The 110,798-nt window shown below is 37.1% G+C and overlaps 8 protein-coding genes across 12 annotated transcripts; 3 read left to right on the forward strand and 5 right to left on the reverse strand.

Annotated features, from left to right (window-relative positions):
- Positions 1-3,239: 3,239 nt before the first annotated feature.
- LOC127634345 (growth factor receptor-bound protein 10-like) lies at positions 3,240-16,491 on the reverse strand. 5 transcript variants are annotated; one of them, XM_052113859.1, is made up of 15 exons: positions 16,402-16,491; positions 11,806-11,971; positions 9,798-9,939; positions 9,273-9,429; positions 8,884-9,005; positions 7,328-7,402; positions 7,055-7,192; positions 6,856-6,966; positions 6,560-6,658; positions 6,395-6,475; positions 6,102-6,221; positions 5,502-5,559; positions 4,914-5,001; positions 4,735-4,828; positions 3,240-4,584 (listed from the first exon to the last, which is right to left on the reverse strand). In XM_052113859.1, the coding sequence occupies exons 2-15, from the start codon at positions 11,967-11,969 to the stop codon at positions 4,447-4,449; spliced, it is 1,587 nt and encodes a 528-aa protein (XP_051969819.1). In that variant the 5' UTR covers positions 11,970-11,971; positions 16,402-16,491; the 3' UTR covers positions 3,240-4,446. The 5 variants fall into 5 exon arrangements, with proteins under 5 accessions (XP_051969819.1, XP_051969820.1, XP_051969821.1 ...); XM_052113860.1 differs by having other exon boundaries at positions 11,806-11,974; positions 16,402-16,470; XM_052113861.1 differs by lacking the exon at positions 16,402-16,491 and adding an exon at positions 12,200-12,402.
- Positions 16,492-17,182: 691 nt separating this feature from the next.
- On the reverse strand, positions 17,183-24,279 carry LOC127634460 (ADP-ribosylation factor 1). Its single transcript, XM_052114041.1, has 5 exons — positions 24,199-24,279; positions 23,185-23,340; positions 22,812-22,922; positions 18,517-18,641; positions 17,183-18,411 (listed from the first exon to the last, which is right to left on the reverse strand). The coding sequence occupies exons 2-5, from the start codon at positions 23,330-23,332 to the stop codon at positions 18,250-18,252; spliced, it is 546 nt and encodes a 181-aa protein (XP_051970001.1). The 5' UTR covers positions 23,333-23,340; positions 24,199-24,279; the 3' UTR covers positions 17,183-18,249.
- A 3,703-nt stretch (positions 24,280-27,982) lies between these two features.
- Positions 27,983-46,382, reverse strand: grnb (granulin b). Its single transcript, XM_052113784.1, has 16 exons — positions 46,275-46,382; positions 45,306-45,393; positions 43,410-43,553; positions 42,975-43,097; positions 42,781-42,879; positions 41,095-41,245; positions 39,387-39,434; positions 39,188-39,279; positions 38,891-39,029; positions 36,840-36,937; positions 36,215-36,457; positions 35,006-35,248; positions 33,289-33,564; positions 30,481-30,729; positions 30,067-30,303; positions 27,983-29,085 (listed from the first exon to the last, which is right to left on the reverse strand). Exons 2-16 carry the CDS (start codon positions 45,306-45,308, stop codon positions 28,972-28,974), a joined length of 2,259 nt encoding a protein of 752 aa, XP_051969744.1. The 5' UTR covers positions 45,309-45,393; positions 46,275-46,382; the 3' UTR covers positions 27,983-28,971.
- Positions 46,383-46,994: 612 nt separating this feature from the next.
- On the reverse strand, positions 46,995-56,091 carry pus3 (pseudouridylate synthase 3). The gene is made up of 7 exons (XM_052113797.1): positions 55,976-56,091; positions 55,205-55,638; positions 54,783-55,054; positions 53,213-53,396; positions 50,449-50,558; positions 50,126-50,304; positions 46,995-49,548 (listed from the first exon to the last, which is right to left on the reverse strand). Exons 2-7 carry the CDS (start codon positions 55,622-55,624, stop codon positions 49,271-49,273), a joined length of 1,443 nt encoding a protein of 480 aa, XP_051969757.1. The 5' UTR covers positions 55,625-55,638; positions 55,976-56,091; the 3' UTR covers positions 46,995-49,270.
- A 2,193-nt stretch (positions 56,092-58,284) lies between these two features.
- Positions 58,285-74,742, forward strand: naglu (N-acetylglucosaminidase, alpha). The gene is made up of 7 exons (XM_052113785.1): positions 58,285-58,777; positions 64,200-64,347; positions 65,820-65,966; positions 66,212-66,297; positions 66,396-66,652; positions 68,356-69,083; positions 69,790-74,742. Exons 1-7 carry the CDS (start codon positions 58,365-58,367, stop codon positions 70,267-70,269), a joined length of 2,259 nt encoding a protein of 752 aa, XP_051969745.1. The 5' UTR covers positions 58,285-58,364; the 3' UTR covers positions 70,270-74,742.
- Positions 74,743-77,830: 3,088 nt separating this feature from the next.
- coasy (CoA synthase) lies at positions 77,831-90,266 on the forward strand. The gene is made up of 10 exons (XM_052113793.1): positions 77,831-78,248; positions 81,087-81,815; positions 83,119-83,333; positions 84,169-84,300; positions 87,106-87,295; positions 87,979-88,043; positions 88,136-88,220; positions 88,327-88,424; positions 88,506-88,652; positions 90,037-90,266. The coding sequence occupies exons 2-10, from the start codon at positions 81,125-81,127 to the stop codon at positions 90,109-90,111; spliced, it is 1,698 nt and encodes a 565-aa protein (XP_051969753.1). The 5' UTR covers positions 77,831-78,248; positions 81,087-81,124; the 3' UTR covers positions 90,112-90,266.
- Positions 90,267-90,411: 145 nt separating this feature from the next.
- LOC127634296 (myosin light chain kinase, smooth muscle-like) lies at positions 90,412-109,888 on the reverse strand. The gene is made up of 14 exons (XM_052113786.1): positions 109,532-109,888; positions 106,496-106,531; positions 105,902-106,029; positions 103,125-103,281; positions 102,445-102,756; positions 101,963-102,059; positions 101,679-101,882; positions 100,245-100,462; positions 93,929-94,052; positions 93,648-93,800; positions 93,165-93,294; positions 92,921-93,008; positions 92,675-92,815; positions 90,412-91,046 (listed from the first exon to the last, which is right to left on the reverse strand). Exons 1-14 carry the CDS (start codon positions 109,686-109,688, stop codon positions 90,841-90,843), a joined length of 2,151 nt encoding a protein of 716 aa, XP_051969746.1. The 5' UTR covers positions 109,689-109,888; the 3' UTR covers positions 90,412-90,840.
- On the forward strand, positions 94,033-100,102 carry si:ch211-40k21.5 (uncharacterized protein LOC100332117 homolog). Its single transcript, XM_052113803.1, has 5 exons — positions 94,033-95,410; positions 97,288-97,378; positions 97,532-97,720; positions 98,033-98,191; positions 98,598-100,102. Exons 1-5 carry the CDS (start codon positions 95,208-95,210, stop codon positions 98,892-98,894), a joined length of 939 nt encoding a protein of 312 aa, XP_051969763.1. The 5' UTR covers positions 94,033-95,207; the 3' UTR covers positions 98,895-100,102.
- Positions 109,889-110,798: the final 910 nt, after the last annotated feature.

Consider the following 110,798-nt stretch of genomic DNA (forward strand, 5'->3'; position numbering starts at 1 on the left):
ATTTATTAATTTAAATTTTAATATGTAACAAATATTTGTATAAATATTGTTTAAATAAAACAGATTTCTTTTCAAATAAATAAATATTAAATTTATACAGAATTCTATAATAATAAATTATATAATATATATAGGATATTTTATATATTATAATTAAAATATATGATAACATAATAGAAAAATACTTATAAAATAAAAATGTAAAAATATTAAATTATTATGATCATTATGCAAATGATCGACTTTAGAATAAATAAAATATTTTAGCAAAGAAATTGTCCCAATCTAGCCACATAGGCTTCTATTGTAAGTGCATTACTGTAAACATATTTTTATTACATTTTTAATAAACCTTTTATTTACATTTTACAAACTGAGGCTGTCGATAGAGCAATCTTGAATTGAACCTGGAAGTTTCTTTTAAACAGCTGATCAGACAACCATGTTAAAAGCTTTATTTTGCATCAGAATTGATTGAAAGCATCAACCTGATTTTGAAAATACTAGGGCTGACGATGAAGTTACGCGTTAATTCGGAGCGGTTAATTATATCAAATATAATGCGTTAAAGTTCCCCTGACCGAATATTTCTTATATCTGAGCATTTCAAGCTTGTAGTACCACCTGTTTTCTCCAGGGGGCAGTAAGCGAAACTTGCTGTATAGGCAATGCGCAGCTTATACAGACAGAGAACAAACCACACTTACTAAGAGCAGATATCACAAGATGAGAACACGTTCTTGCATTTAAACACAGCTTGAATGGAGCACACATCCGAATGCAAGGATCTCAAGATGTGTTTTTGATCTGAAGATGTGTTTTGAAACGAAGTTTCAAACTTCGTTTAACGGTACGTTTATGACACGACGCAACCAAAGTGAGATGCTACAAAAGTGTACGTCTGACGCAGGTGTATGTTGACACCCTTATAATGAATCTCTGACTGATTTTCAAATTTAGTTAGAGGCTGTAGATAGGATTATGTGCAATAATATGGAAATAAACAATAAATTGCATTCTAAAGCAAGTTTTTGTGTTGTCTTTTTTTAATGCTTTACTTGTGTGCCAAAATAATATAATGCATTTTAATTATCTGTATTATTTTTATAATATATATATATATATATATATATATATATATATACAGTGAGGAAAATAAGTATTTGAACACCCTGCTATTTTGCAAGTTCTCCCACTTGGAAATCATGGAGGGGTCTGAAATTGTCATCGTAGGTGCATGTCCACTGTGAGAGACATAATCTAAAAAAAAAATGCAGAAATCACAATATATGATTTTTTAACTATTTATTTGTATGATACAGCTGCAAATAAGTATTTGAACACCTGTCTATCAGCTAGAATTCTGACCCTCAAAAACCTGTTAGTCTGCCTTTAAAATGTCCACCTCCACTCCATTTATTATCCTAAATTAGATGCACCTATTTGAGGTCATTAGGTGCATAAAGACACCTGTCCACCCCATACAATCAGTAAGAATCCAACTACTAACATGGCCAAGACCAAAGAGCTGTCCAAAGACACTAGAGACAAAATTGTACACCTGCACAAGGCTGGAAAGGGCTACGGGAAATTGCCAAGCAGCTTGGTGAAAAAAGGTCCACTGTTGGAGCAATCATTAGAAAATGGAAGAAGCTAAACATGACTGTCAATCTCCCTCGGACTGGGGCTCCATTCAAGATCTCACCTCGTGGGGTCTCAATGATCCTAAGAAAGGTGAGAAATCAGCCCAGAACTACACGGGAGGAGCTGGTCAATGACCTGAAAAGAGCTGGGACCACCGTTTCCAAGGTTACTGTTGGTAATACACTAAGACGTCACGGTTTGAAATCATGCATGGCACGGAAGGTTCCCCTGCTTAAACCAGCACATGTCAAGGCCCGTCTTAAGTTTGCCAATGACCATTTGGATGATCCAGAGGAGTCATGGGAGAAAGTCATGTGGTCAGATGAGACCAAAATAGAACTTTTTGGTCATAATTCCACTAACCGTGTTTGGAGGAAGAAGAATGATGAGTACCATCCCAAGAACACCATCCCTACTGTGAAGCATGGGGGTGGTAGCATCATGCTTTGGGGGTGTTTTTCTGCACATGGGACAGGGCTGACTGCACTGTATTAAGGAGAGGATGCCCGGGGCCATGTATTGCGAGATTTTGGGGAACAACCTCCTTCCCTCAGTTAGAGCATTGAAGATGGGTCGAGGCTGGGTCTTCCAACATGACAATGACCCGAAGCACACAGCCAGGATAACCAAGGAGTGGCTCTGTAAGAAGCTATATCAAGGTTCTGGCGTGGCCTAGCCAGTCTCCAGACCTAAACCCAATAGAGAATCTTTGGAGGGAGCTCAAACTCCGTGTTTCTCAGTGACAGCCCAGAAACCTGACTGATCTAGAGAAGATCTGTGTGGAGGAGTGGGCCAAAATCCCTCCTGCAGTGTGTGCAAACCTGGTGAAAAACTACAGGAAACATTTGACCTCTGTAATTGCAAACAAAGGCTACTGTACCAAATATTAACATTGATTTTCTCAGGTGTTCAAATACTTATTTGCAGCTGTATCATACAAATAAATAGTTGAAAAATCATATATTGTGATTTCTGGATTTTTGTTTTTAGATTATGTCTCTCACAGTGGACATGCACCTACGATGACAATTTCAGACCCCTCCATGATTTCTAAGTGGGAGAACTTGCAAAATAGCAGGGTGTTCAAATACTTATTTTCCTCACTGTAAATATATATATATATATATATATATATATTTTATTTATAATTGTTTAAATATAATTATTTATAATGATTTAATCATTTTATATTTAATTATTGTTATTTGTGGGGCTTTCTCGGCAAATATCTATGCATGCGATTAATTTGATTAATTAATAGGCATACCATCATTCATTCGATTAATCGATCGATATGTATTTTTTTTTTTATTTATTTTTTTAGTACATTTATTTATTTATTTTTGTAAATTTATTAATTTTAGTAATTTTTCAATTTCCCTAAACTGAACCATTGAATTAGCCACACCCCTTTTTTCCAAAACCCCACAGCAGAAACGGCTGTCAAAAACAACAACAGCAAAATAGCGCTGTCACAGGGACAGGTGAGATATCTCAGGACACTATTTCAGTGATATATTTCAGGGAGTAGTAAACAATTTTGCATACATTTCCACGGGGAAAAAATTTGTTTACAGCACATTTACGACATTATTTAGTATGTTTATTAAGCTTCTTTTTTTTTTCTTTTTCATGGGAACTGTTGGCTGATCCACATAAAAGTTGTCTTAATAATAACATACCATAGAGTTCTATTGTTTTTATATCAAGTTCATAAATACAATAGTCTAACCCGAAAATAAAAGTTGGTAACACTTTATAATAAGGTTGTAATTGTTTAACATTGGTAATTCTAATGTTGTTAACTAATCAAATTAACAGTTGTATATGTTAACATTAGTTAATGCATTACAAACTAACAAACGATGAACAATAGTATTTGTTTATTAACATTAACCAAGATAAATAAATGCTGTTGAAAAAATATTGTTCGTTGATAGTTCATGATACCTAAAGCCTTTACTGATGTTGACAAATAGAAACTTAGTGTTACTAAAACTTTCAGTATTAAGAATTGAATAAAAAAATAATTTATGAAGGTTTCATTGTATTTAGTTAACTTCTAGTAAACACCCATAATATCCTGCATTTACATGCAACAATAAACCAAATGTAGATGTTTGTCACAATCAAACTAAACATAACCAAATGTTTACAACCACATAAGAAACAACTACAAAACACAATAAACTCAATGGAAAAACGGTACCAAACAAATATAAACTGGCTTTCTTATGTTAAACCTCTGTACAATTTAATGAGCTGCCATAAACCATTCAGTTTTAAGACAAATAATGAATAAAAACATCATTCTGCTACATAGAAATTTGTTCTACATGTTCAATAAACTTCTTAGGCCCATTCCTTTATTCCTATATGATATACTGTGAAGTAATTATTGAAAACAGTGGAATTCCTGAAAACAAGATCTGTTATTGTATTAGCGGGCCACCTAGTGGTTGAGGAAGGCATTTTAGTCATTTTTGTTCAGCTGTGCAAAAACAAAATCTTGATCTGGATCGAAGGATGATTAATAGAAATAGTTTGTAAATATATTTTAAACCGTAAAGACTGGAATCATTACGCACCTACGTAACCTTTAAAGTCTGCCACATGTGAATCCTACAGCATATATCAAAATATATCATTTGGATGTGCTGAAGTATAAGGCCAGCTTATTAGCAATTCCTGGTTGTGAAAAAGTGTGGGATGTCCTGACACCCCTTGTGAGTTATAACCTGAGAAATGTGAAGGTCGTGGTGGGTTGCTTAGAGGTCAGAGTTCAAGGCCAAAGTTCAAGATTTAGAGTGCAATGCAAGTGCAAGGGTGTTTGAGACAAACGGGTAAGATACCGCGGTTGATCTGGTAAAACTCCACCAACTGTAGAAGATCTGTGAACAGCGTGACGCCATCGTCCATAGTGTAGTACTGCCTTTCCACCTGCTCGAACAACAACAGGAAAAAGGGAGATTTTTTCATATTATTTGTATGCAAAGTCACAAACAGGCTTACATCTACACATCCGATCTAAAACACAATACATATGCATTAATACATGTATATATGCATAATGAACAAACAAACACTTACAGAAATGATGAGGTAGTGTTTCGTCTCTAGTTTATAACACATAGACAACACAAAACACTGCGCGTGCAGTTGACTGTCACGAATCAGAAACATCCTGGAGAGAAAGTTTATAAACAATAGAAATATTTTACAATGCTGATGTATAAGAACAAACAAAAAAAAACTATTATCGTTCTTACCCGTCCACCTGACCCTGCTCCTCCAATAGCCTTTGAGCTTCATTTCGAGACACGCCCCCGTGGAACCACGGCTGAACCCGATGAACAGCTGTGAATATATTTCCATAATTACACAATTAAAAAATACACATAGATGAGGACTTTATGAGTTTGAGTAACAACCTTATTATAAATGTTTCATTATTGAATAATTTAACAAATAATGTAATTAAAAAAGTAGACTTCAAAATAATAAATGGTAACAATTCACAATAAAGTTCCATTTGATAAAATTATTTAATGCATTTGGTATCATGAACAAACAATTAAATAAATATTTTTTTACATAATTCATTTTTTGTTCATTGTTAGTTCATGTTAACTAATGTTGACACATGGAACCTTATTGTAAAGTGTTAACATAATAATAACAACTCAGTATAAAATAGCATATACAAGTTAACAATAACTTAATTAAATAGTGCATTTAATTAAAAAAAAATTAAATAATTGCATTTAAATAACTTAATTTAATTAATAAATGTAATTATTTATTTCATTAAATAATTATATAAATTCATTAAATATTTATTAAGTAGATCCACTTACAGGAAAGTTGTAATCCATGACTTCTGTTGATTAAATTGTAGCGTATCGCCTCTTTTTTCTGAAATAAATGTTTTTACAAATTAAACAAAAACGCATTCATGGTATTAACCGTTTAGATAACGATTTTCAAATTTCAAACGTTTAAATGGAGGGAAAATTATGTGTGAAAATAACAGTAATAAAAGAGATATTCAGAACAAAAATCTAATTTGAAAAATTCTTTGCATTAATTTGTATCATTTAAATCATCAGACATTCTATTTCCTTGTGTGGAAAAAATAACTAAATGTTAACCTTGTTAACCTTGTTACATCTAAAAAATGATACTTTACACTGTTCAGCATTAGATTTGTTTTTGTTGAATAGTTGAAAAAAAAAAAAAATTCCATTTCATGTTCGTGTATCATCCTGACCCATCAAAGCCATTGGAAATATTCAATCATTCACCAAATATTCTCACGTCATCATCATCATCTTGAAAACCATCTTTTCATGGGCTTTCTTCACAATATATTTCACAGTGCTGTGCAGCATGAATTCTATTTTAAAGTGAATTTCATAGTTTCTCATGTACACACACACACACACACACACACACACCCTCCAGTTGTGTCCCTCCTCCTGCTCCGCATTCTGTGCCTCATGTGGGTTCTGAATCACTCGTCCTCCGCTCTTCCCCGAAAAATCCATGGCAACCATCGACTCCTCCCGGTCTGTAAACTGAGGATGACACATCAGAGAACAAAACATGTGTGGTGAAGAAAATATAGTATGTATGAAAACTAAAGAGTGAAACAGTGACAAATTAAAAGCACAGGTCTATAAACTGCATGATAAAGAGTGCGTGTATGTGTGTGATCACACATGTGTTAGTATACGCATGTCTGCTGTACCTTAGATTCCTGCTGTGAAGGTTTGGGAAGTCTGGAACCGGACTGGGCGAGATGGAAATTACACTGGAGTTGTTTCCCATGCTAAAAACATGCACATACAGAATACTCATTCATTGCATGTTTCAGAGTATGCAAACCTATGTGTGTTTGAGTGTGTTTAAATACCTTAAACAATCTAAAGGCCGTGATCCAACATGTTCGAATCTGTTCAGTGTCAGCGCACATCAGCTTCAAATCCTGAGTGCGGAACCTGACCTTTGATGCCTAAAACACACACCCAAACAAAAGACACTTTGTTTTTGTACTGAAATACAAGTAAATAATATATAAAGCAATATACATAGACATATTCAGGACAATATCATGACTTTTGTTTTGACCCATATATAAATACTGTACGCATTATAGCGCAAAATTAGTACAAATTGTGGTGTCACTAATTCTCCATTTCTATTGGTTACCTTAACACAGAAGACATGCTCGCCTGGTGCTCCATAAAGTTTACGCCCATTGAACACTGCAAACACATTCAAATCCTCCAGATCTGCAATGAACTGAAGGTGCCGAGGCTCCTACAAACATGCAAACACACATGGATGTTATAAACCTTTTAAAAAGAGCCCTTATAGAACAAAACGAGTGTGTGTTCATGTGTGGCACCTTTGATTGGCCTTTGTTGGAGCAGTAAAGTCCAGATCGTCGTAAGAAGAAGTAAAGTTTCTTCCAGGATTTCTTCCCACCCTCTCTCACATGGAGATAGCCTTGGATCTCTGGGCATGAACCGCTCTTTACCATGTTCTAAAAAGAATGACAGAAAATGACAGAGTCAGACATTTATGGCTTAATTGGAGGAAACGGTGAATTGACATGAGAACAGATGGAGTTCCCATGTTTTTGAAAGCTATTATATAATGGATAAATCTATTATCATACCTGCACCAGCTCTGATGACTTCATTCCTTTAGTGACATCAGCACTATCAGAGATCATGTGCTCTGGGAAAAACAGCTGAAAAACAGGCAAACAATAATTAAGTAGAATGTCCCATTAACATTCCGAAATAAACCCCAGACTTCCGACAATTGGCATAAAGTCTGGTTCACTTTACAGCTTTATCTGGCCAAAAACATCCTACTTACATGCAAGAAAAAGTATGTGAACCCTATGGAATTAGCTGGTTTTCTGCATGAATTGGTCATAAAATGTGATCTCATCTTCATCAAAGTCACAAGTATAGACAACACAATGTGCTTAAGCTAACAACACACAAACATCCCATTAAACATGAACTGTGCTGTGAATCCCTAGGCTAAAGATGACAAAACGCAAATTAAGTGTCAAGAGTTGGCAAACCTGTCATCCAATTGATTAAACGAGACTGGAGGTGTGGATTAAAGCTACTTTGACTTATAAAAAGCACTCAAAACATTTTGAGTTTACTATTCACAAAAAGCCTCCTCTGACGTGGACCATCCCTCGCAAAAAAGAGATTTCAGAAGATCTACGATCAAGAATGGTTGCTTTGCATAAAGCTGGAAAGGGTTACAGTTATCTCGAAGAGCTCAGATGTTCATCTGTCCACAGTTAGACAAATTGTCTATAATGGAGACGAGTTAGTACTGTAGCTACTCTCCCTAGAAGTGGCCGTCTAGCCAAGATGACTCTAAGCCATGAAAACAAAACCCTATAGTTGCAACTAAAGATTTGAAGGGATCATTGGAACTGGTTAACATCTTCATGAGTCTACTATACAGAAAACATTACATGGGCATGGTGTCCATGGCAGGACATGACGTAGGAAGCTGTTGCTTTCCAACAAAAACATTGCCTAAAGTTTGCCACAGACCATATTGACACACAACACTACTGGAAACATGTTTGCAGACTGATGAAATTGGTTTATGTAGCACTTCGTATGGCATAAAAAAGGGCACCGCATACCAACATGAAAACATCCTTCCTAGAGTGAAGTACGGTGGGAGCATCATGATTTGGGGGGTGCTTTGCTGCACATCACTGTGAATGTTTAATGGGATGTGTTCAATAAAGACATGAAAGATTATAATTGTTTGTGTGTTGTTAGCTTAAGCACATTGTGTTTGTCTATACTTGTGACTTTGATGAGATCACATTTTATGACCAATTAATGCATAAACCAGCTAATTCAAAAGGTTTCTTGCTACTGTTGATAGGAAGAGACCATCTGAATGACATGAAAAGTGCCCAATCACACTTCATTTTGTATTTATGTGCCATTTAGGGTGGGTTTCTCTGAAACAGCTGATCCCACAATAATAAACTGGTGCTGAAATACACATTTAGTGTGAGTGGCTGTACAGAAAACACAGAAATTGAACACTAAAATTTTGGAAATGTGTATATTATCCATTATATTATTAATGTGTATAGTAATCGAAAAATATGACTGAAACCTAAATACAATCTTTTTTTAAAACAAAGTATCACGTGATGATGGAGATTCATTGTACCACAGGTTTTTTGAAGAACTCATACTTGGCGTAGTTTTTGCGGAAGATCAGCTTTGTGTCACCCTCTACTGGCCAGGAGGACTGTACCTGCACCACAAGCTCATGATCTTCCAAACAGCGCTCTAGAAAGCACATAAACACACAAATGCATGTTTGAATGCAAATGTCACTCACACAGACACACACAAAATAACATACAGCACTTATCGATGTCAGTATATTACCTTTAAAGTCATAATTAATGAAGAGTTCATTAAAGCCTTGATGTGATCAAGCAATATGCAAGTTCTGAATTTCTTTATTTTTGACATTTTATATGCACCGCTAATACAAATGAATAATTTTAACTTTATAACTGTAAAAAAAAAAACACAATTATGAAGTCTCACCCAGACCCAGAGCAGAATGATGTTCTATGAGGGCCCAGTTCTCCTCGTCTGTACAGTGGGCGGCCTGTGCTAGTATATGACACACATCACGTGCTGTTGCCCCTGAAGACACCAAGACTGAACGACTGTGCGTGCTGTCTCCAAAAACTTGAACCACCTACATGCACACAAATATGGACTGAAATATTAGATCAAATTAACAAATAACATGCACAAATCAAAGCATGCTGGCACTCACAAACGAAGATGCACAAACGTGTTTAATTTGGTCGTGATCTCTAGCATGGTCTGACATTATTTGTTATTTTGTTATGTATTTTTATTGACAAAACTATGAACTTAACGCCCTGTCATGTGTTTGTGTATACATCTGTACAAATTTCAGCATGTTTTTGCCCCAGGGGCTGGCATGTCACATGCCTGTCACCTAATTTAACTACTTAAGACTTGATACCGCCATGGGCAACAACATGTCATTTGTCACATTAATTCTTTGCACACATTTAACAATCCATCCACGCTTACATGTGTGCTGCTGCCAGAGGGTGGATCACTCCTGCCGAGAGATCCGGTCAGCACCGGAGAGTGTGTTGGACTGCAGAGCTCTGGGAACGGATTGGGAATCAAAGGTGCTGAACATGCTCGAAATTCCCCCTTTGGTCGGAAACTAAAAAGCACATGACCAGGAAGTACAACAATTATAAAGCATGTTTACAAAAATTAGAACTAAAGACAACTAGAAATTAAAAACACTGTATTTGAAGCTGTGAATAGTTAACTGCTCATTTTAATGAAGAAAAGAGTAAATATACCCTTAGTTATGTCTCAATATTAAATTAAACTTGAAATGGTTTATAGGCAATTTGCTATAATCTACAAAAATCTACACTTTTTTTCAAAACATTAGAGACAATATTTGGTGAAACACTACAGAAAATTAATGAATACATAAATAAAACAACAATAATATTAAAATGATAATTCGCACACATATTTTAATTCTGTCATCATTCTGTCCATATGGGAAAAAAATATATACATTGAAAATAAATAGTGACTGTGGCTAACATTCTCCTTTTGGGTTTGGAGCAACATGAGAGTGAGTACATGATGACAGAATTTTCATTTTCAGGTGAACAAGCCCTTTAAATTCAGCTTGGAACTATTTATAAATAATTGCCATAATCTAGTAAAACGAGTAGAGTAAATTGATTTGATCACTAACACTACAGCAAATAAAAGCATAGAGTTTAAACAACTAAATTAATTAAAAAAAAATGAAAATAAAGTCAAACAGAGAATAAAAAACTAAATTAAGTAAATAAAAATAAATAAAATAAGATAAATTCAAAATAATAATAAATAACTAAATTAATTTAAAATGAAAATAAAGTCAAACAGAGAATAAAAAACTAAATTAAGTAAATAAAAATAAAATAAGATAAATTAAAAATAATAATAAATAAAGAACTAAATTAATTAAAAAAAATGAAAATAAAGTCAAACAGAGAATAAAAACTAAATTAAGTAAATAAAAATAAATAAAATAAGATAAATTAAAAATAATAATAAATAAACAACTAAATTAATAAACAAAAATTAAAATAAAGTCAAACATAGAATAAAAAACTAAATTAAATACAAATAAATAAAATAACATAACAAATAAAATTATAATAAACAAACAACTAAATTAATAAAAAAAATAAAAAAGACAAAACAGAGAATAAAAAACTAAATTAAGTAAATAAAAATAAAATAAGATAAATTAAAATAATAATAACTAAATTAATTTAAAAAAATTAAAATAAAGTCAAACAGAGAATAAAAAACTAAATTAAGAAAATAAAAATAAAATAAGATAAATAAAAATTAATAATAAAGAACTAAATTCATTTAAAAAAATTAAAATAAAGTCAAACAGAGAATAAAAACTAAATTAAGTAAATAAAAATAAATAAAATAAGATAAATTAAAAATAATAATAAACAACTAAATTAATAAACAAAAATTAAAATAAAGTCAAACATAGAATAAAAAACTAAATGCAAATAAATAAAATAACAACAAAAAAATTTATAATAAACAAACAACTAAATTAATAAAAAAAATAAAAAAGACAAAACAGAGAATAAAAAACTAAATTTAATAAATATAAAAATAACATAACGTAAAAAAAAAAACGCTAAATAATAAAATAATTCTACTTTGTATTTTGAGCACATTTTCTGATTTCATATGATACAATAAGCACCAAGTGTCTCAAGTTGGTGGGGCGTCTGTGGCTCAGGTGGTAGAGCGGGTTGGTGGTTCAATTCCTGGCCCACATGACTCCACATGCTGAAGTGTCCTTGGGCAAGACACTGAACCCCAAGTTGCTCCCATTGGCAGGTTAGCGCCTTGCATGGCAGCTCTGCCATCATTGGTGTATGAGTGTGAGTGTGGATGGCTGAATGGGATACAGTGTAAAGCACTTTGGTAACCTCTAAGGTGCCCTATATAAGTGCAGACCATTTACCATTTACCAAATTACCTGTGTGTGTTTCTGATGGTCAAAGGTTGAGATCGAGGCGTTGACATCTGAAGATTCTGGGACGGAGAACATCTGACTGATACAGAATCTCTTCTGGACATTGTCTCAGTTGATGACCTACTAAACACTTCCACCTCTGAACTACAGCCTGTCACCTCCTCCATTACTGCTGAGAGAGAAAGAAACATTGAGTTTGAACAGGTTAGCACTGAAAAATGATTTGGCCACCTCCACATATGATTTGTATACAGAAATATTTTCTACTTTGAAAGCGAAACCACTCGTCACACCCAGCATGTGTCAAAACAACATTCAAAATGTGTTTTCCCAAAGTACACACAGTTTCCTTCCCAAAATAGATCTCTACTCAAAAAAACAATCAACACAGCAGAACCTGATTTTCAGCCAAGAACAGTAAGGATCCGCAGAAAACCATGACGTGTGCCAAATCTGTGCAAGCATGTGTTTGTCACACCTTTTGCCAAAGGAAACAAAACTGTTGACTCGACGCTGTTGACAACTGTCAGTTCACAATATGTAAGAACTTGTGAACCAGGAAGTTGGCACTGAAACTCAACCGTTCACCTTTTAAACAGAGCGAACACACAAACATGCAGAGAGTAATAAACAAAAGCACCACCTGACACTTGTTGACACATCTCAGCAGGTCTTATTCAAATATCCCAAAGGAGCGAGCAACCATCCTATTTAGTTTCTGAAACTATAAAATAACAACACAATTCATTTCTAAAACCTTTTGTATGTTATTCACCAAGGATCCGTCAAATGCTTATCATAGTTACAGATCTTGTTGTGCACTAGGTGTAAGTCACCATTCACCCACACAAACACTATTTTTCACCTGTCAAATAAAAAGAATGATGCCATTCTCAGCCAAATAAAGCTCCATTGTCCCTAAACAAGGCTGATGGCTCTACTTGTATCAAATAACAAAGAAGGTAACCACACAGACCACATTTTCATGCTGAAAGAGAAAAAAGCATTTAAGGATTTCTCTGAAATGTGCACTAACTGTCTAGTGATTAGGATGCTGTTATGAAGGACTAAACATGAGAATAACCTCAAACCATATGTAGGGTCAGTCTATATAGTTGCAAGCAAACAGGTTGGCGTAATTACAGCAGGAGAAAGATGTAATGCACTTGTTGATCTATCATTTGTGCCATTGAACAAAGCTAATTTAGTTTGCTTTGAGCAGATGATTAATAATCTAGAGCTATTTTAAAAACAGTATAGTATAATAAAGTTCAATATAATATAGTGAATTCAGGTAAAGTGATAATAGTCTAAAAGTGGCCCTGAATTCACCATACAGTATAGTACAGTTAACCCAGTTTAGCAGATTTTAGCATATTGCATTTTTAGAATAATGAAGCAGTATAGTATAGTGAAGCAGTATATAGTATATTACAGTATAGTATAGTTGACTTGGTTTAGCAGATTATAACATTACATTTTTAGTATTGTGAAGCAGTAGGGTGTATTCAGGTAAAAAAAATTAATTCATCCTATAGTATGGTAAAGTATATTACAGTACAGTATAGTGAATTAAAGTAAAGTGGCCCCTAAATTCACCATAATATAGTACAGTATAGTGAAGCAGTATAGTGATAGTATAGTTTAGTATAGTTGACTCGGTTTAGCAGATTATAGCACATTACATTTTAGGTATATAATTGTGCCAATTCTTTAATTCACCCTATAGTATAGTTTTTAGTATAATGCATTTTTAAATAGTGAAGCATATATAGTATATTACAGTATAGTATTGTTAAGTATTGTAAATGTTACGTTCTCCTATCCGTCTAGGAGTCGAAAGGAGAGGTAACGAAGAGACAAAAAAAAAAAAAAAAGAAAAGGTGAGAACACACTTCAAACCTCTGTCCCAGAGTGAAGACAACACCAGAGGATATCAACAAAAGGATTTTATTTACAAAAAAAAAGAAAATAAGGACAGAACATACTTTGTCAGGGAGCAATGGCTCAGGGGTGAGCAAGGCCTAACATAACAAAAGAAAACAACCCACTGACTAAGTTTGGGAGGAGTCCTAACTAACTTAAGAAAGGTTAACCAAAAAGAAATAAACAACACCAAACTTCCCTCAACTCCCTTGCTATGCAGAAACAAGTACAAACAGAGTTCAAAGAAAAAGGCACTCACCCCCTACAGCTCCCCTCACAACAATAACTACTAAACAGGTTAGCAATCACACAATAACTTTAGCTTCTGCCTAGTATTTAGCTGAAATGAGCTCAGGATCTCATTAACACAAGTCAGTGACTCTCAGTTAGCCACAGCTAACTCTCAACTACAGTGTCTAAATCAGAAACTAGCCCAATTTAACATCAGTGTTCAATCTAGAGCAGCGGAGAAGTGCGTCTCCCTCTGCAAACACTGGACGGCAACCTTATACTCTCCGTCTCAGGCACACTCACAAACGAGTGACAGGTGCTGATGATTAGGCCTGAGAGCGAGTAGAGAGAGACGGAGAGACAGCAAGCAAAACAAACACAGGGCACACAACCACGCCCACACTTTCAGAAATAAAGTAAATCAAAGGTTCAGAAGAAGATACTTATATTACTATAAGTAAATGAATAAATAAATAAATGAATACGTCCTTGGACGTAACATATAGTATAGTACAGTTGACTCGGTTTAGCAGATTATAACGTTACATTTTTAGAATAATGAAGCGGTATAGTATAGTACAGTATAGTGAAGCAGTATATAGTATATAATATTACAGTATAGTATAGTGAAGCAGTATATAGTATAGTATATTACAGTATAGTACAGTATAGTGAAGCAGTATATAGTATATAATATTACAGTATAGTATAGTGAAGCAGTATATAGTATAGTATATTACAGTATAATATAGTATAGTGAAGCAGTATATAGTATAGTATATTACAGTATAGTATAGTATAGTGAAGCAGTATATAGTATATAATATTACAGTATAGTATAAGTGAAGCAGTATATAGTATAGTATATTACAGTATAATATAGTATAGTGAAGCAGTATATAGTATAGTATATTACAGTATAGTATAGTATAGTGAAGCAGTATATAGTATAGTATATTACAGTATAGTATAGTATAGTGAAGCAGTATATAGTATAGTATATTATAGTATAGTATAGTGAAGCAGTATATAGTATAGTATAGTGAAGCAGTATATAGTATATAATATTACAGTATAATATAGTATAGTGAAGCAATATATAGTATAGTATATTACAGTATAGTATAGTGAAGCAGTATATAGTATAGTATATTACAGTATAGTATAGTATAGTGAAGCAGTATATAGTATATAATATTACAGTATAGTATAGTATAGTGAAGCAGTATATAGTATAGTAAATTACAGTACAGTACAGTATAGTGAAGCAGTATATAGTATAGTATATTACAGTACAGTACAGTATAGTGAAGCAGTATATAGTATAGTATATTACAGTACAGTACAGTATAGTGAAGCAGTATATAGTATAGTATATTACAGTATAGTATAGTACAGTTGACTCGGTTTAGCAGATTATAACATTACATTTTTAGTATAGTGAAGCAGTATATTGTATAATATAGTACAGTATAGTATAGTATAGTGAAGCAGTATATAGTATAGTATATTACAGTACAGTATAGTGAATTAAGGTAAAGTGATAGTCAAAAAGTGGCCCCTAAATTCACCATAATATAGTACAGTATAGTGAAGCAGTATAATCTAGTTTAGTACAGTTGACTCAGTTTAGCAGATTATAGCACATTACATTTTTGATATAGTGAAGCAGTAGGGTGTATTCAGGTAAATTCTGACAATTTCTTTAATTCATCCTATAGTATATTATAGTTTTGTATATTATAGTATAGTAAAGTATATTAACTTAGTTTAGCAGATTTGTATAATGCATTTTTAAAATAGTGAAGCAGTATATTGTATAGTATATTACAGTATAGTATTGTAAAGTATTGTATTGTATAGTTTAGTACAGTTGACACGGTTTAGCAGATTATAGCATATACAATTTTGTATAGTGAAGAAGTAGGGTGTATTCAGGTAAATTCTGACAATTTCTTTAATTAACCCTAAAGTATATTATAGTTTTGTATAGTATAGTACAGTATAGTGATAGTCACAAAGTGGCCCCTGAATTCACCATAACATAGTACAGTATAGTATGGTTAACTCAGTTAAGCATATTTTAGCATATTGCATTTTTAGTATAGTGAAGCAGTATTGTATAGTACAGTTGACGCGGTTTAGCAGATTATAGCATATACAATTTAAGTATAGTGAAACAGTAGGGTGTATTCAGGTAAATTCACCCTATAGAACAGTATAGTATAATATAGTTAACTCAGTTTAGCAGATTATAGCATATAAAGTTTAGTACAGTGAAGTAGTAGGATGAATTCAGGTCATTTGGCCCATTTTCTCAATTCACCCTATAGTATATAATAATATAGTACAATACTAGCATAGTTAAGGCTAAGTTATAGCATACAAGCACCTTTTTTTTTTAAGCATAGAACTTACAATATGTATTCACACAAGACTTACCGACAGGTAAACTGTCCACTTCTTGATGTTATCGAGTACCGTACCGGTATATGGGGACATAAGCAGAAGTAATTGTGAAGAGTATCATCTTCCACGCCAAACATTCAGAGTGTTTGAAAACACCTCAGCAGTGGGCGGAGCTAATGAATGCACAGGTGTGTGGAGGGCAAGTAAGTTCACCTCTACACTTTAAGAAACAGGTAGACGATGACGAGTTCAATCTAATCCCAGCTCAACAATAGCCCAGTTTTGTATTTATATATTATAATGTGCTTTTGTTAAAACCTCATTAACTTACGACAACCTTGTGAAATATTGACAAGTCTAGTGACATGTTTCTGTCAATTAATGGCGACTTATGCATTTAAAAAACAAATCAAAAGTGTACCATTATGTATTACTTAATACTACTGGTTTATAATTACCATTATGTGTATAGATGTTTAAAGACCATATCTATTATTCTGGTCAGGATCTTGTTTTCATATTAATACAACTCCTATTTTAATTTTTTCATGATTGTTAATCAAACAACTCAAACCTAATTATGTTTAAGGCCAAAGTATTTTTTTTCTATTGGTAATAGAGGAATTTAGGCTATGAAGCCTGATTTAAAAAAAAAATTTATTAAGTTAAATAAAAAAATAAAATGGGAGTCGTACTAAAACTTCCTCCTGAATCTTTGAAACCAACCGTGTGTCAGGTTTGGAAATCATCAGTCAGTCTATAGAGGTATGTTTACAATCCACAGTATGCAACAAATGAATATAAGAGAAACACATAATATTTGTTTTCTTTATTATTATTATTATTCAAATCAAATCCAACAATTTGGTGAGGGGAATGTTCAGCAGTCTGCGATTGTGCTTGGGGTCTGTGTGGCGGCTTGAAACGGGTAGTGTACAGCAGGAAACTAGAGATCTGCCCACAACTCCACTACCAACATTCGGACACATTTGCAAATTAAAACACTGATCAAAGCCAAAAATAAAACATCACAATTTCCAAATGACTCATAAGAACAGGTGGTGGTGGGGGAAATCTGAGCAAACTGATCCTGACCTGATACAGGTTACAATGCATTTTTCCTAAAGATAAAGGGCAGGTTTTTATGTCAATTAAAAAGGGAATATTTCACCCAAAAATGAAACATCTGTCATCATTTTCTAACCCTTATGTTGTTCCAACCCCGTATGACTTTCTTCTAAGATGTCTCTTTTTTGTGTTCCACAGAAGAAAGTCATGCCGGTTTGAAATGACATGATGGTGAGTAAACGATGAGATCATTTTCACTTTTAGGTGAACTATCCCTTTAAAACACCGTAAAAGTGTATAGGTTATATATATTCAGCATGCCCGTAATACTGGTGTAGGAGAGGTTTGGGTTATTGCAGAGAGCAGTTCATTGTTGAGAACGCTGGTTCTATATTTGCCATGTGAAAACCACGCTTGGTGCAGTATGGAACGAGTCATAGTACGGTTTGTGAGGTGGAACGAGAAGAGGAGAGGTGTGTGTGTATAAAAGGCACGCCAGGGTCATTCCCAAACCAAGCAAACACAGAGAGAAGCCTTCATGCACACATGAACACAATACATTCTTACTAACGTGCATACTAAAGATAAACTTCACTATGCACATGTATGACGCACACAAACACAGTCCGAGTCAGCAATGCCCAAACCTAAAATAATAGGGAGCAACAGAGGAGCACTGAGATCAGTCGTAGTCTGGGTCAGCACTGTAGCCGTGTGCGTCTCACTCGCTCAAACACACACACACACACACACACACATCTACCCATCCATATAACAAACACACACACATAGATTTGGAGACTGCAGACTGGCTCATTTCTGATTTTTCAACTGATTGGAGAGCCAGTCCAGCCCCTCATAGAGTCCGTCTCCACTGGTAGCGCAGGTGGCCTGGATGTACCAGTTACGATGACGGAGGGCATGAAGGCCCAGTTTATCTGTAATCTCAGCCGCATTCATGGCATTGGGCAGGTCCTGTGATGGACGGGAGAGAACAATAGATCCAATTAGAATCTCAGATTCATTTATAACAGTATGCATCATAGTCTGCGTAATAACATTCAAATATGTGACGCTCACCTGTTTGTTTGCAAAAACGAGAAGGACTGCGTCACGCAACTCGTCTTCTGCTAACATTCTTGCCAACTCCTCCCTGGCTTCGTTAACTCGTTCCCTGTCGTTACTATCAACTACGAAGATCAGACCTGACACAGGGCAAAAGAAATTAGTATCGGGAATATCTTTGTTGTCATCACACCCACAAATAATACCTTCTTTTTTTGTGAGTACCATAATAACTGTTTATTTGGTTTCAGGTTCAATAACAACAGCAAAAAAAGAGAGAGAAATAATGTGTAATTTATGTGAGGAACTGACCGAAATTACAAATGGGTCATTCTCAAAACAATTTTGAAATTTTCCAATCAATTCAGTTTTTGCCCATAAAGGCCGAGGGTAAACATTTTGTAACATGCTGACCTTGTTTTTATTCATAAGGACAACTTGAATATTGTTCTACCTTTTACTATTTAATTTTGTTTCATGAATGAAGCAAGTTAACACTAATGAGGGTTAAATGGGGTACAACACCAAATCTTTGGGGTGAAATGTGAATGAGTAACGTTTTAACATGCTGGGAAAAATCTCTCTCTCTCTCTCTATATATATATATTTTTTTAGACATATAATTTATTTATTTTTGTATTTTAATAAATACAAAAAGTTGTGGAAAATAATTTAGTCAAAATAGATATATAAAAAGTTTTTAACTTTGATAACACAAATGCCATGAAATCAAGGGACAAACATAATTTAATTATTTAAATTATTAATAATTATTTTGTTTTGCTTTTTGCACAATTGTTCAGCCTTGCACTAATGCTTGCATTAAAAATAAGCACAAAATAAACACATAAATAACTTTAAATGTCATTTGCAAAACAGAGTCGAGCCATTTTATATTATTAAAGGTTAGGTTATAGACTACCTTTTAATTTTTTATTTAATTAATTTTTGGGGGAGGGCTATTTTAAAGCTTTTTCATGACCAAAATAAGTCAAGGGACATGCTTGTCAACACATTTTGACTTTGACCCAAATTTTTTCAGAAATGACCTATTTTGTGACACACAAAGCTGTCTTTACACAAGGGTGTGCCAGACGGCTCACAAAACTGAATCCTCCATTGATCTGCATTTAAATTGTTTTACATCTAATTGTTTTACTCTGGGGAGTAATTTTTTATTAAAACTGATAGCTGAAAGGATTCATACTTGTTAAATCCGCCACAGTATCTATAATATATATATATATTTTTTACATCCTCCAGTAATAATTGAATGTGATTGGCCCATTCTGAACAGCACTGCCATCGTGTCGTCACGCTTTTCATAAAATAAATACATTAATTAAATGATTTAATCAACGTATTTAATGATTTACTATAATTCTTGGTAAAAATTGCTATTTTTAAGGGTTTTCAGGGCTTAAATTTGAAAAAGACAAATACAAGTACTTCAAGCACCTTGTACGAACCCAGAAATAATAAAAATGTGTTTTATATATATTAAATAACCATATTGTAATGCCAATTTTTGGATAGACCAGAAAGTGAATTAAACGCTTTATAAATATAAATATGATTTAGTGTTAACCAATATTATTACTATAAATGTTCCATAAGAAACTGAACATCTCAAAGCTCAGTACTGTGCAAAAGTTTTAGGCACTTTTAAGATGTCTTCAAAAATAATGCCATAAATAGTTTTCATTTATCAATTAACATCATACAAAGTCCAGTAAACATAAAAAAGCTAGATCAATATTTGGTGTGATCACCTTTGCTTTTAAAACAGCAACAATTCTCCTACTTACACCTGGACACAGTTTTTCTTGGTTGTCGGCAGTTCGGATGTTTCAAGCTTCTTGGAGAATTCATCACAATTCCTCTAACTATTTCGGCTGTCTCAATTGTTTCTGTCTCTTTATGTAATCTCAGACTGACTCAATGTTCAGAGGGGGCTTTGGGGGGGCAATGACACCTGTTGCAGGGCTCCCTGTTCTTCTATTCTAATATTTTCTATTTGCAAAAGTAATGTCTGGGAGTCTAACATATATTTGTCCTATTGACACACTAAAGCTGAAGATATAAATAACCATCTCAAGACACATGTTTTTGTGAAACATCGTATGTGCCTAAAACTTTTGCACAGTACTGTAAAATATATATATATTTTAAAATCTGACAGCAAACATGGCTGGTTTTTTCCCTAATATTAAATAATTTGAACAGAATTTTAGTTAGGATGATCCTCTAAAGTGCAAAGTAATAAAATAAAAAAAATGGGTCATGTAAGATTTGTGGTCTACGCCACAATTTTGAGAAGCGCAAGAGACCCCAAACTGCACTATCCTGTTTCTGTCCAAATATAGCGCACACTACACTCACGTGAAACGCAGATTCGCATGTCAGATGAGAAGCATATTTAGTGCTTACGAAGAATGGAGCGCAAGATGAACGTCACCGAAATGCAGTACCGATTTCTCAAGGCCAGCAAAGCCTTCTCTAATGGCATAATAAACAAATATTTTTTCATCCTTTCATTCTCCTTGACCTTTTTGCCAATGTATTTTCAATCGCATTCCACTAATAATTAATCTACAAACGAATAGCAAAAAACAAAAAGTTTATCTTTTTTATTTAAATTAAGATCACGATCAATTGAAAATCAAAATTTTTACCCAACACTAATTCACATAAATGAAGTAACCCTTCATGAGGATGTCATTAAATTGCAATCACTTTACATCCTGATTATTTTGGCACAAATATGCAGGACTGGGTAAAAATAGAGATTTTCCAAAAAATACAGATCTCTTTATCAATTCTAAATTCCCAAGATCGATATTTTACTCTATGCACAACTCAATACAATTAAATCACTCACATATGCAACCAAATTTTGCTGTGTTACTAAAAACTTTCAGATTTCACACCAGTAATTGAGTAGTTTAGTGGTGAAGAAGTTTAGCAACAAGGAGATTATGTGTTGAGAGTAACAGTTTGGTTTGACTTGTTCTATGTGTCCAAAGATGAGATCCACAGAACTCATTTGTCATTGAATAATGTCCCTTTAAATACACTTTCTGTTCTTTACAGTCAGTTGTTGATTAAAAACAACAACAAAACCATTTCATTCTAAATCACACATTGATGCGCTAAAGAAACTGTGCATGTAATCGCTAGTCTTAAAGAGACAGTACTGATTTAGCATGTGTTTCACATAATGTAAATAGAACAAATGATGCATGTTAACAATAAACATGTAACAAAAAATACATATGCAATTTCAAGACATTTATTGACTGAGTACTCTAAATTCGATTTTTTTTTTTCAAAAGCAAAAATGACCAATATGGCGGCTGTGGCTCAGGTGGTAGAGCGGGTTGTCCACTAATCACAGGTTTGGTGGTTTGATTCCCAGCCCACACGAGTCCACATGCCGAAGTGTCCTTGGGCAAGACACTGAACCCCAAGTTGCTCCCAATGGCAGGCTAGCGCTTTGCATGGCAGCTCTGCCGTCATTGGTGTGTGAATGTGACTGAGATGCGGTGTAAAGTGCTTTGAATACCGCTAAGGTTAAAAAGGCGCTATATAAATGCAGACCATTTACCATTTGCAGACCAATATGATGAAAAACTGAATATTTTCGAATTGTACCTATAAGATTAGAAGGTCTCATGTATAATTAAAGGTGCATTCTTTTTAAGTACAGCTCTGGGAAAAGTTAAGGGACCACTCCAAATGTTTCTCTTGATAGGTGTTTGAGTTAAAAAAAAAAAGCCAGAGCTGTATGTCTTGAACTGACACCTAGTGGCCTGGATGCTGCTTCTTTCAAACCCAGTAGACTGCAGAAATTCACTATGCACAGTAAGCCAGGATTAATTAAATCCACGAGTGAAACGGTCCAATAACAGGGCGGTCACTGAGATTCAACGGGTAGTATTCAGCTGGTCATGTGATTCTAACATGCTGCTGCATGTAGAATAAGAGCGCTAATATAAGGTTACTGATATGACTGAACTCTTCATCTCACATGAGTGCTCATTATTTTATACATAAGTTTCAAAATTACTATTAATTTCTTTAGAAGGAAAACTTTTAAATGAGAATAAAATGACTGAGTGCACCTTTAAAAGCATTAGCTGAGAGAGATTTTGTTTTTCATATTTAGCCAAATGGACATTGTAAACAAAACAATATACTCATTTTAATCAATATCGAACTGAAATGGGAAATCTGTATCAATACACAGGCCTACAAATATTATAAATAAAAATGGGTATTTTATTGCTTGTTGCCATGGCTTTTCATACCTTGAGTGTTCTGGAAGTAGTGTCTCCAAAGCGGTCTGATTTTGTCTTGGCCACCAACATCCCAAACCGTGAAACTGATATTCTTATACTCTACCGTTTCTACATTAAAACCTGCAACACACAATATACAGCAGGTGAAAAAGAAATATCTTAGTAGCAAGGGACATAACACAATTAACCACACACAACTCAGTGCAATGTAATAATGTCACTAGCAATGTTGAGATAAGAACAAAGGACTTTTATGCACACTGTGCAAGTCAAGGACAGAGCGTTTGAATGGTTTGAAAGTGTGTTCAGGGTGTGTGTGTTTTAAGATACCCCACTATCACACACTGTGAAAGACAAATAAATGTAAAAACAGAAGGCGTACCGATAGTGGGAATGGTGGTAACAATTTCTCCCAGTTTGAGCTTGTACAGGATGGTGGTTTTACCAGCGGCATCGAGCCCAACCATGAGAATTCTCATCTCCTTCTTCCCAAACAAACCCTTGAACAGGTTGGAAAAGACATTCCCCATGCTTTAAACTGCAAAGATGAAAGATGAAGAGCTTTTAACAATCTGAAGAGACACTCGTACAACATATAATCACAATGGGGCATTCATATCAGTGCTTTGACTTAAATTCAAACGCTTCTAGATTATACTGGGTAGCAAAACAAGACCTTAATTCAAATCATATATGTCCATGTAATCAATGTAATGTTTTCATTGATGTCAAAACACAAACAAAATACAAATTCGTATAACTTAAAAGGAAAGAAAGGGGCCTGAAACATTAGTGACATTGGGCTTTTTTTTATTTTTATTTGTACTTTTTCTTGTGAATCAAGTTAACAAGAATAGACAAGTACCACATCTGTCTTTCCTTTGGGATAAACACATCTAATTGACTTAGAAAAACATTAGGAAAACGACTAATGTCATTTAAATGCCAGTGTGTTATGACACATTAGGCAAGTGTTTTGGGAAAGAAACGGCTATTTCTTATCAGTCTAGCCAGACTGATAAGAAGTCTAATTAACTTGCAATAACACTTTAAAATCAAAAGAATAACTACCATAAAACGCATGTTATTTGCGTCGTACTTAAAAATATTAGCTTTGTCTACACTATAATCCAAGAACAATGACTTGAAAAATATCTAGAGACGATTGTAAGTTAAAATGTTTATTGTAGGAAAAGTTTAAAGATGTTTGCCTCAAATAAACAGATTTTATGACCCAACCATCTTTAGCAGATTAGCTGGCTAGCTACATACAAGATAAGAGCAGCCATCTGGCCCTTTAAATTACTAATTCGGTCACTTAATAAATGGCTAATGGTCTTAAAATAACTGTCACTAAGTGAGCATATTTATCATGAAGGCTGTGAAATAAAATCACCTCTACACCGAGACTTCTCGATCTTTCTGTGTCCACTGCTTCAGCACACCACTGTCACTGCAAAATGGCGTATGTCGCAACTCAACCTACCGGCTTGACAGGCTCCGCCCATTACCTCTTATAGTCCAATCAGAGAAGATAAAAATTGCATAATCCCGCCTCCTGCAGATTAGGTCCAATCAGAATGCACGACAGATCCGGTAGGATTTGGGGAATGAGGAAGTACTCACTTCCGATGTATTGACACGCCTTAGTTTACATGATAAAAAGCATTTATATATTTTATATAAACCCATGAGGTCTTTTAAATAATAACGTCTTTAATAAATTCTATAACTATAACTCTTTTTAAACAACAATGACAACCAGTATATTTGCATCAAAATAATTATCTTATTAATTTTCTGACGCATTAGGGTCACACTTTGTAGTCTGAGATTTTTAACCCTTGTGCGTCAATTTAAATAAGTTACTCAGAAGTCCTAATTGGACTAAAATATCCGTCAAAAAACTGCCATAATAATGTTATATATTGGATAAGATTGGTTAATTTTTAACCAACATCAGTCTTGATCATAACTACTAAATATGCATTCATTTTCTGGATTTTAACCCTTTAAATGCCAGTTTGTTTACATAATGACACAGTTGTTGTTTTTACACATACGCGCGCGCGCGCACACACACACACACACACACACACACACACAGTACTCTGACATCCATACCAACACACCCGCACAATTTTAGCTGCATCATTTATTCAGTTGGCCTGCAGTGCTCTATAATACAGCAAACAGAGAATAGGAGAAAAGCATGTATTTGATCCATAGGACAAACATAATTAAAATGAAGCTATTTTGAAGCCAGGGCTCCTGTTTTAATGACACTGGGATCAAATATTGCCGTTTTAATGGGTTTCAATGGGGGCATATTTGTCCTTAATGTCCTGAGTGTAACTGTTTTGTGAACACAGTGTATTATAGATGTATTATAGGAACTGAGGTTGAAATATTAAAATTCAAATTTATGCCGTTGGCATTTACACAGACAAAAAGATAATTTTTTTAAAAAAAGGCAAAAATGTCCCAAAGATCGCTCAAGGGTTAAACTAGTTAAAAATCTCAAAACTACTTAACTGTGAGTTACCGCTTCAATTAAACTACAAGTTATTACACATTTGCTCACATTGTATGAAGATGCACATGGACTGAATTGATTAACAAAACCAAAAACAAATAAAGTGAGTATCAGCTAAAATATAATGGAATGGGACGTCTAAAACTCCAGACTGTTTGTGCAGGTCACTCTTGCGAGAGTGGCAGAGTTGAACAGGTATCCGAATGTTCATCATAGTCTTGCAGCTCTAGTTTTCCCTCTCTGACCCTCCAGTCCCAACTGGAGTTTCTGTCAGGAGCAGGGCCACACTGCAACCACATGCCTGACTCACACACCTCTGTGTCTGGAGAAACCAGCCACCCATCCAGAGTGGCCAAACTGAAGGTTCTCATAGATATCTATGATACACAAAAAAAACAAATACAGATAAAAAGAGTTGGAGTTCAGTTGAGGTGGCAGGCATAGTTCTGAGTCCATCTCATCACATTGAGTTCATGCAGCCTTGATTAAATGCATATCTGAATTTAAATGAATTAGATATTTATTACCTGCTCGCTGATCCCCATGGCAATGTGTCCGATTTTCACTTTCGGCCGCTCTCTGATCTTTAAACTCTCACCGCTTACATCTTCCAGCCATATATGGATGGATTTATTCTGTATTTCTCTGAAATCATTTATCCCCAGTAGATTCGAGGGACGCTTTTTGTTACCGCAAACTTATGTCCAGGATAATGACATTACTGGAGCTTTACTTTACATTACCACAGGCTTTATTTTAGGCGACAATCAGGTAAGCGTGACTGTTTTTGTTCTTGAATGTTGTACTTGGGTAAATGTGGGGGCCAGTGGTGGCTCAGCGGTTAAGGCACTGGGTTACTGACCAAAAGGTCGGGGGTTCAAGCTCCAGCACCGCCAGGGTACCACTGTTGGGCCATTGAGCAAGGCCCTTAACCCTATCTGCTCCAGAGACACTGTTTCATGGCTGACCCTGCACTCTGACCCCAGCTTAGTTGGGATATGCGAAAACAACTGCATTTCAGTGGCTCTGTACCTGTACTCTGTACAATGACAATAAAGTTGAATCTTAATCTTAAATCATGTAGTGTGGATGGGACGCAATATGATGCAGAATTTGAATGATAGATAAATTTTTTCGATACACCTCAACTATGTTTCAAGTCTATTAAACGTTAAAAACAGAAGTTGAAACATAGCGGACTCTAGAATTCAAGTTCAATTGTAGACACAAAGTTCCAGAATTCAGACTGTTAAAAATGGATCAGAAAATCAGACCAGAGGCGATATATACGGGTGCGAATGGTGGGACATGTCCCCTTTCATCAGTTACAGGAAGTATCTAATGCAGACGACACAGAAGTGTCTATAGAAGTTCTTGTGCAGGAGTGTTATAAGCAGCGTTCTGTCTATACTCACTACTTCAAGTCCTCCAAAAGCTTGCAAATCACCGGGGAACAGTCCACAAGTTCTGATTCACATATGTGATTTGGATACAGTATGAGAGAGGATGATTTAGATGAGCGTGTTCGATTACTCCCTCAACTCAATTGCTTCATTCACAATAAAATGTGACAAATGTAGTTTTGTGCCATTTGTATTCAGAAAGCAGTTTGAATAAACGTTTCTTTTTGCAATTCTGTTCGATGCTAGTGCAAGTGCTAGTGTCTATATTATACATAATAATAAACTAGTTATTATAGAAAGAAACTTATATCTTAAACCAAAACCTAATTAGCAAATAGCTTGCATTTATAAAAGAACAACAATAATAATAATAAAAAGACATTTATAATTTTTTTTTCCAAAGTGAGGATGTCCTGAAATGTCCCCAAATGAAGTTTGTCCCATTTAGCTATTTTTTTAGGGACAAATTTGTCCCTAGTAAACACAGACACAATTTCATCATGGATTTCCATTAACAAGACAGTTTTCAAACAAAATAGACATGCTCAAATTATCCTAATGAATGCATTTCTGTTTGTTTTCTATTTTTAAAAACCCACTAGCTCCTAACAATTGAACTTAGTCATTTCAAATTTGTATCAGCCTTGATATATGCATGTGCTCACATTGACACACAAAATGTCAGCATACCCGAAACAGCCAGGAAAGGGCTCTGTAAATCTGTAAGCTTTTTCCAAGATTATGTTTTTCTTCCTCGAATCAAACACACTTGGTTGATGAAGACATTTTAAGCTCCAGTATGGGTTTACAGTTAACGGTAACAGTGTTTTAGCCAGTATAAGCGAGACCTCAAACACATTCACACACCAAACTGTGAAACTTGCCATTTGGAATATCTGTGTCAGCCTCTCTGATTGGTTAAATTAGTTTGAAGTCGCTCTTAAAACTCAAACACTTGTCAAAAGGCGAACACTGAAGGAACTTTTCCTTCTTAACATTTGTTCCCCTTTTTTATGATGTTTTGTGTGTTAATCATTAGTTAAACTGGTGAGAAATCCTCCCACAATCCTTGTAAGAACATTTCCTAGATATTCCATTCAACTTTGCGTCACAAACCTCAGCAACACTCGGCAACGAGTGGCCAATCACATCCGCCATGGCAACCAGACAGAGTTTATCAAAAACAGTCATACAAGAAATGAACGAGTCAGCATGATCTATTTTAAAGTTTTTAATTTCAGATTGTTTTTTCTGGTAAAATTATTAACCCCAAAACAAATAAATCCACTTCAACAACTAAGAATAAAAAATAAAAAAGACGATCAATATGACCTCATTGTATCACAGGTCAACATTCAGATTTACTTTATCCTTTGATAAATGTAAAAATACAAATCAGACACAAAAAAAAAACACAAAAGCAAAGTAAGCAGTGGTAGTGAATATTCAGAATGACACTTGCATTTCACCTTAAATAATATTTCAGAAATTGATAAATCTTTCAAAATGCATTTGAGTGCTTCTGACTTCACTAATCCTATAGAAACATGCTAATTGAAAAGCAGGTCATTTTATTTCATTAAAACATGTGAAATTTAACAGAGGCTTTAACCAGAAATGACAGGATTGAAATGTTTGTCCACCTCTTGTCACGGCTCAAATGCAGTCGCAGTTATAATTTTGGAACCAAATCTTTCCGAATCAGATGTTAAATCCTATCAGCCTAAAAAGCTTCGGATTGCAGTTTTCAGTTGCAGTATTTAGTTACATTGTCTAAAAAATCTATACAACTATTGTTGGGGATTTCTGAGAATGTTTCAGCCTCAAATAATCCATTCTAGTTCTGCTCTCAGTTCAGTGTCTTGCATTCTTGAATTCTGCTTTAAATTATTCTGTACTCTGAATTTCTTAAGCAACTGGGAAACTTGCAGAACTCAGTGTTGGCTGATCTTTAAAGTTAATTATTAATTTAATCGGTTACAATCAGAGGCTTTAAACAAACAGTTTTCCAGTTTCTTCTGCTTTAAAATAAGGTTCTATACAATTTTACTCCAGGAAAAAAAGCTAAATGTTTTTAAAAACTAGATGCATCGCTCCCTTATTACATAGCGGGCATCTTAAAAGACAATATTGTATGAAACATGTATTGTTGGGTTTGTGTGTAAAGTACTGCATGTATGTATTTGTCAGTCAGTGGTGGGTGGACATATATGTGTGTTTTCAGTTTCACTTAAAGAGAATTGTCCCACCAAGTGAGTGAGGATACTTTAGTGCAACCTTTCACTTTTGGGTCACATTTGTATCCCACAGGGCAACAGTGTTTCATATCGTTGCAGCATACAGCCTACAAAAAAGAGAGAAATCGTTTTTTTAAATGTTTGCATATTTTAGTACAAAATGTATTTTACTAAAAGGGTATGTTCCAGGTTCAATACAAGTTAAGCTCTTAGAAAATAGTGGACTCTTCTCATGGACTGTGATGATCCGTTTGAATTTTGCGGCATAAATCTAGCAAACTTTTTTGTAATTTTAGTTATATTATCCTGGCATTAACAATAATAAAATTAGTCGCCACTGCTGTGATGGGGTTTCAAATACATCTGCCGAGCAATTGCCAGTAAATTTGGCCTCTTTTTCTTTCTTCTGACTTTCACAATCCATCTCTCTCTCTCCATTTCTTTCCTCTTTTGGAAAGTAATGGAAATGTAATCGTGGATTTTGTCTTAAGCTGTTGGAACAAATGGGAACGCAAAAGTAATAATAATAATATAATAATAGTAAGTTTATAGTAATTCATCTTGCTGTAGTTTACGTTCACATTCCAAACCAAGAAAATAGGAAAAAAGGTCTATTTTGGCTCATTTCTCAGTTCTTTTAAACAAAAATCCCATTTACAGTAATGAATTTACAAATGGAAGTCTATGGGGGAAGACATTCCAGGTTTAAAAGCAACAATGTGCAGCTCATATTTGGTTACAACAAATACATTCAATCATTTTGTACAAAAATGTGTTATTTGAACTGTAAAAATGTCTAAATTGTCCTTTTAGTGGAAGCGCTATTATTTGAAGCACATAAACTTCTGGTTATACCTTGAGAAAGTTACAGGGTTAACCATCATTACATGGTCAAAAATTGGAAATAATCTTGTACAGACAAGATTAGCAAGCGATTAAAATATATAAATAATGTTTTTGTTTTGCAGCTGTACCTGCAAAACAGTGTGCATTCCTTTAAAGATAGCAGTCAATAGTGGTATCGCTCATGTTCAGAGAAATTCAAACGTTCATGGCATTGCTTGTTTATGTTAGGTCTGGTTTGATACCTCTTTATATGGACAACAGGCCCACGTGGAGTCTGACAGTCTACAGCAGGTCTGTGTGTTCGAGCAGCGTGATGACGCATCACACATCACCTCCTCTTCTGGCTGTGTGTTCGAGTGTCTATGGTTTTGTGTCAGAGCGACAATGTGCACATCTGAGGGTTTAATGCAGGTTCCAAACTCTAGGTTGCAGGTGTAGCCCTGTGGACAGCAGTGCGTATGATCATAACAACACACAGCCTGCAGAGAGAGAAAAGTCAACAAATCAGGGAAGCGTATGATCATAACAACACACAGCCTGCAGAGAGAGAAAAGTCAACAAATCAGGGAAGCGTGCCTGATTTGAGAAAGAAATTTAATTCTTTCTCAGATTAAATTCTATAGAAAGAATCACAGAAATAGGATTTGCACAGAAACCTTAACAAGAGGGCAACATCCCCACTCCCCGGTGGGTAATTTACAGCAGGTAGATCCAGACGCACAACTGGTCGTAGAATCACACTTCACATCTTCAACACCAGACAACACCTCTGACCTCTCAGTTACCCTTGCCTCCTGTTTCCTGTACATGGGGATCTCATGGTAGTCTTTAGAGCATGACGTTTTCTCCTCATTACACGTGTAACCACTCGGACAACAGAGATCGTCTTTCTTGCAGCACACCGCCTTAAAAGAGAAGACATACATTTTTTTTATTCAATTCTAGAAGTTAATTCTATGGCTCTGTTCCAAACACTAGTGAGTGGCCAACCTAGCCAGCATTTTTTAGGCATCATAGACATGCTCCTGAGGTAAGAGAGTAGAACAAACTTCTATTGGATATATTGAGGAACAAAAACAACAAGTGTCAAATGTTTTTGGAATTAACTGATATGGAGTCATTTGCTTAGCAACAAATTAAGTGTCAAAGTCTTTTAAAAAATAAACTATAATGAGTGATTAGCTTAGCAACATGCTAGCATCAAACACTTTGGGAATTAAATTATGAATCATTAGCTTAGTAACATGGTAGCGTCAATATTTTTGGGAATCAACCAAGTCGAATGAACAGGTCAGTGTAATAACCTGCCGGACATTAATGCCTGCCACACCTCCACCAGTGCCTTCAGCCCAGCCGCGGGGTCATCATCTGGGAGCCACCCATCTTCAATGTTTTGCCCCATTAATCTCTGAATATATCCAGGTGGTGGGGTAGTGGTCAGGGACGTCTCCATGCCACCCCGCTGCTGGACCCCCTCAAACACCTCTCATCCAAACATCCTTCCTTCAAAGATTACTTGCAACCAGGTTCTATATGTCATAATAACTCGGCACGACCATTTGCGCCAACCCGTTGGCCAACTGGCACTGAGATGTGTCCTCAGTGCCCTACTGGCACTGGCAGGGTATCTCTCAGTAACTCAGTGCCACTGGTTCAGTATGGCATACTATCTCAGCACAAGCCCTCACCAAATATCACCCAGTTTCCCTATTCCTCAGTTTCCTCCTTCCTTCTTAACCATAGCCTGAAACTCCCTTCTCAGCGTCCTCTGCAAATTTCTTCAAAGACTTTCATAAAGCTGCTCCTATGTTGCCAAAGTCTCTAAATAGGTGCTGCATTGATGTTCCCATAAATCTCGTCACCCAACTTCCACAAGATAGGTGGCAGTCCTCAATCCATTTTCCCAACACTCTGCAACCAGATCAGAATATTTTAACTTCTTCCTCTCATAAGCTGTCTCTATTCCCATGGAACAGTAAGCTCAATCATAACTATTTTCCAAGCTGAAGTAGACCACAACACTACATCCGGCCTCAAGGAGGTAATGGCAACCTCCGTAGGAAATTTTAGCTGCTGGCCAAGGTCAGCCATCATTGTCCAATCACTTCCAGGCACCAAGATTGATCTGGCTTCCCTCCATGCTGTGCCTTGTGCGGCACCTCCCTTTTTAACAAATGTGGCTTTTCCACTGCACGGTACAACTCGACTTGACTCTGCTCACTTTTTGGGGGTTTTCCACTGTGCAAAGTACATGGTACTTTTTTTAGTACCACCTCGGTCGAGCTTCCAACAAGCCGAGCCGATACTAAATGTGACGTCAAAACCCTGCACATCACTGATTGTTCAGAGAGAATTGTCACTACCAGCATCATTGGATTTTTGACACGAGACATGAAAATCTAATTTGCAGTGTTTATAGAACAGCATTCTTCCACCTCAGAAATATCTCTGTTGCTGATGCCGAAAAACGAATTAATGCATTCAAGACTAGATTATTGTAATGCATTACTGGGAGGATGTCCAGCAACTTCAATAGGTTAAAAATGCAGCTGCCAGAGTTTAGACAAGAACCAAGAAATAAGATAATATTAGCCTCTTTTGAATAAATGAATGAACGTTACATTTATATAGCGCTTTTCTGACACTACACTCAAAGCGCTTTACACAGTGAAAAGGGGACTCTTCTCAAACACCACCAGTGTGCAGCATCCACCAGGATGATGCAACAGCAGCCATAGTAAACCGGTATGCTCACCACACACCAACGTTTGGTGGAGAGGAGATAGTGCAGTGATAGAGCCAATTAATGGATGGGGATTATTTGGAAGCCATGATTGATAAGGGGCCAATTGGGATTTTTAATGACTACAGAGAGTCAGGACCTCAGTTTAATGTCTCTCCGAAGACAGGTGCCTTTTTACAGTATAGTGTGCCCATCACCATCACTATACTGGGGCATTAGAAACAACTGAGCACCCCCTGCTGGACTCCCTAATACCTCTTCCAGCAGCGACATTAGTTTTCCAAGGAGGTCTCCCATCCAGGAACTGACCAGGCTCAGCCATGCTTAGCTTCAGTAGGCAACCAGTCTTTAGCTACAGGATGATATGGCAGCTGGCTGCATTTTTTTGTCATTATAGATATTACAGTTTCATGCATGATTTTCTGTACAGCTGCTTTGAAATGATGTGGTCGTGAAAGCGCTATACAAATACTAATGACTTGACCTAAACATTGAATAGGTTGCTCTGCCACAAACAGGATTCTTTCCCCCTCCACCTCATATGAAATCCGATCGTCCCACACCCCTTTCTAATAGAAAGACTATGTGATTTTGTTGATAGTAGATAACAAGGCAGCTCACTAGTTTTTGGAGACATTAATGTAGATGATATGCAGGTGAAAAGTGGAGTCTGTATTTCTCCTGTCATGGGTGTATGTGCATGAATAATTTAATGTCTAACCTTTGGCAAAGGACAGCAGCCCCACTTGCCGAGTTTGTTCATAAAGCAGCAGGTATCGTCTCTGGGACAGCTGGTATGATCATCACACATATGCCTGTGCCCCTTTCCCGCCAGTGCTGCAACAGCATTAGGTTCAGACCGATGCGTCACGCTCAGTGCAGGCTGCTTCTTCAACCAGGGTATGCTGGTAAGGCCAGGATGAACACAGGTTTTGTGAGTCAAGTCACACTTGTAGGTCTGTGGACAGCAGTGCACCTGATCACCACAGCACACAGCCTGAAAGCAGAGAATACATACAGGTATAATATTAATGAGCAGTACATGTGTAGTCTCAAGCATAATTTATAAAATGGAAGCAGCAGACATTTTTTGTTCCGTACAAATAAAAGCACACTAGAAACACGTTTTTACACTACATGCATGGAAGTTGGTCAACAATCAGGCAGATGACAAATCAGTAGGTAATCTGTATTTGTTGTAAAAATGCAATCTTTAAGTTTGTGTTGAGCATCATCCATTAATCCATCTTCAACAGCTTATCCGAAGTTGGGTCACGGGGGCAGCAGCTCCAGCAGGGGGCCCCAAACTTCCCTATCCCGAGCCACATTAACCAGCTCTGACTGGGGGACCCCGAGGCGTTCCCAGGCCAGTGTGGAGATGTAATCTCTCCACCTAGTCCTGGGTCTTCCCCGAGGCCTCCTCCCAGCTGGACGTGCCTGAAACACCTCCCTAGGGAGGCGCCCAGGGAGCATCCTTACCAGATGCCCAAACCTCCTCAACTGGCTCCTTTCAACGCAAAGCTCTACTCAGAGCTCCTCAAGGATGACTGAGCTCCTCACCCTATCTCTAAGGGCAAAGCCCGCCACCCTTCTGAGGAAACCCATTTCAGCCGCTTGTACTCGCGACCTAGTTCTTTCGGTCATGATCCAGCCTTCATGACCATAGGTGAGGGTAGGAATGAAAATTGACCGGTAGATCGAGAGCTTTGCCTTCCGGCTCAGCTCTCTTTTCGTGACAGCGGTGCGATAGAGCGAGTGCAATACCGCCTTCCGGCCAACCACACGCTCCATTGTCCCTTCACTCGTGAACAAGACCCCGAGGTACTTGAACTCCTTCACTTGGGGCAATACCTCCTTCCCTAGTGTTGAGCATCATACACTTATCCAAAAAAAAAAAGAAAGAAAAAAAAAAAAAGTGTACTTTTGTAAAACAAGCTTTCGAAGATATTAATTTGTAACATTAAGATGGTAACCTGGCTAGCTACAATCTTCGTGGCTGGCATGCACACTTGTATATAAAGAACCACACCTACACTTAGTTTTAACTAAGGCTGTCGATGCAATACGTTAATTTAGTACAATTGATGATTTAAAAATTAACTCAATTAATCATGCCTTGTCAAATCAACAAATACATCAGGCAGCACAGCCTATCACAGATGACGCACTCTTGTGTGTAATAATAACTGGACCGAGCACAACAGATGGCAGGAATCACGAGACGCTGTTTTTTTTAAGTTTCAAACTACGTTTAACTTGACGCAGCATCTAAATTTATTGGCTGGCTTTAAGCAATTTCTGGGAGCTTGTGTGCATTAAAGGCTTCTTCCTGTCTGAGTGGGCAGTTCTTGGCACAAAATAAGCTGTTAAGTGGGCCAGACTTATTTGTATGCCTGGTATAGAGAGGAAAAAGTTGGCACATATGCACCAGTATGTACCTGTGGCAGAGGGCAGCATCCCCATGCTCCTGCGTTTAGTTTGCAACAGGTTGTCCCTGTTGGACAGAGTGATGTGTCATCGCAGCTTTGATTCTGTGATGGCAGGGTCACTGCAGCAATCTTTCTCACCAAAGGCACAGAAAAACGGGGACCCTGATCACTGGCACTGTCGCAGGAACTGGCAGCCAGATTACACACAGTATCATGGGGGCAACAGTGGATATGGTCTTCACAACAAATTGCCTGGAAATAAAATATAACAATTAACACAATCCCAGTAAATCTCACTGATCTTGACAAAAACTGACTTCATACATTTCATGAGGTTTTTAACTTGGTACGCTTCAATGCAAGGGATCTCACAAAACTTTCAAGATTGGGTATGTGCTAGTTAAAGATTAAGGGGCTGTTCACACTGAACAGGTTTTTGCATCTGTCTGTAGTTTTTCAATTGATTTCCTAAGCAAACATGCCCTAGGTGGGTATCTTTGACCATTGCTCCGCCTTTGCCATTTGTTCAGCATCTCGTACAGGAATGCTGGTTTTCAGAAGCTATGTCAAGTTGAAAAGAACTTCAACTATTAAAAAAAGCTTTTGGAGACACCTGCGTTTTTTTAATGCAAGAACGTGTTTGGTCTGAATGGCCCCTAAGAACCTGCCTTTGAAACTACAATTCTGGATTGTGTTACCATCCAAATTACAAATTTACTTTGTGGCAAATAATCAAGCAGTGGTTTCATTCCAAGCATTTAAGAGAACAAAAATATAATATCCTTGGAAATTGCCACAAAATATAAAGGAATAGAAAGTTGAAGCAACTGGGGAAGCCACTGTGGCTCTTTTTTGTTTTTAGACATAATAAAACTGTTATTACATTTATTTATTAATAAATTGTTTCCATCATAATTTATGCACATCTTCTCACAGAATAAATAAAAAATAAAACATGTAAATAAAAAGTATCCACCTCAAGTGAGCATATACGTGCAAATTTTAAACCACATCTTGGTGTTTCTATCCAGCATTTTTTATGCATTATCCCAAAATATGCATAAAATATGTGGACTGTGGATGGAAACCCAGTAAATGTTTATAGTGATTTCAGCACTGCTTCAAGCTGCACTTCAAGATTCTTTTGAGAATAGTGCTGTTGAGTTTTACACAAATAATTGGCAGATTTTAAAATGGGAAAAATAAAAAGCTATTTACTTCTGGCAGTGGGCAGCACCCCCAGCCTCCAGTCAATAGTTTGCAGCATGTAGAATCATCGGGACATGACATCGTCTCGTCACATTTATGATTGGGTGATTCTGGAGCCATTGGAAAAGTGGACACCTTCTTTACCCAGGGTACAGACATCAAAAGGTCAGCTGGGTCATCGCAAGTGGCCGTAATGAGGTTACACACAGTGCCATGAGGACAGCAGTGGGCATGATCCTCACAACACACGGCCTGGAGAGTATAAAAAAAACTAATTGTAAAACAATCAGTTTATATCTGTTGATGCAACCATTCAGAGTTAACTTGAAGTTGAGAAAACAGTGGTTCAACACACATTAGCCGATTGCTGGATTGCCAATATTGAAATCCTTGTATCATGCTTGGGCCTTTTTGAATATACAAGTTCCTCTTTAATCTCATGAGATGTTTCTAGTTCATACGTCATCCAAACCGCTTCAAACCTACAATATTTGCAATGCATTACCAGCACATAACCTTTGTGTTGTAAAAATGGTGGGTTTGACCTTGGATATTGATAACATGTGAACTAGAACCTTTGTTATAGCCTCAGTTATCAAACTGCAAATGTTTACTTGAAATAAAGTCAGCATACCTCCAGTAGGGGGCAGCATGCCCAGGTGCCGCCTTCTGTCTTACAGCAAGTGGTACCACTTTCACATGCTACAGTTTCATTACAGGGAACAATATTTTCTACAGAGAGAAAAAAGTGTAAATGAGAACAAAAAACAAATAAATATCTACACACACACACAACTCAGTGAAGTTGGCACCCCATATAATTAAATAATCACCAAAACTATTCAATTTGTTTCTGCGGTGTTTGTGCTTGAAAAAAGAATGTTTGTGCTGGTTTGGTGTTTGAGATATTAAGCATTCATTTTTGGGCAGTGTGATGTCACTCTCCACCCCATTCCACTCAAATTGATCCAAACTGGTCGTTTGTGCTCGGTTTGTGCCGTTAAAACAAACGTTGTAACTATTATATTGACAGTTTGATAATTGGCAGTAACTTCAAGCTTCAAATCCAAATCACTTATGCCCTGTATTTGTGAGTGCAGCAAAGTTAATTTTATATTTGACATTCGTGACAATACCCATTAAACTCTCCGTGCAAATCACATTTTCAAGCCAAACCAACCTGGACACGCAATGAGTAGGTTTTCTTTGCCTAGCACAAAGCTGAATTAAAAAATTAAAAAAAAGAGATTTTTTTGTCATATCAATTTTATTAGCCCTATAAATCAATTAAACAATTTGATATGACATCACAACAAATTTGAAATGTTCTTAAAAATATCCCTTTCATGACAAGACTCTAGAGACTCTTTGAACTAGAGACAAGAAACCAACTCCAAAACACTACGAATATTATTCTTTACGTAGCACAAGACTTGTTTTTGGGAGTAAATGTTCTGTACATTTTATCAATTATCCCTATAAATCTATTAAACTCAATGACTATAGAATTATAATATCTGTATAAAATGTACTGAACATTTACTCCCAAAAACACTTCACGGAGCTGCTACACACACACTCTATTGATCCAAGTGAGGAAATTGTATTGAAGTTTAAAAGTTCAGCGATCCAACACATTAGAAAATATCGATAATAAACAATAGATGTTTCTTCAACTTCGGGCACTTTTAGCTCTGTGAATTTCTACGCGTAAAATCCTGTTAGAACACTTTTCACACTCTCACTAGTTTATTAAATTTATCTGTTAACAAGGTCCAACGGTGAATGTTTATGCGACTCATTTGTCTTGCTAAGGGTAATTTCATAGCTAACATTTTATGTATCCACAATAAACACTATTAAATAAGATTTTCACACTTTTGGAAAAATAACTGCTAGATTGGAAATATCCTCCAATAAACATATTTTGCTCACAAGTGGTATTTGTCATGAATTTTCTCATATTTCATCTCAAGCATGCTCTTCAATAACACTTGTCCACTTGGTTAACAAAAACGAACTTCTGAAAAGACTTTATTAGGGAACAAATTGTTTGGTGTGGTGGAAAATGACGGCACAACTGTGGGACAGTTTTTGAAAAATCGTTAGATATAATTTTCACACAATACATGTTGAAATGGTTTATGTTTATTTCCCGCATTGGTTACATTTTCGTAGATTTAAACATGTAACAATATGTATTATTATAGTGGATTTTCATAGTTTAAAATGAAAGTCTGGGTCAAGGCTAAAACAGTCAAATCTACAGGCAAGTCATTTGAAAAGTACCAAACATAAATGATGAAGGCCTGGTAAAACGTCCATTTTAATGTGACCGTCACATAAAAATAAAGATTAAATCTGTTAGTTTTAGTAAAAATCAACCCCTGGGACATGAAACTGCCTGATGTTGAAGAAACACTCAGATAAATAATGAGAAGGAACAATAAGGAAATCAAACTTTTAGGTTAAGCACAGCAATTTAAAGTTCCTCTATAGGAGCATTTACAATTTAAAACTTTTCCCAAGTTATTATGGCCTCAACTTATTCCATACTTAATGTGTGAATTTGAACGCATTAGATGCAGCATTTGCACACAAAAGATGGTAGATCTTTTCTCAGAGCCAAGTTTACTTGATTGCACTTTTGCAATTAAGAAGTTGTACTGAGTGAATAGACTTTACCTCTGGGCTTGACGGAAGAGAGGGCTGGAATCTTTTTGGCCATTGATGTGACACCATTGGCCGACACACAGGTGCTGTGGATGAGGTCACAAGTTGTAGCCTCTGGGCAGCAATGCAAATGATCAGAACAGCATACAGCCTGCAAAGAACACACATATTTACAGATGAATATACATTCATGCTTACAGTCTGTATCTCTGTGACAACCAGAGAGCAACCATGAAATATGACTTGAACACTTAAACCCTATTGAAAGGGAAAAATAATAAAATATGCTTCTAGACAAACAGGAAGCACCTTTGGCATTGGGCAGCATCCATAGCTTCCGCTGACCAGCTGACAGCATGTTGTGTCATCTGGACATGTGGAAACCTGATCTGGACAGATACCTGTGTGCACACAAACACATCAATTATCAAGTTTCAACAAACAAAACATCATGATGAATAAAGAACTAGAACAAATATTTAATTATAAATCAAAACCTCAGTCTTACCATTGCTACTGCCGCTGGGCTCTGTTGGCAGCTCCTTTGCGCTTACAACTGCAAGATCAAAATAAAACATCCATAACAATCGACTAGTGTAAAACGGAAAAGCATTTTACACCAAATTCATTTCTAATTCCTACAAGAAAAATTTATATACTATTAAAAAAGGACAGGAAGTTGACTCGCTGCAATAAAGTACGCATAACCAATAAATGCAAGCAAGATGGCATTAACTACTGAGATAGTGGTTAAAAGCTCCTTGTGAAGGGAGAAGGAAAGACACTTAATAATCAGAAATTCCTAGTTTAGTAAACAGTGTTATGATAGTACCTGCACATGCATTACTGATCAAAAACACAGTGACGTTGGTTTTCACCATTGTTCATCACAATGGCTATTCTGTTGTACGCGTACGCGTAAATAAATGTTGTGAAAAAGATATTTTAAGGAATACTTCACCCAAAAATGAAAATGATGTCATTATTTATTCACCCTAATGTTGCTCCAACCCTGAATGACTTTCTTTTCTTCAAAAAGTACACTTTTATAAAGTCTTCACAGGGTTTATTTGCAATGTAATGAAAGTGAAGAGAGACTCTGGTCTGTCAAGCTCGAAAAAAGAACTGTTACCAAATAATAACACCATATTCGGAGTGTAACAGATAAAGGACGGGCAAGGAGGCGGTGGGAACCAGCTGAACACTCAAGTTTAATGATATAAATTAACTTAAAACATAAAGACACACACAACCTGGCTGCGTAAGTCTCTCTCTCTCACAAACTGGCACCTCCGGCTCGTCATTATCCCTATCTTGGCTAATTAACCCGCCCTCCTCGTCACACAGAGTAATCAATATCAATTTAAGGCGTCATTCACTCTCAATTCAAGTAACATCATAAATGACATGCTTACATCAAATATGTTGATAAAATCAAACCTCGTTGGTTCTCATCATCTGGTGACCAAACATGACGTCATGATATTTGGTTATAGTGTGCGAGACGTATTAATTACTTTTGCGGTGGTTTTATGGCACTTTTTTGCTCTTTTTTTCCAAGCTTGACACTTTGTAGTCACTATTCACAGAAGAAAGAAATTCATACATGTTTGGAGTGACATAAAGGTGAGTAAATAATGACAGAATTAAAATCATTTTTTTTTTTTATGTTTGTCTGTCATATTACATTTGAATTGGTGGACACAACTTGGGAGGAGCCATTTTTGTTTTGTTTTTTTCTCCTCCCCCTTTTCTCCACAATTTGGAATTCCCAATGCGCCCCAAGTCCTCGTGATGGCGTAGTGACTCGCCTCAGTCCGGGTGGCGGAGGACGAATCTCAGTTGCCTCCGCGTCTGACACCGTCAATCCGTGCATCTCATCACATGGCTTGTTGAATGCATTACAGCGGAGACCTAGTGCACGTGTAGGCTTCATGCTATTCTCCACAGCATCCACGCCCAACTCACAACGTGTCCCACTGAGAGCGAACCACATTATAGCGACCACGTGGAGGTTACCCCATGTGACTCTAACCTCCCTAGCCACCAGGCCAATTTGGTTGCTTAGAAGACCTGGCTAGAGTCACTCAGCACGCCCTGGATTCAAACTTTTGACTCCAGGTGTGGTAGTCAGCATCTTTACTCACTGAGCTACCCAAGCCCCCTGGGAGGAGCAATTTGATAAAACTAACTAACTATGTTAGTCACAGTCATACCTGCTTTTTTCTCTGACGGCATCCTACGTCGGGCGGCAAACTTCCTCCAGAGAGGGGAGGGGCCATAGGTGTCAGACAAACACATTGAATGTTCGAGGTCACAGGTTGTTCCCTCAGGACAGCAGTGTCGTTTATCTTCACAACAAACAGCCTAAACACACGCCAAGGAAAGAAAGTACAAATGAATACAAATGTATCAATAACCATATACGGTAAAGTGCAGTCTCTGCTTCAGACAACACACTCATTGATTGCCTGTCTGATGTATATTGCACACAAAACTGGAAAGCACTTTCTCAATCTGGCAAAATCTAATCTGATTGGCTGCCTTAATATAATTTCTGGGATTACATCGTGAAATAATAATACTTTGGTAATATATGATCGTTTTCTACCCTGTCTCTGGCCACCCACACTTGGTTTTGGCCTAAGCGCCTCCTTAAAACTTCAACATATATACCCACTGCTATGATTGGCTACCATTGTGCAGCCCCTCAAATACAGCCATAATTGAAACTCAATCGGGGGCACGTCTTGTCAAAAACATTAGAACCTATTATAATCAATGATGCCGTCTACACTGGTAGCATCCATAATGTACAACAAGAGGCACAGCAGCTGAATGAAAGCATGGCTTGCTTACTTTCAGAGTTGTAACTTGACAATGCATCTTTTAAAAGCAGACGAGATACATGACAATGGTCAAAGACATCTGTCTAGTGCATGTTTATATACAAAACAATTACAAATAGTTCAGATGGGTCCCCTTTGGGGTTCAGGAATAGTTATGCCACGCTAGGCCTGTCTGTCCTGCTCTCGCTCTCAATCTCGAGGAAGAGTGTGATGATGTTAAGTAGGGGTTGATGTTTTTTCACTGTAGAGGCGTAAATGAACGGGCCCCCAAATGACGTGGGGTAGTCACGGAAGTAGAGAAAGAGGCGTTTCTGCAGCTTGGTTTTAATAAATGCTTTTATTGTTTTGGGGATTAAGTTTTTAAATTTAAAGTATGTTTTTATAGTAGCACGACCTCATGTCAAAATATAAAGGAAAATTGATACCTTATGACTGCTTTATAATAAGCTACTTTGTCCCATCTAAAATCAGGTGATGTCAACACCCCTTTGCATTATAAAACAAATGTGCGAGTCCAAAAATGTGGATTAATTAGGGTCTACGGTGTAACAAAATCATGCATATTTTTGAAACGTCACAATTCATTGTTTTTTTGGTTTGGGAATTATGGCACAAATATTTTGATTAAGCTTAACTTGGATTAAACCCAGAAGATTATTTTACTTAGATATTCACACCCTGGGCAGAATCGTATTTTCTGCTTTGTTTTCTGTTGCTATTTTCGTGAAAATAACTTATTACTAAAGATTCTGATCACAAGCCTAAAAACATTTCCCACAATTTTTTATGTTTTCCGTTCCCAGAGACGGCCACGCCACTATCTGAATACATTTTCTCCACAACATCCTATTATTGTGGTCTATGCATTTCAGATAATCCCACTGTAGTTGGACGCATTACACGCCGCTCAGACAGTCTCTTCCTGTCTAAGTGAGTGGTCCTTAACCAGAAAAAGCTGCAATGAGGACCTAACTCTATGCCATGAGTCTGGCTAAACATTCATACAGTGTGACAGCATTCAAACAAAGAAATATGAACAAAAGGGTGCTTTACATTCTTCATAGGACAGCAGCCCCAGCTCCCATCAGGCATCTGACAGCAGGTGGTGTCGTCAGGACACTCAGACACTTGATCCGGACAAAACACGGCTTGCTGGAAACAAAAGGAGAACAAGAACCATTTCAACACTGATTATTTAAGAACGGCTTATCTGGGTCTGTAGGTGTGCACATGGACATGGGTGTTACCTGCTTTGTGGCGACTCTTACCACCCAGTCTAAAACATGCGTTTTGTTCACACACTTAGAATGTTCCAAGTCGCACAGAGTGCCTTCATAACAGCAATGCAAGTGATCCGAACAGCATTCTGCCTGCAAACATGCACACAAACCAAGAGCCAATTCATATAAATGTGCACATTGTTTATTTGTCTGCAACAAGCACATATTAATGGGATCACCCAAAAATGAAAATTCTATCAATTATTCACCCTCTTGCTGTTAAAAACTAGTGTGAAATTACAATTTTCCTTTGTGTGGGAACCATTCTTTTAAAGTTGTTGAAAATTAATTGTGGTGAACTTAGTTTACATAGAAAGGAATGTATATTTTGCTCACTGACACAAAAAAGGTAAAGCAATGCACTCCCTTGTGCACACATATATATCTAAAACACACACTTACGTTAGGAAGAGGGCAGCAGCCGTACCCTCCTGACGGTGTTTGGCAGCAGGTGTTTCCATCTTCACACATTCCCCCATCAGGACAAATCAGAGCACTGCATACGTTCAGAAGCACACACAGTAATGCTGCGAAAACAGCACGCACCTGAAAAGGAGAGGGAGAGGATGAAAAGTGACCATTAATTACTTTTGTGTTTATTGTCAAACCTTTAAAACCATTTGAAGACAAACCCTCTAATTTACAGCCGTTAAAATGCACTGCAATATGAATCACAGATCACTTGTAACTGAATCAAAAACACTTTCAAGCTCACACAATTTGTTTTGTAATCTAGGATAATTTCAATTAAGGCAATATATATTTTTCATGATATGTTTTCAGTTTCTATGTCAAATGGGTCATGAAATGCTCTTTTTATATATATATATATATATATATATATATATATATATATATATATATATATATATATATATAGTTTTATTATCTTCCCTGAGGTCCACTGATAATGTAAAAAGATATTTTGCACCAAAACTGTCATAATTTAGTAAAATATGCATGCTGGGTGTCTCCAGTTAGACTTCCTAAGCAACCAATTGGCCCGGTTGCTGGTTTAAGTTGAAGACTGAAGGGAGGAGATCAAAGACGTAGTATGCAGGGTGAGATCTGGACAAATAAATGTCCTCAACTGATGGTAAACGTGTGCTGATGATATTTTGGTAACTTGTTGCAGAGCCCTCTGTTCCTCTCTTGTACAACTGCCGTACCAAGATGTGATGCAGTATATCAGTACACATCGATATATGTACACAAGAAGTTTCTGATGCAATCTTGCTTTCTTTAATCTTCTCAGAAAATAAAGACGTTGTTGTGCCTTTCCAATGACAGTGGAGGTGTGTGTGTAGTCATCTCGAACGATCAATCATCACTCAAGAGAGTGAACCTACTTTATTTATTGATCTGCTGTAGCTTAAACTCTGCTTCAGTGTTAGTTTTTACCACCAGCGAGTGAGACCCAGCTAAACACCAGGAGTGTGCATTTAACACCAGGGATTTGGCTGTGTATTTGTCTCCTAATCTATGGAATAGTCTCCCTAACACTGTTCGGGACGCAGACACACTCACTCAGTTTAAGTCTAGACTAAAGACTCATCTATTTAGCTAGGCATACACCTAATGTATCCATCAACTCACAATTAGGCTGCTTTAGTTAGGTCTGCCTGAACCAGAAACAGGGATCATGATCTATAACTCAGCAATAAATTGAATGGCATCTACACTAATATTATTCTATATGTTTCCCCGATTCATATCCCGAGGTTACCAGAGCCGGCCAGATCCTGCTCCGTGTCATTGAGTGATGATGAAACTACAGCTGGTGCTACTTCAGTGTTTTACGATGTACTTCAGAGGATGAACTGATACCAACTCCAATTGTAAGACACGGGATACTTCATATGACACTGCCTGAACCTTGGACTTAGGAAAGACCTCATTGAAATGACCTGCCGGTTGAACTGTGATGCACCTCATTGATCTCTGCCTGCATCACCTTTGCCTATTGATTGACTACACTCTTATAATGGTATACATAAACTATCATTTAACTGCCAACAAAACCCTTCATCAGCCAACTAACAAAGGACAATTCATCTCTGAGAACTTCTGCAGTGTGTGTGTGTGTGTTTATCATTTATTGGTGAAAAAGTGAACTTTCATGGTTAGTGGTCTAAGAATAATATTATATGCAATATGTGACTAGATTATTTGTATGCACGTCATTATTATTTATTGCAAGGCTTCTTTTTTTTTTTATTGTAATTTTTGTTAATATTGTTTATTGTTAATATTGTGTTTCTTTTCCTGATTGATATGACTTAATAAAAAAATACTCACCATTGTTTTCGGTAATTTTCGGCAGTTCTACGAAACTAATTCTGTTCAAAATGTCAGATTGATACCCATGAACTCCTCCTTTCTTGCCCTAAAATACAAACACACAAAACAAGTCAATAAATCCAATACATGTATATACACACACACACACAAAAAAAGAAAATTTAAAAAAAAAAATTGTTGTGCAGTTATAAATCACTGTTGTGCTAAATGACCCATATTTTAAGGTTAAGTTCCAACTCTGGATGTAACACACAATATCTCTAGAATAGATTCACAATCTTATTGATTTTATCTATAGGAAAAGTACGGAAATCCACTTCCTATAGACAACAGGACCAATGCATTTAATAAGGACAACTGTGTAGACATTTACTACTACTGTATGAACCCACTATAAAAAGGAAATAAGACATGCACCATGACAGTACCATGTTATTCATTTGTAAATACAATGGTAAATGTGTCACCTGATATCATCAGTGTAAAGGTATTTTGTAAAAGACAAAGTTCAACCAATTTGAAAGATGCTGACAACAAAGTACCCCCTAACATGCTTAACAGACACTAATCTCATCACCCAGCACTAAATAAACAATGACCTAAATAATCAGCAAATCATGTGATGACTTTGGAGCCTTTGGTAACAAATAAAAAGCACATGACTGTTCGGATATTCATTTTTTTAATTTTAGACAATACCCAAATTGACATCATTACACTATTAGCAATGTCGTCTTTTCCTCTACAGCTTCCATTCGTTGAAGCAGTAAATATGTTTTTATTATTGGGAAGAATAGTAGTTAGTAACTGAAATGTATAATTCTCAGTTAACTTTCTTCTAAACTGCTGATACATTGAATCAGTTTCTCATTGTTTGCGACGGAAGCGCGGGAGCTCAGCGGGAATAAACCTAAACTAGAAAACATCACGACATCAATATAAACCGGAAGATATTAGCAACCTTACCGTACTTTCACAAGACCGAAGAAATAACAGTTTGTGTTGGATGATAAATGAGCAGTGAAGCCAGTATCCCTCCTCTGTTGAGTTTGAGTGTTTGTATGTTATCACGTGATTGCAGCCGTGTCATATGACACACTGGGGAGGGGGTCGTTGTTTTTCATTTATTATAAACATATTATCATGAACTACAGCAACAACGTTTTTTAAACTTTAAATTGTTTATATAATGCAAACCAAATGTAAAACTAAAAAAATGTACCAGAGTATAATTAAACCCTGAGCAAAAATATATGTATACATGTTTGCGAACCGCCATTATACGATAGTAGTTTATGCATGCTTTTTTGGAAATATGATGTCGTGTGCAGCTATAATAATATTATATATTAATATTATTTTCCACTTACAATTGGTTATTTTTTTTTTAAACCAACGCCCGTCCTGATCACAACTACCAAATATTTATTCATTTTCAGGATTTTAACCTTTTAAATGCCAGTTTGTTTATATAATGCAATGGTTGCTTTTTTTTATGAAAAAACAAAACAAACAAACAAAAAAAAACACACACACAAAATGTATTATTTCCCATGTACTAAATGCTAAAGTTTTTTTTTAATTTTTTTTTACAGTCTGGCATATGTCAGTGATTAACAACAACGTTGACTTTGACACTTTATCACTTTTTGTGCAGTGTCAGATTAGACTAAAACTGCCATAAAAATATTATAATACAGCAAACAGAAAATAGGGAAAAAGCATGTATTTGCTCCATAGGCTAAACATAAGGAAAATGGCGCCATCTGGTAGACAATATTACATTTTTAATTTTGAAGGGCTTTGGAATGAAAACATAATATCATAGAATTCATGATTTTATGCTTTAATGACACTGGGATCAAATATTGCCGTTTTAATGGATTTCAATGGGGACATTTTTGTCCTTAATGTAACTATTTGGTGTATTATAGGAATTAGGGTTGAAATATCATAATTCCCCCAAAAACACACCTTTGTCAAAATATATGCCAATGGCATTAACACAGCCATAATGATGGAAAAAACAAAAATGAAAAAGACAAAAATGTCCCGAATGTCGAAAAAAAACTACTTTTAAGCATCTCTTCAGCATGGTGCAGTTTTCAGGATGTGTCAAGTGTCAACACACTGTATGTGATCAGCAAAGGACAAAAAAAAAAAAAAAAAAAAGAAGGCTGCAACCCCAACTAACCAAACCCCCCATTTCTCATTTGGCCACACAAAATACGAATCATTGCAATTACTCAATTCTGATTGGCAATTTTAGTTTTATCAGTAAATGTTGTGATGTCGGCATTAATACGCATGTAATAATAGTTTTGCAGGAAGATTGCATTGTGATGCAGTGTATGCAGCCTTAAAAACAATTTTTTTATTTGTAATGGATAGGTAAAAACAACTCACCAAAACAGACAATTTCCCATTGAGACCCACAGGAATACAGAATGTTAGGGAATACAAAGATGGCGGCACAGAGGCTTCACTGTTGTGACGTCATGAGCAATCCAGTTACAAACACCTCACAACCTTTGAGATTGATATTTTGTTCAACAACATCTCATCGGACTTGCTAGGTTTTGTGAAATTTTGAAAGGGTTCAATTTGTAGTTGCTACAGTACTCTCTTTATATTCTTGGCCATCTACATTGTAATTCTCTAACTTTTCTGTGTACATTTGATCATTTTATAAATACTGAAAACTTTGATCCTTCTCTGAGTTATAGATGCTTAGTTGAAAGGCTTCCTTAAAAGGATAGTTCAGCCACAAATGAAACTATCCTTAGGCTGCTCATCCTCATCTTATTCTAAACCCATATGACATTCTGTGAAAAACAAAAGGAGATGTTGGTAGAATGAGACTTACATGGACTACTTTCATGGTGCTTTTTTGGTATTTTGTATCTTGACAGCCTCGGTCGCCATTCACTTTCATTGTATGGCAAACAAGGTGCACTTAAAGTGAATGGTGACTGATTAATTAGTCGCTATAATTCTGCCTAACTTCTGCTTTTGTGTTCCGCGCAAGGAAGTCATACTCGGTTTTGAACAGACAGAGTAAATGGCAGAATTTTCCAACAGTTCCTCGTTTTTTGTTGTTTGTTTGGTCCTGAAACAGTAATAAAAAAATAGTGAACCAAGTAAACAAAAACCTTTAATAAAATCAGTCAATTTAGTAAACATTAATTCAACACTGTATAAATGGTCATCAGCACACTAGAGCTGCATCTGAATATGCATACTTCCCTACTATAAAGTATGCAAAAACCAGTATGCCAATGGGTGTCTGAATACTCCGTATTTGTTTAACAGTATGCGATAAACACACAGATGACCAACTATTTCTGGCGAGATTCGGAAGTGTGAATCATCTGGACACTTTATGATGTCATAACGCCTCGGGAGCTCACATTCAAAATGCTGAATTAAAAAAATAATAATGGCGGAGAACTGCAAGTGCTTTATATACCAAGAAAGTTGTTCCTTGTGGTTAAATTGAGCTTGTGTAACAAAAGCGGAGTCCATTATTTTTTGCAGTTGTTGTTGCTACATCATACAATCGAGTCACAAGACAATGTCCACGTACTGGATGAAATATTTCCAGAATGTTTTCATATTATTCACCTGCATATCTAAAAAGCACACTTTTGTTCACCGGTCAAAAAGTGTGTTCTTCATCAAATGCATTACATGCTCTGACATTAAGCCATTTCTGGTGCAGCTAAGGTTTCTCCACTCTGATCTAGTTTGTGTAAAGGACAGGGACATTGTCTTACTTCTCAAATTAAATTCACACAATACAGAGCAATCCTTTAATCAAATATTTTCTTCTGGAGCTTAGAAAATAAAGTAATTGTGGTGCTAAGAAATTAAAAAATAAAAGGTTTCTGTTGATGACTTCAAATCATTTCTCGCACACATTAAAAGTGAAATTAGGAAAACGTATGTTCTTAACTGTAAGTTTACATGTTTTGTAAGGGACAATCCTCAGTATTTGCTCCTTGGTTTTGCTCTTGAAGTTGGTTTGTTGTTGTTGGGTGGTAATTTTTTGATCGTTTCCCCCTGAACACAGTGGTCTCCTGCCCATTCTCTCCTTCCTCTTGTTCCAGTCGTCCTCTCTTCACAAAGTGCTGGATCTTGGACTCCAAACTCTCACAGCGTGGCCGCTCTAGAAGAGGCTGGTACTTCCTCTGTCTGGAACCTTCCATTAGCCAACACTGCAGAGAGGACGACGTCTCACCTGAACAAAATAAATAAAAATCAACGATTATCAATTCAATTCAAAGCTGTGGCTGATATCTTAAGTAGTTATTTTGACAAATATTTCCTTTGTAAAAGCAACCATTTAAAAAAATAATTAAACCATGTCAAAGGGTAAAAACAATGTGGAACATCGGTTAAGTTTCGAACAGCATACTATTTTTGTACTGTATTATGCAGTCTGTAACCGCACACACTATGCACATTTTCTGTATGCAATGGAATACAGAAACTATCTACTAAAACTGCCAAAATGTGCACAATATCAGGGGTTTTAAAACTTTTTGAAGCCAAGGACCTCAGCTCTGCCATCATTGGTGTGTGAGTGTGTGTCTGTGTGTGTGAGAGGGTGATTGGGACACCGTGTAAAGCGCTTTGGTAACCGACAAGGTTAAAATAGGAGCTATATAAGTGCAGACAACTTTACCATGTTTCATGTACTACTTTTTTAAAATATAGGAAGTAGTAAGTCAGTATTCCATTCCAAACATATCCATGATCTATCAGGAATGTTCAATTTCATGCTTTAGTTCCAGTATAATACCACACTAACACACCTGTGGCTGTGTTCTGAAGGCCCTGTATCATGCCAAGCAGAACTTGGGTCTTGACTGCGGTCTGAACCCAGTGTTGGTGCAGAGAGTTCAGGACATGGCTCTCCTCCACAGGTTCTGTCCTCCAGTTTACACCCTCGAAATGACAGTCATAAAGCACCAGCGGGTAATCCACCGCCATACTAAACATACAACAACACACTTCATAAGTCTGAAATTTAGGCGTTCTGGCTCGTGCTGGTCAAAGCCCAAAAATGACACTGGAAAAGCAACAAGAGCAAACACACTACAGGCCTAGCAAATATACAGTAAATATTGCCGCCCACCTGTATTGAGGTTTCCTTGGGTTTTTCTCCACATCCAGCAGCTGATCAACGATTTCTGAAGTTTCAAGCCTCTGTCCAATAAGAAGCAGCAAAGCCATCATACAGCGAACCTGTGGCCGAGCAGAAAATCGAAAAGAAACCATAGTTTACATCCTGAAACTTCATTGAAATACACTTCAAAAGGCATTTTTAAATCTTTTCCACTCATTTAAAGGAATACTTCAAACAAATATGAAAATTCTGTCATCGTTTACTCACCCTCATGTCGTTCCAAACCTCTATGATTATCTTTCTGTTTTAACCCTATAAAGCTGTTTGTATAATGATATTATACAAATATGATACACAATGTTTGACAGCTCCTGTTTCACGGTCTGTTCAAGCTGATGAGCCAAACAACATTTGGTATGTATGTTTATGTTTATGACACCATCTAGTGGTAAATTAAAAAAAAAAGTGGTTTCAAGGTTTATATCGATCTATTTAATATGGTGCTGAACTGAATATGGCGAAAAGTGATACTAATGTTGGGATAAATGACAGCTTTGTTTTGTAATAATGTAAAAGTGAGAGATAATGCTTACATTGCTACTGATATTTTAAAATGAGTATTTGCTGAATATAAGCAACTTGTGTTTGGTTAAAATTCTGAAAATTATTTTATTGAAAACCCCCCTTTGAAATCCACGTATCAAATGTGATACAACAAGCTTTTCAGGCATCCCTCTCAATCACCATTAAATTCCATTCATGCTCACAACAATACAAATAAAAAAAATTTTAAAAAACAAGAGCTTTGAAAATTCAGACAAATAAATTTTATAAGATATATTTGCAGTGTGAACTAATATTTCTGTGTATTTTCATATATGCAGCATGCTCTGTCATAATAAACATCTAATTTTCAGCTAACAAACCTGCATCAGTGTGCAGTGGCCTGAAACAACTGAAGAACTACAGGACTCCTGCCCCCCCCCTGCAGGGAACTGCAGGGAATCAACAACTGGCTGATGGCTTGAATGTGCTCTACTGTAGATTTGAAAGACCCAATCTCACACCCCACGCCTGCTCTGACCATCACTTCACACAAAGACCAAGACCTCCTGCAACACCCCTCCTGCTACACAACCTGAACTTAAGATTTGTGAAGAGGTGTGCCATGTCTTCTGAAAACAAAAGACAAGGAAGCACAGGGCCCAGGCAGCGTTTTACTGGCTTGTCTTAAATCATGTGCTAACCAGCTGGCCCCCATCCTCACACAGATCTTCAACAGATCACTGGAGCAGTGTGAAGTCTCATGCTGCTTCAAATGCTCAATAATCATTCCAGTACCAAAGAAAGCCAAAATCACATGACTAAATGTCTACAGACCCATCGCTCTGATGTCTGTGATCATGAAATCATTTGAGAGGCTGGTGTTGGCCCACCTGAAGAACATCACTGGACCCTTTCTAGATCCCCTTCAATTTGCTTATTGAGCAAACAGATCTCTGGAGGATGCAGTCAACATGGGATTGCAGCATATACTGCAACATCTGGACAGGCCAGGGACATATGCAAAGATCCTTTTTGTGGACTTCAGTTAGGCTTTCAACACCATCATTCCAGATATTCTCTAGACTAAATTACACCAAATCTCTGTTCCCACATCTATCTGTCAGTGGAACACCAGCTTTCTGACAGATGGGCAGCAGTTAGTGAGACTGGGGAAATTCACTTCCAGAACCTGTACGAAAGCACTGGTGCCCCCCAGGTATACGTGCTCTCCCCTCTACTTCTCCCTGTATACAAATGACTGCACCACCAAGGACCCCTCTGTCAAGCTCCTGAAGTTTGCAGACAACACTACTGTCATCTGCCTCATCCAAGATGACGATGAGTCTGCATGCAAAAGGGAGGTTGAAGGCTGGCTCACTGGTGTAGTCAAAACAAACTGGAGCTGAACACGCTCAAAATATATCAAAAACATAATTCAGCTGTAATGATATCATGAACATGGGCTTGGGATTACTTCAGTAAACCTTTGTTAGTCGTACGAGCACCTGAGACTCGTAGTGACGGATTAATTGACAGCTGCTGTCAGACTCTATGTTATTATTATTCCTCACACGGTCGCAAGACGAAATGTACATGAATCTGGCGTGGTGAGCTGGAACCTGCTTATGTCAGCTGTCACCGCTTACGTCACGAAGTACCGCAACAGCCAATAGGAAAATGCAACTGCAGTAGCCACCGTTCAACCTGAAGAGGGCAGCACTCAGATGTTTTTACACCATATATTGTAGAATTAAAACACTTTATACACAAATGTCAAAACAATTACTTGAATCAATGACCAGTACTAATAAAGCCCCATGCTTACAGATCATTAACTAAAAAAAGTTGGTTTAGGGTTTAGTTACCCTTTAAATTCTGATTGTTTCTTTGCAAAACACATTGTTTGCCTTTAAAAGACTTGGACAACTCTTGCTATTTTAAAGCTTTTAAGTAGGTCACCATCTCCTGCCATGGACTAAAATATTTATTAATGAATCTCCTTTTGTGTTCTGCATAATAGAGTAAATGATGACAGAATTTTCATTTTTGTGTGAACTATTCATTTTACAAGTATGTCTAATGTCTCATTAAATGTGGCTTTGTCATGGAGCATGACAAGATGTTTTTCAGGGTTAAAAAGTGGAACCTTCTGAACTGGTGACAATAAAACCAAATCAACAGTTTTTATCATTAAGTTGCAGTTTTTAGCATTTGGTGGAATACTAACCTGGTGATACAGGAAAGCAAGACCTTTGACCTGAAACACATAGAGCTGGATAGGGTCATTAGGGCAGGTGGAGTTGAGTTGGGCTGGCCGAACGGTGGCAGACAGGATGGTTCTTTGAAACTGTAAGACTCCGTTACCCACGTCCATCTTACAAAGGTTCCTGAAGTCATGTGTGCCCTCATACCTGCATGACCAGGGAAGAATTACTAGATAACAGTGATTAACCCAAATACCTTAAAACAACCCAATTACCTTAACAGCAGCTAGAACAATCTAGAATTAAGATATGGAGTATGTATGCATATATCAATGATCTGTCCATTTTTGCAGTGGCCCCCATAGAAGTATTAGGACACTTAAGCCACACTTAAACATGAGAATGTCATTGTATAAGATAACAAAATATCAAACCAACTGGTTTCTGCAAATAAATTATACTTTTTTCAGAACCAACTTCACTTTGAGCAATTTTTGCAATTGTTTAAACAAAAAAATAGATGTTCATGTCAAGTTCACACAGGTGTCCTATAGAGCAACCACAGGTGTATTTCATCATATTAAAGGGATAGTTAACCCCAAAAATTACAATTCTCTCATCATTTACTCACTCTTGCCATCCCAGAAAGATGTGCATGACTTGCTTTCATCTGTTGAACACAAACGAAGGTTTTTAGAAAAGTATTTCAGCTCTGTTGGTCCATACAATGCAAGTGAATGGTGGCCAAAAGTGTGAAGCTTATAAAAAGCATATAAAGGCAGCATAAAAGACATCCATAAGAATTAGTTTAATCCAAGTCTTCAGGAGCCAGTTGGTTTTGGGTGAAAACAGCCCAAAATGTAATCTCTAGTAGAGGTCTTCAGGGGCCCACCCTAGCCCGAGGACCTGAGACCCGACCTGGGACAGTCTATTGCTGCAGGTCCCGGGTCTGTTTAAGATCCGAGAAGACCCGGCCATGATCAGACAGCGCTGATGGTTACTTTTATGCTGCCTTTTTGTGCTTTTTAGTGCTTCAAAGTTTTGTTCACCATTCACTTGCATTGTATGGACCTACATAGGTGAGATATTCTTTTAAAAATCTTAATTTGTGTTCTGCAGAAGAAAGTATGTCATACACATCTGGGATGTCTAATGTAATTACATAGTGTACAGTATATACCACAGTCCATAGTATTCTTTTAAATTAATGTTATGGGTTCAATAAAAGTTAAGCCCAATTAACAACATTCCCTGAAAAAAAATATGTATTTTTTTTGTCCCTCCAAATCCAAAAATGTGGTTACAGTGAGGCACTTACAATGGAAGTCAAAAGGGCCAGTCCATAATAATTTAAATACACCTTGTTTCAAAAGTATAGCCACAAGACATAAACAACATACATGATTTCAGTGCAATAAAACCACTTCTAACCTTAATACAACTTTGTTAGATACAACTTTGCCTTCTTATAACCGCCTGTTTTATTCAACCAGGGGTGAGTCGAAAGTCTTTTTAAGTGGTGATCAATATTAAACCTCAAATGCTGGTAATTGTGTTGCTGGTGTTGACTGAATGCTGTTTTCATCCACTTACCGTTTGGCGGCCTCAGCCATGAGTTCCACATCCAAGTCTCCACGAGGAAAGTAGTATCTGTAGGTTCTGGACTGACAGTCAAAACGTGCACTGAAGCCGGTATCTACAGGAGCCCATTGCAGAATCCTAATGTCCTGAGGCAGAACTCTATTTAGCATCTTCACATATGGTAATTCTTCTGAGGCAGCTTTGCCTTTGGCCTCCACGCCAACAGGAACAGTAACACCTAAACCCCCTCCAAACTGTAAAGAACGCAGGTCAATGGATATAACCTGGAGAAGAGAGAGAATATCAGGGTTCCTTTTGATTGTGTTAACTTATTGCTTTATAGTAATTCATCTGGGTGTTGTTTGACTTGTCATGGTTTATTAATTGTACCGACAGTTCCAATTAAACATAATCATGGATACAGATATAACTACCTGAGAGAAAGCACTGACACCTTTATCCGTACGGCCACAGCGGTGATAGTTGGAAGTCTGTCTGTCTTGTATCAGTTTAGTTTTCAGCAGTGCCTCAAAAAGTCGGGCTTCCACAGTGTTATCTGTGTTTTCCTGGACAGCGAAGCCTTGATACTGCCAGCCGAGATATGCCAGCCGCAGTGCCACATGCCGGCAAGGGTGGGCAGAGAAATCAAAGGGCCTCTCTGCTCCTCGTTTCTTTCCTTTGCTCCTGTTTTCCTCACTTTGTTGACATTTTAGGTGCTCTGAATGAAGATTGGATGATGCTTTAGCACTCTCACCAGCACCAGCTCCATCTTTCTCTGCTTTCAGTAGCTCTTTCAATCTATCCACCTCTTCTTCCAAAGCCTTGACACGTGCCAGTAGGGCTTCCTCTGCCATGGCTACACTAAACACTGTGAAATAATAAACAGGGAGGTTCTGATAACAGCTTTTCATTATCATTGCAGGTAATGTTGTATGCATTTGTTGCTAAACTTACAGTAAACACAGATTTGTAATATAATTCAGTGAGGTTTAAATATCAGCTTTGCATTATCTCTTCATTTAAGAGGGTAGAGGCATTTAATTGTTTTGTTGCATTGACAAAACAGTTACTCTGAAAGACTTCACAGAGATCTAGACATTTGAAGTGCAAATATCCACGTGTTTGTTTAACATCGAGTCTTTGGGCACCTCGACCTCTTAACAATCCTATAAACATATATTTTATAAAACGACAAACAATATTACCTTTAGTTATACCCACACCCTTTGTAATTTTTTCACAATAAAGGCAAAACTACAAATAACAAAGAACTTTGCCTTTTTAACACAGCATAGTGGCAGTGACTTCCGTGAATGTTGCCTGTCAAAATAAAAGTCCTGTCAATAGCGTTGAACGAACCAGAAACATGACTGTCTGTTTGGGAATTGCCCAAATGTATAAAATACTTAAATAAATAATTTTGTAATGATGAATTTAATTGTAGTGTCTCTCTTAATGTATTATTGTGTTTCAACATTTCTTTTGTAATAAGTTTCTTAATTATAAATGGAGATTCTTCACCCATGATACGAAATGGTTGGAAACCAAATCTAAGTGTCATTTTACAGTTGTTTTATCATAGGATGGTAAAGTTGTGTAAAAATAGCAAAGCAATAAGAATTGTTAAGATTTTTGATTTGAGTAAAAACATTTTTTATATATATATTATATATATATATATATTTTATAATTTTTTATATTATATATATATATATATATATATATATATATATATATATATATATATATATATACAGCATATATATGGCCAGGGTTGGAAGGTTACTTTTGAAATGTATTAATTATAAAAATGATTATCAAGAATATGATTTTTGCCCTAATATCAAAGGTCTTACTAGAAAAAAAAGAAATTATGATCCAATGTGAATTTTCTTGATAAATAAATATGATCGTGTCTGGTAACATGTGCATGTAAAATGGCTAGAAATAGCATTTTATCTGAGCGTAAAGCTGACAATTTACACAAGGTTTATTTCTATTTCTTCTGCTCCAAACTTACTTCAAACGTACTTCTCTGTCTGCTCGTATGAATGTAACACATCATAAGAAAGTGTTTCACCGCTGTTCAAATGCACTTTGAATCACATCATTTATATGTATAAATATTTTCCATCTGAAAGGATTAAATATTAAATTAAACAAATGACAATAAAATGCTAAATAATCTCTCCAGTAATTAAAATACTTTTTGAATGTAACTGTATTCTCATTACAATGATTTAAATTGTAACTTTAGTGGATTACAGTTACTTACATTTTGTAGTTTAAATACGTAATCCTGTAACATGTATTACATTACTCCCCAACCCTGTATATATATATATATATAAGCTAAAATGCCTTTTCTAGCCATTTTACATGCACATGTTACCAGACACGATCATATTTATTTATCAAGAAAATTCACATTGGATCATAATTTCTTTTTTTTCTAGTAAGACCTTTGATATTAGGGCAAAAATCATATTCTTGATAATAATTGTTGTATTGTTTTCCTGTAAAAAATATCTAAAAATCCTTAAAACAAGATCAATTAGATTAATCTTGTTTTAGAAACAACATTGCATAATATATTTGATTTTCAGAGAATATATATTTAACATGTGTATTTTGTCTGACTGTACTGGCAGAGTTAAATATATATAATTCATTTGTATAAATTCCACAAATTATTTGTATCTATAATTATCTATATTATTTGTATCTATGTATTTATAATCTATTTAATAATTAATTTTAAACTCCAACTTTTGACTTGTTTCCTTTAACACTGATGATTGTTATTGCACATAAATGATGGGACAATTTGGATAAATCAGTTGGCATTGCCAACACTAAATACGCCTTTGCCAGAAAAAAAATCTCACTCCTTTAGGACTTCGTTTAACTTCAAATATTATAAACGAAACAGTTATTGGAACCAAATTGTTCTGATAAAAACTTGTCACTTACTCCTTTCACAGTTATTATTTAATCAGTTAGCGATTTAATCACTTTGAATAAAACTGAAATTGACAAATAAGTATTTTGAACCCATTATAACCAGACTGACTTGAGAGGTAGAACCACTAATCGCGACCACGAGGAGGTTACCCCATGTGACTATACCCTCCCTAGTAACTGGGCCAATTTGGTTGCTTAGGAGACCTGGCTGGAGTCACTCAGCACACCCTGGATTTTAACTCGTGACTCCAGGGGTGGTTGTCAGCGTCAGTACTCGCTGAAATACAGTTTGCCCTAGAACTATTTATCCCTATATTTACACAATATACTTTTGTTAGTAAATACAATTATGACAAAGATTAGGTTGCATCTGTTTTATTTCATTACAGGGATCATACAAAGATATAAAACGGATCATGTGATGTGATGAATACAACTGTTTCCCCCTTTTCTTTAAATGTGACATTCTTATTGGTTAAAGCTCTCCAGAGAGTCTCGTGATTGGTCGTCTGCTTCTTCTTTGCCACAAGTTGCTTCCTGCTCACGCGAAGACAATCAACAGTAGAAAAGTTTCGAGTTTTGAAACCCTACATCTGTAGCGCCGATGCTTCTGACGTCACAGGACTCAAAATGATACATTGTATCCGAAGCGCGTTCTTCGCTCTTTTACTTGTTACAATGTTGCAGATTGTCTGCAGTGACTTTCACACTCTGGCACATCTGAGAGCGAAAGCCAGCGATAAAACTCAGTCCAGAGCTGTGGTGGATCTGCTCAAACGACTGCTGGGAAACAGATCTCGGGATTTTATCGTGTCAGTCAACAGGACTTTGTCAAATGACAGTTTAGATGTGTGCGAGCTGCAATCCGCAAAAAATAATAAGATCTTGGCAGTGGGCAACACGGGGGTGGCAGTGGCCACCGGTATATACAACTATCTGAAATACTTCTGCAACTGTCATGTGTCCTGGTCCGGAGATCAGTTAAACCTCCCCCGACCTCTGCCCCCTCTCACCGGCGTCTTGCGAATCAACACACCGCACAGGTAGGTGACATCAAAGCATGGGTAAATTATGTCACGTCATTTGTACATATTCACATTAATAACATAACATTGCAGTTCCTTTTTGACATTGCATATTTTCAGTACTTTATTTGTTTATATATATGATTGAATGTAATTTATTATTTTATTTTTTTTGTGATGTATATAAGGACACTATTAATAGGGCAGAATTTGTCAACTTATGCAAACAGTTCTGAGTCAGCAAGATGCTTTTTCAAAATAACTATTTCAGAAAATAGTGCACCATTTTCTGTTGATAGCAATCACATTTGTCATTTCATAACATCTAAAGTATTATAAAAACATTGTGATCAGTGTGAGCCTATTCTGAGCATTCTTCATAACAAATCTATTCTTTTTGTGGGGGTCCTTCATCCCCCCTGAAACTAGGGGGCTTTTTACTAGAGGTCGACAGATAGTGGATTTTGCCAATACTGATAACAAAGGTGGTGTAAAAGGCCTATCAATCGGCCAATAGTTTTTAAAATCTATTCATATGTCAAAACATTTTCGTAGTCAGCACAGACATAGAGGCCAGAGTCCAAAATAAATAAAATCCCAAATTTAGTTTATTTTTCCACCAAAATCCCAATAATAAAAAAAGAAATTTAGGTGCATATCTGAAATATATAATTCTCTCAACTATTATTCTGACATTTCACATTCTTAAAAGAAAGTAGTCATCCTAACTAACCTAAGACATGATTTCAGGACTTGCATTTATTTGGCTAAGGTGTATGTAAACTTCTGACTTCAACTGTAAGTAGTTGGAGATAGGATGTGCTGAGGAGGGGCATTTCCATATAGTCAAATGTTTCTTTGCATGCCTTCTCTTCAATTTAATAAAACGCAATGTGGGAGAGGAGATCCAGCGTCAACTGTCCAGCATGTCGGTGATGCTGACGAAGATTCTTGCTGACTTAGATGATCTTGTTGTAATCCGTCAATCGATTACGGCGATGGAAATAAAATTATCTGAGTTAGATACAAGAGTGGCAGATGTAGAGAAATGAATCGATAATCTGGAGTCATCGGAGAGGGAATTATCCGCTAATATGCCCATGACCAAAGTTGATTTGGAACATGTTCTTGAGAGTTCCTGAGCATGAGGAGGGCAGAGATATAGTGAAATTCCTAGACAAGCTTTTCCAGAGTCTGCTTGACATGACAGGCCACAAGTTGGAAATCGAGCGAGCTCACAGAGACTCTGAGATCTGCTGAGGGAGAAAGGCCCAGATCAATCCAATCATCCGATAAAGATCTCGTGCTGTGCCAGGCGAGGAGCAAAGGAAAGATGATGACATCTTCTGATGACCGCAAATATCTACATGCTCACACAAAGGATGTCTTTTATAAAGTTGACGGACTGAGTAAGGCATGGTGTATATTTTTTTTGTGGTATAGTATATACTATAAAAGTATATACTTTTATGCGGCCTTCGAGTGAATTGACTTGACCATCCGGGGAACCAGGATGCCTGTTTTGTTTCTTTTTGTGTTGGTTCCGCCTAGCGGCTGTTCGGAACAGCTGTGGAAGAATCTGTTCGTTCTTCGTGCTTATGCCTCCTGCTGGCTGGAGTTTGTTTTGTGGAGTATTTTTACGGGATATTGGAATGATTACGTCATTTGTTGCACTCATAACAGCTGGCTCATTGAACATTAAATTTTGCCTCACAAATTTGTGAGGCAAAATTGAGCAATCCGATGGCAAAGTTGTCGCGTTGGCTCGTGGGCGTTCATGTACCTTTTGAGTTTAGAGGGATTGACGCCGGTTGGCGCTGTCGTGCGTGGCGTTGATGTCGTTTTTTTCGGTTTGTTTTGTTTGGGGTTTGATTGTTTCACTAATGGGGAATGTGGTCTGTATAATCTTGTTTTTGACACACAATTGATTTTTTTCTACTATATCAAAATGTTAATATGAGTGGGTTATCTCTCTCCACGTGGAATGTGAATGGGGTGAAAAAGAAGGAAGGTTATTACTTTTCTTAAACATAAGAAATATGATATAGTGTTTCTTCAAGAAACGCATCTTTCTCCGCAGGAAGCTGAACATTTTTGGAAGATATGGGGTGGACATGTTTTCTTTAGTGCTGGCTCGAGTAAAAGCAGGGGTGTCATTACACTGATAAGTAAACATCTACAATTCAAATGTCTCAAACAGTTTAAAGATAAATTAGGGAGAGTAATTATTGCTTTAGCTGAAATTCAGGGGCAAAGGTTATTTTAGCCAGATATTTGGCTAATATTTACGCACCAAATGCTGATGATCAGGGCTTTTTTATAGATCTTGAAGGATGTGGCAAGCCGCTGGCACCCCACATGATATAATATTGGGAGGAGACTTACATTTTTTTTGATGGATTCAGTCCTTGATCATCGTGAAGTAAAAGTGTGTAAGCCCACTAGAGCAACATTGATGCTTCACAGGATGTGAAAAAATCTTGGTTTTACAGATCTTTGTAGACTTTTGAACCCATCTGGTAGGGACTATAAAATGTTTTTCTTCAGTCCATAAGATTTATTCTAGAATAGATTTTTTATATATATATATATATATATATATATATATATATATATACAAATCCCTCATTTCATCTGTTGTTGATTGCTCAATTGGAAATATCTTAGTCTCAGATCACACCCTGGTGAGTTGTTGTCACATATGGAAAAAATGAAATCATATTCAGTAGTTGGCGCCTTAATGTGTCCCTTTTGCAAAATCCTGATTTCCAACATGTTATAGACTGAAATCAATGTTTAAATGGAGACCAACTGGTCCTCAGTATCCTCTGTGGGCGTGGCTTGGGAGGCAATTAAGGTGGTTCTTAGGGATCATTCATCAAAAAAATCCAAAGCACGAGAGCTTTTGGAGATGGAAGGAAATATTAAAAGTGCTGAGGCAGAGCTGAAGCGCCAAATGTCATCTGATGGCCTCAGAGAATTGACCCGATTGAAATGTAGATATAATACTATTTTGTTGCGTTGAGTTTTGGTTATTCAGGGCAAGGACATTTTTTGGCTAGATGTATAAAGCAGAGAGATTCTTTTTCTACCATTCCCTCAGTGAAATTGCTGGTGGGGAAATTTTTACCTCGGCCATTGATCTGAATAATGCTTTTAACTTTGATCTCTATAGTTCCACGTCTTTGTCTACCCATGATGATATTAGAAACTTTGTGGGACCAATTGTCTTGATTCTGAGATAACCTTGGAGGAGCTTGATAAGGTTATTAAGGACCTGCCTACAGGCAAGTCTCCAGGGCCAGATGGTTTTGCCTCTGAATTTTTTAGATCTTGTGCTACAGAACTGGCTCCACTTCTGCTAGAAGTTTATACAGAATCATTAAAGAATGGAAAGCTTCCTCCAACCATGACACAAGCCCGGATCAGTCTGATTCTTAAAAAGGTCAAAGATCCAAGCGAGTGTAAAAGTTACCATCCAATTTCCCTGATGAAGTTAGATGTAAAAAAACAAAAAACACATTTTGGCTAATCGATTAAGTAAAGCTATCTTCTACATATAGATCAGGTGGGGTTTATTCGAGGCCGATAACATTAGGCATTAGTAACATTAGTAGTGAATTATCAATCTCCCATCGCTGCCATCTCTTGATACCGAAAAGGCGTTTGATATGGGAGAATGGGATTCTTTTTTTATGATTTTGGAAATGTATGGATCAGTGTACTGCTCTGTCTGGGGATGGAGCTTCAACTTCTCTCAAGAGGATATGGGAGAGAGATTAAACTTGATATTGGACAAGTCTACATCTAGAGATTCAAGGGTGCGTCTGATGCAATTTAAGATTTTGAATCGCTTGTATTGGACTACCTCTAGATTGCATAAACTTGGTTTTAAAGACACACCCACCTGCTGGCAATGCCAAACCGAAGACGGGGACACAACCCATGTTTTTTGGGGAATGTGTTTAAATACAGGAATTTGGGTTGAAAATTCATGTGTGATGTGTTGGACACTCAATTTGTATTTTGCCCCATTTTGGGTGATGGGTAGGTCATTCATTTTGGGGATAGTCACGTGAGAGGTTGGGTCCTGGCTGGAGTTATGTTGGCCAGGCGAATAATTCTCAGGGTAGGAAGATGGCTGGGGCAACCTCGTTTCAGGAGTTTTGCGGGGAGATGGGTGAGGTTGCGGCATTCGAGGAGGCAATTCACAGAAGGTTGGGAAAGTGGGATTTGTTTAATAGGAAGTGGGGTGGATATTTATCCTTGGGGAGGGGCAGTGGAGAGGGATTTGGGATTTAAAATGTTTAGCTTGATGTGTATGTGCATTCTTGTTTTTTTAAGTATATATAAGTATATATTTAAATTTTTCTAATTTGTTTTTGTTATAATTGTAAGAGACCACTGTAATGCGTGTTTGTGTCGGGTGTGTGTGTGTGTGTGTGTGTGTGGGGGGTTTAATTGATATAACTGATTCTGTATTTTATGTTGTGTTTGTTTAATAAAAATGTTAATAACAAAAAAAATATATGTGTGTGTGTGTGTGTGTGTGTGTGTGTGTGTGTGTGTGTGTGTGTGTGTGTGTGTGTGTGTGTGTGTGTGTGTGTGTGTGTGTGTGTATTTCAATAAATAATCGGTGTAAAAAAACTTAATTATCAGAGAAGCATGGAGGAATATAAAAACCTATCGTCATAGATTTTTGTCGATAGCCGATATTTCTAAAAAGCAACTATCTACCTCTACTTTTTACAAAAGGTCTAAAATCTACTCAATCTTCTCTTCTCTCAATGAAAGATTAATTACTTTAATTAAAAGTAAGACTATCCATATTTCAGAAACTATAACAATCATTTAGAGCACGAAAGACGGAACAGTTTTGTTTTTGTATTTAAGCATAACAAGAATTTCTTTTGAGAGATATATATATACTTTGTATTATTTATTTATTTTGTTATTTGTATGTTTTTCGAATTTTATGCAACTCATGATTCTCTAAAGTTGTGTTTGTGGTCAATTATTCTCGCACAGGTCCAATCAGGGCATCCCCTACTGTGTTGTGTTTCATTCACTGGCACATCAAAAAACGCCGCTTTGTTGATGCTTCTCTTCACCATTGTTCATTCAGAGGACTGCCGACACTTGTGTAGTAGGTCCTACCGACCTGTTGTGTGTCCTGTTAGCTCTGCGTGAGCAAATCTGTGCTATGCATCTCTCATAAAGTGTGCCAGCCTGCGAATTCCACACACACAATATGACCGTGACTCTATGAATGAGGTCATGTTTTATATTTCTGAAAATCAGAATTTATTGATTGGAAAATATGTTAAATAATTGGTAACCATTAAAAAGTAGCCCTAACCCTATGATGGCAAATCTGTGGCAAATGGTGCAAACTGTTTGCAGTATTTGCATATTGAATTTAGTGTTTGTGTGCCCCAAGGTTCAGGTACTATCAGAATGTGTGCACTCAGAGTTACACCACTGTATGGTGGGACTGGCAGAGATGGCAAAGAGAAATCGATTGGATGGCACTGAATGGCATAAACCTGCCTCTGGCATTCACTGGGCAGGAGGCGCTATGGCAAGAGGTAAGAATTTAAGGGATATCATTCAAGAAGAGGCAGTAGTGTTATAAATATGGTGTATTTTAATAGGGGAAAGGTCATTTAAACATATCATCAAGATTTGAGGTTAAAGCTGAAGTGTGTAATTTTGCGCCAATTGGTGCCACCGAAAGGAATAGTTATAGTTTACAGTTTTTGTGAAAATTCAAATTCAAATGGCTTATTTACAGTTGTCCCTGCATATTAATCTGGGATAGGAGAAAGTATTTTGACCAAAAAAGTTACACACTAACATTTATATGTGTTTCTTCAACTTAGGGTTTGTTTGTTTTTGTTTGTTTATGTAAATGTACATATTTTATTGCTTTAGCCTTAGGAGGCCTGGGTTGCACAGTGGTAAAGACGCTGACTACCTCCCCTGGAGTTCACTAGTTCAAATCCAGGGCGTGTTGAGTGACTCCAGCCAGGTCTCCTAAGCAACCAAATTGGCCCGGTTGCTAGGGAGATTAGAGTCACATGGAGTAACCTCCTCATGGTCACTATAATGTGGTTCATTCTCGGTGGGCCTCGTGAGTGAGTTGAGGGTGGATGCCGTGGTGGATGGCGTGAAGCCTCCACACTCGCTATGTCGCCGTGGCAACACTCTCAACAAGCCACATAAGATGCACTGGTTGACGGTCTTAGATGCGAAGGCAGCTGGGATTCGTCCTTCGCCACCCGGATTGAGGCAAATCACTACGCCACCATGGGGACTTAAAAGCACATTGGGAATTGGGCATGCCAAATTGGGAGAAAAAGGAAACAAAAATGTAGTGTACTTGTTATCCAAGTTGGCAAAACATGTCTGTGAAGAGCATGAGATGCAAGTGATTTTTGAAGAAAACGCAGAGTATTTTTACTGGGCATCTGTAACACAGTTAAAGGATGGGCATGGAGGAGGCGAGAACCGGCTTGTAAATATAAATGATAATTTAATTAAACTCAAAACCAAAAGCACAAACATAAACACACACACACGACGGACATGCCCGTATTTCTCTGTTTCTCGAACCATCGTCACCGGCCGCCTTTATCCCTCGCGCACCTCATCAGGCCGATTGGGGACCGGGCGCGTGATATTCCGACCGGGCCCCGCCCCCCTCCGCTCCACAGCATCATTTTCAATCAAGCTGTAATTTTGTAAAAAAAACAAAAAAAAAAGTGCAGAAAATATAATTAATATAAACAAAATGATTTATGGCCATAAAAATGATTTATTGTCCTTCAAATGTCCCTGCAGTGTGACACATTTTGAAAGTACACATATTTAATCGAGTCTCACAAATAATATGAGGTCATAGCATGTCAAACTGCTGGGGGGCCAACTTGAAAAGGATTTATTGCCAACTACCTGCTAGTAGTGAAATGTATAACAGGTATGTACGTTTCTAGGCTTTTGAATGAGTATTTTCCCAGTATTTTGTGTTTGACATGCTCTTTTTCTCTTTTTAATGCAGGTGTATTTGTGTCTTGGTCTTAACCAGACTGAGATCGATCGCTTCTTCACAGGTCCAGGTTTTCTAGCTTGGAACCGTATGGGAAACCTCTTTCAGTGGGGTGGACCACTTCCCCAGTCTTGGCATGTTAAACAGCTCTATTTGCAGGTTTTTACTTGAACCTTTTATTTATGTTCAGTAATTTTTATATATAGATTTTTTTTAAATCCATGTCTACCTATATATGCCTACATTAAGTATAACACTACACAACCTAATTAAAGGTGGAGACAAGGTTGTGGTGAAAAGAAACCACAATATTGCTCTGGAGATTAGGATGAATACACTCCGTATTATTTTCTTGGATCTCTTTGCATATTAACCCTAAAAGAGATGTACCTTTATTACTCCAGTTTAAAATCTTGGACAGAATGAGAGCTTTTGGGATGATACCTGTATTGCCCGCTTTCTCGGGAATTGTACCTGAAGGTATTACCAGGTAATTTGTCTTTTCTCCATTTCTAAAGAATGATTTGATGGTTATTTGAACACTGTGATGGAAGACATGTATAATTTAAATACAACAATGTCTTTTAGGTTGTTTCCCAAAGCAAACGTGACTAAGCTGAGCCCTTGGAGCCATTTTAACTGCACATACTCCTGCGCTTATGTGCTGGACCCACGAGACCCGCTCTTCCAGCGAATCGGAGCACTCTTCCTGTCCCAGGTCATCAAGGAGTTTGGAACAGACCACATTTACAACACAGACACTTTCAATGAGATGATCCCTGCCTCCTCTGACCCCACATACTTGGCGTCTATTAGTCGTGCTGTTTTCAGTACTATGACTTCAGGTAACCGCTTTTCTAACGTGCTGTTTGCTACCATGTTGGTGCTATTGCCCAATCTGTAACCATTCTGTAAGAAATCGGCAAGAAAAGTAGGTTTTGGCTCAGAAAAATTGGCCTAAGCCACATTTGTTTGTACAGGCCCCTTAAACCTGCTGGTCCAGAACCAAAAACAACTCCTCAAACCACAAAACTAGATGGTATAAAGGTAGACCAAGACTATTTAGCTCAAGATGGAGCACCTGTATTAAAATGAATGGGAGAAATTGGAACACCTAATATGGTGAATGTAGAAAAGGAAGTCCCGCCTTATAGGTAAAAGAGCATTTTATTTGGCTTGATATGAGCTTAAAAAGCACAATTTATGATACCAATGTTGTCAGACTTTACTGCTGATTTGAATCACGTTCTTTGATCATAATCTTGACCAACCATTTTGGAGATTTATTCCCCATTCAAGTAGATAGGAGCTGTAATTTAATGGCGCTTGTATCCATATAAAATACAACAGCTGCCCGGGGGAGTTCCAAAGATTGTCGCCAAGTGGACTAACTTGCAAGTACCCAATGCAGCGTGGCTCGCATTATCTGATTCTCCATTCTCATTTTTGTTACTCCAGCTGCTTTATCAGTCCCTTCTGTCCAAAAAAATGCTTTTATTTGCAAAGCATATCTGTGAATTGAGTACTAAGAATTTTACGCATTATATATTTAAATAACTTTTGATTGTTACATCAAAGCCAGCTCACTTGCATAAAGATACTTAACGATTAAGTTTTCAAAATTAGGAGTAATACCTAAAGACTGGGATGCAGCATGTTTGTTTGTGGGAGGTTATGTAGTGACCGTTCACATGTACATCGTTATGGTGATAACTAGTGTTTGGGTGTAATCCAATTACATAGTAATTTGTTACTGTAATCTGATTACTTTTTTAGAATAAAAAAAGGGGTAGTTAAGCATTACATTTTTAATTCTTGTAATCAGATTACAATTACTGACTTTCAATTAATTTAATTACTTTTAAGTACATTATAGGGTTATGCTTATTTCTAACATATTATTTACATTTATGTATTTGGCAGATGCTTTTATCCAAAGCATCTTACAGTGCACTTATTACAGGGACAATCCTCCCGGAGCAACCTGGAGTTAAGTGTCTTGCTCAAGGACACAATAGTGGTGGCTGTGTGGATCGAACCAGCAACCTTCTGATTAACAGTTAACAGTTATGTGCTTTAGCCCACTACGCCACCACCACTCCATATATTATTTATGTAGAAAACATTAATTATGGCCTTGAGTCAATATTGTGAAGGAGAAATGTAAGGTGACTTGTGTGTAACAATTAACAAGAAAGAAATGTAGATTTTGTTTTGAATTCGTTTAAAATGGAAAAGTGCTTTAGAAAGTAACTTAAAATTAAAGTAATTGGCAATATGATTACTTTTTCAATTGAGTAATCTGGTAACATTTTTAGAGAAATAATTAGTCATTTGTAGTAGATTACTATTTTAAGTAAGTAACCCATCACTGCTGATAACTACCAAAAATGATATTTTAACTATTCAAAAAATTTGACGACGCAAGAAAACTGCGTTGACCCCAGACTGTAATTTTGCATGTCTGTGAAGTAGTGCCCCCCTGCTGCTGAGCGCTGACACGAATGGTTTTCCTTTTGATTCACCGTCTCTCTCTCTCTCTCGGCAGTGGATTCTGAAGCAATCTGGCTGATGCAGGGTTGGCTCTTCATCAGTGACCCTTTATTCTGGAGACCGGACCAGGTCAAGGCTTTGTTACACGGTGTCCCCCTGGGGCGAATGATTGTCCTGGATCTCTTCGCTGAATCCATGCCTGTTTACTCTTCCACTAACTCCTTCTACGGCCAGCCTTTTATTTGGTGCATGCTGCAAAATTTTGGGGGGAATAGTGGTCTGTTTGGAACTGTGGATCGTATTAACTCTGGCCCTTTTGACGCCCTCCGATTCCCCAATTCCACCCTGGTCGGGTTGGGTTTGACTCCTGAGGGCATCGAACAAAACCCGGTAGTTTATGAGCTCATGAGTGAGCTGGCCTGGCAAAAAGAACCCGTCAACCTTTTCAAGTGGGTGTCGCTGTATGCCTTGCGTCGCTACGGTAGCCTGGACGAGAACCTGGTGTTGGCGTGGCGACTTCTGTTTCATAGCGTGTACAACTGCACTCTTCCACAATATAAGAACCACAACCGGAGTCCTCTGGTACATCGGCCGTCGCTGCATATGCAAACGGACATTTGGTATGAACCAGCTGACTTCTACAATGCATGGAAGCTGCTTTTTGAGGCCGCGCCAAGACTAGTCACTATGGAAACCTTCCGATATGATCTTGTGGATGTGACGAGACAAGCCCTTCAGCTTCTTACGACAGAATTCTACAAGGAAATAAGAGACGCATTCCAGGTAAACTCGAAGATATGTAGAGAATCAAACTAAACAGTTCTGCTAGATTATGGGATTACAAACGCAAGCATCACTAGTATTATTGCTCATCCCTAGAGTTAGGGATTTGAACAAATCCTGTTCAATGCAGTGAACCATGCAAACCAGCTCCAAGGTGAATCACAGACAGCACAAACTTTTGATTTTGAAGCAAAAAAGTATTTGAAAATCAGACACGACTTCTTTTATGATGGAATGAACTACAATCCAATATAATGTTCAATGTAATTGAATTAAAAACCAAACTGCGTCATTCACAGTGGGTCATAAAAATGGGCGGTCTTGCTTTGCACTTTGGTTGCCCTGATTGGAGGATCCATCCCTACTGAATCATGGGTAATTTAATTCTTCTGAGCTCACGGTAGGTCTGTTTTGAAGGACTTGTTTTTAAGTTATCAATAATAAACAATTCCCCAATGGAATAAATTAATGGGATTTTTACTTTCGTAACCTGACTCTTATGCTCAACCAACCGCATAGCACTAAAACTACTCAGAACACCTTTCTAACCACATTATGGCAACGGGATTTGCTCGGCCAAGTGCCACGTTTTCAGAAAATGTTTGAAAATTGTATTTAAACAATAAAATTTACTGTTTAACTGGAAACACTACAGCATCTTCATTAGAAACAATCCAATCTTGTAATTATCTTATCCAATTAACAGGCCCAAAAGCTTCCCGAGCTCCTGACCGCTGGTGGTGTTCTTGTCTATGATCTATTACCTGAATTGGACCGTCTCCTATCCAGCAATGAGCACTTCCTGTTGGGGGTGTGGCTTGAGCAGGCACAGTCTCAGGCTATGGACGAACACGAGGCGCTGCTGTATGATATGAACGCTCGAAATCAGGTCACACTTTGGGGGCCCGACGGCAACATCCTGGACTACGCCAGCAAAGAGTGGGGCGGTCTTGTGGAAGACTATTATTTACAGCGTTGGGGTTTGTTTGTTAATACGCTAGTGGAATGTCTGGACAGAGGAAGACCCTTCAAACAGGACGTCTTCAACCAAGTTGTGTTTCAAGTCGAGAAAGGGTTTGTGTACAACCAGAGAAAATATCCATCCAAGCCACTAGGGGACACATATGACATTGTACGACGGATCTTCCTCAAATACTACCCGTATGCCCTGAAAAGGTTAAAGTGAAGTGAAGTGAAGTGAAATCTTGCACAAAGCATTCAGGAATCAAAGTACAAATATGATGGGCAGCAACAGCCCCCCATTTTTTTCCCCCTCTCCCTTTTCTTCATAAAGATGAGCAGCTATTCATGCGGTGAAGGTCTGTCCAGGAAATGAAGGACACAATGTTTTCCTTCATGTCCATGACTGCTTTGAAAGACTTTTTATGACCTTCTAAGAAATATTCAATGTCTTGTAGACTTGAGACATTTCTGAATGTGTTATTTATCAGGAAATAATGTTTACTGTAGCTCATGCTGATTAGTGCTCTCACGAAAGTATGTTTTGTGTTAAAGCATTAAGGAAGTCTTTAAGCATGGTGCCACTAAGTGTGTCTGCAGCACAGCTACCGTTTAATTTTTTTATGCACAAAACATACTCTACAAAATTGTACACATTGTTGCGTTCCGAAATGTGTCATAACAATTCATAACGTTATGCAAGTACTTGTCACATCCTCAGCTTTGCCACAAGGGGTGCTATACAGGGCATTAGTGTAAACTGTTTTTCAACTGCCATTTTTTTTTTTTTTTTTCAGGTCAAGCAGTGTCACGGTTGAGTTAAAGAGTAAGTTAAACTGTTGACATGTTTATAGCTAGCTACCTGAATGATAACATATCATTACCTTCATGACATTTGAAGGTAATTACCGGCCCTTTAATACTAAGGTTGGGAGGGTTAATTTTGAAATGTATTCCACTACAGATTACAGAATACATGCTGTAAAATGTAATTTGTAACGTATTTAGTTAGATTACTCAAGGTCAGTAACTTATTCTAAATACTTTGGATTACTTTTTCAGCACTGGTAGATTTTTTTTCACTTGTTTTGACTATAAAAACTCTGCCAGTACAGTAAGACAAAATACACATTAAAAATACATTCTCTGAAAAACATAAATATATTATGCTGTGTTGTTTCTAAATCAAGATTAATCTAATTGATCTTGTTTTAAGGGTTTTTAGGTATTTTTATCGGAAAACAATACAACAATTATTATCAAGAATACCCTAATATCAAAGATATTACTAGAAAAAAAGAAATTATGATCCAATGTGAATTTTCTTGATATAATAAATATGATCGTGTCTGGTAGCATGTGCATGTAAAATGGCTATAAATAGCATTTTAGCTTAGCGTAACGCTGACAATTTACACAAGGTTTATTTCTATTTCTTCTGCTCCAAACTTACTTCAAACGTACTTCTCTGTCTGCTCGTATGAATGTAACACATCATTAGAAAGTGTTTCACCGCTGTTCAAATGCACTTTGAATCACATCAGTTATATGTATAAATGTTTTCCATCTGAAAGGACTAAATATGAAATTAAACAAATGACAATAAAAGGCAAAGTAATCTCTTCAGTAATCAAATAACCTTTGAATGTAACTGTATTCTAATTACAATGATTTAAATTGTAACTGTAGTGGAATACAGTTACTTATATTTTGTATTTTAAATTCATAATCCCGTTACATGTATTACGTTACTGCCATAGTAACGCAACTATACACGTTTAGTATTTACAATGAGTCGGCACTTCACCTCTGTGTTTGCGTTCTTGTGTAAAGTATATCTTTGGCTGTAGTTTTACCACTGTGCAAGTAAAGGACATTTTACTGCAGGATTTTCTAGTGCTGATTCCAGGTTTTATATATACTGATTCTATTGGGCCACCTCTAAAAAGTGAATTTTAGTAAAAAAATATCTATAGACACTAAATCAAGACTTACTTTGTAGTTTTAAACGAAATGGCCATTCCCTCTGTCTTGGCCTGCCAGACAAAATACAGCAACACACTGTAAAAAAAAAAAAAGTCTGTAATTTTAACGGTAAAAGACTGTAAAAAGTGATTAAAGAGTATTAATTGTAAAAAATACAGTACATTTTAAAAGACAATAAAATAGTTTTTCCAATAAAATGTTGTAAAAATGTGAAAATGTTAGATGTAAAAAGTATGATTTTCCTGTATAACTACTGGGAAACATTTACATTGTTTAACAAGAGAGTACATGTAATTTTTTCAGTAAATTGTTGTTTAAATTACAGTAAAAAACAATAATTGGGCATTCCCAGAATTCCCATCAGATTTAATTATATTTTATGGAAATTGTTGTGTTTTCTTCTTATTTTTAAAATCAGTTTCATACATTGGGGTTTTCTGTGTTATATGTAATGTAGTTTATTAAGTTAATTTTTACGGCATAATTTACATTTCACACGTTTAGTGTTTGTGTGTCTCCACATGTTTATTGGTCATTGCTCCTGGAAGGGCCACTATTGATGAACTTCATATCATCATCTGCTCTTCTGTTATTTTTATGGTGATTAACAAATACCTTATAAAGCAGATTTTTACAGTTTCAGGTTTATGATTTTTTTTTTCTTTTATTGTGAATTTTACAGATTTGTTTCTACAGTGCCATTGTGGTCATGTAAATTACAACAGTCTTAATCTGTAAAATGTACAGGTTGTTCTGTAAAGTTGTTTACATTTTTACTGTATTTTTTACCTAATTATTTTTATTTGCAGGATTTTTTTTACAGTGCACTTATTAAAGCAATTGTTTTTTGTTTTCAAATTGGATGAACAAATATATTTGAAGTGAGCTTCTGAAAAAAGAGGTTTAGATTGAACTAAGCAAAATACAGTACAGATAATAATCAGTAACTTCACAAACATGCCAAAAAGATTTGGTCGAAATAAAAAAAACAACATCTTGTCGATTTATACTATTTTTATCTTTGTTATGAAATTTGCAAATCTGAATAAAGTGCAGGTTGTCACCTCTTAAAGGAATATTTTGGGTTCAATACAAGCAAGCTCAATCGCCTGAATTTTTTGGAATAAAATTTGATTATCCAAAAATAAAAAAGGAATTTCGACTTTTTTCTTTTCTTTCACTTCCATTGTAAGTGTCACTGTAACTCAGATTTTTGCTTTTTTGAAAGAATAGGAGGGATAAGTCGATATTATTTTATGTGGTAATCAACATTATTACACAAATGCTGTCGAATGATCTTAACTTGCATTAAACCCGGAATATTTAATTAAATTTAATTGATCAATTGTCACACATTATACATACATTTCTGCATATACATGGTGAAATTATTATTTTTCACATATCCCAGCTAAGCTAAGCTGGGGTCAGAGCGCAGCCATGATACGGCGCCCCTGGAGCAGATAGGTTCAAGGGCCCAACAGTGGTGTCTTGGTGGTGTTGGGGCTTGAACCCCTGACCTTCTGATCAGTAACCCAGAGCCTTAACAGCGCATTCCTTTGAATCAAATATTTTTTTCAGCGTACAATTCTTTGACGGCAATATTTGGATAATTGACCCACGGTAAACAGTGTCCAGTCTTGTATGTGCAAAATTGTTGTGATTTTGTAAAGCAGAAAATGGTACAATTTTAACCATATTTTAAAAACTCTCCCAATCTGATGCTAGAAATATATTTTCGGAGTTAAACATTCCTAATACTGTTTCGTTGTAGATGATCAATCTTATTTAAACAGAGGATCAGTATTCAACATGTCATTGTTTGTTGATTCTACATTTAGCTCTTTGTTAACCAACATAGAGAAATATATTAGAAACGGCTGAAAATGAAAAGCTATTTTTGTATTTTGTCAAATAAAATCCAGACTTTTCATACTACTTTTGCTTTTACTTTTCAAAAGTCTTTGCATACACGTAAACAGCCTTCAGGATTCAGAGTACAGGAGCAATTTTGAGCATGTCTGCTTTGTGATACTTTTAGGGACCTTGATGGAGAAGGCTTTGCAAGTGGAGCATGAATGTGTGTATTTATATAAACTAGAAGACCACATATTATATGCTGTTTTATTAGTGCTGTTTGACAGACCGCTCAAGACATTGAGTTCATAACAAGCTGAGTGGGTGAATAGACTCTTTACAGCTGTGATGGTCTCTCATTTATACATGACGACACCGAAGTCTTCAAAGTTTTGTTGAGTAGGTTGTTCTTAATGGAAGTGACTCATCCTCTTTTTTTCAAAGTTAAAAGATTTCTTTAAGATGAAGTTGGGACTTGTAGCATGTGTGAACTATTGTGGAAGTGTACAAAAGATTTCTGTGAATGTTTCTGATCCCAAGGAGATCTTGAGCTGAAAAGAGTTTTTCCACTGATAATAAACATTATGGTTTTATACAATACATTGCGTAAGATACAGACAAATGTACCATACACAGAACATACATGTTTTATATTTTGCACTAGATATAAGAATATCTTCATCATGGATCCAAGACTAGTGAAAATGCTTCAGTTTTGCAAAACAAAAGCTAAACAAAAAATGTCAACCTTGAAATATACAGATTAGGTGTCAAAGCGAGCTTGTTGTTCTGAGTTTCTTAATTTTTCCTGAGCGTCTCTCCTGGTCTGTATAGTCTTCAGGGGAACATTTGGGAACTCCGGCACCGTACGATCAATATCCATCCCTCTCTCACTGAAGTATTTCTGTAGTGCAGTAAGGAACTGAATAGAATAGAATAAAGAAAAAACAGGAGAATTTTGTTTGGGAAATCACATTTCAGTAAATCAACAATATTAATCTGTTTTGTCATGTATAAACTGTACATGAGTATGCTCTGATATATACAGTACTGTGCAAAAGTTTTAGGCACTTGTGAAAAATGTTGCATAGTCTTCAAAAATAATGCCATAAATAGTTTGTATTTATCACTTAATGTCATACAAAGGGGAATCTATGGGGAACATGACATCTGTTGCAGGGCTCCCTGTTCTTCTATTCGATTCTATTTGCAAAACTAATGTTTGGGTGTCTAACATTTATATATCCAGTTGACACACTAAAGCTGAAGATATAAATAACCATCTTAAGACAAATGTTTTTGTGAAACATCTTATGTGCCTAAAACTTTTACACAGTACTGTAAATACATAAACTACCATTCAAAAGTTTAAGGTCACTTAGTCATTCTTTATTTATTTTCCACATTTTAGAATAATCGTAAAGTCATCACAACTATGGAAACTGTGTTATATTTTAGCATCTTCAAAGTTGTTCCCCTTTGTCTAGAATTTGCAGACTTGTACCAACTTCTTGAGGAATCATCTTGGGACGCTTTTTAAACCGTATTGAAGGAGTTCCCATCTATATGCTGGGCACTGAGCTTTTCTTAATTATTCGGTCCAAGTCATCCATTTGAAAAACTTTTACATTTTTTTTTTTTTGTAAATCTTAGTTTTGTAATTAAATTAATTCATATGTTGGCACAATTATATTTTTGTCTACAAAACTAATTTAAAACATTTAAGCATACACCTTCAGATCAAAAGGTTTTTAAGATTATGAGAAAAACAGGCAAGTGACCCCAAACGGTTGTGTGTGTGTGTGTGTGTGTGTGTGTGTGTGTGTGTGTGTGTGTGTGTGTGTGTGTGTGTGTGTGTGTGTTGTGTGTGTTTTGCATAATTTTATAGATTTTTTTTCCTTTCATTATTTAAAAGTGGAACAGAAAAAAGTACATGTGAGTTTCTTTGTATTTGTTATACCACCCTTTTGCTTCAATGACAGCAGCTAAGATGTTTAAGAATAGAATAGAATTGAATAGAATTTAATACAGAAAAAACACAGGACAATTAAATGGCTTGACATTTACCTTTAAATAAATCAACTATATTCGTTTTGTCATGTACTGTATATCTTTTTTGTATATACTGTAAAAAAAAAAAAAAAAAAAATTAGATATATATATTAGTATTGTTTTCTGCATTTTTCTAATTTAATATTTTTTTTTTCCTTAATTATTTAAAATTGGAATAGAAAAGAGTACTAGAGTAGAATAGAATTTAATTAAATAAAGAAAAAAAAAACACAGGACAATTAAATTGCTTGGAAAATATCCTTTCAGTAAATCAATAGTATGTATCTGTTGTGTCATGTAATGTAATGTACATATAGTATGTATTTTGTTAAATAATCTAACATATATTTGTGCATCCTTGTGGACATTTTTGGCTTTTTCAGTTTTGTTTTTTTGATAACTTTGTCTGTGTTAATGCTAACTGCATAACATTTTCCACAGGTGTGAATTTTTATTGGAATTTTAATATTTCACCCTATTTTCTTTAAAAAAAATATTTTTTGCACTAGTTACACAAAATACTCCCTCTTAGCGTCGTTTTGGACAAAAATGGCACATTGAAACCCATTAAAACTGCGATTTTTAATCCCAGTGCCATTTAACTATAAAATTATGCAATCTTGTTTAACATGCTTTTATTATGTTGGCAAGGCTTCAAAATTTACATTTTAAATATTTTTTACCAGATCGTGCCATTTTTTCAGGTTTGGCATATCATCGCTTTTGTTGTTGTTTTCTGCTGTTTTTGGCTATGCATATTATAGAGCCAATGAGATACATTATGAATATATAATTGTGTGAGTGTGTTGGTATGGATTTCAGAGTGTGGTTTGTATGTGTCTGAGGCTCTAATAATAAAAATAAAAAAAATTCTGTTTAGCATTTATTAAATTGAAAATAATTATAATTATTATATTTTTTTTAAAAAACAACAGTGGCATTATGTAAACAAACCGGCGTTTAAAGTGTTAAAATTCTGAAAATAAATGAATGTTTGGTCATTATGATTAGAACTGATGCTGGTTAAAATATAAGTCAGTGAAATTAGAAAAAAATATTATTCTATAATATTTTTATGACACTTTTTTGACATGGCCATTTTTGTCCATAATGAACCTATGTGTAACTTTTTTTAATTGATGCACAAGGGTTAACACTCAAACAGAATCGTTCTTTTGTTTTTTTTGGACCAACTCACCAGCTCTCGGTTCTGTGCATATTCCAAAGTAGAGTGTTTGTAATTTTGGAGAGATTTGCTTTGGACCCCTATCAGATATAAGGTCACCCACATGATAAACACAGCATGCATGGTCTGCTTCATCCTGGCAATCTGTCCAACACAACAGAAACAAAACAACCAGTTCATCATCCATATCAACATCTGGGAAATAAACCAAAAGTGTGCAAACGATCATTCAAGTGGTATTAATTAATTCAGCATGACTTTGTTTAGTAAGTAACAGCAGATTTCATTCAGATAATATCATACCTTGTTTATTCAGTCTTGCTCTCCTCAATAAGAAATCCAGGGAGACTTGAACAGTCCTTTTATAGCTCAAGGTGATGTGCAGTGATGATGCTCAATTCATTATATGCATGCAAGAAAAAAGCTTTAGAAAGTACTTGTAAAAATCTATAATAGCAAAAGTAATCTACTGCAATAGCCTTCTTTCACAAGACATCTGTATTTGAAATGTAGTTTAGGCTTTTTAGCTATTTACTGTGGAAAAATGAAAATGAAAAATGATTTCAAACCACTGTTTTTACAACAAAGGCCTATAAAACACATGGGACAAATAGGGACAGAATACATTTGACAAATTGCCCCAATCTGACTTTTATGAACTTTACCCTTGTCCTGAGAACATAGTTCAAAACAGTTTATGCTTTCATAATATAGTTTAACGTGCCAGTGTTGTGTTCACTAATTTACCAAACAGCTTTTACAAAAATTTTAGTATAGAGAGAATCAAATAAAACTGTGTAAAACTAGATTTTTGGAACCCAAATTCTAGTTGTTTCCTCTGCCATGCAAGTTGACTCAGTCGTAGTTACTAAGAGCTAAAATAACATTGCAAACTACATTTCCCATAATTCATTCGAATCAGGAACTCACGCTACCAGCCAATCAGCAGTCAGGATTCCTGCACATGGCCGTCTAGGTCAACTGGACCTGAGTGGGGTCTTGTGAGCGAAATATTAGTGCTTTAAAAAGTCATTATGAAGAAGTCTGATCTTATACAGTTTCCATCTGAGATATTATTCTACATTTCGCGATTCTAAACACCCTAAACGCCAGAAGACGCTCAGGTAGGTTTTGCAGAAGCAGGGTTTTTATGATGTCTGTTTTTCCGGATCAGCTGAATGTGTGTTGTTTTGCAGGAGTCTGGAAACATGCGAGGATAAATTAAGAGATCACCTGCTATTAATTAGGGTTTCCACCCGTCCCGTATTTAAAGATAAAGTGATGCGTTCAATACGAGACGCGATTTGTCCCGTATATAAGCTGGTCAGATGTCGTCACGGTGAAATCCAGACCGCCAATTTAACATTGATATAAGTTGGTAAATTTGACCAACGGTGGGTAAGGGACCGTCTGAAAAGTCCACAAATGGTGGTAAAACTGGTTTTTTTTTTTCTATATAAATGTTCATTAAGATCAAACAGTGTATGAATACAATCATAAAGACAAGTACAGGTGAAGGAAAAAAATAAATACAAATTATAAAAAATATGTATAAACCGTCCAAATTGTATATATAAATAAAATAAAGAAGACAAATAATCTATACAATTAATATAAATATATTTTTTACTTATATATATATATATATAAGGGTCAGGAAAGTTCTAAATTTAGCATATAAGAAAGGATATACAATTTGTATTAAAGGGGACCTATTTTGCAAAATAAATGTGAGTCTGCAGTGTGTGTACACAACCACCCTACAATGTTAATAGTCCACCACTCCTCTTTCTTATATTTCTATTTATCAAAAACAGTGCGTCAAAATGAACGGTTTTCGTTTCTGCTCTAATGTGATGTCACATTAGAGCAGGCCACGCCCACGACTGGTGACAGACTCCACCCTATTATCATAGATCCTCCCCTGAGTGATCTACACACAGTCCACCATTTTTTTCCCGCACTGGATCAGATACAGTGAGAAGAATAATGTCTCAGCTTCGTAAGCATCATAAGAGTCTTCATGTACTCCCGGCATCAGAGCCACTGAAGTTTTGTTTTTGAAGGAAACGTGCCCCAAAACGTACATAATTTGTGTATGTTTGTGCAAATCATTTTACACCAGACTGCTTTGTGAGTGAGTGCCAATATAAAACAGGATGTTTGCAAATCGCCTTTCTGAATGTGCTTGTTGGCTGATTCCACGGCTAATGCAGCTAAAGTTTTCTTTGCAGCATTGCAGCATGCAGCATTGTCTCTGATTGTTTGTGAGCAGCAGCTCATTTGCATTTAAAGAGACACACACGAAAACAGCGTGTTTTTGATTCCACCCAAAAAGAGGCATTTACGACATGGCATAATATATGATCCGTGGGGTATTTTGAGCTAAAACTTCACAGACACATTCTGGGGACACCTGAGACTTATATTACATCTTGTAAAAAGGGGCATAACAGGTCTCCTTTAATAATGCATATTAACTCAACGCATTTATTGCTAACTCCCCCATTTAAGTGTCCCTTATTTTAAAACTTCAAAAGTGGCAACAATAGCCTGAATAGGGACTGGTCATGCTTTAGTACACACGTACAGTTGCTGTTGTGCTAAACGGCCAGTAAAATTCAGTCTAGATTGAAGTGTGAACGTTACACAGATTGCAGTTAAACTTGTTTATCAGCTGCAAAATCTTTATCTATATCTACTGGATGTGCTTGTTTCACACACAGTGAACAGCATTGAGTCAATGATAATCTTGTTTATGGAATTTACTCTTTTCGTTTCGAGGATTAAGAGTGATTATTCTATTGATTGTTCTAAATATTAGAGTAAGTTTTTGTCATATTTTATTTAACCTTCAATACAATTTCAGAATTAAAAGTGATTATACTATAGGATTATTCTATTCTATTCTATAGTATTTTATAATTTTCTTTAGAATAGACATTAATAAAAGGGCCAGGATTAAGAGTGATTATTCTATGTTAGAGCATTTTTGTCATATTTTATTAAACTTTAATAAAAGTACCAGAATTAAAAGTGAAATTTTCAATAGACCAGAATTAAGAGTTATTATTCTAATCTACTCTATTCTGTTCTGTTTTATTCTATTCTGTTCTATACTTTAGATCTATACTTCTATACATTTTAAAATGTATTAAAGGTTTTAGAATTAAGAGTGATTATTCTGTTCCACATATTACAGTACTTTTGTCCTATTTTATTTAAATTTTAATAAAGTGCTAATTTTTCTAAATTAAAAATGATTATTCTATGTGTCAGGGTTAAGAGTGATTTGTTTTTAAATTGTATTGTATTCTGTTCTGTTCTATACATTTCTATTCTTTATAATAGACCTTCAAAAATTGACATGTTTGATTGTTCTATTCTTAAAAAAAAATAGTATTTTGTGACATTTGATTTAAAAAGTAATAAAAGTTACTGAATTAAGAGTGAGTATTCTATTCTATACCAAATATCTTGTTTATCAAATTTATTCATGTTTTGTTTCAACTTTAATATAAATATATAATTTAATAACAAAGTACTGGATTAAAGATAATAGAATAGAAAATATTATAGGGATGCATATAAAATTACATTTAGGCCTACTGGTGTGATTTAACATAGTACAAGTTAATGTGAACACGGCAAAGTAACAATATGTGAGCATAGCTCATAATCCAGATTTGTATCACATTTTTTAAGATGTTGCACAAGCAGTCTGACATTATTGTTACACACTTTTTTTTTCCATTTTTTTTTTTTTTTTTTGTGCATTTACAGCCATTCAATTGGCAAATGCTTTTATCCAAAGCAACTTAAAATGCATCCAATGTAAAATATATATATATATATATACACATTATCAGTGTATATATTTGTAAAACACACTCTTTACAGAACTTCTTCAAGTCCATGCTGATTATGTGAAATGTGATCAGATCTGTCATTAAATATTTCAGCTTCCCAAAGGAGATCAGGAAGTCATCATCAGCTGTCAATGATGTCCATGTTCAGCACTGGTATCCTGGTCCTTACATCTCCCTTACACGTACTTCCTCTCCGCATAGCGCCTGTCCTCACCTCTGCGGCACAAGTGGTGGAGCGTACACTTTATGTCCATCTCCACCCCGGTCTCAACCTGGGCCCAGGTGGACTGGCGCGGCCCGTCTACATCCCACCCGTGGTGGATCTTTGCAGCCTCATCTCCCGCCTTTACAGCAACGCAGCCGATATTTGCGGGCACCTTGACGTCAGGGTCTTGCTTACTAACGTCCGTGCCCAATCTGGAGTCTCTTCGGCAGGGTCGGTTGGAACCAACAGCCCATTTCCCTACCCACAGACACTGTCCCACTCACCTGAAGTGGTGTTGACAGACTTCCACATCCAAGATCCCGGACAGTCATCACTAGTCACCCAGTGCTTGCAGAAGTACACGGGTCACTGCTACGTCTGCACGCCCAGGCTCTCATCCATCCTTCTGGACCCAAATCTAGAAGAGGTTTGCAGTGAGGAGGATAATGAGAGAGGAAGACAAACACAATCAGAATCCTTAGAGACGTTCAGTGATGTTGTGGTGGGTGGCACTTTTGACCGTCTACATGGTGCCCACAGGACCCTGTTGAATATTTCCTGTCTGCTGGCCAATAGACGCTTTCTAATTGGCGTGTGTGACCAGGAACTATTGAAAAGTAAGTGGAGACCCTTTAAAATTATGTTTGAAATGTAGAAATAGAACGATAATTGGCTTTACTGATATTTTATGGAATAAAATTGAAAAGGAAAAACCTTGAAAAGAGAAAGTGTTGACTATCAATTGACAAATCTGTCACAAGTGAAAGTTAACACTCTTGTTAATCGGCCAAGCAAACATGGTTATAGGATCATCTTTACCTCCGAAAAAGCTCTGAAATCTCATTTGCACTGATGTTCAGTCTAAAAATGCTGCAAATGTTATAAATGCTGCATTAAAGTGTTGCACCAGGTTTTGCATCATTTACGTTCAAAACGCCATTAGATCTCACGTGTGTCGTAATTATTTATAGACCGCTATATCGGCCATACTGATTAATCAGACGATATTTGGCCATTTTGCAATTATCGGTATTGTCCGATTAAATTAAATAAATACAAATGCCGCATTAATGCGTTGCACCAGATTTGGTGTCATTTACGCCCAAAACGGCATTAGATCTCACATGTGTTGTAATTAGTCATAGACCCACACATTGGCTGATATCTGGCCATTATGTGATTATCGGTATTGGCCGATTTAATTTAATTAACTAAATGCTGCATTAATGCGTTGCACCAGATTTGTTGTAATTTATACCCAAAACAGCATTAGATCTCACATGTGTTGTTATTAATCATAGACCCACACATCGGCCGATATCTGGCCATTATGTGATTATCGGTATTTGGCCGATTAAATGTAATTAAATAAATACAAATGCCGCATTAATGCGCTGCACCAGATTTGTTGTAATTTATACCCAAAATGGCATCAGATCACACATGTGTTGTAATTAGTCATAGACTCACACATTGGCTGATATTTGGCCATTATCCGATTATCGGTATTGGCCGATTGAATTAAATTAAATAAATACAAATGCCGCATTATTGCGTTGCACCAGATTTGGTGTCATTTACACCCAAAACAGCATTAGATCTCACATGTGTTGTTATTAGTCATAGACCCACACATCATCCGATATGTGATTATTAGCTTTGGCCGATTAAATTAAATTAAATAAATACAAATATGTTTTGTTTCCGTTACTTACGCAAAGCTACTTTATGACCTCAAGAGAGATGTAGTTGTTGCTTTTGGTGGGGTTTTCTTTGCTGTAGTCTATAAAAACTTGGTAAAACGTGGTAATGGAATGACATGAGGGTGCCTAAATACAGAATTTTAATTATTAGGTCAACTTTTCCTTTAACTGTCTATTTTAAGCTTTTCACACTCTGTTTCTATGTGTGTTTGTGTAGATAAGGTCTTGAAGGAGTTGATAGAACCATACGATATTCGAGTACAGAAGCTACAGGAGTTTCTGAACGATGTCAAACCATCTCTCAAGTATGAAATCGTTCCTCTCTCGGATCCCTTCGGCCCCTCTATCAGCGACCCTGAGCTGCAGTGTATTGTGGTCAGTGAGGAGACGAAGAAAGGGGGTGAAGCTGTCAACCGAAGGCGTGTGGAAAATGTGAGAACGTTATTGTTGTCATACAGAGCTTATAAATAGACCTTTATCCATCGCATTTTACTCTGTTACACCATAGAACCACAACCTTGATATACAGTGGCCCCAATAAGTATTCTGACACTTCTAGATGAAGTGTGTAACTTTTTAGTGTTAAAATATTTTCTTCAGTCCCAGCCTAATATGCAGAGACAATTATAATAAGCCATAAGTAGGTTCATTGTTTGTTTAGAAAACCGTAAACACTGTGTATCTGTGGTGCTATGAAAATTCCTCTGTTTGTTTTGAGCGGTCAGTCTCAAGAGAGACAATAACATTGGCTTGACCAATTGCGTGAGTTGGTGGCGGGACTATTGGTTTGTTTGACCAATGGCAGAAGGGGGGCGTATACAGAATTATTTTTTCAATTTCGTTTGGTGGAGCTAGTGGTGCAGCAGTTACACACTTCATCTTTGAGTCATACTTAAAAATATATGATCATTACTGAAATAACAAAATATCAAAGCATGTGATTTAAAAGACAGCAAGCACGAGTACACTTTTTAAGCAAAACATTTCACGTCAAATAATTTGTTAGGTTGTAAATGGTAAAACAATAGATATAGAATAGACATTTAGTGTTGATTTATGATCACTATCTAAGTGTCTAATCCCGAGTAAATTATAAACTAGATCTTTGTGATCTTTGAACTTATTATTTTTTAGTTTGGGTGAAAGTGCAGTTACTATGGTGACCACAGTGAAACATTTGGACTTTGCTGCTGTCTAAATCTCTCAATATTTTGATCTTTTTTTGGTTTATAATGTGTGTTGAAGTAATTTTATGTGTACTGTGCAGAAATTGGCAGAGTTGGTTCTGTATGAGATCCAGCTTTTGAAAGACGCCCATCGCGCTGACATCGAGGAAGAGAAGATCAGTTCTTCCAGCCTAAGAACGAGATTACTGGGCACACTGCTCAAACCTCTTGCTGTAAGACCCTGTTTACTTGTTTATACTGTGCATCATTCATTCATATTCATCAGAATCCACAACTCTTTATCTGTAGATTTCCCTGCTGGAAAATCCAGTGTAAACCAGTTCCTACCTTTTCCAAGCTGGTCTTAGGTAGTCTAGAAGGCAAATTAGCTGAAACAATCAACCTTATAAACCTTTACCATCTTTGTTGTTTAGAAACAATCCAGCTACCATGTCCCAAAAACTAGCTTGCATTGATATGACTGGGTTTTTCCAGTAGGGAAAATTCATTCATTCATTCATTTAATCAGTCACTGAATCGTTAATTTTTATTGGAAGACAGTCCATAACTAACCCATATATACATACATACATCCATCCACCCATCCGTCAAGCATTAGTTCTTAAACTGTGCTGAGGAAAAGTGTGAGTGGTGAAACTTAAATTCTGTATCTTGGAATAAATCTCAGACTTCATGTTAATTTCACCAATTTGTGGAATTTAATGAAGAACATTCATGTTTGCCTATTTTTGAGATTTACATATTTCAATTTCATAACAACATTCCATCAAATTGAATTGTATCATTTTTAACAAAATTAAATAAAACTTAAAATGTTGTTCAATTTGATGGAATTTTGGCATGCAATTTTATATGGTATATTAAATATATGAAATAAATGATAAGATTTCATAACTTTCTGAGACCTGATCAATACTGTTATATGGCAGATTAGTGATTTAGTTTTTTCCTGGAGAAAAACGGGAGACTACGGTGCTGAGATATAGCAAACATTCAGTAAATTACAGACAATAAATAGACGGTATTACACAAGAGAGGATATACGATGGCAAAAAAAGAACAGTATGTGAACCCTTTGGAATTAGCTGGTTTTCTGCATTAATTAAGCAATATCACACGAGCAAGAGTGCGATATGGCCCTACATCAGCACTGCTGTGATTCGTAGGTAAGCCGTAGGTAATTACAGCATTGCTGATGTAGACAGCACTGTCCGAGTACGGTCATAAAAACGCATTTGTGCATAGAACAACAAATGATGGTTCAAAACAAATGATGTCTCCCAAGACTTCGTTAGTAATTAAAAAAGTTAAATTCAGAAATAGTAGCACGGCTTGTGCTGTTTCTAACAAGTTATTGGATAAACAAGGATAGATGGCTGGATGTGTGTGTGTGTGTGTGTGTGTGTGTGTGTGTGTGTGTGTGTGTGTGTGTGTGTGTGTGTGTGTGTGTGTGTGTGTGTGTGTGTGTGTGTGTGTGTTTTAAACAGTATGTATCCAATGTGGAAACTCTGATAAAAGGTAAGCACTTGAGTTCTGTGGCTACTTTCACTAGTAGTGGACATCCAGCCAAGATGTTTCAAATGGACTCAATGAGGTATAAAAAAAAGAACCCAAGAGTGTCAGCTGAAGACTTGAATGAATCATTGGAACTGGTTAAGATCTCTGTTTGTGAGTCTACTATACGGAAAACATTAAAAAGTCATGGTGTCCATGGCAGGACACTATGAAGGAAGCTGCTGCTTTCCAACAAAAACGTTGCTGCATGCCTGAAGTTTGCCAAAGACCCCCTTGACACTCAACAATGCTGCTGGGAAAATAATTTGTGGACTGATGAAACTAAGGTTAAATTGTTTGGGAAGAACACTCAGCACTACATATGGCATAAAAAGGGCACCGCATACCAACATAAAAACACCATCCCAACAGTGATGTACGGTGGAGGGATTGTCATGATTTGGGGCTGCTTTGCTGTTTCGGGGTCTGGACTACTTACCATCATTGAGGGAAATATTAATTCTCATGTTTATCAAGATATCCTACAGGATAATGTCAGGGTGGCTGTGCACCAGCTGAAGCTCAGTAGAAGTTGGGTGATGCAGCAGGACATTGACCCTAAACATCGAAGTAAATCCACTAAAGAATGGCTTTGAAAAAACAAAATCCACCTTCTGGAGTGGCCCAGTCAGAGCCCAGAACTTAACCCAAAAGAGATGATCTAGAATGACCGCAAGTGAGCCGTTCACACCAGATATCATAAGAATACGGCTGATCTAAAGCAGTTTTGTAAGGAAGAATGGACCAGAATTCCTTCTGAACGTTGAAGCTTCCAGAAACTTTGTTTGAGGCTATTGCTGCAAAAGGAGGATCGACCACTTATTAAATTAAAGGGTTCACTTACTTTTTCCACAGCACTGTGAATGTTTAATGGGATATGTTCAGTTATACATGTTTGTGTGTTATTAGCTTAAGCACATTGTGTTTTTCTTGACTTGTGACTTTGATGAAGTTGAAATCACATTTTTTGACCAATTAATGCAGAAAACCAGCTAATTCCAAAGGGTTCACATACTTTTTCTTTCCACTGTATACACAATAGTGATGTATTATTTATATGTTATGTAATTTGGTTATACTGTATGATCATATACATTATGATATATTTGTTAAAAAAAAGCATTTTGACCTGTTTGATGTAGTTCAAAAAGACTCTTTAAAGGGATATTTCAACCAAAAACATTTACTCGCAATGTTCAGCACTCAGTCACCATTCACTTTTATTGTATGGAAAAAAAGAGGCAATTAAAGAGAATGTGACTGTGGCTGAAATTCTGCCTCACATCTCTTGTGTTCCATAGAGGAAAGAAAGTCAGATGTGTTTGGAACAACATGAGAGTGAGTGAATGATGACAGAATTTTGGGTGAACTATCCCTTTAAGTATTTGTTTGTTACTTTGATTTAATCTCCTTTAAAGGAAAGTTCTTAGTATTGATTTCATTTTATGTTCCTCTGGTACCAGCCTCGGTCTGATCTCTCTCTGGATCCATATGTGATCGGTCTGACGGGTGGCAGTGGATCGGGGAAGAGCTCTATAGCTCGCAGACTGGAGGGGCTCGGTGCTGTATGGATCGACTGCGATCAGCTGGGTCATGAGGCTTACCTACTGGGCACATCTGTATACCACAAAGTCCTGCAGGAGTTTGGCCCAGGTATGGAGAGATACATATTGAATCTCTTGAACATAATATGACTTAATCAATCTCACAATTTGTGGCATTGATTTACGGTTGGGTTTTTAATTGATTAAAGAAATATTCCAGGTTCAAGTTAAGCTCAATCAACAGCATTTGTGGCATAATGTTGATTACCACAAAAAAATAAAAATAAATAAAAAATAAATTGGGTGTTATAGTGAGGCATTTATAATGGAAGTGAATGGGGCCAGTCTGTAAACGGTAGAAAACACCCTGTTTCAAAAATATAGACTTTGCCTTTGAAACAGAGTGTACTTTAACGTTTTCGAACTGGCCCCATTCACTTACATTATAAGTGCCTCACTGTAGCTCTGATTTTGGAGTGAATGGTGGCCAGAACTTTGAAGATCCAAAAATCACATAAAGGCAATATAAAAGTTATCCATTTGACTCCAGTAGGTGGCGATATGCACGAAAAATGCGAATCGCCAAAAGCAAAAGAAGAAGAATATGGAAGTGAAAGTGGAGATTTATAGTTTAAAAAGGACTTAAATATTGATCTGTTTCTCACCACACCTATCATATTATTTCTGAAGACATGGATTAAACCACTGCAGATTTCATTTGGGTCAAGTTATAACTTCATTAATCAATTAAGAGTTAAATCAGTATTTTTGTTTCTTTCTCTTTGTTGTCAGATATCCTTAACGAGGATAAAACCATTAACAGACGAGTACTGGGTGGGAAGGTATTTGGGAATCAGGTAATTTGTACTGCAGAGAAATATTATGTTTAAACATCATATTTTCCATCTGGCTTATGTTGTGTGTGTGTGATGCTGTATGTGTTCTTCAGGAACGTTTGAAAGCTCTGACAGATATAGTGTGGCCTGAGATCGCCCTGCTGGTGAAGAATAAAATAGAACAAGCAAAAGTACAAGGTGAGCTGTTTTATTTGGGGCCTCCTTTCTTCTCGCTGTAGCTAAGCTATTTCTTTTGAATGGTACAACTTCTCCCGTTCGTGTCATTCTGATTTTCTGTTCTCAGGTAAACATGTTTGTGTTGTGGACGCGGCCGTGTTGCTCGAGGCTGGGTGGACACATTTGGTGCATGAGGTTTGGGTGGCCACCATCCCAGAGGAAGAAGTACAAAAGCTTTACAGAGACTTTTATTATATGTACTAGAGTACTGGAATGTATAGATGCTTTAAACCTCTCTTATCTCAGGCAGTGAAGCGTATAGTCCAGCGTGATGGTGTAGAGGAGGAGGTCGCCATGAGGAGACTGAAGAGCCAGTGGCCCAATGCCAAGCTGATAGAACATGCCAATGTAGTGCTGTGCACACTATGGGAACCTGATGTCACTCAGAGAGAAGTATGCACATTTTAACTTCCTTTCTTGTGTTCCACACCAGAAAAGATAGATAGACTGAGATAGAAGTTTGGTTAAAGGTGCACTCAGTGATTTTGCTAAATGTTTAAACGGAAAGGTTTTTTTTTTTTTTTTTAAATATGTTTAAAATTAAACCGTATCGCAGTTGTGGTATTTTTTTCTCTTAAACAAATCACAGGGTAATAAAAAAATAAGTACGGGGGCCTGGGTAGCTCAGCGAGTATTGACGCTGACTGCAACCACTGGAGATCGCGAGTTCGAATCCAGGGTGTGCTGAGTGACTCCAGCCAGGTCTCTTAAGCAACCAAATTGGCCCGGTTGCTAGGGAGGGTAGAGTCACATGGGGTAACCTCCTTGCGATTGCTATAATGTGGTTCGCTCTCGTGGGAATTGAGGTGAGTCACTACGCCACCATGAGGACTTAAGAGCGCATTGGGAGATATCCCCCACCCCTCCCAAAAAAACCCAAATGTTTTAATGTTATAAATTTACACTAAATCATTTTAAAATGCTGTTAAGTAAGGCGTGACACACAAATGTTACCGAGTGCACATTTTTCCCTTATTAGTTTTAATAATAAATTTTTAATAAATTTGTACACATCTTGAAATGAATAATATTTGTGTAAAATGTTTAAAATGATGTACACTCATGAGATGAAGAGCATGTTAAAGACTTTTATTATGAAGCATTTCTAATGTTTAAAGGGACAGTTCACCCAAGAATGAAAATTCATCATTTACTCACCCTCATGACATCCTGGATGTGTGTGGCTTACTTTCTTCTGCTGAACAATGAACACAAACAAAGAGTTTTTTGAAAAACATCTCCGTTCTGTAGGTCCTTACAATGCAGGTGAAAGGTCCAAAAAGCACATAAAGGCAGATTAAAAGTAATCCATACGACTCTAGTGGTTTAATCCATGTCTTCAGAAGAGATATGATAGGTGTGGGTGAGAAACAGATCAATATTTAAGTCATTTTTTACTATAAATATTCGCTTTCACATTCTTCTTCTTTTGTTTTTAGCGATTTGCATTCTTTGTGCATATCGCCACATACGGAGCAGGGAGAATTTATAGTAAAAAAGGACTTAAATATTGATCTGTTTCTCACCCACACCTATCATATAACTTCTGAAGACATGGATTAAACCCCTGTATGGATTACGCTTGTTTCCTTTGTGTGCTTTTTGGAACTTCAAAATTCTGGCCACCATACAGAGTCGATATATTCTTCTAAAAATCTTTGTGTTCTGCTGAAGAAAGTAAGCCATTTCTGGGTAAACTATTCCTTTAATGCACAGTGTGAGCGAGCACTTGCATGTATGCATGTGTTTATTTATTTTTTAACATGCATCTCCCCAGGTATTGAAAGCCTGGACTCTTTTACAACAGCGGATACAGCAGAGAAGACGAGAGGAAATCAGTTCTTCATCCTGATCACACAGATCCACACACAAACGCAAGGCTCAGAGTCACTTCCAATTCATAAGAACATGACTAGATCTCATTTTCAAAATGTAGCTAAATATTAACACCAGACTGTTTTTCTTAGTTGATCATTTGATTAGCATCATCAAGTGATCGCTTTTAAAATCATCAAGAGTTTGTTATATTGAATGGCTGTAAACTGCACAGGTGAATAGGTGCATACATATCAGTTCATAAGTGTGTTGCTCTTATAATGCTGTGAATTGGTTTTGTGTCTGAGGAAGACCTTGAGCACCACCTGCAGTATGCTTTTCTTTTTTTTTTTTTTTTTTTTACTTCTGTGCCTATTGTCAGATATATCATCAATATGATTGTCAACATGCCCATTCGTTCACTAATGCTTGTTAACATTGAACTAAAGAAATGAAGTTCTGTGGCAAAGGTTTTGACCATGAATGTATTGGAGACTGTCTAGACTTGCATCTATAAAGCTGTGCCTCTTGGAAGACCGAAATGAACATGCATGTTTGATCGTCAAATTTAGCAAGTGGCCAACTGGTCAAGAATGATTTTAGGTGAATTTAATGCATGATCTTGGATGTAACAAATGTAAAGTGAACCAATCTTGATATTGTTTTAATGACATTTAGATATCATTAAAATATCATCATTGATTAAAATGCTTTTGCTTTATTCCAGCTGGTTCTTTTACACTCTCAAGTCTCCATGTTTCGTGTTCTAGAGTTCCACAGTGAGTCTGGCAGAACACATTGCCCGTCCCAGGCCGTTGGAGGCACAGCATTTGTAAATCCCAGAATCTCCTGGTTGTACGTGAGCAAGGGTGAGAGTGCAGATGCCGTCTTTGTCATAATGAATCTGAACTCGCTCAGTCTTTGCCAAAGGCTCCTCATCAAAGAACCAAACCACCTCTGGGTCCGGATATCCTGTAGTCAGAAATCAAAATAATTAAAATTAGAGTTTGTACTTTACCTTACTGCACTTTCACACTACAAGAAGCAGTTATATAAATATTTCTACCCCATTACCTTGAATGTTTTGAGGCCTTATTTTGGCATTTCTACAGTGTTCAGATTCCAAGCTTTCAAATTATACCTCATATGCCTGACTTGTGTATATGGAAATGGCTGTATCGTGAATGTCATTCCAAACCTGAAAAGAAAAATACCACCACCTGGATTGAGGTGTGTAACCGCGCCACCACGAGGACCTACCAAGTAGTGGGAATTGGGCATTCCAAATTGGGAGATAAGGGGAAAAATGTTTTGGAAGTCCCTCCTTTTCTAGAGAGCAAAAATGGAGGATACAGTGAGGCAATGGAAGTGAATGGGGGCCAGTTTTTGGAGGGTTTAAAAAAAAAAAAAAAGGCAGAAATATGAAGCTTATAATTTTATAAAAGCACTTACAGAAATTCTTCTGTTAAAACAAATAAAAAAAATTATTTGAGCTGAAAAGTTCTTTAAATTGTTGTTGACCAGGATTACAGCACTAGTCGTCATGGCAACAAATTGGATGCAACTTTCAGAGAAAAGTTTAGCAAGAGATTTTATCACACAGAAATTGTTTTTTATTAAGAAAATGTCCATCCATCCATCTTCAACCGCTTATCCGAAGTCGGGTCACAGGGGCAGCTGCTCCAGCAGGGGGCCCCAAACTTCCCTATCCCGAGCCACATTAACCAGCTCTGACTGGGGGACCCCGAGGCGTTCCCAGGCCAGTGTGGAGATGTAATCTCTCCACCTAATCCTGGGTCTTCCCCGAGGCCTCCTCCCAGCTGGACGTGCCTGAAACACCTCCCTAGGGAGGCGGTCAGGGGGCATCCTTACCAGATGCCCAAACCACCTCAACTGACTCCTTTCGACGCAAAGCAGCAGCGGCTCTACTCCGAGCTCCTCACGGATGACTGAGCTCCTCACCCGATCTCTAAGGGAGAAGCCCGCCACCCTTCTGAGGAAACCCATTTCGGCCGCTTGTACTCGCGACCTAGTTCTTTCGGTCATGACCCAACCTTCATGACCATAGGTGAGGGTAGGAACAAAAATTGACCGGTAGATCGAGAGCTTTGCCTTCCGGCTCAGCTCTCTTTTCGTGACAACGGTGCGATAGAGCGAGTACAATACCGCCCCCGCTGCCCTGATTCTCCGGCCAACCTCCCGCTCCATTGTCCCCTCACTCGTGAACAAGACCCCGAGGTACTTCAACTCCTTCACTTGGGGCAAAACCTCATTCCCCTAAGTAATTAGTCAATTTAGTTTGGTGGTAATAAACATTCCACAAATGCTCTCGATTGAGCTTAACCTGTATTGAACCCGGGAATATTCCTATAACATATATATATATATATATATATATATATAGCTCCAGGCATTAAAGTCCTACAGGTTTGAAACCACATGACGGTGAGTAAATTACATCAATTATTATTAATATTAGGTGAACTATGCGCCATCAGATCAGATACACACAAGTATAGCGGTTTTTAGTTTTAGCCCACCATTTTTATTTAGGTACAATTTTTCAGTTTTTGTGAAGAATGATTGCGAGTTGCCAGTACCCCGTATTGTACAGGCCAAGTGCACGGTCGCTCCAGAGGTCTCAGTGAGGTCATGCAGGGCTTGAAAAAAGTGCGGTTCACGCCTCATGTGCTTTTCCAGAGATTCTACGGCTTGTTCGGCCTCCTTTCCCAGACCACGATCTGTAACACAATAGCAGAGGCAGAGTGAGAATGAGAGAAGGAAAGGTTTGATCACAGAAAACACTAGATGGTGCTTTATTTCTAGTGGCCATGTGTATATTTTACCATCTACAGAACTGCAGGGAGAATATGCGCCATCAGATTTCCAGGACAGATCCATCCTCTTTAGCGCGAGCAAGGCTTTACCAGTTTTCTGCAACACAGAACTGTAATGTAGAAGCTTTGCATTCCCCCCAAAAAAGTTCAAAAGTAACAACTGATGACAATCAAAGGGAATTTCTTCTTTCTGATGGTGCATCATAGTTTGGGAAGCCAACACTCAAACAAGAATCGCTTATAATCTTCAAACCTTCCATTTCTGCCTGGCAAGGAACTTCCTCATCTTGTCTTTGTTCAGGGATTTGGTTATTCGACGGTTTGAGTCGCCAAACGAGGCCATCCAGGGATGAGCTAAAGCTTTCTCACAGGATAGTCGTGAACTGTGTTAATAAAAATCAAAGAGTGATTAAAACTGGTTTTGCTGAAGAGCCCAGATTTTAAATTGATTTGTGACCAAACAGTATTTTCTTTAACCTAGCATTGATTGATTCATTCATGGTTTGAAGATGAGGGCATGCCACAAACGGTTCATGTTGGTATTTATAGGTTGGCACCAAAATACAGTAGACTTTGATTGGATGTACATCTTTCAACTTCTGCAACAAATGATCTGGGAATCGTTTCTCCTTACTTTTAAAAGCTGATAAACCTACTTCGCTACTCTAAAACCCTAGCAAAACATTCAGAAAATGCCCATGTTTATTACTCGTGAATCAAATTTCCTCAAGGTTACCTCTTGTCCTTTGTCAACAAGCCACTTATGAAATCTTTAGCCTCATCTGAGATGTCCTCAAAACTCTCTGGATCAAATTCCCACTGAGCCGCAGTAACCAGAGCAAGCGTTTCTGCTTCGCTGCTGCCCTGGAATGGCGACTCACCACTCAATCTGAAAAAGCGTGGGGGGAAATGTATTACAGAAAACAAAACACTTGGATACATTTATTCATAATTGATTAATTGAAGTTGGTGAAAGCCAGAGTTGCCATAATTTCTCAATTCCATTTTAGCCCTTACAGAATGTAGCATATAACACCAATGCTCCACATGTCAGTGGCCAGATCCACGGCCTCATAATTGATCAATTCTGGGGCCACAAACTCTGCAGTCCCGTGCAACACCATCAGAGGTTTCCCAGACTCTGCAGGGGTCAGAAACAAAGACAAAAATGAGTAAGCGCAACTCAAAGCACACAATTCTCAAAGAAGAACCCTATACAATACATTATTGCTAAGGAAAACGGTACATTTGATGCTGGGATATTATAATATTGTAATATTGGATATTATGGAGTAAAGAGAGATTATGCAAACCAGTTGTTTTTATTATGGAACTTTATTTGCTTGAATTTATTTACTTTACAAGTACTGCTGTTGCACTTTTGAAAAATTAACAGTCAGTATTAATAAGTCTTGTAAATCATTCCAATCCAAGAATATAATTAAAAGATGCGCCAAGTACTTTCCCCCCAAAATGTATGTTTATCACCCAAAATAATTTTTGACATTGGTTAAAAATTATGTATACTGGTATGTGGTATACCAGCACTTTTTCAACATTAGGGCGATCCAACCGCAAGCTAGACGCCATGTTGATATCACATGACCAGCCGCGTACTTTACATTGGGTGACGCTGCCATAATAACGTCACGCGCTGTCAGAAATACCCTCCGCCAGAGCCCTTTTAATATGTAGACTATAAGCTTGCTTAACGCGGCGGTCCCATAAACATTCTATGGGTGGTGCACTGGCGAGGAGACAAGAGGCCGTTTTTTTCTTTAAATGAATGTCTATGGAGGAGATGGTGAATAAATAGCTTTTTGTGAGGAAATAGCTTATCTAATGAATTTACCGCCTGTCCACTAATTTTAAACATTTTACATACAAAAAAAAAAAATCATTTTGGAATTAACTACGTGTGGTGTTTAATACGATAAAAGTGCTGTTTTATTAAGAAAACATGTACATTTTGCGACAAGGAAGGTGTCAGTTTACGACTCTCCCCATTCATTTGTATGGTATCCGTAAAAGTTGACTTATTGTCGTAATTCGCTAGATGACCGCAGCGCTCTCTCCTATGATAAAATTGCAGAGATTGTCATCTATTAACATAGATGATGCTCCGGGATCCCAAAAGGAAGACGTTTTAATGACATCGCTGTCTTACGACGGCGTGCGTATAATCAGAGTTTACGCGTTTTTTTCTTGACGTTACAAACGCATTTTGAGATCTCTTCTATTTGTAAAACCTGTGGTGCAGTGTTGTCAGCTTTAATGCTGTTTGCAGGAGGAAAATATGGACCATGTTTATGCTTTAGCCGCGGAGACACTACCAAAAGTGGCGAGAAAGCGACAGAGAACTGAAAAAAAGCGAGAGAGAGACCGACTGAGGCAAAAATTCAGAGTATACATCGGCGAGGCCTATTTTAGGTGGAAAGCGCTAATGGCAGAGAAAGGAATGAAGAATGACGCGGAGGTTGCTCATTATCTGCTGGACAGGTAAGGAATTCAACTACGAATAAAATGGTAAACAAGGAGTGTGACAATTCAAGTGGGTGTACCTACAGCAGAAGGATGCCATCTGTTGTTTACAAATGCAGAACAGTACGTTAAAGGTGTAGTTCACCCAAAATGACAGTTCTGTTACTTCCCCTCATGTTGTTTAAAGACCCCTATGACGTTCTTTCTTCCGTTGAAAAACAAGAGCAGATGCTAATCTCGGTTACCAAACAATAAGTTTGTTTAGGGAGACAAATGTTACAATTAAAAAATTTAATTAATGCGCGAGTACACCATAATCAGCCTTCCAAACAGTGTTTTTGCCTTACCCCGATTCACTGTTTTTAGCCTAAAATAATTTATATTTTAGAGCTGTAGGGATGGATTCTGGAAAATTGCGTACTTCATAGTAACATGCGTGTTTAATTCATGTCTGTAAATAAAGGACCGGTGTTCTGTCAAAGTCTGTTTCCCCCAATGTTCCCCCTCTGTCGAAGTCCGTTCCCCCCTATGTCAAAGTCAGTTCCCCCCCATGTTCCCCCTTGGTCGAAGCCCCCCATGTTCCCCCTTGGTCAAAGTTCCCCCATGTCAAGGTCCGTTCCCCCACATTCCAACCTTTGACGAAGTCCGTTCTCCCCCGTTCCCCCTGTCGAAGCGCCCCCATGTTCCCCCTTTGTCGGAGTCCCCCCATGTCAAAGTGCATTCCCTCCCAATGTTCCCCCTTTGACGAAGTCCGTTCCCTCCCCATGTTCCCCGTCGAAGCACCCCCCATGTTCCCCCCTTTGTCGAAGTCCCCCCATGTCGAAGTCCGTTCCCTCCCCATGTTCCCCCTTTCGAAGCCCCTCCCCCATGTTCCCCCTTTGTCGAAGTCCGTTCCCCTGTGTTCCAACCTTTGACGAAGTCCGCCCCCCCCGTTCCCCTCCCCCCCATGTCAAAGTCAGTTCCCTCCTATGTCCCCCCTTTGTCGAAGTCCGTTCCCTCCGATGTTCCCCTGTCGAAGTCCCCCCGTCGAAGTCCGTTCCCTCCCCATGTTCCCCTGTCGAAGCCCCCCATGTCAAAGTCCGTTCCCTCCCCATGTTCCCCCTGTCGAAGCTCCCCCATGTCAAAGTCCATTCCCTCCCCATGTTCCCCCTTTGTCGAAGTCCGTTCCCCCCCGTTCCTCCTTTGACGAAGTCTGTTCCCCCTTTGACGAAGTCTGTTCCCCTCTTTGACGAAGTCTGTTCCCCCTTTGACGAAGTCTGTTCCCCTCTTTGATGAAGTCTGTTCCCCTTTGACGAAGTCTGTTCCCCTCTTTGATGAAGTCTGTTCCCTCTTTGACGAAGTCTGTTCCCCTCTTTGACGAAGTCTGTTCCCCTTTGACGAAGTCTGTTCCCTCTTTGACGAAGTCTGTTCCCCTTTGACGAAGTCTGTTCCCCTCTTTGATCGAAGTCTGTTCCCCTCTTTGACGAAGTCTGTTCCCCCTTTGACGAAGTCTGTTCCCCTCTTTGATGAAGTCTGTTCCCCCCTTTGACGAAGCCATAGCTCTCACATCGCATTTGCAGGCGCACGCATGCTAAAAGGAATATTTTGGGTTAACTTACAAGATAAGGCAGAAATGTGAAGCTTCCTATATAATGGCACACTTGCATCAATTCTCCTGAAAATTGTAATCCTGCAAAAACAGCGATTTTAACAACTTTACAGCTTCGTGTTTACGGTGTTACATTATCATGTCAACAAAGTTGTAAAATTGGCTAAATAACTTTACACAGAAAAGGTTAGTAAGTGATTTTATTACACTAAAATCATGATAATAGGCATATAATTTACATCTTGTGATTTACATCATCCTAATTTTGCAACCATCTTAACTATTAGATCTCTCGTTGTTCTTTAAGGGTGTGCGGTAAACAGCTTTCAGAAGACCATTTTGGGGCACCTCGCAGAAAAAAAGGAAGACCACGGAAAATAATTGTGCCGGAAATCGAGGTATGACAGCAAAAAAATTTTTTTTTTTAAAGTTACCACCACTGTTAAAAGAACAGCCACTTATCTAACGATTAGATGAAGGTGTTCAAGTTAACACTGCATCGGATACAACATACTCATTGTTGCCTCACCTAAAACATGGATTTTGTGTAGGAGACCCTGAATGATTCATCCCAGCCCAGTCCAGATCCACAATCACCAGACCCATGTCAGCCCATCCAGGACCCAGAGTCAACAGATCTCTCTCAGGGCAGTTCGGATACCCAGTCTCCTTATGAAAGTGGCAATGTAGAGATCTTTGGGATCTCTTATGACCTCCCTGCTACATTGCCGAAGCAATTAGTAAGTCATCACACACATATTGGCCAGAACTTAATATCAGGCATCATCACGTTTCATCGTTACTTTGTTCGGCAAATAATATAAAAGCAGCCCTACCCGCTAATAGGCACAAAAAATATACCTATTCAAAAAAAAAAAAAAGTATTAATAGCATAGAAAAATCTCTACTGGTTGACATTTGTATCATTCCATGGTATATAGTCATACCACCCAGCCCTGCTGCCAGTGATGTCAGTAGCTTGGCCGTCTTACTAAACGTACTGTAACTGCCTATATCCTGCTAATACAGTCTCACTGTTTTCTGCCCTGTAGAACGAACCAGCACAGTTTGAAATAAAAATGGAAGAGTTTGAAGTAGATGTCAGCACTAGATCCTGTTCTCCGTCGGACAATCTCAATTTTGTAATTAAAAGTTCAACGTCAAGCACAACTACAGCAGAAGAAAACGAAGAACTCTGGAAGGCAATAAAAGTGGGTGAAAAATATACAATTCCATGTCTTTCTATGTCATACACTAGGAGTCAAAAGTTTGGACACTCATTTTTTATTCTATAATCATACCATTTCCCCACAAGTCATGAAAACTATTGATTAAAGCAATTCATTTCAAACCTATATGACTTGCTCGTGGAAATACAAAAGCTGATTTGAGGCACAATGTTAGGGACTGACAGTCATCATTCACCATTATTTAATGAAAACAAATATTAAATAAATGGTGACTGAGGCTAACATTCTACCTGGCAATGTCATACAGGTTTGGAACAACTGACGAAGTCCATAAATTACCATTTTTATTTTGGGGGAACTAACCCTTTAAATGTCAGTACTATCTATCTTTCTCATGTTCTGTCAATGATTATTTCATCCCATATAGGAAGAACAAGAACAGATTGAACTGCAACCGGAAGGTTGTTTACATGTCGGCGTGAGTTCCGTTGCTCCATCAGACAATGAGGATCTCTGCTCAACTACACAAGAAATTGTGCTGGAAAAGGCACAGAAATGGGGGGCCAACAATCCCAGTTTGACAGGACTCTTCAGGACCTGTCATCAATGTGGAGATCCAGTTCTGGAATTCAAAACTGTACAATCGGGGAGCCTCGTCCGCGTTCAGTGGGAATGTTCGAAGGGACATCTCATGTGGCTTTACCCCAACAACAACCCAACGTAGTACAAATGGAAAAACCAGACAAGGAAGAAAAGGACTTTGAAGTTTGTCTAGGTTTAATTAAATCGAGTGAATGAAAAAATAAAAGGTAGTTTGATACAGCTTTTTGCTTTCATTCGTGCCTTTACACAATATACTCAGTAACACTTTGTAAGGCAAAATTCTGCGGGCGAAGGCAGCATGTGCGGATGTTGAGTGCAGAGGCTGCTGCCTCTTTTTATTGCAACACTTTATACTCTGTGAGAGTGATGTTAAAAAGAAACAAGCCACTAATGCATCCTACGTACTACACGACTTTCAAAGATGTCGGATTGTGGTACCGTTCATATTACACAACTGTCTGTCTCGTCAATGAAGTCGTAGAGTTTTCAAATTACACGACAAGGGTGAACACATTACAAAACATTATACTATTGACGAATCCCCGACGACTACGTTGTGAAACGTAATTTGGAGTCCAGGCAGAGTACACGCGAGAAGGGATAAGAGATACGAAAACAAATGCATGATCATATGTTATGCATTTCAGAAGATAATGTGTATGTTTTTAAATCGCCTAAAAAGGCATCATATTTTATTGGTTACTATATGAAAAAGTTCCTCCTGAAAAATCTACCCATTTGCTTCCCTGACTGTCCAAGAGAATTTGCGATTTGCCCGGTTGTGGTACAGTTCAGATGAAACTAGGCACTGGTGCTCCTGCCAATGTTCCACACATTTTCCCTCCATTTCTTCGGTCCAATGAGACTTTCTTAAATTCCGCAGATATCCTAGTTGATGTTCTGTTGCAGGTACATCAGGACCCCTCCCACTGAAACTTCCAGTGCCCAGTTTCTTGCTCTCTCACTGGCTGTAGGTCAACGCTGCAGTTGTATTCAGTCAAAATATATTTCACATCGCACGATTTGGAATCGCAGATAGGTCCAGATATTTAACATGCTAGATGGCACGCTGACATCGGCGATGCATCAGCTCTTTTCTTAGATCGCGTCTATGAGAATTCATACATTGCTTTCACTCACGGTAGCGAGCTCCGATTTGCCTATGATTTCCGATTTCGGGCGTTTGTCTGCGATCTTCACAAAACTGTCGGTAGGTGAAAATCGGGCCTAAAATAGTGTAAATTCTGCATAAAATTATGTCCTTGTCCATTGTGAATATTCACCGCCCACACAGAGGTCAGGTTCACATCACCTTTACATTGCATCTGTTCACGGTGTACCTTTTTGTACTGTTGTTTGTTAAAAAAATAAAAAATTTTTAAAGTGTTCTGCTTTCCACCACCCTAGTTATCAGTATCGGCTCTGCCTATCGTTCGACCTCTACTCCGTAATTTAGCAATTAAAAACTCACCTAGTTTGCAGGCCAATCCAAAGTCAATTATCTTGATGAGGGTTCCAGTCCTGTTGACACAGACGATGTTCTCTGGCTTCAGATCGAGGTGAATGATTTGTTTACGATGGATGTACTGGATTCCTTCCAGAATCTGATGAATGTAGTTCACACTGTTGGGTTCGGTGTGCTCAAAATTGTCACCTACGATCCGTTCAAACAGCTCACCACCTGCTATACTTTATAGATAGACATGATAGAAGTACGTCAACTGCCCACATGCATGTTCTAATGGTGGACAGAACCCATGTTCCACAGCTCAAGTGTAAATTAAAGCAGTAGTTCCCCTAAAAATTTAAATTCTCTCATTTACTCACCCTCATGCCATCCCAGATGTGTATGACTTTCTTCTGCTGAACACAAAAGATTTCTAAATGAATATCTCCACTCTGTTGGTCCATTCAAGTGAATGGTGGCCAGATCTTTGAAGCTCCAAAAGGCACATAAAGGCAGCATAAAAGTAAACCATATGACTCCTGTATTTATATCCATGTCTTCAGAAGCAATATGATAAGTGTGGGTGAGTAACAGATCAATATTGAAGCCCTTTTTTTCCTTTAAATTTCCACTTTGACCAACCCTCCAATGCATGTTCATGAGGACAGTTCTTTGTGTATTTATCCATTAAATGATGGATAAAAAGGAAAAGAATAAATAATATTTACAAAACAGTCCAGTAGGTGGCGATATGCACAAATGCAAATCCCCAAAAAGAAACGAAGACCTCTCGTGAACGCCCAAAGGAGGGCTGTTTGCAAGTAGATTTATAGCAAATGATGCCCCCTGGAATCGCGAGTTTGAATCCAGGGTGTGCTGAGTGACTCCAGCCAGGTCTCCGAAGCAACCAAATTGGCCTGGTTGCTAGGGAGGGTAGAGTCACATGGGGTAACCTCCTCATGGTTGCGATTAAGTGGTTCTCGCTCTCAATGGGGCACGTGGCAAGTTGTGCGTGGATCGCGGAGAGTAGCATGAGCCTCCACATGCGGAGTCTCCACGGTGTCTTGCACAATGATGTGATTAGATGCGCGGATTGAGGTCTCAGAAGCGGAGGCAATGGAGAGTAACGAGCGAAGGTGAGTAACCACGCCACTCAGGACCTAGTAAGTAGTGGGAATTGGGCAATCCAAAATTGGGGAGAAAAGGGTATATTTAAAAAATAAAACTCATATGCACCTACTATATCGCTTCTGAAAACATGGATTTAACCACTAGAGTTGTATGGATTACTTTTATTCTGCCTGTATGCTTTCAAAGTCCTGGCCACCATTCACTTGCATTGAACTGACCAACAGAGCGGAGATATTCTTCTAAAACTCTGCGTTTGTGTTCACAAAAGAAAGTCTCAGGTTGGGTGAGTAAATGAAAGAATTTAAGACAGTTTATGGTTACACTTACTACTCAAGAATCATGACGATCTCTGAAGGAGTGTCGTAGGCTGCAAGACATTGCACCAGCTTAGGATGATGCACTTCGCCCATCAGCTTGATTTCTTTACGAGCTGCTGCTTTCGCTTTGGAGACCCGGGCCCGGTAGAATTTACCAGCACACACCCGACCCGTCTGCTTATGGGTTATCCTGAACACCTCCCCAAACTTCCCCCTGTAATGGTATGAGATAATTCAATTGCAAGCATTACATTTAACTAAGATGATTATGTTTGAGACAAACCACATACTCACACTCCTAGTTTCTCATGGACACTGTAATGATCCCTCACTTTGTGTGTGGTGTCAATCACAACATCCACATACGACGTCACTTCCTGTTGTTGTTCATCTACAACACAATCATGCAATCTCTTACATAAACATTGCGGACTTGGGCTGCGTTCAGAAATGTAATGCTAGCATACTTCATATTGTCCAGTATGCACTAAATTTTGCCTACCGTTTTCTTTAAAGTATGTGAAAGCATGCTATATTGTGGTCACCTGATCTTGAAATATTTGTCACATGAACTTTCCAATTTTACACAGAAGAATTAATAAATTTAGTGCTTTGACAATTTTAGCCTTCACATCTCTGCCTTTAACCCCTTCAAAAATTGGCCCCATTCACTTCCATAGATATCCACCCTAGTTTGAGTTCTATGGGGGTCCAATGGTGTTTATATAGAATAAACCAAATTTAAGTGGAGTAGTTTGACCAAGGAAAAGTGCTACCTTCAGTTTCCATCTTAATGCAGTCCGATTCCTCACTCGGATCGCTGACTCCCGCTGCGTTGCAGGCACGTACTCTAAAACGATACTCCCCCTGCGGGTCGAGACCAGAATGGACATAATACGAGGTGTTCTGACAATGGTTAGCGAGTTCAGTCCAGTCCTCGGGTTCAGTTTGTCCTAGTCTTTGTAGCTCAACCACGTAGCCTGTGATGGCAGAACCTCCATCGTAGGACGGCCCAGACCAAGACAGGACCAGAGACGTTTGGGTCAGCTGAGACACAAATGGACATGAGGCTGGAGGGTCTGGGCGATCTGGAAGATAGAGTGGATGGGACAGACGGGTTACTGGTGGTACATAAAATGAAGCGATAATTAGTGACATTGCCAGGATCATTGATGTCAACCACTTGGCTCTGAATTAAAACCACTGTAAAGAAGCCATTAGGTGGTCCCAATAAATGAAATTTATTAATTTCAAACCTTTGACTTTCCTTTGTGGAACAGAAAAGATGTCCAATCACCATTCACTTTAATTGCATCTTTTGGTCACACCATGAAAGTGAATGGTGACTGAGGCTAGCATGAAGGTGAGTAAATGACAACAATTTTACATTTTGGGTAAAGTATCTTTTTATCCTTTAAAGCTGAATTTTCATTTTTAAAAGCCATTTGTGTCTTACCAATGACAGAGAGTGTTATTGTCCAGTGAGCTGTGCCTCCCCGGTTTCGAACAAAAAGGGAATAACTTCCTGCATCTTCCGGCAGAACCTTGGAGAGAACCAGAGTGCTGCTACTGTTTGTGCTCTTCACAAATATTCGAGGTCCCTCCAACACAACCTAATGAGAACGCAACAGAAAACACTTGGACTATTTGGACACTGAATTATATAATGAAAAAGCACAAATATCAAAGTGGTATTTGAAAAATTATGCTAGAGCTTTTCTCAGAACCAACTTCACTTTCATGAGCCATTTCTGCAATTACTCTTAACCGTATTAAATACATATAATATTGAATTAAACACACTAAATGTATTTAACGAATACCTTAATAAATGTCAATTAGTGTAAATTATCTTATTAATATTATTGGTTTGATAGTTACAAAAAAGTAGCTTCAATGTAGCTAGCTACTTTTTGATAGTAACTTGTAGTGTAGCTAACTACTTTTTCAAAAGAGTAGCTTGACTGTAGCTTTACTAAAAAATGTTAGTAACTTGTAGCATGTCAAACTACAGTTTCAAAGTAGCTTCCCCAACACTGTTCAGCACATGTAGTTTGCACATGTGCTGCTAACGTTTGAATACCAGAACACGTCCAAACACGGTCTTCATTTTAAAGTAGTTTATCCAGTTGTACAATTTAAAAGGTGCAATCAGGAAGATTTGTTCAAGTCGTCTTGGACACTAACAGATAGGGGGGAATGTAGAATATAGATGTCATTGTAGAAATTCACTGTTCCCAGTCAGTCATGACTGATTTTAATCCATGATTGAAAAAAATCCAATAACAGGGCGGTTACTGAGATTGAGTGAGGAGTGATCGGCTGGTCATGTGATTCAAATTGGCAGTCCCCATATGTGGACCCTCTCCATTTAGAATAAAACAGCTTTTATAAGGTTACTGATATGACTGGAGCCTTCATTTGATACATTTAAAAATGACAATTCCTTTCTTTAGAAGTAAAACTCTTTAAATGAGAAAAATTTGAGTGTTCCTTTAAAACTGAACAAACTCTTTTGTTTTTGCGCATTTGTGCTATCTTTTGCTAAAATTAAGGTCGGTCATTTAACCTTTGGAGAACCTGTAGCAGAACTGTAATGGGTTAAAGCAATTAAATAATCTTCATTAAAAATGTGGGAAAAACTGCACAACAATAACATTATGAACTGAATCACAAGGGCAGTTTTGGCAGGGAAAAATGTGCAAATCAATTGTCAGAGCTTGCTAAAGTCACGCAAAAGGAAAAAGAAATTAGTTGACACTTGCTTTAAACTTTTCAAAGAAATTAAGCAATTAACCAAGTATTTGACCTTTCATTGATTTAATTTTTTGTAATTCCCAACATCTTTACTGCTGTTCCAATTTTTCCTAAAATATAAACTTGTTTAATTTTATTTTTGTTTTACATTTAAGCGTAGCAAAAATGCAACGCTGCACATTAGTGATCAAACTTTGTCTACATTCACACATTGGAATCAGTTCATCATAGATGCACTATTCCACATTAATTTCAGCTGTTTTCTGCTGAAAAATATCTTTAAAAAATATATTTGTATCATATTTATGGTATATTAAATAAAAATCATTACATACTGTAGAGAGGAGTATTCATTATTTTGACACCTCTTCATTAAGGAGGTGACATTTGTGAAAGCAGCACATGCATCGAGAGGGAAAACCATCCAAAACGCTTTGAAATCTGCTGACTTTGACCTCTGAGACATATTATATTCATTATAATACCCAATAAAGCTGGATGATGAATTGAAATAAGATTGAAATGAACATTTGTCCATGGTATGGTTGAAATTGCCATTGTAATAAATTATCTTTCATATACTTTTGTTCAATTGTTGTTCTAAATTCAGAATTTCCACTCACGTTCTAAAGAAAGTGACATTTTCCGACCCTAAATGCCAGAATTGCAGTTTCGTGACTTCTTTGAAAACTCACCCCTAAACAAAATATGCTTGTGGCTTCCTAAAAACCCTTTTCCCATTAAAATCAATGTTTGGATCTCTTAGTGTTGATGAAATCACATTTCAAGTGTGTGGCTTAATACGGCCTTCAAGTGCCATCGGAATAATCGTAAATACGAGTTTCCCACACAGAAGTTGCTCATGAATGACCCAAAGTCGTAATTACGGGAAACTCTGTGATCATTTTGAAACCAGAGTTTCTGAGATGGGAGTCCAAAACTTTCTACATGTCCGAGGAGAGTATGGTTTCTGAAGTGTATGACAGGTTTTAATTGTTGGCACTTCGCTTTTTGGTCATATTCATTTATGTATATCAGCAACCATTTGATGCATGTTGTACATTTTTACACTGTTCCATGACCAAAATTATAATATCAGCAAGTGGAGTAATATTTTTTTAAAGTGTCAAAATAAAAGTTCCTCAAGAAATGTATGTAATGGATACTTCCGACAGCACATGAGCATAAGTGTTCAAATAATTCTGGGGGCCACAGCCAACAAACACATAACTATTAATGTAAATGAAAAGCTTGATTTGCAGTGTACACGTTTTACAATGGTCTGAACGTTGCCAGACTCTTTACTGATGCCTCAGTAAATTTCTGCACCCCAGTAATAAAGATATTATTTTTTTTACTTCATGGGGGGCCAGTGCTGCTAAATGCCCCAGTCTAAACAAAACACTGGGGGGGTTGTTTCACAAGCACATAACTTCAGCACACAAATGTAAACATCAGGCACAGAATGTGTCAAACCTTATCTCTGTTATGAATCCAGCATGAAGCTACGGGCTCAGAACTACGGAAGTCACAGTGGAGTCGAGCAGTTCCTCCAACACAAACCACTGCCTGTTTCGGAGGATCCAAAAAATGAGGTGTAGCACCTGGAATGCCAAATACAAAGGGGAGAGTAAGAAACAAAGACAGGAGGAGTTGACCAGTTAGAGACAGGATTATCACAAACACAAAATCGGACTAATCGGGAGGACATAAAGCACAGAATGGACAATGTTCTCCCCACATGTAACAACCCAAAGTTCCCATCTCTCTAATCCCATACAGTGAGGCCATGATGTAATTTTTAATGCTCCACCTTAAGTAGTACTTACATCATTCTTTTTGTAACAATGTTACCACTGATTGAATCCCTCAGTTTATTTATTGTACTCATTTTAGTGAGGCTCATAATCTGTGACCAGAGTCAAACATCAGGATACAATGCCTTAACTTTAAACTCTGAGTGAATTAAAGCAAACTGTTCTAGTTACAATTATAAACACATTCATGAAACACCATCTAACTGAAAGAAAACCCCTAAAAAGAAAAAAAAAGAAGAGGTAATATACTCACCTATATTACTGCTGGCTCTTTTAATCAGTGTGTCGTCTGTAACAAAATACACACACCAAATAGTTACAACATTCAAGACAGAGCCATATGAAGCAGAGGAACTCAGTCAGTCATGTTACTGATGGATGAGGTGATTGAATTATTAGGTGTGACTTATGATTAGCTAAAAACCAAAGAAGGCTTGTGTGATTGGCTACATGTCTAATAAGACCCAAGAGAGTAGCACACCTGAACTATGGTCTATCCTTTGACATTTATGTTGCAGGATATTCCTACTTGATATCGCTGATATCCGACCATATAGGCATTCCTTTGCAGGACTGCTTGGAAGATGGCGTAGTGCTCCCATTAGCTTAGCAGGGGTTCAAATGGTAAACAATGCTGCAGCGCTAGCATTTGTGCTACAGGTGCACAATTATCAAGAGCTAGAGTATAATTTATCATGTTTTGAACACCTGTCTCTGCAAATGTTTGTTAAACAAGATTTAATATCATGTAATGTATGAACTTTTGACTCATTGATTGATATTATTTAAAAGTGAATGCTTATCACTGGCATTGTATATCTCCCTGGGTGCCGACATGTTTGTGTGACGTCACGCACCAGCTTTACGGCGAAATCGGAATAGGAATTTAGCACACGAGTTTCCAAGTAGGGCAATTCTGACTTCAAGAGGTATTCTGATGCATTTTTCCAAGTAGGAGGTTTGAAAAAAATGATTCTCCAAGTTTAATGAAATGCAGCATTAGGCTACATCCACACTAGTCCATTTTCAGTTTCCTAATGTTTCCATAGTTTTCCGAAGAATTATGTAATGGTGTTTTCGAAACTCTCCGTTTTTGGGTGAGGAAAATGGAGTCTGGTTAGGAATGGCACATTCCTGTCCATAAATCACCATTGTTTATTAACATTACCTGTTGATATCAATCACTAATTATGATGCAAAGTATGCCGAGTGAGTGCATTTACATGCATGTGTTAACACCTATTTATGCTTAATAAGCAGACAACGCGTAAGGCCATAGGGTCATAAATTGCTTAAGAATAGACAGATCGGCACACCTATATTTTTGCCCATTACCCTGATTTTACGTTGTATGTAAACACCACTACCGGCCTTCTTACCAGCTTAATATGCGCAAATTGTTGTGTGCATAACAGTTTACGCTTTGATATCAAAAACGGAGAATAACGAGATTATTTCAAATCTCATGTAAACACCGTTTTCTTCATCCGTGTTTACATGAGATTTTTTGGAGAATAAACTGATTATTGGTAGTATGTCTGCAGAGAGCATATACATTTATCTTTCAAAATGTGTTGTGGCTGATTTTAATGGTATATAATAATAAAAATGTATTAAACAATCTTATCAATGATTTGTGTGCTTATTGAGGTTGCAGCATGATTGTAAAAAGGTTCTGGGAATTAAGAGGTTAAATGAATGTTAGTAGAACCACCATGTATAACTTAAGACACACGTTCTATTTCAGTAAGAAAAACAAATCCTGGAAAACCACAACAATAAGGTAAAGTGATATTAGTTAAAATTGCTCTTATATGTAGTAAGACATAAATACACTGCCTAGCCAAAAAAACAAAAGTTGCATAACTCTTATTTCATTGGACCACCTTTAGCTTTGATTACAACATGCATTCATCTTGGCATTGTTTCGACAACCTTATGCAACATCACAACATTTATTGCCATTCAGAGTTGCATACATTTTTGGCCAAGATCTTTTATTAATGACGGGAGAGTCAAACCACTCTGTAAAGACTTCTCAAGCACATCCCAAAGACTTTCAATGGGGTTAAGGTGTTGGATAATTCATGTGTGAAAATGATTCCTCATGCTCCCTGAACCACTCTTTCACAATTTGCACCCAATGAATCTTGGCATTGTTGTCCTGGAATATGCCGTGCCGTCAGCGAAGAAAAAAACCATTGGGGATAACCTGGTCATTCGGTACATTCAGGTAGTCAGCTGACTACATTTTATTGCTGCATAACATTGCTGAACCTAGTCTTGATCAATTGAAGCAGCACCAGATCATAACACTGCCTCCAGAGGCTTGTACAGTGGGCACTATGCATGACGGGTGCATCGCTTCAAGTGGCTTTCTTGTGGCCACAGCTGTTTAGTCCCAATCCTGTAAGTTCTCGTTGCATTGTACATATGGAAATGCTCTTACTTTCACTATTAAACATAGCCTTGAGTTCTACTGTCAATTTTTTTCAATGTGACTTCAAGTGTTTTAGTGAACTGTGATCACGATCATTCAAGATTTTTTTCCGACCACATTGCTTCCACTATCCTTCCAGGTTTTAATAATGCATTGGACAGTTCTTAACCCAATTCCAGTGATTTCAGCAATCTCCTTTTTTTTTTTTGCTTGGTGCAGGACAATAATTTGCCCCTCCTGAAACACAGTAACATCTTTTCCACCACCACAGGATATGTCTTCAGACATGGTTAAGAAATGACAAGCTACACACTGCATCTGAACCATATTAATCACTGCAATAATGATCCAATCATAGACTCTTAAGGATCTGCTTATTTAAATCCAAACGGTGACTTTTTGTTTTGGCCAGGCAGCGTATGTATCATATGAACTTTCTGGGATACATAGGCCTACATTTTCTCCTCTTTACTATATCCAGGGTACTTTTAGGTGACTCTTGTTGGGGTTTGATCTCCCCAGATTAAAAGTTAAGTAAAATGAAATGAAATTTGGTTTGGCAACCTTCAGAGATTTGGACAACTGCAGCACAACAGACAAATGAAAGGCAAAAGGCAGACAAATGATAATATAGTTGATGTGAAATCTGTGTGTGTGTGTGTGTGTTAAATTTAAGTATTAGTCTATTACTAGACATCTGGACAAGGAAACTATACAAATGTTTGTCAGTTGTCATCATGTTGTTATTAATATATACGTTGCAACTTTGAAAAGCTTTAACATTGCAGCATCTATACTTACCAATTCCCCAGATGAAATACAATTATTATAAGTAGAATTATCTTGTACCTGATTTCAGGACATTTTCTTCTCTGTTCCTTAGATTGGTTCCACTTTCTATTCTCCTTGGCATGTCCAATGGTGTCTGCAATGGTGTTGAAGCTTTCAGGTCTATTCTGAATGTAGAAATGTAGGTCTTCTTTTGACCATTTGTAACAGAGGCCATTTTTACACAGTGATCAATTTGTCAAGATCAAAACTGGCAGTTATTACAGAGTTTACTGTACTCCTCTTCTTTCTCTCTCTCTCTTCCTCTTCAGATTTATACCCCACACAACTTGTTTTTCATGTGCATGTGTTTCCATGTCTCTTTGTCTATTAATTTTGACAGCATTCTCACTATGTCAGGTCGCAGGAAATAGCAGATGGTCGCAGTTCAATCAGATAAATAGTAAGAGAGAGGGAGGGAGAGGGGGTAGGTACACAAAACAAGTGACAGTTTTACCCAAGTGGGTGGGGCGTCAACACCTGAATTGTAACTGATAACTAATTAAACACTACTTAATCTACTTAATCACCAAATAGGTCTCTAGAATATTCACAAATAAGTTTGACATGTAGATAGAGAGAAAACTATAAACCACTTAACAACAAAACATTGAAATGCACCACCATGTATTTCCTCATCATGGGAGTGCCTTAATATCCTTAAAATGTGGATGAGCCTGTCGGGTTGCTCTGATTTCTTTTTGGCTTCTACAGTTGATGTTTACCTCATTTTTTTAAGAATATATATTTATATATTATCTATGTGTTTATGTAGGGCAAATTGAGGTAAATTGGGCATAAATATTCTAAATATTGTCTTAATGAAAATATAAAAATGCAGGTTTCTCTGAGCTTTAGGGGTAGAAAAATAAAATTATCTTAGTATAAAACTATAGAGTGTGCGCCAGTTTGGTTTGGCAGATCAATGCAATTTCTTTTGATTATATAATGATTAATTTTAAGGAAAATTTGATTCATGTAATGACTAATGAGTAATGCTCCTTTATATAAATTGTCAGTGTGTTTTTTTGTCATAGTGTTCATTTGTTGTCAAATACAATTAATTTAGACTTTTATTATGGCTCAGTCTTAAAGGAATATTTTGGGTTCAATAGTTAGTTAAGCTCAATAGACAGCATTTGTGGTGTAAAGTTGATTAGCAAAAAATACATTTTTACCCATCCATCCTTTTCTTTATAAATAGAAAAGATCGAGGTTACAGTGAGGCACTTACAGTGGAAGTTAATGGGGCCAATTTTTGAAGGGTTCAGAGGCAGAAAACCACTTA

This window comes from Xyrauchen texanus, chromosome 41 (assembly GCF_025860055.1).
Source record: "Xyrauchen texanus isolate HMW12.3.18 chromosome 41, RBS_HiC_50CHRs, whole genome shotgun sequence".
In the NCBI taxonomy this organism is placed as follows: Eukaryota; Metazoa; Chordata; class Actinopteri; order Cypriniformes; family Catostomidae; genus Xyrauchen; species Xyrauchen texanus.

Excerpts from the sequence above, each read along its gene's own strand:
- LOC127634345 (XM_052113858.1), bottom strand. The coding sequence starts at position 12,041 with ATGTGGAGGTGGCCAAATCATTTTTCAGTGCTAACCTGTTCAAACTCA. Across the intron at positions 6,967-7,054 it reads CCAACAAAGGCCAATCAAAG|GAGCCTCGGCACCTTCAGTT; the intron begins GTGCCACACATG and ends GCATGTTTGTAG. Across the intron at positions 5,002-5,501 it reads TCATGGATTACAACTTTCCT|CTGTTCATCGGGTTCAGCCG; the intron begins GTAAGTGGATCT and ends ATATATTCACAG.
- LOC127634460 (XM_052114041.1), bottom strand. The coding sequence starts at position 23,332 with ATGGGGAATGTCTTTTCCAACCTGTTCAAGGGTTTGTTTGGGAAGAAG. Across the intron at positions 22,923-23,184 it reads TACCACCATTCCCACTATCG|GTTTTAATGTAGAAACGGTA; the intron begins GTACGCCTTCTG and ends TGTGTGTTGCAG. Across the intron at positions 18,642-22,811 it reads CTACTTCCAGAACACTCAAG|GTCTGATCTTCGTAGTTGAT; the intron begins GTATGAAAAGCC and ends GCCCTGTGTCAG.
- grnb (XM_052113784.1), bottom strand. Across the intron at positions 36,938-38,890 it reads CTCTTCCGTCAAGCCCAGAG|AAAATATTGTTCCCTGTAAT; the intron begins GTAAAGTCTATT and ends TTCTCTCTGTAG. Across the intron at positions 30,730-33,288 it reads GCTGCTGTCCTTTGCCAAAG|GCGGTGTGCTGCAAGAAAGA; the intron begins GTTAGACATTAA and ends TTCTCTTTTAAG.
- pus3 (XM_052113797.1), bottom strand. The coding sequence starts at position 55,624 with ATGGCAGAGGAAGCCCTACTGGCACGTGTCAAGGCTTTGGAAGAAGAG. Across the intron at positions 53,397-54,782 it reads ATGGCTGAGGCCGCCAAACG|GTATGAGGGCACACATGACT; the intron begins GTAAGTGGATGA and ends CTGGTCATGCAG. Across the intron at positions 49,549-50,125 it reads CCTTCAGAACACAGCCACAG|GTGAGACGTCGTCCTCTCTG; the intron begins GTGTGTTAGTGT and ends TATTTTGTTCAG.
- naglu (XM_052113785.1), top strand. The coding sequence starts at position 58,365 with ATGATACATTGTATCCGAAGCGCGTTCTTCGCTCTTTTACTTGTTACA. Across the intron at positions 58,778-64,199 it reads CGAATCAACACACCGCACAG|GTTCAGGTACTATCAGAATG; the intron begins GTAGGTGACATC and ends GTGTGCCCCAAG. Across the intron at positions 66,298-66,395 it reads GTACCTGAAGGTATTACCAG|GTTGTTTCCCAAAGCAAACG; the intron begins GTAATTTGTCTT and ends AATGTCTTTTAG.
- coasy (XM_052113793.1), top strand. The coding sequence starts at position 81,125 with ATGATGTCCATGTTCAGCACTGGTATCCTGGTCCTTACATCTCCCTTA. Across the intron at positions 84,301-87,105 it reads CACTGCTCAAACCTCTTGCT|CCTCGGTCTGATCTCTCTCT; the intron begins GTAAGACCCTGT and ends CTCTGGTACCAG. Across the intron at positions 88,044-88,135 it reads GGAAGGTATTTGGGAATCAG|GAACGTTTGAAAGCTCTGAC; the intron begins GTAATTTGTACT and ends TGTGTTCTTCAG.
- si:ch211-40k21.5 (XM_052113803.1), top strand. The coding sequence starts at position 95,208 with ATGGACCATGTTTATGCTTTAGCCGCGGAGACACTACCAAAAGTGGCG. Across the intron at positions 97,379-97,531 it reads TAATTGTGCCGGAAATCGAG|GAGACCCTGAATGATTCATC; the intron begins GTATGACAGCAA and ends GATTTTGTGTAG. Across the intron at positions 98,192-98,597 it reads AACTCTGGAAGGCAATAAAA|GAAGAACAAGAACAGATTGA; the intron begins GTGGGTGAAAAA and ends CATCCCATATAG.
- LOC127634296 (XM_052113786.1), bottom strand. The coding sequence starts at position 109,688 with ATGGCCTCTGTTACAAATGGTCAAAAGAAGACCTACATTTCTACATTC. Across the intron at positions 93,801-93,928 it reads GGTGTTATATGCTACATTCT|ATTGAGTGGTGAGTCGCCAT; the intron begins GTAAGGGCTAAA and ends ACGCTTTTTCAG. Across the intron at positions 91,047-92,674 it reads CTTGGCCTGTACAATACGGG|GATATCCGGACCCAGAGGTG; the intron begins GTACTGGCAACT and ends TTCTGACTACAG.